Source organism: Alligator mississippiensis, chromosome 2 (assembly GCF_030867095.1).
Source record: "Alligator mississippiensis isolate rAllMis1 chromosome 2, rAllMis1, whole genome shotgun sequence".
Taxonomy (NCBI): domain Eukaryota; kingdom Metazoa; phylum Chordata; order Crocodylia; family Alligatoridae; genus Alligator; species Alligator mississippiensis.
This window is the reverse complement of record NC_081825.1, coordinates 299,894,336-300,038,514: the sequence shown is the minus strand read 5'-3', so window position 1 is coordinate 300,038,514 and position 144,179 is coordinate 299,894,336. Positions and strand designations below refer to the sequence as shown.

The following is a 144,179-nucleotide window of genomic DNA, read 5'->3' as shown; positions in this document are numbered from 1 at the left end:
CGTGTATATTCAGCCACATCTCTAAAATCACTGACAACAGTTAGGTCCAGCCTGTGCAATTCTGGTTTCGTCCCTTGGCTGGCTAATGTCCTCACTGGTGTCACCCAGATTCAACAGAGAATACTGTTGCTCCGAACAGGAAAGAGTGCTGTGAATCAAACCTTTTACAAGGGATTAAATTTCATCTAAAAGCATGTAATTCTACATAGCCAGAAGCAGTTTCTAATCTTCATCTATAGGAACATACAAGGCCAGGAATTCAAAGCCATCGGATTAGATGAAAAATGTGAATGAAAAGCTACGTGCGGTTACTCAGCTGACACAGACAAGTCAATGGATGTTTTTCAAAGCCTTAAATTATTGCTAATGAAAAACATAGGGAATAAGCATAAGGTGTCTTTCTACATCATTATTTTTAAACAATGGAAACACTCCAGACAGTGCATACGGTAGCATTGAAGTGATGGTGTAGCCACGATGGTTGAGGAACCATGCAAGACATGAGAATTTTTGTAAGCTAAATCTATCCCAACCATTCAGCTGGTCCAATAAAAGATAATACCCACAAAAACTTTAGGCCAAACAATGAATAGATATTTATAAAGTGACCTAGGATGCACTGCAGTGTTTACTGTTAGCTTCAGTTTGCTCTTAACTGGGTGCGTCTACACATGCGCTTTAATGCGCATAACCCTTTTTTAATGCACAATTAAAGCATCATAAAAAACGATTTTTTGCTAATGCCCATTAAAATAGGCTAGCATGCATTTTTCTAGTACCTCACAATGGAGGTACTAAATTTAATGCAGGTTAGCAAAGGCGCATTAATGAATGCATAGATGAACCCACTGTATGGATCAGCAGATATCATCTGATCAGATTAAGACCAGCGGGGTTTTTTCCTATAGTACAAGAATTTCCCCCAAAAGGTAAGATATAATTCAGGCTTAGCAACCTTGATACTTAGGAAGAAGGTAAACTCTGCCCGCAACTGTAAGAAGTGGAGCAAATGACATAATAAAGCATTTAAGAGCTTTGGTTTCAATTATTTTATATTAAGGGATAGGCAAGCTTAAATTGCTCTGACTCTTTAAAAAAATACAAGGGATTGTAAATAAAATTGGAAACAGATATACACCCATCAAGTTCCCACAAGTGCATGCTCCTAATGTGGAAATACTCGTGTGAACTTCCAGTTTCCCATCATGTAACGGGAGACAATCAATTCTGAAGTTACCCCATTTGCGTTTAGACTTAACCACAGAAGAAGTAACCTCTTGTCTGTTTAGCTTGTCTGAGTCTCCCCTTGCCCCTCTGTGCGTCTCACACCAAAGCAAAGGTTTGTGTTGCCTGCCGGGGCTTACTGCAAGATCAAAGCCTTGGGCCACTCACAATAAAACAAGAGGGCAAAGCCCAAAGACTCAAAGAAACAAAGGAAAGGTTTAAGAGATAAGGATCAGCCTCAGATATGACATTTCATCCAGATCAGATCCGGTGCAGAAGTTCAATTCAAAGTTCATAAGACAAAAATACAAAGAGATCAGCTTTAAGGCTTTGTTGATCTCCATCTCTCTCTGCTCCTGAAGTTACCTCCATCTTCCCGCGCGGCAAACATTTTCCCTTGATTATGTGATACCGTATAATTTAACTCATCTTTCTCCTGAAGGCTTTCTACCCACTCAAATATGGATTTCAAGCATTTCTCATATCTTTAACCAGTCATAAACAAGCACCTACAGACACAACTCCCTCCAAACAAGGTGTGAGCGTGCATTGTAACCAGCCAAACAGGACTCGCACAACCTGAACTAAACAAAGGGCTTTCTTAACCGAACTGAAGCTCATTATCGATGAAGCTGATTGAAGACCAAACCAAAAAAATAAAAGCCTGCACTGAATTGTCTAAGTTTAATCATATAAAGACGAGGGAAAAAAATTAAGAAAAAATCCCTTCATGCTCCGTACATTAAAACTGAGAATCACATTTTCAAAGGTGCTCAGGGCTAGACTTTCAAGCGCTCAGCACCTTTAATTGGGACTGGATTTTCAAATGGGCTCTACAATTTGAACACAGGATTTTCAAGTGTTTAGACACTTGCTGAGGTTGTGAACGCTTGTGAAAATCCCATGCCCGTATGTGCCAACTCGTGTTGGCACATCCACAGAGTGGCTTGTTAACTTAGCACCTGCCTGCCTTGGCAGAAAATGCCACCCAGTTTTTTTGTAGTGCCTGCAGCGGGTACATTGTGAATAATGAAACCCATGCAACTACCTGCTGGAGTCTGTTTGTTTGAACTAGAGTGCCTGCCTCCAGGTAAAACTGCCCCCTCGTGCCTGCTGCATGGCCAGACCAGGAAGGGCTGTGGCATGTGAGTGTGCTCTCCCTGCATAAGGATGCTCTGATAAGCCTAGAGCAGGCAGGAGATTGGGCTTGTGCCACAGCTCTTCTTGGTTTGGCCCTGCACAGTGTCTTCAGGAAACTGTCCCATGCACCTCTCTTTCCAGGAGGGGTGCTGAGGGGTGGAGGGGGTAGCCGGACCGGGAAGAGCTGTAGCCTAAGCCAGTTCTCCTGCTGAGGAAATGCAGTGTGTGTGCTGCAGCCCTGCTGCCATGGTACCTGCACCGTGACATCCGGGGGTGGCGGCGGGGGACTGAGCTCTTGTCAGGCCCAGTCTGAGCCTGACTGCCTGGACTGTATGCCCTCCGTGTCCATGGGGATGTTTAAAGAGGTGTTAGATCAGTCAATCACGTGAAAGGGCTCAACAGACACCTGCATTGCGCATTTACATACCAAATGTTGCCTGGGAATAGCTAGTCTACATTTAGCAACACATAGGGTGCATATACACATGCAAATAAGAGCGACTACATTTAATGCGCGTTAAGCTAATGCAGATTAACCAATTTTGGCAGGTGTCTACATGTGCAGGGACTTGGCACCAAAGTTAGCGTCAAGTCCCTCCAGCCCTGCCATGTCCCCCTCGTGGAAGGGCAGACCCGGCACTAAAATTAGTGTCAGGTTGCATCTACATGTGCGTTAATGCACTTTGACTAATCATGCCTAAATTTGATACTTGCATTTGCAGGTATCAAATTTAGGAACAATTCGCCTATCTGCATCATTTTTAATGCACATTAAGGGCATGCACATGTAGATGTATACTCATAACGCGCATTAAATTAGGCTAATGTTCATTAACGCATGTCGTATAAATGTGCCAATATAGTAACTCAGGCAGGCCTGTCTGGTGTGCAGGGCTCATGACTGATATTCAGAAGAGGTATCCAGCTGAACTCAGTGGACCTATCCGTAGCCTGCACAGGCAAGTTTTTGCAAGGCTGTGGCCTGAGGATTCATTATTGTCACTGCTAGCCCTGCCCAGAACTATCCTCGCGCAGGGTGATCGAGGGAGGCAGACGGAGGCACGTATACAGCCCGACTGTGTGGGTGTTAGTGCAAACCTGTAAGGGAAGTGCTTAGCAAATACCCCAGCATCCTCATCCAGTCTAGCTCCATGGGCTGTCGATAGGAACAGTAGCCCTGTGTTTTAGCCTTGGCTTTGAGTCAATGCCCTGGCTCTCAGTAAGAAAAATAAGGAAGCAAATTCAGGAAGGGGGATTTTCCTTCAGTTGGCAACGAATGTTTAAATGTTTGGCTAATAAAAAGAAATAAGTGGAACAGGAAAATCCCATCAATCTAAGCCTGACGCTGACGGAAAGCCGCTTTGTGCTGTACGTAGTCTGAGCCTGACCCTGCCCTCGCTGAAGTCAATCGGAGCCCTTCATTCCATACAGGATTTTCTGATGACTTCACAGGCAGCCGGGTCACTTCCATGTTCAGGCGGCACCGCTCTACGTCTCTGCCCACACAGCGTAGCTGTGCAACACGGGCGCTGCTGGAAGAGCGTTACTTCCATCTTAGGAGGTGGTGTACGCAGGACAAAGTATCTTATTTGCTTAGATGACCATTTTGCAGAATCTTTAATGGGATTTCAGGGGTATGTCGTCTCATGCACAGGGCAGATTTCACACTGGATGAGCATTCGGGGGGCTCTTCAGTTGTTTTCAGTATTCACCCATCTCTAACCATAGCACAGAAAGCTATGGGGGTCACATTGGCCTTTGGGATGCAGGGGGTCACATTGGCCTTTGGGATGCAGCAGCCCTGTCCTACAGAGCTGCCTCGTGGGCTGTACATGAGTATCTATAGGGAGCCCACTGTACACAGCCCTTTGTGTTCAGTTCCTGCAGGTGACTGAGGAGCAAAGGAAATGAAGGACACTGCTAGTACAATGAAGACAGAAGGCCAAGGAAGGTCAAATCCCAGTGTGTTATAAAGAATGTGGCGAGACCTTTACTCACCGTGTTTTTATGCTCAGTCTGGTCAGCTTGGGACAGGGAAATGTCTCATTGGAGATGGGAAGCATGTTACTGCTTCTTACCTCTGCTGTGCACCTGGATGATTTCTTTTGTCTCAGGAGAGTTCATGCTGTCTTCCTTCTCATGTCGATCTTGCCAATAGCTGAGATGCACAAGGTAGAGCATGGCCTCCCAGCCGTGTCTGCAGCACAAAAGGACTCATTACTGAGTGTACATGACCCCGAGCCCTTCTTTTCCCACACAGCCATAACTTGTGTTCTCCAAAAACGGGAGATGTTCTCAAGGGGGATCCTAATGAAGCTGCATGTGGATGCTGCTGCTCGCGTGGAGAAGGGAGAACCATGCTCACAAGTTGAGGGGGACAGACAAGCTGGTAGGAATCGACACAGCTCTACTGACTTCCACACAGATCGGAGGATCCCGACACGTCTGGGTTCACTAGCCCACTTCAAGCAGCTCCCAACCACCTGCCTAAGGCGAGCACAACTTTCCCAGCTGAATTTCCATGGGGCTCACAACCCCACTTGGAGAGGAAGATTGGATTTGGGAGCCACTGCATGTCGGGCTTTGCACAACCATACAATGAAACAACCCCCCTGGCCCTCATTAATCAGGGGACAACAGGGCGGGGGACAAGCACAAAGGTGTCAGTGATGCTTCGAGTGATAAGCAACAGACACTGCCCCATGAGCTACCTAACCCCTGTCGGGCAGAGCCTGTTCTCTGCCGGGTCTGGGGAGGCCAGGCCGTCAGGAGCCACACAGCTGAGAGACTCGGGGGAGACGGTTTAGGAAAGGGGCCTTGGAAAAAGTGCAAAGTAACCAAAAAGAAACAATTCCTAAATCTGATTAATCTTCCAGGCTTGTAATCAGGCCAAACAGCTTAAATCCGCGTGACGCCAGAGCAAATGTGTCAAGACGTAAAATAGGATCCATTCAGCTTGCCAGGGCGCTGCTGTCATCCAGCGCCGGAGGCGCGTCAGCGGGACTCGGTCTGGTGCAACAAAGACGTCAGATCGTAATGCGATTACAGCTAAGCCAGGAGGCTAATCCAGAGCGGCCTGCCACCCTGCGCAAAAGGCTGCCCCCAGCTAATGCGTGTCACGGAGATGGCCTCACAAAAAGGGACCCTTTGGTGAAGGGCCAAGCACTGCTCTCAGTGGCAGCAGAAATACCTGGAGTGACTCTACTGATTTCCATTGTGATCCTGGATTTGCACCAGAAAAAAAAAAAATCACCCAATTAGCTTTCATTCCTTCCCGAGACACCAGGATTACCATTATCAAGAGCTGGTGTGGTATGACAGCTTGCGTGGCTATGCATTTTTCCTTTCAAAGGGCACTGATGAATAAATCTAATGCAATCCCTCAGTATACGGCCCAAGAGAGAATGAAAGACCAATCAAAACACGAATGCTGCACACCTACCGCTGCTTCCCTGGTGCAATATGTGTGTCAGCAATAGGGATTTTATTTTGGCCATGAGGAACAGAAGGACCCTGTTGACACCACGTGCGAAGTGCAGCGGGAGTGTTTTCTCTTTCTGCCCCTGGAGATCGCGCACCTCCTGAAGTCCCTTTCCGCGTTGTCTCATCGTGTGCTTTCCCAATCTCCGCACCGCAGATACAGTCGCCAGCAACAGTCGTGTATAATTCCAGGTACATAAATCTCACTGCATCTACTAGGCCTGCTTCAGCCTCCCTGCGAGATAAAACGGCTCATTGCATCATGGCATCATTATGAAGTTTTCTTTCCAATAGCCTCCTCCAGGATGCCTGCACTATGACAAATGGGGATATGCAAGGCAGCCATAAGGAAGGTGTCCTGGCTATTTACAGCCTTTTAATGACATGATAGATAGTAAAGGATGAAACTAAGAGTAAGATAAATGCCTTAAAGGGAAACATAAATACCAGGCACATCCAGGCTACAGTCACTCTAATTCATATGGTACAAGCCTACTCCAAAGCCTTCTAAAGTCAGCGGAAAGATTCCCATTGACTTCCCTATGTTTGGATCCAGCTCGACAAGGTTTGCAAAATTCCTGCAATGGCTTTTCCTGCTCAAACAGTGGACAGAAAGGTAATTATGATTAAAAACAATTAGGCTGCTCTTATCTGCATACACCATCCAGACAGCTTAATGTATGCCTGATGGATCAGGCAGTAAGTAGCTAAACAGCATGGATAACATCTATAAATGCTTGTAGGTACCAAAAGGGAGGCTGGGGTAAAACCAAGCTTCAAATCAGACTCTAAAATGGTTATTTTAACAGTACGGATAACAAAGCAGATTTAATCAGGCTAATACAAAAAGCCGTGATGAAATCCTATACAACTGATCAGCTTAATGGAACCTTTTTATGATAAAGGGACAATTCTTATGTGGAAAGAGGATGAAAGGACCTCAAATAAGCCAATGTGCTTAAGTCATCGTGGGGCTCTGATAAAGGTAGACAAGTTATTGTTGACGGGCGAAACGACAGGTGATGTTTTTTCTAAGCTCCCTAAGGAAACTCAGCATCCATATTGCACAGACATCTTTCAGGCTTCAGGCGAATATGTCAGTGTTTAAAGGGTGGATTATCATAGCAATAGGCCACGGGCTTTAGGAGTTTTAAGACTCGCAAAAACGTCATACAGGGTGAGATGAAAATAGGATATCCCAATACTTTACCCTAAACTTTGATATTTTAGGCCCCCCCCAAAAAAAGTTATAAAAGTATCCAAGCTATTTGTGGAATGAAAAGAATGTGATCTGGAAATGTCAAAATAAAAAGCAACGGCATCCTTGACCAAACCGTTTCATTTTGAAACAGCAATGTTTTTTCCCATTGAAAAGAAAGCATTTCATGGTGAATTCTGCATAACTGGAAACCTTCTACAGAAACTTTCTCCTTCCCCTTCGTCTCTCCCTGCTCTGCGCCGTCCTTCCTGCCTCCCCCCAAAAACCCTACCAAAACCCACCTGATGAAACACTGTATTTGGTCAGGAAAAGCTAGGCTCAAAAAGATTTCCACCTGCTCCATTTAAATGACGACTTTGGCTCCAATCCGACAGTCACTTCAGCACACAGGTTACTATCCATGTGGGGAGTCCAGCAGTCAATGGGGGCATTTGTACAGAAAATAGAGCATGCATTTAAGTATTGCATGCTCCACCCCTCAGAGATTTAGCTCTTTCTCAACTTACCAATAATATAGCGGTATATTTACTAAATTTCCTTTTAAAGAAAACATTTTGAGCAAACAGCGATACTTAAAGTAACCCAGAAGGATTCATTCCCATCACTTTTCCATTCATTGGGGAGAAAGGGGGGAAATGAATGGAGTCAGTAAAGAAATTCCACATTTTCAGAATCCAGCTTCTCCTGTATCACGGGGTCATGGCCGGATCTGAGCAGCCAAACGGCGCTCCTTTTTGGAAGGCATCTCAGTGCAAATACATTTGAACTCATTGACAATTCCCTGTGCTGGTTGCCCCATAACTGTGGAACGCGCAGAGGAGCCAGCTTCCCAGATTTCACTGGCTTCTGTGTTTTCTCGTGCCAAGCATTATAAAATGAAGTAATGGGTACCCTGTATTAACTCCGCAAGGTTCTCAGACTTTCCTTCCTCCCCATCAGGAGTGGAAAGTTGTTTGAATTAGCTGGGCAAATAGCTTCTTTTTAAAAAGCTCTTCCTTCTGCAAACACATTACTGTGCTACTGGAAGCCAGTCAATTTAGCTAAGTCATTAAGTTAAATCATCTGAGCACAGTTTCTCAGTAAGAGCAGGCTGCACGGTGGGCTGGTTTCAGAGAACAGTTGCACATAAACATCTCCAGGAAAAACAAATGCGGATGACGTGACGGGAGCTATTTAGTTTTACAAGGAGCCTTCCTCTATGTGGGTCAGCTCTTGGGCTATGGTAGGGCCATTTTGCAGTGTGTTCCCAGGGCAAAATTGCTTTAAGTTGCCTTAGCCCCTGGAGGATCTTCCCATAGGGAAATGAGGCGGTGTCAGGTGCCCGCAGCAATTCCTACTACATCATCTATCTCCCAATGCTCCTTCCAGGGAAGTGGATGGAGTCCCAGCAAAGGAGCCCCCATCCTGCAGCTTTCCTAGCCTGCCATACAGGCCTCTTGGGGGTCCTAGAGGTTGACAGGGCTCAGAGAAGCACTGGAGCTGCTGTCAAGGGCACCAAGAGGGCTGATGAGCCCCAGATGAGGAGAATGACCAGGTGGCTTTACCTCCCATCCCTCCAGAGCTTCTCAGGACCTCATGCTGCCTTGAGGAACCAATCAACACTGAAATCACTTCAGACAAGGTAAATCAGGACAACAGCAGGCAGCTGATTGAGGCTTCCTTTTCCTACGCTCAGCTTTTAGTCGCACAAAAGCTACCATATCTTCCAAACTAGGCACCTCGCTCGAATCATAGAAAATGAGGGTTGGGAGGGACCTCAGGAGGTCACATCTAGTCCAACCCCTGCTCCAAGCAGGACCAGGCCCAACTCGATCTACCCAGGTCTTCAAAACCTCCAAGGATGGAGATTGCACCACCTCTCTGGGTAACCTGTTCCAGTGCTTGACTATCATCCTGGTGAGAAAGTTTTTCCTAATATCTAACCTCAACTCCCCTTCCTGAAGATGGAGTTGAAGTTGGGTACATGCGTCTGCACGAGCCAAGTCACTGCATGCACCTACCCACTTACACATGCCCAACCAGGTCCTTAGCAGAGCTGTTTTGTTCCAGCTGAAGATCTGGTCTCTAATATTACTGTCCTCAGCAACTGCCCCTGGCTGCCACCTGCCACTGCTTCAGGGTTTCTTAGGGTCCTAGTAAAGGCCATTCAGTAAATAAATAAAGCACATCATATGGATCACCTTGCCTAGTCTCAGCGCACAAATACCATCCCACTCTCCTCTTGTAGGAGGCATCCTTCCTAAACAAGTTTCCCACACAACCTCCTGGGAGAGCAGTTTTTTGAGCCAGTTTCTCCAATTATTGCCTCTTCTTCAGATAGTTGGGCAAATGCTCATGGGTTCAGCTGAGAAGACTCAGCTGTATTCCTTGTGAGGTGAAGGGGCCATTTAGACCATTAGGCCTGAAGCGAACCCAAAGCCTGCTTTGCAAATTCCTCGGAGCATGACATTTCTGTTTTTAGCACTGGGGACCAATTCATTGGCTTCCCATAAATAGGCATGTTAATTCTACTTTGGCTTTCCATGTATAATGTTATGGCATGAAAGCCATCCACATCCCCAGACTGGAGGACTGCAAATGGTTCGTTTTATCTCTGTGGAGCAGACTGAAGTTACCCTAACACGAGCTAGGTAGCACGGCCCTGCTCTTGTCACAAGTTAACTAGCTTTGACATGTGGACACTCACATTTTAAGTGCCCTTAGTATGGTCCAAGTGTAACATGTGATTTCACCCTTAGTCTCTCCTGGTGGATCTGTTCTGCTCTGTATCAGCAATTAAATATTAATTAGACGAGAGAGAGACTGACCACAAAGCTCAGCAGTTAAGGCACTGACTCAAGCAGAGCAGGGGCTTTACCCTAATTCTCCATCACCATCAAAATATGGGAACTTTTCAGAGACTGCCATAAGTTCAGATGGTATGGATATATATAGCAGGGCAATACAGGTGCTGTTGTTCCCTCTGGACCATGCCTAAGCTCAGTGTAGACCATCAGAGGAGATACACACACTGCACTCTCTCCTGAGCACTTGACTTTCTTCCTTGCCTTTTACCACCTTCTTAGAGCTTGGATAAAAAAATAACACTTGGAAATTTTCTCTCTCCAGATGACAGCACTAACAGATCCCAACACTCAACAATCACAAATCGGCACCTAAACATCATAAAACTGGCTTAAGAAATCAAGACTCAAAAGGCACCCTTCATGAGCCTCTAGGCCCCTCTCCATGGCTTTTGTGAGTTGAATGCACCCCATTTCAAAAGCTACTGTATTTATGACAGTGCTTCCCTCCTTGCAGAAGGGCCAGGCAGTGGGGAGCAGCCAGACAGGGAGAACCTGAACCTACCTTTACCTGCTTGTCTCCTCACATGCTTTAGGGTGGTTGGTTATAGCCGTGTTGGTCTAAGGACATAGGCAAACGAGGTTCTTTGGGTAGATGCGATATCTTTTTATTAGACCAACTAAGTAGCTGGAAAAAATTATTCTTCTCAAGCTTTTGGGTACAAACACCCTTCTTCTTATGCCTGAAGAGCGTTTGTACCCGAAAGCTTGCAAAGAACAATTTTTCCAACTATTTGGTTGGTCTAATAAAAAGATATCACATCTACCCAAAGAGCCTTGTCTGCTTCTCTCCTCACACTTGCTGCAACACCCCTCACAGGATCTCGTGGCACCCTGGTTGAGCATCACTGCTTTAGCACCCGTGCTTGCTTGCAGGAGCTGGGATGTGAAGAGCACCAAAATATTCTCAGAGCATGGAGATAAAATGTCAAGAGTTGGCATCTTCCATAGATGTCCATGGATGCCAAGAGTTGGCATGACATTAATGTCGGCTACATGGGAGTCCATTTACAGTCCTGATCCTGAAGGCAACTCCAGACGTCTGCAGGTACCTGCAGGGCTGAGAGACCCTGAGGGCTGGCTCCGATGGCTGCGTGCAAACAACTAGACAGCCCACGGCCTTAAAAAAGGGGCCTAATTTGTAAGATCTCATGTGGGTTTTTTTCAGTGGAGGGCAAATCTTGTTGCTAGTGAACTGCCATCAGTCCATTCCTGTGGCCTGATGACGCATCTCTTCTGGTTGGTGCCTTCTGGGCTTCAGAGTCAGCAGGACGGCTGAGCAGTAGTGGCTCAGGGCAACCTCAGGAATGACACGTGCTTGATGCCTAGTGTGCCAGGCTGAGAGACGAGAGCCAGCCTACATCCCTGCCTGCTCCCAGCTGCTCTGGAATAAGATATTTCATAGACATTAGGGCTGGAAGGGACCTTGGAAGAGCATCAGGTCCAGCCACAAGGCTTCTTCAGGGGCATGGAGCCAGAAATCCCTGCACTGTCTCCAAGCACCAGTATACTGCGCATGCAGCACTTTGAGCAGGTCACATGAGGGGGCAGGGGTGAAAAGTTCTTTAAAGTTTCCTGTTCCCAGGTACAGGTACAAAGTCGTGTCAGAGACCAGCCCTGTGTAGACCAGCCCTATTCTCATATCATGCCTATCACCATCCCGGCTGGTACAGGGGGCTGGACATGATGCTCTTCCAAGGTCCCTTCCAGCCTTACAATCTATGAATCTATGGCACCCAAGCACCTATTGTATGCAGAACAATTCAGAAACCTTACTGCTTTTCATCCATCACTCAAGCAAAGGGCTTAACAAAGAGGAAAATCACGAGCAAAGTTTTACTGAAATCGTAAATACTGCAAAGTTTGCCCCAAATCTTCGTCTCAAGTTTAAATTTCAGCGTGGCAGATGGACGGCGCTCAGGCACTCTCACACCTGAACGCGCTAAAAGCTAACCGTGCATTGAGCCACCCGATGCAGAAGAAGCCTTTTCTTAGATGTATTTCTTACAACACGTATTGTAAACGTCCCGGAGGGCTGGCATTTACATAGGCCGATTTGGCAAGTTTCTCCACTTCTCTTGGACCGTGAGCGAGACTTTCATTATGAGCCTGGCTCTGTCTCTATAACAAATGAGTGATTTATTGCACAAATGAACTAAACGAATCATATGCGGACAAGTTGCTTTGTAACTACAGTTATTTAGGATGACTTACTATGTACTGTTACATCCCGTCAGATAACGCTTTGCCCGCACTTTTTTTTTCCCATTCAATTTTTTCCTCGACGGCTTGTTATAGTTGGTAAATGGTTTCATGGCTGCCTGTCAGATTTGGGAGAACGTGAATGCAGTGCTCACCTGCTAACGATGGGCCCGACTCCTCTTGTCTACCACCCACATCCAGGGTACCCACGGCAAGCTCCTCCGAGAGGGGACGTTTCTTCCTGTAGACACGGCAGTCAAGTCTGGACTGAGATCTAGATTCAACACCTGGGTCTTCCAAAGGTTTTGAACATCCTACAGACTCCTACTGTTGAGGAACAAAGTGCCATGCACCCGTCCCTACTCCATGTACCTCACCCTAGGAATGAACCAGTGAGAATGCAACTGGGGACACTCAGAGACACCACTCCTGAGCCTGCCAGAAACCCAGATCTTGAGTCAGGCCACAAACAACATCAGGGGGTCGTCCCTGCCTCAGTCCAGGGGTAAAACCTGATGCAGGCATGGGTGGATGGCCCTTCTCCATGTGACACCAGGTCTGTGTACCTGCAAACTGGAGGCCAAACCCTTCCCGTGTCTGGCTAGATCATGAGCTTTTGGGAGCACTGAGCTTGATTGAAGCGTCAACTTACTGCTCACGTGCCGTGTCCCAAGCAGGAAGCAGCAGAGCTGCGTTCATCTGGCGCGGCAGGCAGGCAATTAGCATGGCAGAGAGGATGGTTGACTTTCCACTCCTCAGAGTCGGACATTGGGCAGGTGAACCACACGCACGATTTGCACAACAGGACACGAAACTCTCCATCTGCTCAGTCCACAGCATGTTGCCACTGCTCCCAGCCTTGCTTTGAGTCATGGCTTGCACCGCTGGACTCCCAACTCTCTGGATATCTCACAAGATAAGATGTCCTCCATAAAGTCCCAGCTCCTGGAGTCTTGTGACCATGTGAGGAGCTCAGCTTTTTTAAGAAAGCATTTCCTAACCCTTGGCAGTTGATGGTGTGAGCTGAATGTATGCAAACTCTTCTGAAACCAATTAAAATGATTTGTTTTCTTAAAACCTCACGTTTTTGAAGCCAAGCTCATGATATGGGGACCTTTCTCCTGCTTTTTTAGGTTGATATTGGGGAGTTTCATTTTCCCCTGCATCACATTTCTTTTGGCTCGAGTATTACTATGACAGGTCAGGAGTAACCATTTAAAGGGATGAGATTAATTAAAAGGCAAATATGGGCCCAGTCTTGTGCGCATTCGGATCCAACTGGCAGCTGAGGCCACAAAGCGTTCTTTACAGCTTCCTTAGCTTCCCCTCCTTAGGGAGATGCTCATCTCAGTACAAACTTACTTATATTTTTAATCAACCTGGCATTGCACAGTATTCTCATATTATCATCCTTTAAACTCTCCCCACCAAGAATACCCTTCATGCTGAATTCAAAGGGGATCAACACAAGCAGAGGAAAAAACTTGCAGTAAACAGCTGTATTTTGCCAAAAGAATCACCAATAATGCACAGCATCTAAGGTGCCCCAATGGTTGCAGCTGCCTCGGGACTGCCTTGACTTGACTTGAAGTGACGGCACGCTGTGTTTTGAGATTGCAGACGGACCCTGTCGGTAGCCGTATCTGTGCGCATGGCAGCAAAACTCTGCCCGAAAGAGCAGCCCTTAATAGCAACAAGCGGTGAAAACTCTCAGGGGTGACATTTTTTCAAAGCAGACTAGCAGGTTGAAACACACAATTCAACAGGAGGTGGGTGCACTTAAATCTCCTAAACAGGAGGTGGGTGCACTTAAAACTACCTACAGAAGTTTTCAAAAGCAAGATTGTAATATCAAGTCATAGAGAAGGAGAGCAACAAAATAATGAGAAGTCTAGAGACCTTGATTGATCGAGAAGAAGGTTGGACGACGTGGGATGATTTACACCCATTTACACCAGTCAGAGCATCCAGCCCCTTGGTGTTCAAAAAAAGAGATCCCATTTCTCAAGTGTATTGATGACAGCTCCAGCCTTGTATTCAGTTCTCCACCAGCTGAGAGTCCCACCCTCGTCTAGGGGAGATGTCCGGGCTGTGACATGCCCCCTGCGTTTGGGGAAGGCTAGGCTGGTACAGGGAGGTTTATGCCACATGGATGCTCCTAGCTCCAGCACCTGGGGCAAACAGAGGACAGGAGCCTATAAAAACCAGATCTCTCTCATCTCTGCTTCCCTCCTGAAACTGGCCCCTAAATGCATCTGCCTTCTGCAGATCACTGACTCAAGCCCAACCTTGTCCAGCTGGCTGGACCCAACAAGTGTTTTCCAACTACTGGAGCACTTAGCCGCCAGCGGCAGGCGGAAAGCAAGCGGTTTCCATCCGTGTGACGGTGCTAGAGGTTCAATCCTCCCCTGGAGTAACTTGATGGAAGACAATGACTTTACACCAGCAGAGAGGAGAGGGGAAGGAAATCGGGTTCGCGCCCCACCCGGAACGAGGGAGCGAGCGCATGAAGACGATGCAAACACCAGCTGGCGATGACAACTCGCCTACACGGGTGGTTGGATTGCAGCACCTACACTCTGCTTTGCAAAGTAGCCATGGCCTTTGTTGCTCTCTGGCATTTGGTGGAAAAACAGGCAGGAAGATTTAAAAGAAAAATGGAGCACTTCACGCGGGGCTCATCTAATGGTAATTATTTAAGGACGCAGTGGTTTTAAATCATTTCCAGTGAGAAAGCCCTAAATGATCTTAGAACGTCCTGGAACTGTCAACATGATCTATAGGGCTCCGTTCAGCACAAATTATATGCAGTTTCTGTGCCACAAAAGCCGCACAAAGTTGTGGACGCAGCCAAAATATTCAGCAGGAAATTCTGCCAGGCCGCAGGCCCCGTTTTGCCAAGAGGTGCAGGTGTACTCTACAGAGAGCGGCTCGGCCGGGGACGCCGCTCGAGCGCACAGCTTCTCCATCGCTTCCGCAAAGGCTGAGCCGCCCGAGCCAAGATTTTGCACGGACCCGTCCGTAGCATGTGGGTTTTTCAGCATTACTTCAGCTCTAAGATGCCATGTCCTCCCATCTGCAGGTGCAGGCATGATGCCTGGAGCCCCTCGGGGAAACACGTCTGCTGCAGCTGGCATCCCCTGGCATGGCGGTGGGGACATCAACGGTTCAGGAGGTTCCTGCTCTTTGCTTTTTTAGCATGAACTAGCTATACCTTCAGGCCTGTTAAGAAGGCGGTGGCCACTGGCCAGCTGAGCAGCCGGTAGCTGAAGAGGGATGCAGAAGGTTTCATGATCTTTTCTACAAGAAGTGAGCAGTGGAAGCAGATCAGATCATGCCTTCTCTCCATGGATAAAAACCTCTCGTCCTACCTGTGGTCAGCAGACACCTCCATTGTGTCTCGCTCTCCACAGCGAGCAATCAGGCGTGTTTGAAGACGATGGGGTGAGTCCCAGTGATAGCCACCGTCTTGCTGGCCACACTGGGGACTGAACTGGGATCTCCAGAGCTGTAACAGGCTCAGACCCTCTAGGTCTGGGACAGACATTGCAGCAACCGGCTTGAGCCAAATCAGGTAAGTCTGATTACTACATTCAACCCGGTTTATCTCAAGCCGGTTTCAGCCATTTTCAAACTGGTTTATGTGCACTCAACATCTGTTCTGTTCCAGGTTTAAACCGGCTTCTAATCACTTAAACAGTTTTATGTGTAATGTCTGTCTCTAGCCTTACAGACCAGCCCAGAGTGGAACCTATCACACGCTTGCCAATGATTTCTGTAGCCTGTCGTGCAGATCTTTGTAAAAAACAGCTTGCAATTCAAAGATCTTACATCCCTCCAGTCCCTGAGGCTTCGTTGCCTTGCAAATGCATTTCATCCTTTGGAAACCATGCAAGGGGAATTGAGGCCCAGCAATGAGAGGACATCGTTACTTTTCCCAAAGGCTCATCTCCATGGAGGAGCAATTCCTGAGATACCAGCTTGTCAAATTTGCTGTGCAAAGACAGGAAACGGAAGGTTTCCCATGAAATCCTGGGGTCAATCCAAGCAAATTTTGCCCTCAGATTTCTTGTCAGAGCTTCGTGTCACAGGCTTACGGGAGTTACCAGGGAGAAAAGCCAAGCAAGCATCTGTCACACATCACTCAATCCATGGACATGTTGCTTTCAAAAACTTACAAGCTTCACCCAGCACATTGCTACAGACGGAGGAAATCGCATCGGCACTCCTGAGCCTCTCCGGTTTTCCCAGATTATCCGAGGTTGTGAACTGTGTGAACACTTCCATCCCGGTCCTTCAGGAAGGGGAGAAGTCACACAAGACTTACCTCAAGAGATGGCAGCAATGGCACTGCTAGGCGTGACTGCCGAGAAGAATGGAGTCTATGGCTGGATGAAGACGTCTGTGTCCAGGTGGCAATGGCATGAAATCAGAGGGGATGTGTGACTGCACACAGGCTATAACTCATGTACGTGCCCAGTCCTATTAGTCCTGGCACAGACCTGAAGCCTTGAAATGGCTTGCACCAAAAGAGAGGAGTTTTCACTCATCCTGTATCACTCGAGGGACCAGTTTGGCTCACACTGGCAATGCCCTTCAACCTCTAGGTCACTCACTGGTATAAAACAGGCCATGACAGCAGCCAAAACCCATTGCCTTGGTAGGGCTATAGAGCGGGCTGTCGGGAGCTGGTGCTGTACAGGAGGTCAGCTCGGTGCTCATGCATGTCAATGCAGCCCGACCCCTCCTCCCAGTCAGAGCCCCCCGAGTTCCTCCAGCATCCCACAATTCAGCATCTGCAAGATAAGAGCCCCTTCCACATGCATTTTCCCCCTCTGCTTCTAACTAACCTTCCCACAGCTCAGAAACCCTCCCTCGACTGTCACCCCCCCACCCTCCCATCAAACACTCACAGCCTCAGGACATCACCCACCCAACAAGAGCAAATTGTGACCCCCATCCCATGCATTATATTCCCTTCAGATTTATCACCAGCTCTACCAGGTCCTGGCCCCCAAGGATGCCCATGATCAAGAAGCTGCCCTAAAATGAGCTTCAGTTCACTTGCCTCCCACTTCTCGTGCCCAGCTGGCACTAGTCTTGCCCCTAATGTGCCTTAGGGGTGTTAATCATGGTCTCCAGCCTCCCCCACAGCCATGCCCATGCCTCACAGGTCTTACTCTTTCCCAGCCGGTAAAGGCATCAGCCCTCTTGGCCTTAGCCCACTGGTTGCTCTGGCTGTAGACTCCTAGCCTAAGCCCAGTTGCTCTGACCTGGCTTTTGAGTCTCAACCTACCTGCATCTCTTCCTCTCTCTCTGTGCTCCGGCCTTTGGCCCTCTCAGCCCTACCCACCTTGCCCTCCCTGCCCCTTGGCAAGGCTTGACACCCAGAGTGCCCCAGGCACCCTGCTGCGTGGCCTCCAATACACCCCTCCAGCCACAAACTGATCCTCCGGTATATACTGAAACCAAAATGCCAGCAACCTGCTTCAAACACAACTCTCAAAGGCCCTCTGGGTCATCATACAGCTGTCTCACTGGCTTTCTCCAAGCCCATGGGATATCTGCAGGCCTCCAACTTTCGCTCCCTGACACCTTAGCCTGGTAGGAGTCTTCACTCTGCAAAGATCAGGGCAGCACTGGTCCCTCTTCCTCAGGGACCCAGGTTTGTATTCCCTGAGCTCATCCCCTTGCAGTCCGATGTTCCCCCGACCTGCTGCAGGTGAGCTCCATAAGCCTTACTGCTGTTTGCCTGGCTGAGCTGCAGTTGTTTCTCTCCTTGTTACCTGGAGCCCTGTCCAATTGACGTATTGCTCTGCAATTTCTCATGAGCAGGCGGGGTATAAATATCAGGTTATCCAGCTGGAGGTTGAGGCACCTCTCTCCCATGGCTGCAAGCAGCCCACCAGCCCCATCTCTGCCTTGCTGCTTGATCAGAGCCCATGTTGTCTTGCTTACTAAATTCACAGAGTTTGGTTTCCCGAGCTCTTTTTAAAGGCAATGCACCCTTCTCTCACAGATAGGACAGATGAGGTGGGAGGGAAGGGAACATCCCAGGCCTCAGAGGCAGAAGCTGCATCTCATAGATTTTCCCCTGCAGATACAGGGAAGGCAGGTTTCAAGCAAAGCCAGCCCAGGACCCCAGGAAAGGCACCAAATAAATGCATTTCCAGCTAGGCCTGGTGGCACCCATATGTAGGCCAGGACCACGCACTCCGGGGACAGTTTCCATGAGCTCCTGACACAGGAGGGGTGGCAGGCAGCTTGTGGGGTTGCATTGCTGCTGTTGGCAAACTCTCCACCCTTGCAGGACTGGCGCTCCTGGAGGAACAGATGAGGCAAGGCCACAGGCTTTCAGACACTGCCAGGACGGGGGTATGCACAAGCCGTCTGAAAAACACAGCGCAGCCAACAGAGCGACTCGAATGGCAGCCAAGAGAAAGCAAGCCTCAGCCCTCCCTGTGGAGTTCATGACACTGGGGCATGGCGCGATTTCAGAGGCATTTCAGAGTCTGACCTTTGCTTTACAAATGAGACATGAGGAAATCTCCCTGAGCCCTGACTGGGGAAACATCCCTCCCTCGCTGTTCAGAAAAGGGAGCGCAGAGGGGACAGAGGAGGCTGGAACAGGAAGGCTCCATACACACCAGTGGCCTTATTGAAACCATTGCCTGTGAACAGGGAAGGCCCAGCCCAATTTGGCTCAAAAGTATATTTGATAACAAGCTCTGACCAGGCACATGGCAGTCACAGCTCCCTGAACTTTTGGGACTGCTTCCCATCAGCTCCATGGGCCTCGTATCAGCCTTGCTCTGTCATGGTGGAGTCCAAATCCATCACATTTGCTTTAATAGTGCAGCCACAGAAATGTGTCTCAGTCCCATACAATCTAATCCCAGCTGTGCACATGTGCTGGGGCAAACTCTCCAGCACCGATGACAGGGTGAACACAACACGCATCCCAAAGGGCAGGACTGACAGGGATGCAGGGCTGGGAGGGATCTCCCAGGCCATCAAAGCCAGTCCCTTGTCTTCCCAGTGACCCAGTTCTTTGCAGGAGTCCACCAGCCCTTGCACCCATCACTGCCCCAACCTAGAGCAGCGGGGCCAACCTTTCTGGTGGCTGCATCCACCTACCTCCGGAGTGCCACTCTGATCCCTGCCCCGCAGAGGTATGCTTGATAGACTCTGCCCCGTGGGGCACCAGATTGGGGCTAAGGGGGCTCGAACCTTCAGCCAGACATCACAAAGGCAGGAAACTGCTGCAAGAGGAGGTGTCACTCCCAAGAGCCAGGTGAACACTTCCCTGGCCCTGCAGCTCCTGCAGTTTTATATAGCAGACAAGGATCCAAAGCCATGAATTAGGTGGTGGCTGCAAGGTGGGTTGGCTTCATGACGCAGGTCCTCAGCCCCCTGCAACCTGCAGTAGTGCCTGAGCCCCGGCTGCTGCCCACAGGAGGTGGTGACTGCTGTGGCAGAGTGGAGTGCGGAGACTAGCTCCCCTTCTCCCATGAGCGGCACGGCTAGAGTGGAGCCCAGCAGGGGGGTTGGATACGGGCTGCCCATTGTGGGCTTAGGGCTCCCCACCCTGCTGCCCTCCCCCCCGCAGCCTCAGCGGCCCAGTGGGTGGGACCCAGTGTGGCAGAGCAGGACTGGGTGGGGAAGCTCATTGCTGCTGCTGGGAGCCCTGCAGTGCCGTAGCAAGGTGCCCCATGCCCACTTGGCAGCAGTGAGGGGCACAACTCTGCACCACCACCCCCGCTGCTACCAGATGGGCAGGGGGCACCTCACTATGGCAATGCAGGGCTCATGGTAGCAGCACTGAGCTTCCCCACCTGGTCCCGCTCTGCCCTGCCATGCTGGGTCCCACTCACTGGGCTGCAGTGGGTCCCACCCCTGCCCCATGCACGAATCAGGGGGTCACGTGCTCCCCATGCCACCCCGGGAGTATGCACAGTGGTGGGGAGCCAGCCCCCCCCGCCCCATAGATGAGTTGCCCGCGGCCCCATCCTACTCCTCGCCCTGGCTCTGCGGCTGCACAATCCAGCCCCAGGCCCCAAGCCCCACGCACTGCCCAGGCTGGGCAGCAGCCTCCAGCCCTGCCCAACTCCCTCCCTCCCTATGGGGGCCTCAATTCCCCTCCCTCCCCCTCCCCTTCCCCCACCAGACTTACCTGCGGGAGCTGCTCTCATGCTGCCTGGCTGCCATGTGCACATGAATGTGTGAGCACACGCACATGGTGCCCCCTGCCTGACCACCCTTCTCCCGCTTCCCACAGCCCTTTGCATGCTGGAGGTCTGCCAGCTTGCAAGGGGAAATGCACCGTTTCCCACATTTTTTACCATTTCCCTTATTTTTCTCTTTTACAGCAGAAAATCTAGGGGGATTTTTCCTTGAAAAGGGAAAATCCAGGTTTTACCATGGTTTTCTGTGCCAAATGGAAAACCTAGATCCCTGCTCATAATTGGGCAAGACTTCTTTAATTCTGCAAATGGAGAAACTTCAGATAGCGGCTTTAAGTGACCTGCCTGAGATTATACAGTGACAAAGTTCTTCTTGTGCCCCTTTCCACAGGACCAGGCTCCCACAAGGTGGCATGAGCTACATTGCTAGTTCAACCACATGGAGAACTCCTGATGAGAAGTCATGTAAGAGCTGGGGCTCATCGTCATCATCATCACCTGAACAAACTGTTCATGGGACATTATTGGAAACATGGGCTCCAGTTAAGCCCACGGGAGCAGGATTGCTCAGTTTGCCTTTGGTGCCTACCTTTGGACACCTGTTGCATCCATTCTTTATTTCTCACCAGCCGTTCATCTAGGAATGCAGAACAAAGGACTGGAAGGGGCTCATGGGTCACCCAGGCCAGTCCTCAGCTCTTACAGGTAACCATAGCATAATCGTCAAGCTGATCAAGCACCTTCTTTCATCAAGCCTCAAGGCTAAGAGGTACTAGAGGGGTCATCTAGTCCAGGATTCACCATCCCTAAACCACTCCAGACAGATGCCCACTCAACCTTCTTGAACACCTCCAACAAACTGAACTCCACAGCTCTCCTAGCCAGCTTGTTCCATGGTCCTTCTGTCCTATATTAAAACAATTAGGCTTTTGCCCCTGCCGCTCCAGTGGGAGGCTGTTGCAGGACCCCACTCCTCCGATGCTGTTTATTTCAAAACTGAAGTCACTCATAGCCAGTTTATACCTCTTCATTATTTTACCAACACTATCTTTTAGCTCATATAACTTTTCTCCCTCCCTCGTGTATCCCTTCCCCTCCAAATGTGTTTCTGGAACACAGTCATAAGGGCATCTGTCTGGGGTGGTTTAGGAACAGCAAATCCTAGACTAGACGACCCCTCTAGTGCCTCCCTGCCTTGAGGCTTGATGAAATAGAGAGAAATACAAAGATTGCCTTTTGTTCAATCTCCTTTTGTGGGACAAGCCCACCACACCTTGATTGATCTCACTGCCCTTCTTGGCAGCTCCTTCATTTTGAATTATTGAACAAGAGAGTATCAACACTCTTAACAATTGTTCAATAACTCAAACAATTATTGAGTTGAGAGTATCAGAGAACTGTATACAGTAGTTTAGACAAGCTATTGCCTTCCCATTCTCCCCTGGAAGTACCTCCCCTAATTTATCCTAGGATCTCATTTCCCTCTCCTTTGGCTGCATCCTCTGGGTGGCTCTTAGGGTGCTGACAGACATGCAGCTCCCCACTGTAACTCATGGCACTTTACAGAAAGCGCCATGAGCTACAATGATCCCCCCAGCCCAACTGGCGTTCACTGTTGGGTCCTGGGGTTGGGGGGATCAAGCTGTAGTTAGGAGTGGCTGTGGCTTTGCAGCCACTCTCCCCTAATCCTACCCCTCCTTCCTCCCAGCACAGTCTTCAGAACGGGAGTGGGGAAGGGAGCAGAGGGAGCTGGAGGATGGGGCAGGTGGATTGTAGCCCTGCCCACCACCTTGCTGGGCTCCCTGGACACCCCCAGACGGAGCTCCTTCCACTTCCTTTCCCCCCCATATACCCCCCATTCTAAAGACAGCGCCGGTGACAAGGCTGGGCTGGCTCCCGGCACACACTGACACAAGTTAATGAAGGCACTCCACTTTAAAGCACCTCCATGAAATGAGGGTTCAGATTGTCATGGGATCAGGCCCTTTTAAAGCACTCTGCACCCATGCACTTCTGTCAGGTCACAGCTGTAGAGTGGTCCAGGGGGGCCGATCGTGCAACAAACTGTCACTTGTGTCAGCACCTTTAGTTTCTTTGAATTCAACTCAGACACCCTGGTAGTTAGCCATGTTAGTCTAAAGTCAGGCAGGAGCTAAGGCAGGATGGCCTTAGAGGCTCACTGGTTCAGAGATGTCTGAGCTTTCATAGGCCACAGCCTCCTTTGTCAGATGCTAGGAATGGATTTGCAGAAAGAAAGGGGTTAAGTAGAGAGGAATGTAAATATAAAGGGCTCTTACCCCATCACCCAGACAAGCTATTAACTCCAGCTGTTCGGTCTTATGTCCCTCAATGTGTTAACTGCCTTGTTTATCCCTACTGACCTTTTACCTCTTTGAGCTATGTCCCCTTCCCCTTTCCCTTTTATTTAATTTTTTCTTGATTTTTAAGCCCTTTTTTCTCTCCAGGTCCACGCTTCACATCCAATCAGTTGCCTGTGAAAGCTCATGCCTCTCTGAACATGTTTGCCTCCAAGGTGCTACCCAGCCCTACATTTTTGCCTAAATTTTTATAGCAGAAAGTCTTTTCTGAAGACCCTTGGTGCATGATCTGGCATTTTGCACTATTAAATACTGCCCCAAAATGGCAGCCCCAAAATATCGGAGTAGTTTTGCCCGATAAATAAGAGCTAATAAATGAAAAGTGCCATCTTTGCAGCTGGCCTTGGGGACTACCAGCCACTGGTAAAGAGGCCAGCCGTGTTTCTCTAGGAGCCCTGCAGTGATAACTCCTGATAACTTTAGGAAGCTAAAGAAGTAGCAGCTCCCAAGAGTTGTAGATCAAAATGTCCCAAAGCAGTGTCTAGAAATATTGGGTAATTCATGTGATGCTTGCAAGAATAGGGAAGTTTAACATCTCTGCCTGTACTTTGATGACAATGAGTAGAGAGAGGTCGTTAGCCTGGCTAGTCTGAGGGCAGACAGGAGGCAGGGAAGTCGCTAAGGTGCCACCCTGCCCTGCCTGCTGCTTGATGGCAATGGAGAGACTCTTACTGACCTTGGGATCGGGCCCTCGATGAAGTGGGGCACGGGAGGATGCACAGGCCGTGGCTTGGCTGTCTGCTGAGATCTGCCCTTTCCCTCAGCCCCCGCCATGGAGGTGGTGCCTGGCTGTGGAAACAGAGACGATTCAGCGCAGCACTGGGATGCACGAGAAGCAGAGGGACTTCAAGCTGGTAGCCAGGTCCTCTCTCTGGCCCTGCTCCGAAGTGACAAAAACCGGGGGGACACAGAGCACAGAATGGGGGGGCTGCCAGCCTGGAGGAGCCAGGAACTAGCTCCATCCTGGACCAGGAGGCTCTGGTACGGGCACAGTGCAGAGCTCGCACTCCCATCCCCAAAAGCCCCCCAGGTAGATGCCTGCCAGTTCCTCACGGCAGCCTACTGCAGGCCTACATCCCTGCCTCGGGGAAAAAAATAGGCAAAATAAGGGGCCCCGTGCTGCCTCTCTCCCCCAGCTGATGGCAAGCAGGGAGGGGTGGACCCAGACCTGCCCCATCCATTGACACAGCTGGGGATGGGTCAGGCATAGCTGAAGGCAGCTCCACCTCTTTAGCAGCCTGGGGGCTGACGGGTATGGGGCAGGGGGCCTGGGGAAGTAAAACCCACCCTGTAGCCCAAGGCCATGGGTTGTATATCAGGAGATCCCTTCAAAAGCAAGCCCCACTCCTGCTCCACCCTCTGTCCCAGCATGCGAGCAGCCAGTAGCCTGGGATCTGCAACAGCTCTTTGGGCAGTCAACACCCTGCAGTCTCACAGCAAAGCTTAAATAATGCAGGGGATCTCCATTGCCCTCCCAGGGGGACTGAACCAATTCTTGCCCTCAGCTTCACCTATTCCACTCCTCCCAGACCAGAGAACGGCAGTGTTGTTTCCCCCGTGTTCCCACCCTAGGTCAAATTTGCCACCGCTCAGGCTACTGTTGATGGCACTTGGACACAGTCCCTTCCAGCTGGTTCGCTGTGATCCAGGTCTTCTATAACAGAGCCAGCATGGTGTCTAGCCATGAGACGGGAAAGGGAATATAACAGGAAAGGTGGACCAATCAAGAGATCCATGCCAGGTCTGATGCTGGCTGCTGGTGTGGCCCCGTGTCGGTGCCACGAGACGTGGGATCACAGGCCAATTTAAACAGGAATCGTGTGTTAAACAACTCTGAATTACAGATGCAGCCAGCCAGGCTTCTGCACCGCTCGCGTTCCAGCGCTGTCTCCCGTGTTTACCTGGGACCGCACCTTGTCTGCCGATCTGTGTAGCCCACAGAGACATCTAGTGGATGAGTAACATAGTGCAAGTCACCACAGCAAGACGTCAAGGTTTGGGATTCTCTCGTTTCACACGGAGGGCAAACTCCGACACACCTAGCTCCTCGCAGATTTTCTCCCGTGGGTTTTGCCACTCAGAAGGCCACGCGAGTCCTGGCTTGCTTTTGTTAGTTCAAACGATATGGAAGTCGTGCACCCCCAGCATCGCCTGTACCCATGATGCTACTTCATCCTTTGAAACCATGGGTATTTCCTTTGCCTGTTCAGCAAAACCCTCAAAAATTGGCAAATCCTGCCCTTTCTTAGACTACAGTCATATCGGATCCCCCCCCCCTCCCCTCCCCCCCCAACAAGGTACATAATCAATTTAGCGTGTCTCAGCTAATCTGGGCATGAAGGATTTTACTTATTTTAGTATTAAATAACAGGTGTTCATTACAGTTTAGACAAAATGAACACAGCCGACAAAAGGAATGTGAAGGACTGCCCGTCCTCCGTATAATTTAATATGTAAAACAGTGCAACCTGTTTCGAGCTATTGCTGCAAAACATATAATCTCATGTTACTTTGGGGAGAGGTGAGGGACAAGTGGATTAGTTGGAAAAGCACTTGCTCTTTGCCTGTGGGATTAGGGGCTAAGCCTATCTTAGCTTTTAAGTGACAAGAGGTTTGTGGTCTCAGTTCAACCCCGAGGAGAGGAATTCATGTTACAGAAGTCATTCACTAGGCATGGGATTATCCAATCAAGGGAGGCCAGCGCCAAGACAGGCCAAAGCCGAAAGGCCTTTCCTCCTCTTGCCCCCCAAAGGGAAAGTGGACAAGGAAGCAGTCAATAGTGGGGTAGAGAGAAAGGAGCCAGAAACCCCTCTAAATGTTCACCTCCAAGTCTGGCCGGGAGCATTCGGAGGGTCCACAATTATGGAGCTGGAGACCGCAGCATGTCGTCTCCCCCTCCCCTACCACCCGTGCCGTACCTAGACTCCTGGCGGCCCTGGGAGAATTTTTAGTATCAGGCCCCCCTTCATCGTAGATAATGATTTTTTTGTTGCAAAAGTCTTTATCACATCTGTGGTATTGCTGTCTTTAAATAGTTCATTCTCAATTGATAACATTGCCAGTCCCATATGTGCACCATATTAAATTTTTTTTTTGCAATTGTAGTTCCCCCACCCCATTTTTGGGCCTCGGCCATCCCCTGGTTCACCCACGCTTGCTTACCATGGCACATGGCCAAGATCCCCATGACCTGGAGGGGCAGCAAGGCAGCTGTTCACACCACTGAGGAGTAGACTATTCTTACCCAAAAGCCTGGGTGGGGATGGCAGTGTGGATGTGCGTGCACACATGTATACAATGGAGCCAGGATTGAACACAGCACCAGCACCCCAAAATTTTTAAGCATCCGAGATCTGGTTTCACAATTGCTTTCCCCAGCCAGGCAAGGGGACTGTGGTCAGGACTCGTGGGCCTTTGCTGCTGCCCTCCCCGAGCTGGAGTAACATCCGCAATGGGGAGACCACCTGAATTACATACCCTCCTCCTGCATTTGTTCAGCAGCTGACCATGCTCTTCCATGGGAAGAGCAGGCATCGCAACTGCGCCTTCTGCATTTGCGGTCGCGGGAGAAGGCCGGGCTTGAACAAAACGCAGGCAGGGGAAGCCAGTCTCAGTGTGTCGTACGCTGCCAGCTGAGAAGAAGAGGAGCGAAAGGCAGCGCTCAGAGAGAAAGCTGCACCCTCCACTGTGGAGTAGCACATGCACCCAGGCTTGTACATGGCCTTGCACCTGTTTATAGAGGAGGGAGTGACTGGATTTGCAGGGCGGGGTGTTGTAACCAGATTCAGCCGTCAGCTCACAGCTCCTCCTGATGAAGGGCCAGTAGCATCACTGCCCCTGGGCACCAACAAAGAGGGGCTGGAATATAGGCAGCCGCGGCCCAGGGCACAAAATGGCTTGCCGCGCTAGCTGTGCGTCAGCCCTCAGCTTTCCTTCAGCCGTCACTGCTCTAAGCGCCCTTGGAGAGCCGCAGGATGATGCCGCAGTTAGATATGCGCAGGGCGTTCCACCCCCGTCTATAATCAGATCACGTCAGAGCCAACATGGAGGAACCTCCTTGGATGCAAGTCCCAGCTCGTTTGCTGGTCCATTATGCATAATGAGAACGTGATTAGGAATCCTGTTTGACCCCCGGGATGCCAGAACGGGGTGGGCTGCATGAACAGGAAACACCCAGATGTCACGAGCTATAAATCTGATGACCAGGAAACGTACCCAAGGAGACAAGGAAGCAAAAGGACCATTTCCATGGCACAGAAATCTATTGTTACTTTGAGGTTAAAACCATGGGTAGATCTAGGATTTTGAAGAGCAGGGTGCAGATGGTGAGGTGCATCATCACGTATAACACAACACACATTATTTCTCCAGGTAAAAAGTAACTAAAAGCTTTACAAATACGCCCGGGGCCTAGGGGCTGTATTATTCCAATTAAGATCAAAAGAAAAAAACAAATATAATTTCATTGGAATGAGTTAAAAACAACCTGCAGTGATGTGAAATGGGAGCTTTGTGAGCAAGAGCAGAGGACAGGAGAACTGCAGTGCAAAGGTTAGTCTGATTGGTGGAACAAAGCCATTAAAAAGAAGAGAGGGTTGTTAACACCTGTGGAGTGAAGAGTTTAGGAGGAATCAGGTAGGTTACAATGAGCCATGAAGTCAGTGCTGCTGCCACTGCCAGGCAGCTGGTTTTAACCCTTGGGGGGAGCAGAGATCAAAGGGGGGTGCGAGTGCACCAGTGCAGCCCCCTGCATCCACCCCTGATAAAGACCATGGAGCTTCAGGGGGGCAGTGGAGAGAGCAAGGAATGGGTTTGTGGCTAGGACATAGACCTGGGACTTGGGAGCTCTGGACCCAGTTTTGGGATCTTCCCATGTCTCCTTGGGCAAGGCATTTCATGTCTTTGTGCCTCTGTTCCCTGCAGTCCCATCTTCCCACCGCTGACCGATCTGCAGGGCGAGCAATGCAGGACGGGGGTTACATCATACTACACCGAGCACAGCAATGCCACAACACTGGCTGGAGGAGCAAGACGCCAGTCACACAACTAGAAAATAGCAACACAAAATACATTGGAATATCAGTCGCTTCAAGAACATAAAGCAGTTTTCAACCATCAGAGGTTCACCAGACCAAGCAAGGGCAAATGAAGCCTGCGGTGATCGGTTCTGCATTGCCGACAAAATGAACAAGTGCCTGAACCAGCATGCCCCAGGCCTGCTTGCAAGGCTCCCAGAACAGCAACCTGCAAGGCTCCATGCTTTGCAGCAACTCCAGGAACTTTGCTGGAAACGCCGAGACATTTGACTCAGTTTAGTATGTAAAGAAGCCAGGGTAAGACTCACCGAGGGATGGGGTCTCTTACACAGAGAGGAACAAAGGAGACTGCGAGTCCTACGGGGAAACCCAGCCACGTCCATATTGCGGGTGCCTCTTTTAGCATCGGAGGATGCCCAAGTGCACCTTCTCCCATTCACAGGCAACGTCGCACCTGACACCCCATCATCCCTCAGATAAAACACACAAGGCCTCCTGCATATGTCCTCCCCACCATGCTTGAGGCTGCCCTGAAGGAGGAGGCCGGAGATAAAGCTATTCCATGGAGCTCACCACAAGTGCAACGTAATGCGGATACGAACTCAGCTGAAAGCCCCTGCCTGGTTTGCTCTCGCTGCCTCCTATAAAGGCCCCTGCCTCCATGCCTCTCTTGGCCAAACTCATCATTTATATTACATGTGCACTGACCAGAACCCATCAGAAATCAAGGCCCGACTACTAGCCACAATGAGGACTGAAGAGCCACAAGGCATTTAACATACGGCACCCAGCAGGACCGACAACCAGCCTTCCACGTCCTCCTCTTCCTTTCAAATATCCCTTTCGAGCATTGCATTTTCTGGAGGAAAATTAAGCTCCCAAGGATTTTTCTCAGACAGTTGTGCTGTTATCATTCCTGACTCAAATCCACTAGACATCTAGCAATTGCTGTGCCAGCCCCTACATGGAAGGCGTTCAAACCCTCACAAAGTCACAGGTGCATGGAAATACACCCCCAAATCCACAGGAGCCAGGCACCGGACGCACAGAGATGCACAACAAAAACGCTCCAGATGGAGCCAACACCCAGGCATTGCTGGAGGCCAAGAAGAGTGCTCCGGCTCCTCTCGGGTGTTGTAATTCTGATGTTATGAGCTAAGGAGCAGCCAACTCGACACGTCCATGAGAAGCAGCTGTCAGCAAAGGGGCTTCTCTAGGCACAACACCGACTTCCGAAAGCAGGGTTTCTGCTGTGTTATATTCAAGTCCTGGGTATCTCTGCACTAAACTGAACTCACAACTTACCCATGCGTCCTCTACAGCAAAGCTGGGCTCGTCCTGGTCACCCCCCCCCTGCACCTCCACCGGAAGGGAAACCAACAGCAGTGTTTCCTCTGGCATCTGTCAGTACAAGGTGGCACCTAAAATGCCTTATGCCAATGCAGAGGACCTGGCCCTACTGAGTTTATTCAGGACTTAGGGGCCATTCTGGGTGGTTGGCTCATTCCTTTCTCCTATTCCACACGTTCCCATATCCTGGCCCAAAGGCAGCCCCAGAAGCTGGCAGGCCCCTTGCTATCCGGTACCGAATGCAGCGCGTTTATCATAAGGAAGGTTTTGCACTCAGTACAGACCATGTCATGGGGTCCTGGCCAGCTTCTGCCTTGAGCCCAAGCTCAGGCTCCCTTTTGAAGTTTGCATGTGGACCGTTCACAACCAAAAATCAGGTGCTTGAATTGCCTGGCCAAACCTTCCCCAGGCAGTTGGGGAGCATTTAGTGCCCACCCTATAGCCAATGAGTCTATTGGAGGGGGGGCATTAAAACCTTGCAGCTCCCATGCCCACTGCACTGTCAGGGCAGGAGACCCAGCTTCCCGAGGTGGGGGGGGGGGGGGGATGTGGCAGGGCCAGGGAGGCAGGTAACTGCCCCATGAGCCACTCCCCGGCAGCTCCTGCCCCTTCACCCCACACGTAACCCACCCGTAGCCATGCAAGCAGAGCAGGCGTGGGATAGCAGCACCTTAGACCTGCTGGGCTCTGGGGAAGGGCACAGCGGGCAGAGACCTCCCGCGCCCAGGGGTGCCCCCACAGCCAGGGGTGGGTGACAGGGGATACCTCTGCACACCCAGAGCAGGCGGATGGCAGCTGCTTCCCTACCCCAGGGCAGCGCCAGCCCTGGACTCGCTGCACTCCAGCCACCCGCCAGCTGCAGCCGAGTCCAGGGGAGCCGGGCCAGGCCAAGCTGGGGGGCAGGCACTTTGTAGGGAGTTCTGGAGAGCAGCGTGGAGCCACGCTGCCTTCGCCTGCAGCTCTGATCTCCTCTCCACCTGCACTCTCTGGGGATCCGAGGCTCTTGGCAAGCTTCCCCCTTCTATTTTTATTGGTTTCAACTGAGCTGCCCCTTTCGGAGGCTTGGAGAACTCCGATAATTAAAAACAAAAATGCTGCGTCCGTCCCTCCCTCCCTCCTTCCCCACCCCTGTGCTCAGCTGGGGATGCCTGCGAGCTCGTCTCCCTCTCAAGCGCACACATCCACCCCCCTTGCTACTGAAAGCCAAGGTGACCCAAAGGGGAAAAAAAAGTGTGCTGGAGCCCAAGGGACAGAAGCCCCCGGGAATCTGCAGCCGCCTGCACCAGGGCACGGCAGCCTGGCACACAGCCCCTCTGCGGGGAGAGGGCAGGTAGGTATTAGCATAACGCCTGCTTAACAGCTGCAAACATACTTTGGTCAGCACTGGCATCTCGGAGACGGGGGTCTTCAAAAGGCTCATGCCACCTTTGAAGCCCCCCGCCAAAAAAAACCAACAACCAGCCATCCTCCAGCAATTCCCTCCCCACCTCCAAAAAAAATGTTAATAGCTTTGAACCCAGGGAGCTGGGGAAGGTGGGAAGCCTGCAGGGGGAAGCGCAGCCCCTCAGGTGAAAGCTTTGCTCCTTTTCAAATGCATTTTTGCGAGCACTTAAAACACAGGTTAGCAAGGCAAGGGTTTGCCCCGGCGGCCCCAGGGGAGGCCTGCCCAGAGCAGGCAGCTCCCAGCTCCGTCTCCAAACCAAAGCTCCCCAGCACCCAGGGCCCCGACAACAGGCACATCAGCACCAGCATCAACATCAGCAGCAGAAAAACCAGTTAAAAAGGAAGGGGAGGCGGGGGGAGAAGAACTGAATAAATAAAAGTCAAGAAATGAAAGGCTCCGCTCCCGGCTCTGCAGGGCAGGCAGCCCTGAAAGGTTAGACACCAAGTGCGTTTACCTTTAAAATAATGACTCATTTTATTTTTTTTTCATTTAATATGTAGTTATAAATATATTTTGTCAAAATATATGATCATTATTGTCAAAACATTTGCACATAAAAGTCATAAATAAGGTCAAGGTGAACGTTTAGTTTAGAGTCTGGCTGGAACGAGCAGTTCTGGGGTCCGGGGAGGAGGGCAGGGAAGGAAGGGAGAGGGGGGTGGGGGAGGGAAGGCGAGGGGGTCAGCGGCACCCGCACCCCTCCACCACCATCTCCTGGTAGTTTTTCAGGACCACTTTGTCATACTCATCTAGGTAGAGCATGGAGATGGCGCTGAGCTCGGTGGGCACGCAGCACGCCTTGGGGATGCTGGCGTTGACGGAGTTGACCAGGGTCTGCACGATGGCGTGGTTGGTGGAGTTCAGGTGGTCGGCCAGAGGGAAGGGGCAGTCCCCGTGGCAGTAAAAGGCCTGGTACCCAGGCGGGGCCACGATCCAGTCGTTCCAGCCCACGTCGCTGAAATCCACATAGAGCGCGTGGCGCCGGCAGTTCTTTTTGTTCTTGCGGGGCCGCTGGTGCTTGGGGCTGCGTTTGGCTCTCCGCACCAGCGCGTGGCCCTTGCCATCGTGGCTGAAAGTCACCAGCAGGGGCCGCAGCTGAGCCCAGTCCCCGTCCCCTTGAGGTAAAGATCGGCTAATCCTGACGTGTTTGCCCTGATGCGCGGGCGTCTGGCCGAGGTGGACCACCTCCACCGCCAGGCCGTGATTGGGCTGCTTGTCCTTGGTCCACCGGATGACGGCGGGGCTCACGTCGAAGCTCTCCCACCGCGTCTCGTTGTGATGCACCAGCCGCGTGTCCAGTAGTCTCGTGATCATTTGCCCCCGCTCCTCGGAAAGGGGCTTCATGACTTCGTAAACGTTGATGCGGTGGAAGCCCCTCTCCCAGCCGGGGCTCTGCTCCCAGACCTGCTCCCGGTACAGCCTCAGCTCCGCCGAAGAGACCACTTCGTTGTCGGGCACGCTGCTGAGGTTGAAGACGAAGCGAAGGCGGGGGGCGGCGCTGGGCCCGGAGAGGTTCTCCAAATGCTCTGGGGGGGGCAGGGGGAAAGCAAGGGGGGCAAAAGAGCAAAGCACGTAAACCTCTGGGTATCTAGATCAATCCCCCAAGTCAAAAATACAAGTCACCCGGCCACTCGGGCTCTGAGCCTTGCTGGCTGAGAGCTACGGTTTACCCCCCACGCCCAGAAAACTGCACTGCCAAAGACCCAGGGTGGCACTATCCCCCCCGTCCTGCCTGGACACACACAGACACAAGACACACATGCACAACTCGCTCCAAAACCCTAGTTAACAGCACTGGACCCTGCTGCTTAGCTTTTCAAGCAGCTCAGTTTTAAAGTTTTTTGAAAACTGCTCTCCAACCCCCCCTCTTAAGGATCTCTCTCAAAGGCTGTGCCATCACAGCAGGGAGGAGAGAGAAAACCCCACAGAGCGCTGCCTTGTTGAACCCATTACTGGGGGGTGGGGGGAAAGAAAGTAAGTTTGAAGTCCGTAATGATGCTGGCGGATTAATAACGCAGATTTACTTTGGAAAAGAAACATCCGCTAGGAAACATTTGGATCGGATTACAAGGCCCCATTGAACCAACCTTACAAACGCGCAGCTGTAAGGATTACATTCAAGTCCTGATTTTTTTTATTTTTTTTTAAAGGGCAAAAAACACAGGCAGGGACCGGCTTCCCTAGCTGCAAACCCACAGTCTGGGGAGGGCTGGGATCAGGCAAGTACCAGCTGGATAGCCAGGGGGGACATGGGTTTGGGAGCCAGGAGGGCTCCCCGCAAGCCCTGGAGGAGCCCGCTTGAGGTGCTGGGTCCTGGGTGAGGAGCCGGGAAAGCCCGGAGGACTCCCTGCAAGCCCCGGGACAGCCTGTTTGAGGCATTGGGTCCCGGGTTAGAAGCCCATTTGAAGTGCTGGGTCCTGGGTTAGGAGCTGGGACAGCCTGGGGGGCTCCCTGCAAGCCCCGGGAGAGCCCATTTGAGGTGCTGTGTTAGGAGCTGAGACAGCCTGGGGGGACTCCTCACAAGAGCCCGCTGGAGGCACTAGGTTAGGAGCTGGGACAGCCCAGGGGGTTCCCTGCAAGCCCCGCTGGAGGCGCTGGGACCTGGGTTAGGAGCCAGGACACCCCGGGGGCTCCCCAAAGCTGCGGAGGAGCCGGCTGGAGGCGGGCGAGCAGGCGGCGAGTCCCGGGGGGCACTGACCTTCGTGGTGGAAGCTCCTCACGGTGTTGGCGCGGCTGGCCGACCTCTCGGGGTAGCGCAGGCGGGCGCCCCGGTGCGGGTCCCGGTCCCGGTCCCGGTCCTCGTCCTCGTCCTCGCCCGCCTGCAGGCGGTAGAGGTCCAGCATGTAGGCGGGCACGACGGCGGCGGGGCCGGGCTGGGGCCGCCTTCGCAGCCCGAACATCTGCAGCAGCGTGGCCTCGAAGCCCCGCAAGAGCGCATGGCTGGCCGCCCCCCGCGGCCCCGGCGCGGCTCCGGACGCGGGCTGCCTGCGGCCCGGCTCGGGGGTCAGGCTGGCATGGCTGGCGCCCCCGAGCAGCGCTTGGCAAAACAGCAGGACCATCAGCGCGCGGTTACCAGCGGTCATGGTGCCTCTGCGGCCGGCGGCGGGGAGAGAAGAGGCGCGGGTTAGACGCGGCCCCGACGCCCGCGGGGGCAGGGGCAGGGGCGGCGGGGGGCAGGGGCCCGGGGCTACTCACGGCCAGGGAGCAAGGCATGGGGAAACAGTCCATGATTCTCGACGGCCAGGGCGGAGCGGGCGGCTGGGAAGGCGCGGGGCCGGCGCCGGGGCCGCGACGGGGCGGGCGGGCGAGCGGCCGGGACTCGGGACTGCGGCTCCCCCGCGGACAGCCTCTGTTTTTCTTCCAGCCCCGCAGTCACGTGAAGCCCGGCGCCGTCCATCAGCGCCCGGCCCGGCCCCGTCCCCGCCCCGGCCCGCCCCGCCCCGGGGCTTCTCCGCGGCCGCCCCGTCGCGCCCGCCCGCCCGCCCGCGACCCCGGCACGCTGCCCCGGCGGGGCGCTGCGCTGCGCTGCGCTGCGCTGCGCTGTGCTGTGCGCGGGGGTGTGTGTGTGCGCGCGTGTGTGTGCGCGCTTTTGGGGGGGTTTCAAACACAGTCCTCGACTTGCGACGTTTCAAGTTGCAGCTCTCCGCGCTCCAGCCACTTTCTGACCTCCGCTGCGGCTTGACAGCGCCCGCCGCCCGCCCGCCCGCCCGCCTCCCCGCAGGACGGCTGTCCCAGCGCCCTCGGACCAGCCTGCCGGAGAAACCTGCGGCCGGCACTCCCGACAAGACTCCAGCCCTTCGGAAAGTCCAGCCAAGTCAGCTCCAAGAAGTCCTTCCAAATCCATACGACTGCTGTTTGCAGTAGACATACATGACTGTAGCGATACGCCTCGTCTGTAAGGGACTGAGTACAAAAGAGTATTTTGGGTGAAAACGGTATCGGGGCCTTGGTTCAGGAACCAATCCTCCATTTGTAACATTGTTTCTTATGAGAAAATCGGTTCCGAGCGACAACGTTTCGATTTAAGACGGGGGGGTTTCGGGAAGCCGTTGTGTCGGAAGTCCGAGGACTGCCTGTAGGCGCGTGCGTTTGCCTTCCCGATGTCGAGTCGTTAATGGCATGTGATGAAAAAAACCTCCTGGCGTAGCTTCAGAGTTGGCAACCCTGCCCCCCGCCAAGCCGCTTTCCTCTGCCCGCTCCGCTCTGCTACGACAGAAAGAAATGGCAGAGCTTATAGGGGGCAGAGGAGCGGGGCATGGGCTTGGGCAGAGGCAAACCCTCTGCAAGGACCAGGAACTATAGCAGGGGCATGGGGAGGGGTGGGTGGCCGGGGGCGGACTGTGCAACGGGACTGCAGGGACTGTCGGTGTGTGTTTTGGTCTGCCAGGTGAACCAGAGGGGTCCCTTGACAGGTTGTTAGAGGTACAATTAGAAATAAATATATAGAGAAATAAATATTTTTGCAAAAAGAAAAAGTTTCAAGTGTGCTTTGGTCTGGCAAGTGCACCAGATGGGTCACTTGATGGGTTGTGACAGGTACAGTTATATATATATATATTAGGAATAAAGATATGCAGAATTAAATACTTTTGCAAAAAAAATAAATAAAGTGTCAAGTGTGTTTTGGTCTGGCGAGTGCACCAGAGGGATCGCTGGATGGGTGGTTAGAGGTACAGGTATATTTTGCAAAAAAAAAAAGTTTTGCTGTGCTCCTTGGCCACGTTGGAGGGGTCGTGGGCGCTGCTTGGCCGCACTCATCATGCGTCTGTGCCTTCACTGTTTTCTCTTTAGTCGTCCCCCAAAATCTAGTGATGGAGCCCAGTGGCGCTTTAAGAGTCCACAGGCATGTGGACAGGCCGGGGAAGCAGCCCTCCAGAGCTAGGGCCATGGGGATGTGGGTATCTATGTTTCCCCATGACCGTAACTGCTAACTTGGCATGCCTGGGCAGAGGGCCGGCTAGGGGTCCATACGCCAGACTTCAATCCTGAGCCAACCTTTTCCAAAGACTGGGGGTGCCTGGGTCTGAAGAGCTGCGCTCCAGCTCGTCCCAGACACAGCCAGACACACACTGCACACTCGCATCGCACCTTCCCCGGCGTTCGAGGCTGTTCGCGTGTGAGCTTTTGGTTGGGACCCATCTATAATTAACCCGCAGCTTCGGTTGCTGGAGGTGACGGAGGAGCAGGGGAGGGAGAGTGCAGCTCCCGAAGCGGAGAGCTGGCAGATGCTCGCACACCTCCGCGGAGAGGCACATCCAGGTAGCCGTGACGGAAACTCTACCTACGGCGTTCTCTAAGGCACTGCTGCTCTGCGTCCCCTCAGGAATATCACCTCACGCGCCATCAAAACTTCTTAGACCTTAAATGCTGGAGGCTGAGAGAGAGGAATAGAGGGGAAGAAAAAAAACCCTGCTCATACCCAATTCTCTCATCCTTCCAGCATCCACTCTCTGCCCTTGCGTGACAAGAGCCAGGGCGAGATGGACCCAACCCACCCAAATTTGCCTGACCCAGGAAATGGCAGTTCTGACATTGTTTCTCACACAGGATGAAAAAAAGTCTGCCAACTGCAAGACCCAGAAACATGGCCAAAGAAGTGATCCTGGGTGATTTCCTCTCCAGACACCTTGGTCTTGCTACTCTAGGTCAGCTGAGAGCTAACCCCGGTGCGGCTGTACTGCTCTCTTGTATTGCACATGCATAGGTATCACACATTCATTCCCATCTCTGGAGTCAGAGGGACTTTCTGCTGTGTTATGGTTCGGGTCTTTCATGGCTAGGTGTTATAAATTAACCATAAAAACAGGATCAAAAATGCCCACTGCCAACCAACACATCTGGGAAAAAAAAACCCCCAAACTTGTGCAGGCATGGTGCCCCAATCACTTCTGGCATCTGAGATGAAGCTCTGGGTAAAATCCGTTCGGTTTTTTGCATTCAGCTTTCTTTTGTTTCTACGCAGCCCGTGCCTTATAAATGCCTGTGAATGTTACTGGAAAGGCATATGCAGATAAAGGCAGTGCTGACATTGAGTTATTCTTAAACCAGCATAAGTTTAAGAGAAACATCTGTTAGCAAGGTATTTGGTCTATGAATTAATCAACACGGGGAAAAATACTGCTATAACCATTTCAACTATACCATGCTGGACACTGCTTTTTTTTGGGGGGGGGGGGGGGGTTTAACAACAGAAAACAATTTCCAAGGGGCCACTGTGCACCTTCCTCGAGTGAAATAACATTTTCGTTGACGGTTTTCCAGTCTATAAACAACGTTTATGTAAGTGTCCGGCTTTTAACACAGTCCTCCAGATCGGGAAAAGCAACCGACCCACAACAGCTATGGCACGAGGGAGCCGAGCTCCGATGTTCCACCCCCTGTGCCTGGAAACCTCGCTCACATTGGTGACGAACACCCCATTTCCACGTTTCGTCGGAGCGTTTCTCCCCTAGCAATTTCATCCCCTTCCAGAGCACCTTGCATCCCCCGCTAGCGAGCTGCCCTCTCTTAACCACCTTGCAAAGGGTTACACCGATCTTATGCAACGCTGTGTAAGAGGAAGGCCGCTCTGGGATAGCAATCCAGCCGAGGCCGGTGTGGCACAGGCCCTTGTGAGCAGTCCTGGTGTGCTGGAGCCGCTTATTAGTTATTAAAGAGCATGAGTCACGGGGAAAGCTTTGCTGCTTAACCCAGTACTTGATTCCTTAAGATGTAAATACATAAACCCCAAACCACAAAAAGAATAACCCTGGATGGAGACAGTGTACCTTTTACTGAGGGGGTTGGAATATTTTCCTGCCAAAATAGCGCTTCCTCGAGCCCAAGGAGGCAAACGCATCCTGATGTCACTCCCTCTGATGTCAGCGTGGAGTTGCACCTGGGATGAATTTGGCCCATGCAAACGTGATGCATATCCAGACCAAAGCAGCGAGTGCCAGTGCAGAGGGCTGTCAACAGGCCAGTGCAGACGGCTTATTTTGGCCCCTGGATTCAGCCCATTTAAATAGGCTCAGATGAGGTGACTGGCCACATACCTGCCTGCAAGCTGCAATAGAGCTGGCCTGGCCTTTTTGTGCACGGCCTTTTCCCCTCGGCCCACGCTGAGCTGCCTTCCAAGGACCGCCCGCACCTGGACACACCGCGGGGCCGGACTGACAGCTTTTCCCGGAGATCGACCCGGGAGACTGTTGGGGTTTCACTCTGCGAAGGAGGCTGATCAGATGACAGGTTCGTCCATACAAATACACCTGCCAACCCTGCTAAAAAACATTTCCTATCAATATCTGAGGAGTCTCGAGGCTGATCGCTGAGCAAATTGCAGTGCAGTGCTGCATGCTACCAGTATGTGTTGACTTTTTCTGCAGAGGCAACCGAGTGACCCCCCACTTTGCTTTTCTTTTTTTTCCAATCTGGAAAAGGATCTGCACAGAAGCCCCTGGGCCCTCCCTGGTGATTGTGCATACAGTAGTAATGTCTGATCCCAGCCTGCTTGGTGCAGGGGCTGGACCCGATGATCTTCCGAGGTCCCTCCCGGCCTTACAGCCTACAAACCTATGGGAAACGTTTGTGTGCTTCCTAGGCGTAACTTGCCCGATGCAGCATTGCTGGAGCTGCAGATGCTCCGAACCTCTGGAAATCAGGCCAGCTCGGTTTGTAAGATCGCCCGTCTCCCCAGTGGCAGCCTTTCAGGACCTGCCTCTGGACTCGGGCGGAGGGAGACCTTCCCAAACCAGTTCTCGTCTCCCTTGTTATTTTTAGAGCAGCTGCACCTTTGGGGCTCTGAAGTTTGCAAACAATCGGCCTTGTGCAAAACTCGTCTCACCAGATTTGTGCCTGAGCAGAAACCGACTTAAAAAAAAAACGAAGTCGTATGTCACGGATGTTTTAATGGCATGAATTAGAGGCGCAGAGGCCTCCAATGGATGAGGACCTATTCCCTCCCTCCTTTTCCTTTCAACTGGATAAGCTTGTCAATTAAAACAAAGGGAGTTGAAAGACCCACTCCCAGGACCTGGATACTTTTCTTCCAAGGCAGCTCATAATTAGAGACCTAAACCTAATAGCAAAAGCACATGCTTGAAAGGCAAAAGGAACATCCTGAAAACCTCCGGAGGTATGCAGGATGCCTCTGAACTCGCAGAAGCCGGCCTGTCCCGTGAGCATGCAGCACAACGCACTTTCAGGAAACTTGCACTTGGCCTGAGCTATCTAAAGGTGACTGATTCTGCCCTTACCACGTTTCTACAATAAAGTCTCTCGTTCTGGGCTTAATTCTCTCCTGATTGACACTGTTGCAAATAACAGCAGAATTAGGCACCTGGTTGCTGTGTCCTTCGAAACAACTGTCTATAGACAGGATGTATGTAAAAAACACTGCCATAGGATGGCACGCTGTAAAGACACAGAGGTAAAATTTGGGGGAGCCAGAAACATTAAAGGCATAGGATCACAGGAATAGGATCGTCAAAGGTGTACGATCACAGAAGTAGGATCGTCCAAGGAGTAGGATCACAGGAGTAGGATCGTTAAAGGAGTAGGATCGCAGGAGTAGGATCGTTAAAGGAGTAGGATTGCAGGAGTAGGATCGTTAAAGGAGTAGGATTGCAGGAGTAGGATCGTCCAAGGAGTAGGATCACAGGAGTAGGATCGTCCAAGGAGTAGGATTGCAGGAGTAGGATCGTCCAAGGAGTAGGATCACAGGAGTAGGATCGTCCAAGGAGTAGGATCACAGGAGTAGGCTGGCTTTCTTTCAATTCTTTGCTGGTACGATTTCAACTGTAGCTATTGCTGCATGCCTGAATTGTAAAACCACTGTTCTAGGTTGGATGATTCTGCTTAGCTGGTCTGACTTAGCTTGCTCCCTTTGAGCATCTGAGACATACCTTTGTCTGACTTGTCCAGTTAGATCATAAACTCCTTTAAGATTAAAAATTGTGTCTTGCGATGTGCCCGTACAGAGCCTAGCGCTACGCCTGGCCCTTGGTCAGGCTCTGTTGTACAAGTCATGCAATAAAACTAACATTGTTTTTAAAGGGCGGTTATTCAAATTCCAGTGAACTCTGTAACCAACATCTCTTTACGCCACCGGCTATAAAATCATTTGCGTGTTGCTTGGCTTCCTTTATCAAGCATTAGAAGAAAAATACTCAGGTGTCTTGGGCATTTAAGGAAAACATTGCGTCTAGGAATGTGTATTTGCTTCCATACCAAACGCTCCCATCCTCAATCAAAGCCTCACCTCCGAACACTAGTAAGCAGAATATGGAGAACGCATTCCTCATGTTCTGAAATAGTAGCTGGCACTAATAAAGGATGTCATTCTTCTAGCACACACCACACGCCCATATGGTTATCTGAGATAAGCAGATTCATTTTGGATCCACAGTCACGGCGACTTTTTAAGAAGACCACAAGCTTTGGCAGCTTCTTTAAAATACCACTTTAGGATGCCTCTAGCGCTGATATGTGGCTTTGCCTCTGTTCTGCTGTGAGACCGATGTTTCAAATGCTTTGCTTTTCCTTACTGTCATTGGCAGGGGCAGGCAATTATTTTGGGTGGAGGGCCGCTTACTGAGTTTTGGCAAGCCATCGAGGGCTGCATGATAGGCAGCCAGGGGCAGATAAATATTAATTTTCTAAATTTTTTAGGGCCCCCATGAGCCGGATAGAATGGCCTGATGGGCCACATCTGGCCCCCGAGCTGCATTTTGCCCATCCCTGGTCTATGGACTGATGCCAAATTTACCACTTCATATAACCACGTGGCAGCACCAACCTATCTGTCTTTGTCCTTTAATGGTGTCTTAAGATCTCTTAACACTGGGAGCTTTAATCATTTCAAACGCTGGGGGAAGATGTAAATAAATAAGCAGCGTTTTCAGCTTCTGCAGAGTGAGTCTGGTGTGATAAGAGATACCACCTCTACCAGGAGTCCTGATGCATATCTCCTTGCATCGTTTAAATGAACTTGCTTTGACAACATCCACACCGCTTTCATTTGCTTCCCTGAACAGACATGATGTTTGCACCAGTGTAACTGGTAATCCAGGCAATGCAGATCCCTATACCAGGAAAGATTCACCCAATCCAGTGGGCAATTATTTCTGTCTGTAACATAGGATTATAGGAATGTAGGGCTGGAAAGGCCCTCCCAAGGGCATCTAGTCTAACCCCCTGCTCCAGGCAGGATCATCCCTGACTAAGCCAACTCAGCCAAGCATGTGTCCAACCTGCTCTTGAAGATTTCCAGGGATGTGGATCCCACAACTTCTCTAGGCAGCCTGGTCCAACGTTTGACCACCCTGTGGGCGAGTCTACATGTGCATTACGGTGCTTTTTCTAATGCGCATTAAGTTTAGTACCTCCAGCTACTAAAGAAATGTGCATTAGGCTGCCTTAACGCACGGTAATGAATGCACACGGTTTTTAAGTGATGCTTAATGCACAGTCGCCTAGTTTACTGCGCATTTGCGTAATTGCATGTTTTCTTACACAGCATTTTAATGCGCAGTAAGCTAGGCAACTGTGCATTAAAGCACTCATGTAGAAACCCCCTGGAGTCAGAAAGTTCCTCCTCATCTCCAACCTAAACTTCCTCTACTGCAGCCTGCAGCCATTGCTCCTTGTCCTGTCCTCTACAGCCACAGAGAAAAGCCCATCTCCACCCTCTCTATAATCACCCTGGGCACAATTTACCAATTTGTAACCTAAAAAAGTTGGCAGCATAAGTCCACTCCATCCATTGATAGCTGGGAATCTGGACTTGATCTTTTCTTCTTCCTAGAATCTGATTATTTATTTTCTCCTCTTAGCTGCTGTTCCCGTGTATAGCATTTGGCAGCAGTCTTCTGGAGCCATCCTTCAGATATACTCTGGATTAAAAAGTGCTCCAGATGATGTGCTAAAAATGAGGGGAGCCTCAAGGAGAAGGCTAGCCTCATGGTTATGGGTTGGGACTGCACGTCAGGTGGATCCACACGCAGCTCCATTCCTGAATGACCTTAGTGGAGCCACCAGGGACCTGCAAAAGTGTTTAAGCATATGCCTAGCTCTAAAAAGAAAAGAAAACCCCAGAGGAACACAGGAATAGGACCAAGATTAAGAGCAAGTCAAGCTCTCCAGATGTGGAGAGGAAGGCCTCCATTTTGGACTGGACAGGAACAGTGAAGAACTCGTTAAAACTTCTTGTTGGTGTCGGTAACTCTCTCAAACATTAACAGGTAGACTCAGTTCCTGGGAGCTGCCAAGTCTCTAAGCTAGTCAGTGTAACATTTCCAAACCCTATTAGCAGAGCCCTTGATTCCTACAGCTCACCAAGCAGTGCATTACGGCAAATGCCTGCTATATAGTTCTCGCTCTGCATCCTATTACACCAAGAGTTACCAAAAACTTTGCTGTTCTCCAGGTGCCCAGTAGCACTGGTTCTTTGCTGCAGAGACTAGGCCGTGCTTCAACACCATGCAAAGCAAGCAGACTGGCCTCTGGCAGTGGTGTGCTGCCTTGGGCAGGCCAGCAAAGGGGAATAGCGCATGGGACATTTTTGAAACGACAGAAGCGACCTCTCGCATGTGAGAAAGTTGGTTCACGTGCTTGGAAACCAGTTAATGCATCACACCTGGAGGTGGATCCGCAGAAATAGCCAGCAGAGCTTTAGCCTATCCACCAACCAGAGGGTTTATGCCTCAATTTATGGGTCCAGATAAAGGGATTACATACTCTCTAAGGCAGATGGTGTGACTCTCCCTGCTGAACAGATGCAAGTGGCCCAGCGTGGTATACAGGCAGGTCAGGTGTGCATGCCATAGGCCTGGCTACAAATAGTGCCATCTGCTATACCTGCTTGTTGTAAACTGCCCTGCCTGGGGCTGCCTACAGAGACGGCTGGAAAACTGGGGGAAGGGGATGCAGAGAGGAGGGTAGGAAGAAAAGACTTGGGGGAAGGAGAGGGACATAAAGAGGAGTGTGGAAAGGAAAGCCAAACAAAGGGAAGAAGAGAGACTGATAAAGAAAAGACAGGGACTAGATATGACCTTGATCTGGCCATTATTTTCCCCCAAGGAGCCCTCCTGGAGCCAGTGGGGCTGTTCACAGACACAGCGTTAGGATGCACCAGGTCTGAACCTAAGGGGAAAGCCGGAAGCTGGGAGAGGAGGAGAGAGACTTGAGATGGGAAGGGAGTGCCAAGTGAGAGACTGAGGGGAAAGCTCATCCTTGTGCGGAGGCCAGGCACAAGCGAAGTCCACGACGGCAGGCGTGTGCATAGGCAACATCCCCCGCAGGCCCTCCCCAGGGATAAGGCGATCAGAGACGGTGCAGGATTGCACGGGCACCAAGACAGCACAGTGGAGCTGCTCTGCCGGTCACAGCTCCCTCCTTTCAGAGGCCCTTGGCAGCCGCAAGCAGCTGGCAGCCGGACCCCCTCCTCCTCGTGGAGGTCGTGCCTAATGGCTAGAGCGAGCCACAGGATTGAGATATGCACCCAGCTGCTCAGGTTTGACGCTGCCCGGGCAGGCTTGACCACAGAGACGCTGCTTTTGAGCTCAAGTTCACTTCCACGGTATTTCCTGTGTGGGCAGGGGCACTTAGGCAGCTGGCTGGCTCTCAGTGGCCGCTGTGTGTAGCAGGTGCAAGCCCTAGGACCCGGGAGGTGGCCATTCAGGAAACTGGGGAAAGGTGCCAGAAGTCGGGAGCCGGCTCGGGTCTGCATGCGCGCGGTTCTTGCGGACCAAGATGCCTCTTGCATCTCCTTCGAACCCTCCTCTGACCCCCAGACATCCTGCCTGCGTCATACCCCCTGCAATCTCTCTGCCAAGGACATGCCTGCAATGCCCTTTGCATGTTGATAAATGAGGGGCATGAATCCCAGAAGCAAATGCAACCACACAAAAGCCGTGAATCGGGCCAGAAATTAGGGAGGGGTTGCTTATAAATCAGGAATAAAATCTTTTTTGTTTTTGCTTCTGGTTTCTAAACCAAATTCCCAGCTACAGGGTCTCGTTGTGGACTCATGTTGGTGGCTAGCAGGGCAGAGGGGGGAGGGACAGCTGCAACCACCCCCACACTGCTGCTCACCATATCACCTCTGATCCTGGATCTGACTTGGGAGCTATGGGTGAGCTGGACCCTCCTGGCCTAATGCACTGGGGGCACTGGAAGAGTTGAGGGGCCGCTCCGCTCTGATCTGGATCACCACGGAGTTAAATGGGGCTTGGCGCCTAGATCTGGATCTGGATCACTTCTGAGTAGGTTCAGGAAGCAAGGCTGAGAGACCATTAGGAATTTCTTTAGGCCAAAATAGAGGCACTGATGAATTTGGGCACCTAAGTGGATTTGTGGCTATTGGAACAGGGTCTATCTGAATCATCTTTTGTGACTACATTTCACCCAAGTGACAGTCAGGCCCCTGGTTCCCGATTTGGCCTTGCCGGCCCTTGGTAACTTGGTGATGTTCTCGCAAAAGCCTCTGCAAGCTGAACCCAGATCATCCACGGTCCTATTCAGAGTCTCAGCCCTCCTCCTCCTGGTAGAGAGAAACCTGATGGGTAAGCAGAAGCAGAAAGAGGGACATGGATCCACGTGAGCCAAAGCACCTGGAAACTTAACGTGCAACTGGTTCATCCGAAGGCAAAAACTGCCGGGGTGTCCTTGGTGCCTGCTAGCTGGACATCAGAAGTGGGTGCTCATGGACACACTTCGCAATTGCTTCCTATTTAGCCCTTGGGCCCCTGTGAACCTTCAGTATAAACACAAATAGAAATAATTAAAAAAAAAACATGACATCTATCTGCTTCCTTGAATTTTCACTGTTTTCTACACAGGGCAACTCCTACAGGCATGCCTTTTCTTTCTGAAAAGGCTCGTACTTACTTCTGCTTCTTCTCTAAGCACTAAGGGTGATTTTACGCATGCTCCGAGGGTGGGGGGGCACATTAATTGGGGCGGCTCCGAGAGCTGCTCTAATTAATGTGTCACAGTGGCTTGTGTATCAGTGTCCCCACACTTCAAAATGATGGTGGGGGTGCTTTAACTAAAGCTCGTTGAATGAGCTTTGGTTGCAGTGCCCTTGTCTTCATTTTGAAGCATGACACAAGACGCAGAGGCTGGCGGGAGCACACTAATTAGCACGCTCCAGCAGGCTCGATTGACTGAGTCTGCTCCAATGAGCTGTAATTACAGTGTATTGGAGCAGCCTCCTGGCACGTTTACAGGCACCCTAAGGCCCCACAAATCTTATGTACAATTCCTAACCTTGTGCACTGCAACTAGTGCCATCCATGTTACAGTAAAGGCAAGCACTCACATATATGTTTCCATAGTTGAGGTCTAATAATGCCAGGTTATTGCCTCTTAATGCAGCTACATTTGCCATGACCAACTGTTTTGCAAACCTATGACTTGTACTGCCCAGTGGGAGATAGGCCGAAACAACCAAACCAGTCCTGTTCTCAGGAAATGCCAATATGTAGGTTTTCAATCGCCCTGTATGCGATTAATCTGAAACTACTGAACGCATCGTAGTTTCTATGCCGCTCACACTGCTAATGAGTTAGCTCGTCCTTGGAAAGAAAAGTTTCTTTAAAAAAAAAAAAGCCTGGAGCTTATCTGCAATTTAGCGGACCTGATTTGCATGCAGCATTAGCAGAATGGACTCTGCCTTATCAGGCTGGACTCACCTACCTTCCTCCGTTCCTGATAGCCAAAGATTTGTCTGAACTGGGAATGTCTAAGGCCTCAGGCATGATCCTGGGTGTTCTCAAGACTTTAAATGCCCCTGCTTAGAGAGTTAAAGATCTAGATGGCTGCACTAAGAGGATGATAAACTAATCACTCACTCACTGCTGAGGATCCTGGTGTCATTTACTGAAACATGGAATGCATTTAACAATGTAAAGCACTCGGCCCGGTGCAAAAGCCAAAGCTGATGGTTAGATTGTGGAGACCTGCTTTAGAGAAAGTCCTTGGTCTAATTATCTATGATGAAGCAACAAAAGTATTTTTCCTCTCTGCTTCTTCAACTTCACGTTTTCCTTCTCAGCTATTTCATTCCAGTGCTTCTTAGTTTTCCATGAGCAGGCGCTGCTGGTTCAAGACAGAAAACACCCCAAAATGGACAGGATGAAAGACAGAGAAAATCTTTTCTAGGTGACGGGGTAGCAGTGAATCCTGTCCGAGCATCGGAACAAAATTAGACAATAACAAAGCAATAATAGCAAATAATACTTAGCGCTTATCTAACAATTTGCATCTCCGAAGTGGCTTGAAAAGTCCGTGTCGGGAAATGTCTAAGAGGAGAAAGTCTGAAATGACCTTTCAGCGTTCAACAGAAATTCTCTTCTAAAGACAAGCCAGTTAAGTTTTGGATGCCGAGAGAGGCAAGTGTCTCGAGTGATTTTGATTATGATATCTGACAGGCGAATGAAAAGAAAGGACCACTTCTTAAATCTTGTCACATTTTTAGGATTTGGGAAATAAGTGATGCTGGTTCCCAATGTAGACCAAGGCCACATGTGAAATGAATGAAAGATCAACAGAATTGTGTGCTAATTCCTGCTATGTCAGATGGCACAGGGAAATGGCCAAGTGATCACCGTACAGGCTGGTATTTGCTTTATAGAAAATTAGTGTTGGAAGGGACTTCGGGAGGTCCCCTAGTCCTCTTTGACAATCCCTCCCAGTCAACAATGATTGTCTTCCATGCTCCTCTTATCTGTGGGTCAGCTCGTCCAGCCCCGTACTCAAAGTAGGACCATCCTCAACTAGATTGTCCCAGCCAAGGCTTTGTCTAGTCAGGTTTTAAAAACTTCCAAGGATGGAGATCCGACAACCTCTCCGGGTAGCCTGCTCCAGTGCTTTACTGACCTCCTAGTGAGAAAGTTCTTCCTAATATCTAACCTCACCTTCCCCTGCCGCAATGTGAGCCCATTGCTCCTTGTCCTGCCATCTGCCCCCACTGAGAACAGCCCAGCTCCATCCTCTTTGCAATTCCCTGCAGGGAGGTGAAGGCTGCTATTCAATCCCACCTCGGTCTTCTCTTCTGCAGACTAAATAAACCCAGTTCTCTCAGCCTCTCCTCACAAGTCATGTTCCCCAGCCCCTAATCATTGTTATTGCTCTCTGCTGGACTCTCTCCAATCTGTCCACATCCTTTCTGTAGTGGAAGGCCCAAAACTGGACATGGGACTCCAGATGTAGCCTCACTGTCCAAAAAGAGGGGAAGAATCACTTCCCTTGATCTGCTGTCAACTCTTATGCCATTAGCCTTCTTGGCAACAAGGGCACACTGCTGGCTCCTATTCCTTGTCCACAGACACCCCCAGGTCCTTTTCTGCAGAGCTGCTGCCCAGCCGGTCGGCCCCCCAGGCTGCACTGTTGCATGGGATTGCTCCATCCTAAGTGCAGGACTTTGCACTTGTCCTTGCTGAACTTCATGAGATTTCTTTTGCTCCAATCCTCCAATTTGTCAAGGTCCCTCTGAACCCTAGTCCTCCCCTCCAGCGTATCTATTACTCCCCCCAGCTTGGTGTCATCTTCAAACTGGCTGAGGGTGCGCTGCATCCCATCTTCCAGGTCGTTAATGAAGATCTTGAACAGAACTGGCCCTAGACCGAAGCCCTGGGGCACTCCACTTGATACTGGCTGCCAACTAGACATCAAGCAATTGATTGCTACCCTTTGAGCCTGATGATCCAGCGTGTTTTCTATCCACTTTACAGTCCATTCATCCAACCCATTCTTCCTTAGCTCACTTGCAAGAAAGTTGTAGGAGACCGTATCAAACGCCTTGCTAAATCCAGGTATAGCATGTCCACTGCTCCCCCTGCATCCACAGAGCCAGTCATCTCATCATAGAAAGCACTCAGGTTGGTCAGGCATGCTGTTCCTAATCACCTTTTCTCCTCCAAGAGCTCAGAAATGGTTTTATGGTCATGCTTAAAGGAGGCAGCAAGGACAGGGACCATCCTATGCACAGTGCTGTTCATACACATACTGAGAGACAGTCTCTGCCCCCAAATGCTGAATAAATTGAATCTAATTGAAGCAGATGAGAGATCCATGAGAGATCACTGCTATCACTGCCCCTGCCTTTCATAGCCAGGGAACAGAGCAGGTTGAGGGAATGTCGGCACAGCAGCACAAAGGCGTATTTGCCTCCTGTGCGACCCTAACCTAGGCATCAGGGCTCACAGCAAGAGAGGAGAGGCCGTGGCAATGGTCTCTGTCAGGTGCTGGCAATCAGGGTGCAGGAAAATGTTAAGGTGCAATGAACCCAAACGGGTTCAGAAAAGTGCCCGCAGCACAGCAGACATTATTCGCTTCTCCAGAGAGACTATTTTCAGCCTCATACATACATGCATTCATTTGCACAAGTGGCAACGTGCCATTTTTATGCTTCTCAATAGCTAATTACATTTCTTGCCAGCAACACCTGCGTATGATAAGGCACCTTCAGAAGAACACTTTAGGTATGTGATAAGGCACCACAATAGATCAACCCTTGATGGGGCTCTTCTCCAGAGCCACCGAAGCACTCCGTGTTTTTCTACTTGTGTTGTTGGGCTCCGAACCTGTCACAAAACCTCGTGCCGTGCTACTTCATTTATTCACATCCCATCTGTAATAACAGCTTTCACTTCTCTTTTGGCTGGAACACTAATTAAAGGCACAGCACAACACAGCCAGTCAACATGTTTCCCAATAAGCCCAGTCCTATTCATATAGCCCTTAAGGCCAATGGATTCCAATAGGATGCCAACATGTCCCTAAAGCTAGCTTCTTGGAAACAATTTAAAACCCAGCATCCATGTGGGTCCTCAATAAAATGCAGGCTCAAGCTGCTTGATTTCAAATGTGTGATTCCAGTGCGCTCAAAGAAAATCCTACAGTTCCCTGCGTCTGCTTTCTAGCATGGTGTCTATATCTTTCTTTGAGAAAGGAAACCTTCCTTGGTTATTACTGAAGCACACCCCCGAAGCTCACAGTCAGGGCATAATTATTTTGGAAGCTGTGAGCAGAAGAGGGTCTCGCTTCAGCCATATTATTGCACCGGGTTGCCCTGGCTTTGCTCTAAGGTGCTAGAAGCCTCCTCGCAGGACCTGGCTCCTGAGTCTTAGCGAGTCTTTGCACATTGGATCCAGTACTCAAACTTGTGAAATAGCTTCCAGCCTTTTCACAGTCATTCGTACCCAGTGAAGCCTCATTTGCTTCACAGTATTTTCCTTTCTACCAGTCCTTTGCTGCAGAATTGTAGGAGACTTCGCCATGATTTCTGAACGATCACCGAGAGGGTCTCAAATTCTGCGAACATGATTAAACAAATCTACTTTGAGTGACTTGGCAACGGGTCCTTTGGGAAGGGTCTTTCCATAGCAGTCCCAAAGCCAGGCTTTCATCAACCTGAGAGCTGCAGGCATGTTATACTGATAGCTTCACATGTGCATGGGGATTCCCAGAGAGAATTGTTCTTCCACATCATGAATGCCAGGATACATCAGACATCTCACCTTCTCAATAGCCTACTGCTTCACCCTGCTATTGGCTCCTCGTTGTGCAAAGCAGATACTTTTATCATGGCTGCTGTTGCATTTCAGCTTTCGTTCTTGATTATCTTCGGTGCATTAGATTTTCCCTCGTCTTTCTCCTTCTCTCCTCCTTTTCTCCCGCGCTGCCGAAGAAGGTCTCTGCCAGGCAACAACCAAAGCAAAGGGAGAGAGCCGAGTGCCAGGAATTAATACAGAGCTAATGACCGATGACCACCTGACGACCGTGGTGCTGGTGTTTCACAGGAGAATCGCGGATGCACGGACAACATAGGGCACCTCGTACTTGCACTGGACATTACTAGCTAGCTTACTTAGAAACGTGTTCGTAAGTATTTGAAATTCTGTATTACATTAATACTGATTGCAATTATCATTATACTTGGCTAGGAAGGGAAGATGCGGGCAACTCTTAAAGAGGCCTTAGCGTGAGAAGCTGGAAATGGTCACTGTGCTGTGTTGTTCAGAGGCACAAATAATTAATGGTCACCACTGGAAAAGGTCACTGTGGGCGCGTCTAGGCGTTCATTAATGCCCTTTCAGTTAATGCACATTAAATCTAGTGCCTCCATTATGAGGTACTAGAAAAATGTGCGTTAGCTTATAATAATGTGCATTAGGTAAAGAGCATGGGGTTTTTTGCGAGGCTTTGATGCATATTAAAATAGGCTAATGCACATTAAAGTGCATGTGTAGACACACCTTGTGTTGTGTCAATAGTGGCCTTAGGGGAGGGCAAACCCAGCAGCCACCTGGGGCCCCACACTTTAGAAAAATAAAAATGAATTACACTGAATATTTGTATTATCAATATTGTATTAAGTTACTCTCATTGCAGTGTCATGGATAGGGCAAGGTGAAATTGCAATAAAAAAAAAGTCCCACTTGCTTATAGGTCATCAAATTTAAGCCTCTAAAGGGCCCCAAATGACTCTGTGGCCCAGGACCCCAACAGCCCTAAGGCCACCACTGGCTGTGTTGTGTTGTGTTATGTTGTGCAGTTCTTACTGCACATGGATGATTTGCAGGTCTTGATGTAAAGGATACTTATTTCCATAACAGCATCCAGGACTTCAGAGAAGTGACTCTGGACTCTTGGATTAGCAGCTTATTATTGCACATCCTCCAGAGAAATGCATGAAGAGCTCAGATGAATGGAGCTCATCGCTTCAGCCACACGTCACCGCTGTGCTTGTTCCACAACACGAATCTCACACGACCAAATACTTCTCTTGCCAAAATGCTGCAAGGATCCGACAGCACATACCAAAGGCAAGCCATCCCACAAAGGTGCTCCCATTCAAGCTGATGGACAAACCCCACAAGGGCTCTCAAAGGCTTGGTGTGCAACCTGCTGGCTCCACAGATAGCAGTCGTCTGAGATGCACCCAGTATAGGCTCACATGCACACGTCAGCCATGTGACACTGTGGGGTCAAAGGAAACTCTTAGTGCAAGTTAGCTGAAGCGCCAAGCAAGTCATTGAGCATAGAAGCAGTCCTGCCTTTCTCTCAGCATGGGCTTGTCCCAGTTGCCACAGACAATCCTGGAGAAATGTTTCACGTGTGCAAACAGGGAAGGGTTTCCTCTGTGCAGCTTCTCAGCAAGGTGATGGTTCTGGGGCAATGATGTGTTCTCCAAGACCAATAGCCAAATGCCTTGCATCTACCAGGAGAAAAACAGCCATCTGGCAGACCAATGAAGCCAAGATCTCATGGTCTCTCATGAACAGTCCTCCAAAACAAGGGTGGGTCATGAGTCATGCCTCCATGGCCTTCATGGGTCATGCAGATGTTAGAGCACTCTGCAAAAAAAAAGCAGATTGTGAAATGTCAAAAATCTTTCTTGAGAACGGAAAGCCAAGCTCATTTGATTTCAGCCATACTTTACATGAGCTGGAAACACATTTTTTTTATGCCTTTTCTCCCTTTTCACTCCTGTAGAAGATCACAGGAGAGAGAAAACTGGAAAAGGCCAAAATAATTTTGATAGTACTGGCCTGGACCGGGTAGCAATGGTTTCAGACATGTTTTAACTTTCAACATGCATCTGCTAACCACTCCCGATCACCCCAGACTCAGCAAGATGGTTGAGTTTATCACTCAATCTGGGCATTTTTTTACTTCACTGCATCCCTACAATCATCCTGATAAAAAATGATGTGCAAAATGATTTTGGGAAGCAAAGAATCAACCCCCCAAATGTTACAGTTTAAAGTGGGTGAGATGAATGCTTTGGGCAGGCAACAACAACATACCCTCTGCCACGGCTCCGGCCCACCGTATATTGCAACATTTGGTGCAGTTTAAACTCGCAGGCTTTTCATTATCCTCAATCAAGGTTAATTTATTGGCCATACTGAGATACCACTCACTGACAGCAAATGAGTGGTTGTTCTTGTAATGGACCCAAGTGCCTGCTGCGTCCCCACATCAGCATCGCTGCACGTACGAGGAGGGAGCACAACAGCCAGGTCTCATTCACCTGCAACCCTACGAGTATCGCATATGCCATCACCTGCCCACAAGGCCCATCTGCGGACTGCAGCAGATGGTCGGGCGATCTCTATGGGTAAGAATGAATGAGCCCCGATTTGACATCAGGTGCAAAAAGAGAGAAAAGCCCGTGGCAGAATACTCCCCCCTCCCTGGACATCCAGAGCTGACCTCAGGATTGCTGTTCTCAGGCAGAAAAAAAAATGGTAAAACCAGTTTGAATGGGGAAATGCGGAAGAAGAAATCAACCACAGACTGGACTGTGTTCTGTGTAGTTTAACAGGGATTATGGATTTTTATCCCATTACCTGGATTAGTTTTTGTGACCCCTTTGTTCCTATGGGTTCTTTACTATATACCTCTCGCAGCATTCCCCCTCCATCTCCCCCCTGCTTGCCTACCGGTTGTGGTCTAATCGCTCACTCCACTTCATGCTCTGCTTTATGCTGTCCTTTCACTGCATCTGATGACGGGAACTTGGGTTCACAAAAGCTTGTGCTCCATACAGGTACCTTATTTCATTAGTCTGTCAAAGTGAATATCTACCGTACCTTCCTCCATGAAATAGTCACCGTCGATCTACAGCATCGCTCCAGCGCTGCCACAAGTCCTGAACTTCCTGAATGACATATAACCGAACATCCACATTCCTATCCCTTCATGGGCTTTGAACTTAATACTTGCAGAGATAATGAAACATCCCCTTGAGCCAATGGGAGAAATGGTCTTTATGCCATTTGCAACAGCTTGCTGGGTGTAGTTACATCGGCAAGAAAAGTAGATGAACTATCAACAGAACCATGTCTTCCAGTTTTCCTTACGGACAGAGAGTATTGTTATGTCCTCACCCTAAATTTTTCCCAACACACCTTAACATAAAACAGTCAGGAAACGTATGTGGTTTTTAAACTTGAATAAGGAAAATTTGAGGGGCAGGGGGTTAAAAGCGCATTTGCTCAGTGTGGTTGTCTAAACCGAGTCGCTCAATGTTTAAATGAAATATATTTGTCCTAGGAGGTATCCCCGAACCTTAGCCAGGATAACAAGAAATGGCGTGCTCCGACAGGCAAACTCGGTTTATCTTCTTGAATTAAAGGGCTTCTCAAGCACGTTGTCCTTTCTCATAGGGCATTCATGGGCCTGGTCACATGAATAAGTGTTCAAGATTCAGGTCCATCATTTCTTCCCATCTCTCTCCTCCCATTCCCCCAAAGAACCGTATATAAAAAGTTCCTCTCCACTCAGTTTGGTCCTTGCCACTGAATTGCTTTACAGTGTTCAGAAATAAAAGGAAAATCAACCTCTCTCTATGACTTGTCATTGCTCCCTGTTTGAATGCAAAGATCATTGAGAATGATATCACCCCTAGGTCTTGATAATGTGGGGTTTTTTTTAAGCAAATAATTTATTCACTGAGAGACAGAAACGCCATTTCAGGGCAGCCAAAACTATTCACTTACTTTGTTAAATAGTTCATTTGTTAGCTTGCTCCAGCCAAAAACATAAAGGGCGAGGTGGCCGCATGTGAGAAAATCCAAAACGGGTTTTAAAAGTTTATGTTTTTCATTTTGAAACAACGTACCAAAACCAAATTGCTCTAAACTGACATTAGGAAATAACAAAGTCATACCTCAACCCCCCCAAAAAACCTAAATAAAATGTTTTGTTTAAGATCAAAACATTTTGTTCACTCGGAGATTATTCTTTTTCCCAGTAAGGCTTTCCCGCTCCTGGCCAATGCATTTTGATTTGAATTTTTCAATTTGGGCACAGAACCAATTCACCAAATTTTCAACACAGTTCTTATCCCGCCAGCTCCATCCGGGGAGCAGGGTTTGTCTCCCTCTGTCGGCATCACTTTATGTTTTAATTCCCCGGCCGACTGGGCGATATGTCACTTGATAGCAGGTGTTCAGAAGCCAGAGGATAGTCCTGCTAGATGCTGTCCCCAAATCGTTCTTCGATAGGTCAAATGCTGGAGCGAAGCCGGTTTGCAGCTGGCCAGTGCTAGGTATAGGACAGTCCACACAGTGAGAAAATAGTGCTTGCTCCATCAGACCTTCGAACTTGCAAAGGAGCTGGTAGAAATCCCCTGATTTACACCAGCTGAAGATCTGGCTTAGTGTCTTTGGAGGCGCTGGGGCAATGGCTCATTGGGTCTGACTCCACTCACCCCAGCCCAGCTCATTTCAACGGCTTCAAGGAAGGACTGTCCACATGGGCAAAGGTTTGTGGGACCACGCCAAGTGCTCTCTTGTTGCTGAATTTTCCTTGTGGAAAGTAATAAAGTTACAGTCAGACGCTGAAATACACAGTTGTTGGGGATCTGGAAAGGTTTGTCTTGGGCATAGGAAACAGGCTTTTACGTACAATTATCTTCTCCCTTGTTACATATTTTTGAGCCGGGCTTCGAAATACCATCAAAATCACACATCAGAGTATAATACAGGCTGCATTTACTTTTAGATTTCATGAACACACATCCAGGAAGAGCGCAGAAGAACTGCAGACTTCCTCAGCCACGACGAAGGGGGTTGGTACCCGAAAGCTTGCAAAAGAGTTGGTCCTATTCTTTTAGTTGGTTTAATAAAAGATATCGGATTCACCCAAAGCACCACGCACACACACGAGCACACACGCACACCCCCCCCAACAGCTATCAGAGGATGTGCACACCTTGTCTACACACACACATGCACACCCCCCCAACAGCTATCAAAGGATGTGCACACTTTGTCTACACACACACATGCACACACACCCCCCCAACAGCTATCAGAGGTTGTGCACACCTTGTCTACACACACACACCCCCCAACAGCTATCAGAGGATGTGCACACCCTGTCTACACACACACACACACACCAACAGCTATCAGAGGATGTGCACACCTTGTCTACACACACACACCCCCCAACAGCTATCAGAGGATGTGCACACCCTGTCTACACACACACCCCAACAGCTATCAGAGGATGTACACAACTTGTCTACACACACACACACACACACACACACCAACAGCTATCAGAGGATGTGCACACCCTGTCTATACACACACACACCCCCCCCAACAGCTATCAGAGGATGTACACACCTTGTCTACACACACACACCCCCCAACAGCTATCAGAGGATGTGCACACCCTGTCTACACACACACATGCACACCCCCCCAACAGCTATCAGAGGATGTGCACACCCTGTCTACACACACCCCCCAACAGCTATCAGAGGATGTACACAACTTGTCTACACACACACACACACACACCAACAGCTATCAGAGGATGTGCACACCCTGTCTATACACACACACACCCCCCCCAACAGCTATCAGAGGATGTACACACCTTGTCTACACACACACACCCCCCAACAGCTATCAGAGGATGTGCACACCCTGTCTACACACACACATGCACACCCCCCCCAACAGCTATCAGAGGATGGACACACCTTGTCTACACACACACACACACACACACCCACACACCCACAACAGCTATCAGAGGACGTGCACACCCTGTCTACACACACATGCACACCCCCCAACAGCTATCAGAGGATTTGCACACCCTGTCTACACACACACATGCACACCCCCCCCAACAGCTATCAGAGGATGGACACACCCTGTCTACACACACACACACACACACCCGCAACAGCTATCAGAGGATGTGCACACCCTGTCTACACACACACATGCACACCCCCCAACAGCTATCAGAGGATGTACACACCCTGTCTACACACACACACACACACCCGCAACAGCTATCAGAGGATGTGCACACCCTGTCTACACACACACATGCACACCCCCCAACAGCTATCAGAGGATGTGCACACCTTGTCTACACCCCGCCCCCAGCAGCCATCAGAGGATGTGCCATTACATCAGGATTTATTTAGCTCTCTCCCCATAATTAGTTCATACCGTATGATTAAGCAGTTGTTAACTGTGCCATAAGAAAACCTACAAAGGGAAAAAAAAATTTGAAACAGTCGTACCCTACCTATCCTACTGGGCTCTTTCTGCGCAGTTAAGTGTATAAAGACAAAGAAACAACTCCTAATTACAAGGAGAATTTATTTGCCTGGCCTTCTTAACTGGGACAGAGGCCAAACCCACTACTCACGGTGAAGTTTTTGTTTGCTTGTTTTGTGTTTGTGTTTTGCAAGGAAAAAAAAAACCCCAACCGCGACAGGCCATTGTTGGCGTCTCCGCTGCCGGAGCAGTGGGTGGCTCCGAGGAGCAGAACCGCATCCAGTGCTTTTCCGCAGGGCTGATTTCCAGCCTGCGCCAAGAATCGGGGCCGGCCGTGAGCTGCGCAAATCCCAGCTAAAAACAGGGCCGGCTCGCTGGAATATCATTAAGGTGGCTTTTCGCAAAGCAAATCCATTGCATTCGGTGGCACCTCCAAGCCTGGCTTCATCTCATTTCTTTCCCCTCCAGAGCTGAGCCGCGGCTCGGTTCTGAACTCACGGAGGAAGGCAGGAGGTTAAACCAAACTGCTAACTGTGTCTCTTCAAAACTGACATTTAATACAGGGTATAAATCACTGTGGGAGCCTGTTATTCCTTCAGGAATGCAATTACATAGGGTCAAATAAAACATGAAAGAACCCAACAAGTTTTAAAATGTAGTATGTTCTCAAAAGCAGGCAAGAAGGAATGCGAAGCAGTCCAAATATGCTAACATCCACATGTACTCCTGTGCGAGGGGGATTAGAAGGAAAGGTTTCTGTTCTTTAATGATTATGTTGCTGAGCAGAGGCATGTATGCAGGTTCAGGGGCTCTCCCTGAACTCGGGGAGCTTTGCATAGATGGCTGGATTTATTTAAAGCAGGTGTCTTGGACGTATCTCATTATTTTAACTGCCCGTGTATTAACATGCTGCAGCCATTGAACGCACGAGAAAAGTGTTTGTGTGGGTACACAAAAAGAAAGACTTGCCCTTTTCTTCAGGCTCTGGACCTGCAACCCAGACACTTGTGAATCGGTCCTTCAGTGAGGGACATGAGCCGGGGAGCCCAGAGCATTTCAAACTTTGCTTTCTTGGAAGGAGATGTCTGCCTTCGTCTGTAAGCTTGCAATTAAATATATAGATATATAGATATATAACTAGATTTTTGCAATATATAGATATAGATATAGATATATCAATATAGATCTATATCTATATTGATCTATATCTATATATATATTGCAAAAATCTAGTTGGTCTAATAAAAGAGATCACCTCCACCACGATTTCTGATTCCTTTGGTCTATCTCACTGTGGGGCTTTCTTTCCAGCCTGATCACAATTCACATCTGAAAACATCTCACTGAAGCGGATCACAAAGTGGCAGAAAAGTCGGCAGCTGACATCACGCCGCGCGGAAGAAGACATTACGGTTCCTGTTCGGAGTGTCGCAAAGGAAAGGGCATTTCTTCAGGCAGCGTGCGGGGTCTGCCCTTCACAAAATGCACCGCAGAAAACAGCATCACAGTCTGGCTTCTCGGAGCCTGCGTTTGCAATCGGTGAAAAGCAAACGGTCAAAAAAGAAATGTTGATCCGCTTTTTAAGCAGTGAGGAAGAACTATAAGTAAATGAAAAGCTAGCCCCTTGCTAAGGAGCAAAAGGTAGGCTTGGTGGGCTGACAGCCCTAATAATGAATTATGGATACAGTCCAAATTGTTTTAATTTAAATGGGGAAAAAAAAGAGAAAGTGTTTCCTCTGACTATCCAGAGATTAAAACTTTATTTTATGGGTATCTCACCCTCGTGACAAATTTATGCTATGCAGATCGTATCTAATGATTAAGGGGCAAATTCTGCTCCCCGTTCGGAGTACCGCGCCACTCCCAGAACAGTACAGCTGGTCACAATTTTTTCAATAAAGGCTTTTCATTGAAAAAAAATATATAGCTTCATTTAAAAAAAACAAAAAACATTCAAAATGTAAAGATTTGGAGAAAAGATAAAGCTCTGATTTTTTTCAACATTTTCCATTGAGGAATTGTGAGGAATATCTGCCTTTTCCTGGTTTTTTGTCCCCAGAGAAGAGGGGGAAATATTGTCAAAGTAAGAAAGTAAGACACTGGATGCAAAAGTGTTGCTTTTCGCTTTTCAAAGCAGCCCCTCTCACTTTCTCTCTCTCTGACCCTTCCTTTCTACCTCTCTGAAAGTAATGCAAAGTAAAAGGCTGACTTTCTTCCAGTTGGAAAACAGTCAGAAAGGGAAAGAAAGTGTCAGAAACCCCACTTTGTGTTTTCTTAATGTATTACAACTGGAAAAAGTTGGAAAACAATGAGAAAAGGAGGAAAAAAGCATTTTTTCTTTTCTCTCCTGCAGACTTTCTTAATTTTTCCAATTTTCCTATGGGAAAACAGCTATTCGCTAATAAGGAAATTACAAACGGGGATTTTTCCCACAGCAAAAACTCCTCTTGCTCCAGCTCGCTCTATCAAGCACTTCTCTTGATCTCATCTCCATCAGGACGCCAGAATCAAGCCCTAATTTTTCTTCATTTGGTTTATTGGCCCCCAACAGCAATCCGTTTACAACCTAAGCCCCCAGTCCAGCAAAGACTTACATACGTTCTTAAAATTAAGCCTGTGAGTAAACTTTGGCAGGATACAGGCCTTATTATAGGTGGGGCTACTAGCACTGCTTGTTATGAAGATTACCAGACGCTTCCCATTACAAGAACCTATTTCCAATTGCTTAAAATCATGCCAAGCTCTAACTATTTAGGCTGAAATGTTCCATGCCAGTTGTGTGCTTCAGGTTGAATAATTTTGGAAAACAGCAGGAAAAAAAAAAAAAGGATCCAACTATTTTAGAGGAAAAAAAAGTTTAACAAGACGGGGGGCGGGGGAGAGATTCTTGAGCTTTGTGGAAGGGAACTGCCTGTGCCGTCCCTGTGAAAATCTGCCCAAATTTGGCCAAATTACAAGACTTTGAAAAAAAAAATCACACTTCACGCATACAGAGCCCGTGGCTTCTGCCCCTCCCCGCATGCTTTGTTTTCCTAGTAGCCGATCCCCTCGGGAGGCAATTATGATACACCAGGCAGTTCCTAGCAATCAAGCAAACTTGTGAGGAATGGCAGCACGGGTCGGAGGGACGGGGAACGCTGGTGCCCGAGCCGAGGCTTTACAGAAAATATGAACTCACAATAGGCATTGAGGAGGGTCAGTCTGGACTTCGCTGCCACCTCTTGCCCCCGTACTACGAAGACCAAAGCTGGGAAGACAAGTCTGCTGAGCCCCTATGCCAAGAGCTACTCAACAGTTTCAAAGCCCGTAAACTTTGCTAACCTTGCTGTCGGTAAAGAGCTGATGAGCCTCCTCCGGAGAGCCTTTTGCCCCTCAAATCAGACTCGGGGAGGCCCCAGGTCCTCACCTGACCCCGGCTTCCAGTGCCGATAAAGGCCGCGTACATCTAAAGGCGAAACACAGCTTCTTGTGGGATTTGGTGACGATGGTGAGCCAAGTTGGTGACTGCAGGTGTTTGGAGACAGATGAGTGAAATGAAAGAGTGGAACCGAGATCACAAGCCACTTCAGCCCATGCAACATTTTGGAAGGAATCACTTGTGTGTCAGAAGTAAGAAAACCCCTTGATCCCTGACATCTGCTCATGGACGTTGCCTGAATGAAACCCTTTGGCGTCCACCGTCCTTTTTGACTGCAGACCAGCAGTACCAAGGGGCTTCTTTGGACTTTATTACCCACCTTCTTCTACTCACGGCTATCCAACTCGTTTAGTGGTTAGCTGATTTTGTCGCTAAGACAACTCACTCTGTTCACGGATTCACAGAAGTTTAGGGCTTGTGAGATCGTCGGGTCCAGCCCCTGCTCTGGGCAGCAAAGACTTCTGGGGTCAAAAAACCCAGCAAGGTGTGCGTCCAGGCTCCTTTGGAAGATCTCCAGGTAGATGTCTGCACCACCCCTGCTGGGAGTCTATTCATACGAGCCGTGAAGAAGTTTTTCCTTATATCCAGTCTGAAACCTTCTTCTAGGAGTTTATGACCATTTCTCCTGGTTTTCCCCTGCAGCGCTTTGGTGAATAGTTGCTCGCCTAGCTCCTGATGCTCTCCCCTGATATATTTGGAAGCTGCCACCAAATCCCCCTAAAGTCTTCTCTTTTCTAGGTTGAACAGGCCCATATCTGTCCATATGGCTTGCTTTTCAGGCCTCTAATCATACACGTGGCTCTTGTCTGGACTCTCTCCAGCTTCTCCACATCCTTCTTGAAGTGCAGAGCCCAGAACAGGATGCAGGACTCCAGCTGCGGCCTCACCAATGCCAAACAGAGCAGGAGAATAACTTTCTTAGTTTTGCTTGAGATGCATCAGTTGATGCACGCCAGCGTATGGTTTGCTCTGCCAACTGCAGCATCACACTGGTGGCTCATATTCATTTTATGGTCATTCCATGCCTCTGGGACCCCATGGACTGAAACTGTTCATCTGTTCTTAGAAAAGATCTTCCCACGGCATGGCCTGCCCACAGATGGCACTTCAGACTCAAGTTCGCAGTTTGTTTGGCCAGGAACTCTTTAAACTCCAAGAGGCAAAATGTCTCATCTCTTCAGCTGACCACCCACAGGCCAACGGGCAAACAGAGCAGGTCAACCAAGCACTAGAGTATCTTTCTTGCTCCTTCCATTACTGCCAATTGGATTGTGTCCTTGTCTCTGAGCTCCTGAGTGACGCTGGGTGAGATGTTTCACATTGGTCATGAATGGCGAGTCCCTCGTTGTCAAGGTGCCTGTCTTTGGACTCTGGGTCTGATTTGCAGACGTGTGCAACAGCACTCATAGCTTAGTACCAAAAACTCACTCACAGCTGCAACTGAAGTCATTCCCAGCCACGTCTGAATATATAAAGTAGTACAGAATATGCAGTACTCTACTAGATCAGGCTCCTGGCATCATAACTAGGGACACCGAAAGTTAGTGGATACTGTTCACCTTGCTATCTCCGAGCCCCAAGCTCCCATCTATAAAATGGAGATATTACTGTCCACTCACCTCATGGAGTGAAGGTAAATAGATGGCTGTGTACTAACCTGATAGGGCATATGTAGATGAAATGGAGGCCCTAAATTGAAGTGGTGGGTTTTTAAAAACACTGCTTCAATTTAGGGCCCTTTAAACCCCAGGGTTGTGCACACACCTGAACTTACCTGCCTCTCTGGCAGGGAGGGGAAGGCAAGATGCCAGCATGCGGAGCGGTCCCTGGGCTGCGGGGAGGGCTGGTGCTTCCCTCCACAGCAGCAGCAGCCTCCCCCAGGTGGCACCTGCCTGCAGGCACCCGGTTTGGGTGGTCCCGGGGGGCACCGCAGCTGCAGAGGGAAGCACCGGGCCCCCACACATCTCAGGCAGGCAGGCAGGCTCCAAGGAAAAAAGAAAAGATCAGGCTCACGGCTTTTTTTTCCCCTTGGGTGGAGCCTGCCTTCCCAGGCTGCTGCCAGGCTGCCTGCAAGGCTTCCTGCAGAGCCCCTGATCTGCACAGAGCTCGGTGCTTCCCTCTGCGGCTGTAGGGCAGCAAACTAAAACTCCTCCGAGGAGTTTTAGTTTGCTGTGCCCTAAGTCACCTAAGGTGCATTGCACCACCGAATTTGCTACAGTGGCTGGAATTACTGCTCAATGCACAGCTGATGCATGCAAACACCACCACTGTTAAAGTGATGCAAAAGCATTTAACCCACTTTAAAGTGTCGTGCACACATGTCCCTTGTTTCGTCTATACACCGCTGTAAGCACTACGGAAAAGCCCATGAGGAAATTTATCATTCTCTTTCCTGAAAACTGCAGAGCAAATAAGGCCTAGGGCCACCCATTAAACAACAAATTAAAGCAAATCACAGAGTCCATAGCATAAGGATGGGTGGGTGTGTGGGGCACACTGCTTATGAGTGGGAGGCACCCCATGCTCCCATTTCCTGCCTTTCTCTTACCTGCAGCCTCTTGCTTCAGCTCCGGCATGGAAACAAAGCAGCGGTGGCTGTGCAGGAGCGTGTGCAAGCGAATGAAGGATACTTTGGGAAATGTAATGTCTGTAGCTGAGTGAAGATGCCACCTCAGGGGGGTTTTTGCCACTGAAACCAGGTTTCGTGACAACCCAGACCATAGCTGTGACAAAACACACACCATGTCACATATTGTCAATGACTGCCCGCTAACGAAGGTGGGAGGTGGACTACAGGAACTGCGTATGGCCACTGAGGACGCTACCGCAAGGCCCAGCGATTATGCACGTGCTGACGACTGACTGATTGCCACATCCAACCCTCATACTCAACTACCAGGCATAAAACCAAATGCTCCAGGATGCAACATGCCACAGGTACAAGCCGGAGAGACAAGGGCACTGCCACCATGGCAATGACAAGGAAGCAGCTGGCTGATAGACACTCAGAGGATCCTGCATCCAGAGGTGGAGGAAACCCGAAGAAACAAACCTTCTTCATAAAAGAGACTGCTACAGCCACTTCTCTAAGGACTAATAAGCTGACTGCAATTCAGGTACCATCATATAGTGAGAAAAGCATTAGCCAGCTTCTGAGCATCATCGGGATGGTCCTAATGCAGAGGCAGGCAATTATTTTGGGCAGAGGGCCGCTTACTGAGTTTTGGCAAGCTATCGAGGGCCACATGACAGGCAGCCCAGGGCAGATAAATATTAATTTTCTAAATGTTTTAGCGGCCCCATGAGCCAGATAGAATGGCCTGGCGGGCCGCATCTGACCCCCAAGCCGTATTTTGCCCACCCCTGTCCTAATGGATGACTATTCTCTGTCCCAGGGCAACTCCAGCGGTGAGTCACTGCTGCCTGATGGTGCACAATGCTTATCCCCAAGGAGTCAGAGGACGGGGTGTTCCTCCCCAAGATATCCATTCTCTTCCCCTCCTTATTAAAAGGAGCTGAACACCCTATCCCTATCTTAAAACATTGATTTGCAGTATTTGGCACCAGGGCATTTATGGTTGATACATGTGGAACATGGAAGACTGTTCTTGGGAAGCTGGTATACTGTAGCAGCTTTCCTAGATATCAGCTGAGCAGATGCTGGGCTAAAGCTGTCAAGTCCAAACGACATCATTGCATTTCTGAAAGGTGACCATGAAGTATCAAACACTCAGAATAAAGTCTTTTCCACAGCTACGGGAGGCACGTCCAGAGCCTAAGCCATTCTGTCAGTTAGTTCATGAGCAAGAACGACTTCTTCCAAGGCCGACAAAATGGTTCAGACTCCCACATTGTCGTTCAGAGGGGTTTGACTCTCTAGCTTGATCCATCTCATGGGACTCTCCAGCTCCATGACTAATGGCAATCAGTCTTTATGTGTTTGCACTGTCTTCAGATCCAGCGGTTGAAAACTCACTTCTATAGTAAAGTGGAGAAGATTTCTCTGAACAAGACCCAAGTTCACAGACTTGCCCCTTAGAGGGACAATATGGCCATCCGACTCATTCCATTATTGCTTTACCTGCTTCCACTCATCAAGCTTACAGGGAAGAAAGGAAGTCCCTAGGCAAACTCCCCACTCAAACTGGTTGGCCTGTTCACCAGTGTTCTCCCCAGGCAATGACAGAAACCCTTTTCCTAGGCAATGACGGCTTCCTGCTCCTCTCCGAAGTGGGAGGTCCCGCTCAAACTCTCCATTGGTCCTGTGCCACTTGCTCCGGGACTCTGTTTCCTGCCTAGACAAGCCTCGGTTTGCCCTGATAGCCTGGATAGGACTGGCTGCCTGAGTGCCCTCAGCTGGCACCCATTACTGTTTGCCAAGGCTATTGCATTTAAGCGGTAGCCCTTGCAGCGCTTTTCAGGCTTGCATCAGGACAGATTCCCCAGTGCTCCTGATTCCTATTCTGCTCCATGGTCCTTGGCTTCCTGCATCCTCTGTCTTGCTTCTGTCTGCTTCCTCTACCTTGACCCTTCTGCTCTGGACTGCTGGCTTGTGACCACTTGGCTCTGCAGTCCTGGCTTATTACCATTGTAGCACTGTGTCTTCAACACCCGCTACCCCTCTTCCCCCCACCCCGTTGTCCGGGTTGCACTGTGCCACTAATAAGAATTTCTGCTCATCAAAAGAAGCAACACAGGAGGAGACAGACCTGGGTGTATGAACTGACCACAGGATGGCTATAAGCAACCACTATAATTCAGTTAGGATCAAAGCAATGCCATCCTTGGATGCATCAGGAGAGGCGTTTCCAGTAGGGACACTAAATGGCCCAGATGAGACCTCATCTGGAGTACTGGGTACAGTATTGGTCATCCAAATTCATGAGAAAGGAAGTCTGGAACAGGTGCAAAGAAGGGCTGTCAGGGGTAGCCCATCTTGCAAGAGCAGGCTAAAAATGCTTGACGTGTGGAGCCTAGAAAAATGAAGGCTGTGGATGGCCACAAACCCTCCCTGTACATATAATCATAGACTCATAGAGAGGCGGAACTGGAAGGGACCTCCAGAAGTCATCTAGTCCAGCATTTCTCAACCTGTGGGTTGTGACCCAAAACGGGGTCACAAGAATATATAAAAGGGTCACAAACTATCATGGAAAAACATGAAAAATCGTGGATTTTCCCCTTTAAAGGAGAAAAAAGTAGGAAAGCACAGGTTTCCCTTGCAGGCTGAAAGAGTTCCAGCCTGCAAGGGGCTGCTTGGGGCTGGGGGAAGTGGGAAGAGGGCGATCGGGCAGGGGCACCACGTGCATGTACGTGTGCACACATGGCAGTCAGGCAGTGTAGAGAGCAGGTCCAGCAGGTCCCTGAAGGTAAGTCTATGGAGCAGGCAGGGGGCATGAACAATGCATTGGGGGGGGCACAGACAGGGGGGCACATGCCCCCCCAGATTTGTGTGCCCACAGGGCCATGGGGCTGTAGCCTGTCCGGACTGGCACAGGCAGGAGGGCAGTGCGGAGTGACGAGACTCATGACTGCTGCCTCCGGGACCCCCAAGCTGCATGAGGAGTAATGGGCGTGGGAAGGGGGTGCTGCCCTCACCTCCTCCCATTGCCACTGCTCCCCTCAGGCTATAGCTCTACCCCATAGGGAGGTGGGGTGGCGGGCAGCGTGGGCGGCCTAAGGGGAGTGGCAGCAGCCAGGCCAAGGAGGCAGGGTAGAGCTGCAGCCCAGCATGCAAGCGGCTGATAGTGGGAGGAGGTGAGAGCAGCATGCCACCCCCTGTCCATTACTCTTCAGGCTGCTGGTGGCACGGCGGATGTGAGAGTCCCAGCAGTGGCGGCAGCAGCAATGAGTCTCGATGCCCCGCTCCAGGTCCGGTCCACTGGTCTGCGGAGGCAGCCCTTGCCCGTGCTGGGCTGGCGAGGCTGCAGCCCCGTGCCTTCCCTGGCTCCCACCCCCTGCCCCATACATTGGGGGGCTGGGGGCAGCGGGTCAGGAGTGAGGGGCACTGGCAAGGCCAGGGGGCTGTGAGTCAAGAGGGAGGGGCACTGGCAACTTGCATTGTGCAAATTGCCCAACGATGAATGTCACTTGGGAGTAAATGGAGGGCCACGTGTTGATACTGCCATTAATGTCTTCCTGTTGATGCTGATTTCTGTCTTTCAAATGAAGACTGTTAAGCTGCTTTAACTAGTAGCGTGTAATAAGTATTTGGGGACCACAATACTTGTGTATTTTCTACTTAAACTATTTATTGGGTCAGGACAGCACATCCATGTTTACAAACGGGTCCTGGTACGAAGAAGGTTGAGAACCACTGATCTAGTCCCACCCTCTGCCACAGACAGCCTCATCCCTATCGAAATCCATCCTATACAAATCCATAATCTAAACTTTTTCTAAAACTACCATCAAGCCCAACACAATGTAAAACATAACACCGTATCCTGCCATGTCCCCTGCTACGGAGGAAGTCACCCTCCCATCCCAAACCCCACCGCCTGCACAGTCCATATCTATCTGACCAGGGAGTAAAATCCCTTCCTGACCCCAAACGCGGCATCGGTCTGACCCTGAGCAGACGGGCAAGACCCTCTAGCTGGGAACCTCTGGCATTCAGTCCCAGCAGGAGCATTGGCACAGCCCAGGCATTATCCCCAGCCCTGACCCAATGCCTCTGAAGAAGGCTTAAAAACACCCTGACGCATGGGGTAGAAAAACCAGGGGGAAAAGGTGGGGGGCAACTAGCAAGGGAGAACTGCATAAGCAAAAGGACACCTAACCCCAGTTGTCTTCCTGCCTAGAGCAGGGGGGCTGGACCCCATGGTCTGCAAGGTCCCTTCCTAACAACTATGAATCTATGAATGTTAGCACCAGCGCAGGTGGTTGCGGAAAAAAACTGAAGCTGGGAATTAGAGGGCAGTTTAAGAGCAGCCTTCCAACAGGGCAGTGAAAGGAGAGCAAAAACAAAACCAGTTGTGAGCTAGAGCTTGATCAATCCATAAATAACAGCATATGCTGCAATTGCTTGCCAAAGCAACGGGCTGAATCTAATGTCGCAGGCTTACCCTTTCAGTCCTATGCAAATCCAAAGATTTCCCTAGGAAAGAGCATTTGGTAAGGTACCCCCAGTACAGGTTTCTCTGGGAAAGAGCAATACCTGGAAAGCAGGTGCAGCTCTCAGAGCTGATTGTTTCTGCTCCACGATACTGGCTTTGGCTGCACCGAGCCACTGGCCAGACTCTGCTGATGTTTCTTCTACAACCGGAGGTGGCAGAAATGTTGGGACAGTGCACAAAGGGAAGACATGCTAGACCTTAGAGGTGCTTTCTGTCTCCCACAAAGAAAGGAACCACCCATTTTTAAGTAGAAAAGTCCTCAGGGAATGAGCAAATCCATGAGTCCCTTGGAGCTGGTGTCTTAAGACCTAAACCAGCACAGTCCCATTCGATAAGTCTGCGTGGGACCCCAGAAGCTGCAAGGAAGCTCCGACGACTAACACCAGTAATGAACAGGGAACCCTAAAGCTTACTAGCTGGGAGGCACTGGCCAGACCCTTAGCACCCTATGCCACCTATACTCAGTCCTCATTTAGGCAGATTTTTCCACTGGTGACACTGACTTTTGCCTGAGCAAAGACTTCAGGATTTGTCCCAGCTTGGGGCCACGACTGCATCATGTGAAAAACCTACATTTTGTGAACAGCAAAAAATCCCCTATCCCTTGGGGCAGCATTGCACCCTGAGGAATGGGGAGCCTGCAACATCCCAAAGACAAGCCATGGCTTTCCCTTCTGCCACCTTCTCCCTGTCCCAGACCGGGGATTGCTGTGGTGAGCCCTGCATTAAAACACAACAGGAGTAGCTAACTTGCCCCCCTTTTGCCACCCTTGCATCTGCTAATTAAAACAAACAAGCAGATCCACTGATGTTGATGCTCCCCTGCGCTCCTCCGCTCTTGGGGAATAGCAAATATGAACTCCTTGTGATCAAGCAGCAATCACGCCAACCCTCAGATGCATTTTCTGACCTCAACAGGATTTGCCTGCTACTTATTACATTGCAAAGGGCCTGCGTGGGCAGGTTTACACATACACAATTAATATGCTGAATATACTCTGGCTCAATTTGAGCCAGAGTAAACTAATCCTGATGTTACCGTCTACACGTGCGTTTAAGCACAGTAATTTACTGCGCTGCTGGATACCCTAGTATCTGATGGGACTATCCGGCAGCGCAGTTGATTAATCTACTGCACCCTAACTGCTGCACTCGTTTAGATGGTGACGCTTTGCTGCACAGCAAATTAGTCTGCTGCGCAGTTAAGCATCTCATGGAGATGCACCGACTGTCCTCTAGGCAGGAGCTACCAACAGAGAGGGCTGAGTGCTCCTGCAGCACCTCCACAAGGAGCATCTCCAGGGTTGCTAGCTGGGGGCAGGCAGAAGGTGCTAGCTGGGGGGGTCAATCCCCAAAACTGGTATGCCTCCCAACCAACCGCAGGGGACCTGGAGACACTGGGGGCATCTGTGCAAAGCCCCTGAACAAATGCACTGGCTTTTCTTCTGCCTCTCCTGTGCCCCATCAGCATGGGCTCTGTGTTGTCATGGCCTTGGGGCCTGCTCCCCCAAAGCTGGGAAACCTGGATGCATTATACTGCCTGGGTCCAGATCCACATCCCCCAGAGCTGCTGGGAGGAGAACGATACCATCAGTGACTGTCCGTGCAGCCCGACCCTCTCCTGTTCCCCACCATCTCCCCAAGCATGCAGGCTCCCAAGAAGGGGTCCACGGTGCTTGAGACAGGAGCGATGCAAAGGATGAAGCGTTCCAGGCATCGACCTCTCTGTCGAATCTCCCAGGGCCTCATTCACGTATCTGCAAGGCCAGAGGGGACAGCAGGGTCCGAGGCGAGCCTTACCTTCACTGCACGGACCCAACGTGAGCAGGGCCGACAGCCACGCTCAGCTCGGAGCCACCACCAGCCAGCTCTTCGACAGCGCGGGCACAGCGTGCTTGCTCATCCAGAAACAAAGCAACATCTGTGGGAGGAAGACAGACATATGTCTGGCCTCCACCGTGAACCCTGCGCCTGGCAGGAGAAAGCAGCGCTGGTTCCAGCCCCGGCTTTTCATCCCTGTTGTAACAGTCATAAACGCCCGCCGACACCAAAGCTGAGCTCGACTGTGATCCTCGTAAAACCGCATTCTTGAACCCTGAAAACAGGAGGGAGGCTCCTCGGGCCAATTTTAAAATGATATTGCTTGCTCCAAAGGCTGCGTGCTCCACAAGCGCACCCCGGGGAGGCTGCCAGGCAGACCTGCCTGGGACGCCAGGTGACGCAACCGGGCAGGAAGGGGGTGGAGAACGACCCACCCTCAGCATCTTCAGTGTCTGCTGACCAGAATAAGGGGGGAGTCTCTCACGGCTGGGAGGCATCCTCTCCTGAGAGCTTTCTTCCCCCAGCAGCCGTTCTGCATCCCGCCGTCGGGGCTGTAAGGAGCCGAGTCGGGAGCCTCTGTTAGTGGGGAGCTTTCCCTCTGCTCGCTCCATCCCCGCAGCTTGGGACTTCACCCCTTGGAGCACCACCGAGCTGCAAATGTCCTGGTACCCCTCCGTGGCCCATCATCACCCCCCAATCCCACATGGTGCACTGTTCCCAGCCCAAGGGGCCAGGTCCTCATATGATGCAGATCCAGTGGGATCAAGGGAGTCAGTGGAGCAAAACTAATTAAGGAGCTGGCTCTCTACAGCCTTTGGCTAATGCCGACAGTCCGACAGCACTGCCATGACCTCTAAGTTCGTCGTGGGTGTTTTTCTGAACCTTCCCCCACCTCTTACAGCCACATTAGAGCCCCAGCTTTCATTTTCTTTAAAAAGGCAAGTTTCTAGCCCTTAGGGTGACAGAGAAAACTTGAAAAGGTCCCTGAACACATCCTAAATGATCACACGCAGCAAATTTCTTTGAAAAGCTCATGATTTGTAAGCCAGCCGTGTGGGATGTGGGACTGGCAGTTGTGAAATCCACCATAGGTGGAGAAAATACATCTCTTGGGGTGCTTACACGGGGGTACAGAACGATCAACAGTCTCCTACATGGCAGGCTAGCCAGCAAATGTCACTCTGGGAGGGTAACAGCATCTTCTATCTTCAAATTGTCCTACAACCATCCATCCATTAGCCGTCATGGCTGCTTAGGGAGGTAGGCAAGTAGTGTCTGCATCTGAGGAAGGCTCTGAAGCATGGAGAGGTTAGTTATAACCTTCTTTCACTGAGCTATCCTGACTTGGCTTCCACTTCCCAGGAGGTCAGAGTGTGCACAGAGGCATTTACCATGGAGCAGGTGACATCCCGTGACTTCCCTATCACCACCTTGTACCTTGAGGCAACAAGTCCTGCCCATGTCCTAAATGACCGAGGGCCACAGAAGCACTCGGCGTCAGGCCAGGATTTGAATCTGAGGGTGAGATTTCAGGAGCTCAGTACATATTTTATATCTCTATATCTATCTCTATAGCTGATATAGCTATAGCTATAGAGATAGATAAAGAGATAGATATAGAGATATATCCAAAGCCATAGATATAGATATAGACTGAAATTTTATGTTTTGGGCCAAATCAGCCAAATCAGTTCCAAATTCTATCGACTAAGGACAGCTCAATTATTCAAGTCCGTGTGGCACTACCACCAGCAGGTATCCTACCTCCTACACTCTTCAGCCTCGGGCTTCAGATATTCCCAAATCCACAGCAGACTAGGGGTTTAGGTTGTAGCCGTGTTGGCAGACAAGGTTCCTTGGGTGAGTTTGATATCTTTTATTAGACCAACCCAAATGGTTGCTTAATAACTATTCTCCAACCATTTGGGTTGGTCTAATAAAAGATATCAAACTCACCCAAGGAACCTTGTCTGACAGCAGACTAGGGAGCATCTGGACTCCAAGGCCTCTGAGCTTGCATGTAGGATGCCTGCCATAGATTCGGGAGCTCAGCACTTACATCTGGGTATGCAAAAATGCTTATCTCTGATTTAGGCCCAAGGAAAGAGGCCAGTTTTTCAAAACACCGCCGCACACAGGGTGTACACTGGGTTTTGAAGTCTTTGGAAAACATGGCCAGCCTGCACCTGTGGGAATGCCTAGGTGCTAAGCACCGGAAACCTGCTTCCAATCTTGTCTCTGTGGTCAAGTCCTTTTGCCATCATGGGTGAATCACTGAAAGTCTCCGTGCCTCAAAATATCCCATCTATCAAATAAGGATAAGGTGTGCCTGTCTCGCTGGGCACTTGCCCCTGGTAGTGGGTGCTGAATGCAGGAATTCTGGTCCTGAGCTCGTCTGCAGGGGCACCATAATATATGAGGCAAATGCTAAGAGTCCAATCCTGAGCCAGTGTCACTGGGCATAGCTAGCTCTGCACTGAAGGGTACAGGGCTATGCCAATTTGCACCAGCTCAGGATCTGGTCTTGATCAGCGGAGAGAAGGAAAAGCGTGTCTAGGTGAGTGCAAGAACAGGCTCGTGGGGTTATCTTCAGTCTTTGCTCCCGGGAGCAGTGCTTTTTCGTGATGGCATTTTTAAAGATTTGGAAGAAAAGCAACTGATCTGTGCAACAAAATAATCGAATGCGTTACTGCTGGGTCGGCTTTGTAAAAGGCTGGGGCAGGTCCAGCTCCAGGGAGAAGCGCGGGGTTCATCGGGTGCACCTGAGCCTTGCCCAGCGTCTCTTCTTTTCGGGCTCTTCTTGCAGAGCAGGAAAGGCTGTTTGGGTCCTACTCTGCTTGCTGAACTGCGCCATACTACCTCGGATCTCAAGGGGTATTTTTAGTCCGCAAAAACAAGAGGGGAGTTGTCAGGCAGGAGGAAAACGAGAGAGGGAGAGAACAAGTTACATTTAAATAACTGAAAACTCCTAGGGTGAGATGAAAGCAAACTTCACTAACCTTTAATTTTCTTCAATTCTCAACTCTCCTCGGATCCAAGGAAATCAAATGAGATAATCCCAGCCTGGTGCTGCCTTCAAGAGGAGGTGAAACCTCTCCGAGCTAGCACGGCCCTAATTCAGCCACGGCCGCGTCAAGTTCCCCCTCAAGTATTTCCAAATAAAACACTTCTGCTGCTCTGCTGCTCCTGCCAAATGAGCTAACAATAAAATGAGGGCTCGCAAGGTTTCTGTGTACCGAAAAGGAGGGAGGAAAGAAAAGGGGGAAAGAACCTTTTACAGATAAATAAATAAATAAGCAAATACAACCCGGCCAGATCCCCCCGTTGGGCGTAAACCAGCACCGTGGAGGTCAGCTTTACCCCAGCTGTGCATCGGGCCTCTATTATTTATCCAGTTCGCGGGGGCAGGAGGTGGTCTCTGCTGGCAGGTGTGGGACACTGCAGGATACTTTTCCATATTAAAAAGGCGCTTTCCGGCGTTTTGTCTACTGCCAGGTTTGGGGTTTACAGTGGACTCCTTTGGCCGCGTCGTCCTGAAAGAACAATACAGATGTTTTATTGGGAAATAAACTAGGAAGGCAGCTGGGTTCTCTCTGCATTGGCTTCCTTCTAATTTGGGGGGAGGAGGGGAGGGTCTTTTAATGAAGGAGCAATCAAAAGAGTCATGGCGAGCCAAGCTGCCCCAGGTAGACGGCCTCAGAGATGCACTGCTCCACTCTGTGTCCCAATCCCCGTAAATGTGTGCTGCTCTGGTGAGGAAAGGAGACCTTCCTGCCGACACTTCCACAGCTGGAGTCTGCAAATCACCACACTCCTCCTCCCCAGCCGCTGAAGTCCCATGGAGTGGAGAATAGCCTCTCATCGAGGCCATCCCTTCATGGCTTAGAGCAGGGATGCTTTCCTCTGCACCAGCCTAGTCCAATGATCCCTGGAGTGACCTGGACCGTCCTTTTGGGAATCCCAACAGCAATGGGGCCTAGACAAGTTCATCTGTACTGGGGAAGGCAAGACTGAGCATGCCCCAATCCAAGTCTGCTGAGGCACTGCAGGGATGGACTATCACCCAGGAGGCTGCTCCGGGCTTGTTGTCACTGCCCTTTCCAGATCCTGCAGAGCTGAGGGCTCAAGTACAAGTTCTGGGGACAAAGGGCAATCTCCTGGGCAAGCTCCCAACTCTGGACTGTGTTAGTAGGTTCGAGTAGGCAGGACACGCCCAGCCCTGCATTCTCCATGACCCACCACTGCCACAGTATAGAGCCCTGAAAAACCCATGGCAAGGCAGGTGTGGCAGGATGGGAACTCCCTAACCAGCCATACTGCTAGTTTCCCCCACCTGCCTCTGGGCACGCCACCCACATATCTTGCCTGCCATGCCTTGATAATATATAATTAGGATGTTAATTAGGCGGGAGGCTGCCCATTTTTGCCCCAATGCCAGGGGGTGCTATCTGCAGCTCTGTTCCTTCCCTACACTGCAGCCCAAGCCTCACAGATGGCATCCAGGTGACAATGCTCCTGGCCTACAGCTGGACCAGGCTTAGCCCTCATTGTCAGGCTCAGATATACACACATTCATACTGCCTTCCTCTCACTAGGGCTTCTTTCACTCCATCCCTTCTCATAGGGTCTCCTTCACGCATCGACAACTTGTACTGCCTTGCTCTGTCTTGGAGAGGGTCCCTTTGGCCATAGGCTTTATCTAGCTCATACCTTGGGTGGCAGACATACCGTTTTTGGAGCCTCTCCCAAGACCCTCACCAGAGTAGTGGCCAGCCAATTACCTGACCAGGTCCAAGCTTGTTCTCACTCCCTTCCTGGAGCAGCAGGTCATTGTGCTCAACTACAAGTTTTACTTTCAACCCACACTTGCCCTCCCAGCGGTGGAGGACTTAACAGGGTCAGGATTCACCCCTATCTCTCTGACTGAGCCCCCTTACTTAGCCTCTGGCCCAAACTGCAGCCTTGGGCATCTGAAGACATCCCTTGGTCTACTCCCCTCACACGGGGTTCCTACCATGCCCTGTCTAGGGTCTCTGCACCACACCCCACACCTGGGGCCTTCAGGGAGTCACAACTGACTCCTTCTCCTGGGGTTGGGCCTGTGTGCTGCCCTTCAGGCTGCCCCACAGCCCTACTCAGCACACTCCATTGGGCTGCCCTTCAGGCTGACCTCAGCCCTACTCAACCCTCTTCCCTAGGGCCTCACTATGTCACCCTCTCTCAGGGCCTTGGTGGTCAACCACCCCCATGGGCTCACGTGGCACTACATTTGCCATACCTGGCCCCACTACACTCACTCCCCAAGGTCTTACACCCCCCTCATGGGCTCAGGTGGCCACAGCCATGCTTGGCCCCATTACTGCCTCCAAAGCCCACCCAAAGTGGGGACTGGTGTTAAGGTGCCCCTACCTGCCTTTCACCAGGGTGGTAACTGGCCTGGCATTTCCTGGGGGCTCCCGCACCACTGAGAGTCCCACCAAGCCACCCACTCCTGGGAGGGTGCAGTTTAGGTCATGCCCAGGACCAGGAGCTTCCTAGCCATCCCCTACAGCTCCTCCCTTTCCTCCAGGATGTAGTATTCAGCCTTGCAGCCAGGCAATGTTACTGCCTGGCCTGCTAGCAGCGAGCTGCTCTGTTTATATAGGCTGCCAGAGATCTAAAATAGCCGCCGCAGTCAAGCACCTGCTGGCTGCTTGGCTCTGCTCTTAAAGTGGCAGGCACCAACAGTTTCCTGCCAGTGTAGGTTCAGCCCGTTTCCTGGTTCACTGCATGTTAGGAACCCCGGATCATTTGTAGGTCCAAATTTATCTATATATACTGTCAGGTATTTCTAAAATATCCAACAATAATGGTATTTAAAATAACCCAAGACCAAAAATAACCAGTCACCCATTTGCAAAGTTAGAAAGCAGCACACCTGTCCTAAGCATCCTACCCTCACTTATTCCTCCTGTTCCACATACTGTTAGAGAGTATGATTTTTTCCTCTGCACACTACCCTGCGCATTCCCCCTTTCCAGGCTGAATCATGTTGCACAGGTCAACTCTACCCTATCCTGTGCCTTTGGCATATGTAATGATATGAAAAAGTAAAGTTTGTGCCCCAAAGGAAAATGCAGCAGATACCTCAAAACTGCCCTGCTGCCTGCTCCAATGAGATAATATGAGCACGCTCAGCAGTATCCTCTAAACATCCTTTATACTTTAAGTCAGCTACAACTCGCAGATGGTCACAGTGTGCCTTTTACAGCCCGTCCTCCTCCTTCACCTGGAGCAAGTAGCCCTGGAAACTTCACTCCTAACGTGAATGTTTATCTCCAGATCTCTTTGTGGAGCCCAGCATTTTGTCTTGCAAAACAAAGGAAGAAGGCAAGGCAAGGTGGCATCTTTGTGACGTGTATCTAAACAACGCATAAAACTGTATAAGCGCCCTTATAAGTTGTCCATTCATAGTATCTGGCAAAGCAGGCTGTTGCCTATGAAACCTCATGCTTCTCTGAACCAATTAGTCCAAGGTGCCACCCTGCCCTGCCTCCCACCTGACTTTAGATTAACACAACTAACCACCTCTCAAAACCAAGGGAGAAAGTCTTGAAAGTTAAATTGACCCCCTTGCCCTAAGGTTATCTCAAACAGGCAGATGCATTGGCCTCTGCTATAGAAACCCGCAAAGAGAGAGTAGAGAACATCAGAAGCAGCTCATCAACATTGTCTTGTGGCCGCTCATTAAGAAATGACATAAAAGAGTGACTTAAAAGACAGTGAGATACCAGAAAATAATATCTGACCCCAGCAGTCTTTCCCATTCAAGTGCAGTGGAGCTGGAGCTGATAATCTCATGAGGTCCCTTCCAGCCCCTGACATCTATAAATATATGATGTTATGGATATTATTAGATAATAGACCTGGTTATAGATGTTATTCATCTATGAATATTAGGGACTAGTCACTCTGAGCAGTCAATGCAAAAGGTGGCTCAAGGACTTTTTAGGATGTACTTTAGAACTGGATCCTACAGGTGCTGAGCAGGCTGGCTCAGATCCAGCCAAGTCCTTAAGCACATACTTTGCTATAAGCATGGGATCAGCCCTACCACTGTCAATGAGACATCTCACATTTTTAAAGCTAGGCATGTGTTAACGTGCTTGACTGGCTCGGGACCAGACTGCTCAGATGCTGGCAGGACTATGACCGGAGAGGCAAAATTGAATCCATCTTTCTAAATGGAAAGAACATTTCTGCTTCCAGAATTCGCTCAGGTATGCATGGCATCACGGGAGCAGCCAGCGTGCAGCAACAGTGATGTCATTATTTTGTGAGCGTTGCTGTATTTATTTTTACATCTGTCGGAGGCAAGGATCTGGTTTTGTTTATAAGTGTTGGGTGAAATCCTGGCCCCACTGAAATCAATGGCAGCACTCCCATCAACTTCAGTGGGGCCAGGATTTTACTGCCCGTTGTTTCTGTTTCGGTTTCTGCGAGGTTTCTTGGACGGCAGAGTCAGATGTTTCCTTACCCAGCTTGTGCAATCTGCTTTAGAAGATGGATAGTCAGAGTTTCCCAGCGCTGGAGCATAAACTGCAGCCTTCATCCCGGCACAACAGATTAACCTGGGTTAATCTGGGGACCAACCGGGTTAATGTGGATGAAAATTGAAATGGGGGAGGGGACCTTAAAAGAAAAGACCACCTGTATTTTCTCAAGAGCAAGATGCTGAATGAAAACCCAAGTCTCCCTTTTGGGAGGAGGATGTATGCTTTACTGCTGTGGTCGAGGAGTCCAATGCAAAAAGCAGGCAGGGTGTTACCCAGCATCGAGAAAAAAGATTTGCCTCGAAGCGCAGGCGCCTGCCCACACCGCTCTGTCAGCAGGATCAGGACTTAATGGACAGAAGAGATGAAAGCATGAGCAGAAGGATATAAGAAAAGTGCATGTACATTCAGTGCAGAACTGACCTGGCTCTGTTAGTGATATGGTTGGCATGTGGGTCACCCAAAGGGAAGGGGAAGAATGACAAAGCTGGGGAGTTTGATAAGAGTTAGTGAGATGGCCATATTTTGTTGCATACAGCACACACCCATATACAACATGCACCTGGTTTTACAATGGCAGCTTGAAACAAAAAAAGTCTTCCTGGTAGAAAATGAGCAGCAGCAACTAGGGATCTGAGCCTGACCTTGAGCCTGCTGCCAGGCTCATGCATTAAACAGGGCCTGTGGACCAGGCTCTGGGGCTGAGGCTGTATGCCAGCTCGTGTCCCATGCACAGGGACACATGCCAAGTCCAACCCCACATACTGGGTCTGGCTGTGGACCAACTCCATGTGCCAACCCAATCCAGAGCACAGGACCATGCCATCTTGCCAGGGTGCTCCCCACAGGTGGGTGGTGGAGGAGTGGTGGCAGTGGTGTCTGTGTATGTGTATATTATATATGTGTATATAATATAATATAATATAATATAATATAATATAATATAATATAATATAATATAATATGTGTGTGTATATCTATATGCGTAGATATGTGTATACATGATTGTGTGTGTATCTAATGTACTTTGGTTAGTCTATAAGGTGCAAATCTACCCTGCCTTCTACTTGACTTCAGACGAATACGGCTCGCTACGTCTCTCGCACTTCAGACTAACATGGCTAACGACTGCTCTCGGTACAATAAAGGCGTCCAGGTTAGGCTTCCTGATCAGAGCAGCAGCCTCTGAGCATGCCACGCAGCACTGCAGAAAAACCCTTGCATCTCTCCAGAAGCAGTTTTTGAGCCATAAGCACACTGATCCAGCTAAGACCCTAAAACCCAATGGGCTTATTGTACCCACCAAAGGAGGCTGCTTCCAGCCAGGAAAATCACCCACCTTGAAACGGCTCTGACTGGAGCAGACTGGGACAGCTCGTTGTGTCAGCGACATATGCCACCAGCTTGACCGATGATCCCCAAGTGCCACTTTCCCCCCAGCTTTTCTGAAGGCCAAAGACACGAGCTCTGCTGCACGTTCTTGGGCTAGAAAGTCATTTATCTTTACAAAGAAAAGATGCCTGGTTAGTTTATCATCATCTAACTGCTCTGACTTTCTCTGGACTGACCTGAGTTGCCCAAGTGATCCTCTTGTTCTGCCTGGCAGACCTCCCCCGCCCCCAGCCATGCCCATCGGGACCACACTCATGCCCAGGAGATGGGGATTCCTGGACCCTCCCCTATTTGCACACCCCAAGCAAAGACAAGGGCAAATTAGTACCCACTCTATAAGAGACTTGGATACCATGGGGATGAGAGCAGATCACCAGGGTGCTCTGATCACGTGGTCTATTCTCTAAACCCAGGTTTCTTCATTTTAATATTTAAACTAACAATAATTACACCACCCTGCATTCAAATGAACAGCTGAAAAGCATGAATTGAGCATGCTTGCTGAGGAACTGTAATCTTATCTTAAATAATAACATTATTAAAAAAATGAAGCAGACGGTTTGATGCTTGTACCTGTAACCAGGGGACATAAGCATCTGATTATTATTAATAAACTCCCACTAGCTGCAAAACAGGGAGCAAATGTTTGAGTTGTCTTATAGAGACATTTTGAACAGGGGGAGGAAAACGTTACATAAACCAAAAAGAGAATGAAAGCAGAAGGGAAAGTTATGCTAGAATAACTCTCCTTTGACAAGACGTAGGAATAAGAATTCATTTGGTATGGGTCATAATAAACATGATTCCTGCTGCGCGCATGTGGCTACAATGAGCACTGGATAAAAATGACACTGTAATTTCAGAATAAGACAAACACGAGCCACGCAGTTCAAAGCTCTTCCGCGCTCGCTGGCCTTTTTTTTTTTTAAACTAACTCTATGTGTACAGGAACAAAAAGACAGAAAGAAGAGATAGCCTGGAGGGTTACCCCCACTAAAAAGCATCTGCAGTGATCCCCACTGACCTTTCTTTGTGATAGCCCCCTGCCTGCCTTTTAATGGAGACCTGAACCAAGTCAGAGGTGAGGCAGATAAATGACTGAAGATACAAACGCTTTCTCCTTGTGCAAGTTCCCACTTGCTCAATTTTCTTTTCTTTCCCAAAGACCAGAGAGGGGAAAAATGGCAAGTGATCAGCTAATGAACATCTGGCTTTCCTTTATTTGTGCTTCCTTAGATCCAGGGGTTGCATTGACTAATTTTTCTTCCCCGTTAAAAATGAACACGAGTGTTTCTTTCCCAAAGCGTGACGGGGAGAGGGTCTCCCCAGTCTGGCAGTTGTGTCGAGCCGGCCCGCATGCCACGTCCTGTGCGGTTACCTTCTGTCCTTACCTTTTCATGTGGTTTGAGATGCCTTTAATTTAGACCATCAGACAATGTCTAACCTGAAACACAAACACTCTTTGGAGATACTGAACATCTTTAGCATTCTACAGATGTCCACGCAGCGGGACACACAGTCAAACTGCTAATTAGGCATGTAAACAGGGTCAATGGTAATTACACCCCAAGCACAAATATTATCTGTTGTAAATATAGGCTGATTGGGCTCCTGCACTACTGACTGTTAAAAATAGCTGACACTGGGCCAAACTCCACGCTGCCTTCCACCCCGCGCCATGCCTTCGACTCCAAACTAGGCTCTTTGCTCCAGGCTGAAGTCAAGGCATCATTTGTCCCTTCACTCAACTCCTTTTAGATAGTTGCCTGAAAAGGAGCATCCTCCTTTGTGCCCAGGCAAGCAGAGATGGTATTTGTGACCAACAGCTTCAGCAGTGATTGTGAGGACTTCATTTTGGACATGGTGAAGAGGCCTAGATTTCAGAAAAGGCTGAGCCCCCGCTCTGCATATTGGATGCCTACAAAGCAGCTTGCATTGATTCCCCAGATTATTAGCTGCTTTGGGAGGTCCCAGTCTACAGGGGCAATGTGCATTCACTTTAGGAGACAGCATTTCCTCAGCCATTTTTACTTCCAGTTAGAATTAAAGCAGGACCTACGAAAATAATGTAGAAGCAGAGGAGAAGGAAGAGGAAGGTTCATCCAAGCCCTATGGCCCACTGGGGTAATGTGACAAAGGCACCCCAGCTTCAAAGCCAACAGCACACGAGGGCACACTAGGGCCAACACCACGACTGGCTGTCTTGACTCCCCAACAAGCTCCCTGTAACAGGCTGCTTGGCTTCTTCTCACCGCTTCCCTGATTTGCCTTCCTTTTAATTGCGTAGCAAGAAGCTCGCCCCACTCATACTTGCTCCCCATGGCAAACCTCAAAGCACACGTCCTTGGAATTAAGAAGTGGGGATTGTTCCAGAGAACAACACAGATCGTTGTGGTGTCATATTTAACAACACTCTCACTCCTCGTGGCGTGGCCTCATTTCAAGGCTTTCCGAGCCAGGTTCTGAACACGCTTGCTCTTGTGTAACCCAGAGGAACTGTAGGCCCTGAAGAACTCAGCCGCTGCACATTCAACTGAGATCAGAATTTGCCTCGCCATTGATTTGCCTTCAAGCTGGCCTGCCCCTACCAATGCTCTGCTGTTGAGAAGTGCACGATCATCCCACTAGTAAGTGCAGAAGGATTGTGCAGTTGGGCTGCAGCTAGGCATTGCAGTGGTGATTCTCCAAGACTGCCAACCTACAGGTTGATTTTCAAGTAGCCCAGACAACATGGGTCTGATTTATCAGATGGACTGAGCATCTACTACTTTAAGAGCTGCAGTACGTAGTGCCTATGAAAAGCAGGCCTGTAAGCACACCTACAGCCAACGAGTTTTTTAATAGTATTATTCACCTCCGAAATGAAAGAGGGAACACTAAACATTCAGACTGACTTTGAAATGCCCAATATGGTTACTTACTCTGTTTACTGTTGAAGGCAGGGTGTCAAACTGACTCAGCAGCAGCAGCCGGGCAGGTGGCAGTGAGGCAAGTGGCAGCCACGGGGGTTAACACAACTATTGCTCCCCACCCCGCCTCCATCTACATATGTCCCTGTCGCGGGGCAGAGGTTGTGCCTGCCACTTTAAGAGGTTTGAGCAGGCTGCAGAGCAGCCCGCAGATGCGGTGAGGCCCAATTAGGCAGTCACATGACCTCAAGAGGGCACTTGGATTGGAGGAGGGCTGGGCAGCCTCAGTATAAGCCCAGGCCCTAGAAGCTGAGCTTGCAGCTGCAACTGGGGAGCTAAAGGGTGAACGTTTCCCAGCCAGAAAACTGCTGCTCCCAGAACACCTGGAGGTCAGGGTAGGAACTATGGGGATGGAGGAGGTTCCTGGTCCTGCAGCATGACCTGAAACTACACCCTGCTGGGGTTGGATGGTGTGGTGAGGCTGCCTGTGGCAGTCTCCAGGAAATGCCACACTTGTGCCTCCCTAGCGAAAGGTGAGGATGGGGCACTGGAAAGCCTCAGCCCCCGCTGCCTTGTGGGTGACCCCGTGGAGGGAAAGACTAGGTGAGCACACCCCAATAGAAAAGCATAGGTCTAAGGCCCATGGAGTGGAGCCTGAGGCCAATGGGGCATAAGGCCCAGAAGCCCCAGTGAAGGGGTGCAGTAGTGGCACCAGTGAGGGGGCGGAGTGAGAGCCAGAGACCGCATAGAGTAGGGTCCATGGGAGGCCTGAAGGACTGTGCATAGGCTGGCCGGAGTAGAGGCCCAGTGAGAGGCAGAGAGCGAGTGTGCCCAGTGAGGGTGGAACAGCGGGCCCTGAAGGGGTCCACAGTAACCATATGGCCCACAATCCCAGAGAGTGGGAACAACATTTGGAGGGGCCTGAGAGGGCAGACCTGTATGGGAGAGAGGGCTAGCTGCTCAAGAACCTACCCAGAGAACCTCGACTGGTCAATGCTGGGGCCAGGACAATGAGGGTCAAAGGGCCAGAGTGCTCACCACAAGGGATGACCAGAGCCAGCTGCCTGGAGTCTCAACTGGCCTGAGACAAGGCTAGGGCCTGTGAGGCCAAAGGTCCCGGAGGGGGGCCACTGTCGAGAGGGAAAGGGATCTAGGCAGGTTTGCAGCCCAGGATGATGGCAAAGGTTAGGACGCCTGAGTAGGAGGGATCCAGGTTGGGGTCTGAATGTCAGTCTGGAATATAGTGGGGCCCAGTATGGGTCTGAAGTCATGTAGTGATTCCATCTGCAAGGGATGGGATGTGGTGTAGGGGTGGTATGGAGCCATGTATTATGCCCTTGGCATAAGGGCATTAAATGGGCAGCCTCCTGCCTAAGAACAACTTTTCAGTTACATCAAAAGCATGGCAGGTGAGGTAGGTGGGTGGATTGCCCCAAACAGTTGGACGAGTCAATGATTGGACTGGCCACGAGACAGCCCCGTCACGGTCCCTAACTTGGCTCCATACCTCAGATTTCAGCAGCGAGGCCTATTCCTGCTTGCCCTACCCCTGAAATCTTGGCCCCCCTGGGAGCCCTGAGGGCCAGCCAACACAGCTCCATGGGATGGATACAACCCACAGGCTATATTTTTTGCCTTGACCTAAGGCTCACATTCAGCAAAGCATTTAATTAATACTAATGCTTGTTAATGTCTATTATTATGGAACGGGTAGGGAGATGAGTTGTAGCAGCACATCTTTGCACCATCACGTGGACTCTCCTTAGAGGTCTAATCCAGCAGAGAGGGCAACAGCCTCTGAGGCCACGTACAGACATTACACTTGCACCAGTGTAAGTGATCCGAAATCTGTCTATACCCGGAACAGAACAGAAGTTCAGCACACAAAACCAGACCATACCCGTAACAGAAGAGGAGTTTGGCACACATAGACTGGTTTAAAAGTGGGTGGTGGAGCCCCAGCTAAGATTTGCCCCACCACCACCAGAAGGCGAGCGTGCGTTCTGTTTGCTACTGATACAAACTATGCTGCTTACAGAAAACCACATAGCTTAAATCAATTCTACCTTGGGCTTTTTGAATGTCTGCACCTAGCCTGAGGGTGGGAAGAGCTATTCTTGGTTCTCAGAGAGTCAATGTGGCCAACAGTTGAAGCTGCATGGACAGGCCCACAAGGGCCTTCATGCAGTCCTCCTGAAAGGGAAAGGTGAGAAAACCCTGGGGTGTTGGGGTGCTCCCAGAGATGCATGCTGGGTTTATGTAATCTTGCTGGTCCTCCTCTCTACCAAATGGGTATGCCTATTTGGGTTATTAATTGGCCCCGACATCACAGTTTACCCCAGGCACTTCAGTCAGATAACAGAAAAAAACAAAAGGGTTTATTACACGGAGAGAAAAGGCGATTGAATGCTTCGACTACAGAAGATGCTCTGCGGCTGTAGGGCAGCAAACTAAAACTCCTCAGAGTTAGTTTAGTTTGCTATGCCCCAAGTCATTTAAGGCACATTATGCCACCAAATTTGCTACAGCAGCTGGAATTAATGTGCAATACACCGCCAACACGTGCAAACACCAACACCATTAAAGCGGTGCAAAAGCATTTAACCCGCTTTAAAGTGTCATGCACACATGCCCAAAGTTACTAAATAAAACGATGCCACTTAAAAGCTAATGTTAAGAATTAACACACAGAGGACAGAATAGTGCTTGGCCATGCACCTGCCCCGCCATGTAGAAACTCTAGGACAAATGCCAGAATAGCCACTTGTGCTGCAGAGTTTGAGAAAGACAAAGGAAATGAATTTATTGATTTGAGTTTGTTTCCTTAGACCAGTGGAAAACAAAAAGTTTGACATGACATGATAAGCGCACTGTGCTTATCATCGACAGGAACGTGTGGTGCGGACCAACTGATAGGACTTTCAACAGAGAACTTTGAAAATAAACTTTTAACTAACATAACTTTTAAAATAAAAAACCCTTTGGGTATTGGTTTGCAAGATGGGTTGTACCAGAGGGAATCCATGTCAGTCAGATAACTGTGTGGCTGGCTGTGCTTTAAGACACAATGCACACATCTACACGAGACACGTACTGCGCATTAGGCTAATTACCCAACAGTGGCGTGGTGGGCAAAAGCATGCTAATTGCCTACTGTGCAGTGTTATTAGGCTAATACACAGTAAGCACCACTAAAAGATCATGCACCGGCGCTACTGAGCAGTAATACTTTATTAAGCAAGTACTAAACTAAATGTGCAGTATCTAAGGTGCTTTAATGAACGTGTAGACGTGCCCAATGGGTGCATCTACATGTTCATTAATGCGTCGTAGTTATGGCACATTACATTTAGTACCTGCATAACCAAGTATTAAATCAATGCACAGTAACTGGCACTACTGCACAGTAGCACCGGCATACGGCTATTTAGTAATACTAACTGCACAGTAACCTAATACTACCGCACAGTAGCATATTAGCACAGCTTTTGCCCTGCATGCTACTACATGGTGTTCTTAGACTACTGCGTGGTTAGCATCTCGTGTAGACTCACCCAATGTCAGGGGAACAAAGTTATCAGGGAGCAATGATCTCCTCCAGGGAGTTAAGGAGTATTTGCAGCTACTGATATGAGACATGAATATTCATTTCCTGAGAGTCACTGAGGGAGCAATGTGGAGTGCTTGCTGGCATGAGTAGCTCCATTGACTTGAAACGAATTCGACTTCAGGTAGAACTAGTTGTATGAGATCTGGAGCAATAATATGGCTTCAGAGGCATGAGTTCAGGCCCTGCTCTGGAGTTGGGCATTTTTCCACATGCTTTGGGATGCATCGCCAGGTGCTTTCATTAGTGAGGCATGCTAATTAAAAGCGCTCGTGCATCACATGTATCAGCGTCCCCGCACTGAAAAAATGGCAGCGGGGCACTTTGAACTAAAGCTCATCAAACATGTTTTATTTCAAACCACCCCATTGTCATTTCTTCAGCACAGGGACACGCGGGGACGCTGATACACATGACGTGCAAGGCTGCGGAGCATGTCACTTCCCATGCTCCAGCAGACTCAATTAATCGAGCCTGCTCCAACGCACTGGATTTCCAGCACATCAGAGCAGGCTCCTCACATGTGTATAGCCACCTTCTTTTGACCCAGCTGTAAATGAGTATCTGGTCATTCAAGGTGAGAAGTTGGAAGGTGTCTGGATGTGCTGCCCACCCATGGCTCCTTGGAGCGCTGTTGGCTATAGAAAATGGCCTGTCTTGACCACGATGGACTGTTTGATGTGGGTAGGTCTCTGACCAGCATGAGGAACTGCTCCCCATTGTCGGCAGAGAGGTAATAATGTGGCCCTTAAACTTCTTAAAATGCATCTCTTCCTATTAGGTGCACAGGTAAATCGTAAAGCACATATAAAGAGAAGCCAATGTCAGGGTGCGAGCTCTCACCTATTCAAGACAACCAATGATTATTGCATTGAACTAGGGCAGGGGTGGGCAAAATGCGACCTGCCAGGCCATTCTATCCAGCCCAACAAAATTTAGAAAATCAATATTTATCCGCCCCTGGCTGCCTGTCATGCAGCCCTCAATGGGTTGCCAGAACTCAGCAAGCGGCCCTCTGCCCAAAATGATTGCCCGTCCCTGAACTAGGGTAATCCCTGGAGGACCTACCGAGATGAGGACTCCAGTGAGTCAAGTACTGTGCCTACAAGCACAGTAAAAAGAGTCCTTGCTCTGACGAGCTTGCAAAACAGACAACGAGAGGACGAAACAAATAATTATCAACCCGATTTCATAACTGGGAACTAGCAGATTAAGCAACTTGCCCCAAACAGACAGGAAATTTGGCAAAGCTGGGGACTGACCCTAAGCCTCAAGAGGCCCAATCCAATCCCATAATAACAGTCCTTCTTTCTTGTAACCATGGGTAGGCTCCTGCAACCATCTACAGTCTCTTTCCCATGCAGTATTCTTGAAACCCCTGGAGAATTCATAGGCAATCGGCATCTCCTAAAGGTGGACACACTCCAGTTCTTCCCATTGAAGCGCAATGTGTCATCTTCATTCCTGTTAGCCAGGGGCTATTCCCATGAACAGCTCCAGTAGCTTTAGCAGGACCATGGGTGTGAGAAGCTCTTCTTTATGGTAATCAAGGTGCTTTCAGTCTGGGCCAGAGCAAGGAGCAAGGGCAGCTCCAGAGGCAAAGGCCCTTCACTTTATTTCCTCTATTAAACCACAGAGCTGTGAGCTCCTGACAGCCCTGGTACCACGCTGAGAGAGAGCTGGTTTCTATTATAGCCATTTTGAGCTTTATAGATCAAAATCAGGACCCCCAAACTGTACCATCAATGACCACAGGGAACCTAGAGACGGATACTGGGTGTACTGGTGGATTCATCAGCTCTATGCACAGGAAGGGGAATTATGGTGGGTACCATGCGGTGCTCATCCTCAGCATTTGTACTATTGACTTACGTGTATGGATTATTGATGCCCCTGTGCTTGGTGCTATACAAACCCAGATCACAAAGATGTCTCCAATCCCCCCCAAAATCTAACCATCTAAGTCATTTACTCTTTTCAAGAAAATTATGCCTCTGCGTGCAGCGGCACAGAAGCCTCTACTTTCCCCAGCAATCATGAGTGGACCTCAAAAACACAACATATGCATCTAATACTTAATACCTGATGATCTCACTAGTCCCTGCCCTGGTACGACTGCCTCTCAAGAACACATGGCAACTTGCGGCTTCCCAAACCTCAAAGAAGACAAGGCCTTAGCTGCCAGTGAGGTAAGTACTGTTATCTCTTGGTCAACAATGGGCAGACTCGAGCAGAAGAAACCAGGACATGGTCAAAACCCTGAAGAAGCCAAGAGGAGTCTTGCTGCTGGCCCTCGTGCATCGGGCCCATAGTGCCTTTCCCAAGGCAACTTGGCTGCTCGGTGGCAGTGCCAGGAGCAGACCCCAGAAGTCCTGACCCCCTTTCATGCCTGCAGAGAACTGAAAGATTTGCGTAGTTTACTTGCAAAGCCTTTTAAGAAGCAGCCACGGGTAAACACGGCGGGAAAAAGTTAAACAAAGGAAATACATTTGTGCTTGTACTGTTTTCAAGTGGATGCAAACAATCCCTTTCTAAAGCTGTCGCGGGCACTCCTGGCACACGCGTCTCCGCAAGGCTCAGAGTCATGCTGGAAGCTGAAGTCATGAACATTTCTTACATGCCTCGGGCTAAATTCCTTTCGCCGTTCCACCAGCCCAAAGTCAGAATAACTCCACGGGGCCCGATGGCATTGCTCCAGCCTGGCTGACTGATGCTGGAGGACCGAGGAGGAGAATGTGGCTCTTGCTGTTGCTGGTGGCTGCTGGAGACATATTTAATGGGCTTACTCAAGATAAATATTAAAATCAGTTGAAGAAAAAACTACAGGAAACTACAGGAGACAGTCCCCAAGGAGAGGATGTGACATGGGGTCAGGTGGGGGGACAAGGGTCAACGGCAGACTGCCTGCCCCCCTGCCAGTGCTTGCTACACTACGACTACTTTCCCCACCACAGTGTTTGGGGCGGGGGTACAAATTTAAGATGACCCTCCAATAATTAGATTCCATACAGGGAAAATAAGAACAAATGCATATAAATTCTCCATGTACACCGCTTAGTTATCGGGTGGTGTATGACCTGGGGAGCTCGGACTGATTGGGAGGAAAGAGGATCTGCAGCAACCACGCGGCAGCCACGGACATGGAGGGAGCAAAGTCTGCTCCTGACTCTGCCCCAAGGAGAAAAACTCCAGACTTGAGAGACTGAAGTCAGGCACGGGGACAAGAGGCACAGAGAGGTCTGCTTTATATGTCTCATCTGCCTGCTCCCCTGTGCAATGTGATAGCTGCTCTGGGGCATTTTATTGCTTGTTAATTAATCTCTGGGGCTGGACAGTGCAAATCTCGGAGTCCAGACTGGGGTGTACATGGCCACCCTGCCTAGAGGGGTGTAGGGAGGCAGCCCGTCTCCCTGAGGTGGAGCACCTTCCACAGCAGCCCCAAGCGCTGCTCTTCCTCCTTGCTGGGCCAAGAGGTGCAATGAGGAGAGACCACTGAGGCCCTGACTCCTCTCCAGCTCTCTCTTTCCCCTTTCAATAGGTAAATCTTTCATAGAGGGAAGAAGCCAACATCTCTGCTGGCCTACATGAGTAAAAGCCCGCAGGGATGAATGGAGCTGGGGCCCTGTACAACAGCAGGCATTGACTTCAAAGGGGTTTTTTTAATGGGTTTGTGCATGGAAAAAAGCTCCGTGTTAGTCCACATCGGCGACCAAAGCCCTGTGGCAGCAACACAGCGACTCCACGTTAGCTGCCACATGCCACAGCACAGTTGCTATTCGTGCCTCCCTCCCATGCTCCTGCCTCCCTCCTTGCATGCAGCTGCGCAAGACGGCACGTTCAACAGCTGATCCCTCTGGAGGAGAGCCTAAGAAGTTAATTTCTAGCTTTGAGACGGTTCCTGGTAATTGTAGGTAATTTCAAATATAATTGCAATCGAGTTGAAAAAGCTCTGTTTGCAATGTTTATGCTCATCACTGTAATTTAAGGTCTCGAGCGGTGGATAAGCTGCCCTTCAATACACGCCCATTTTTCATCTTCCTGATTTTACCACTAGCGATTATAAAAACAGCCCTAGCAAACCGCAGTCTGCAATGCAAGACAAATGTTTGAAAAGTTGCATATAAAGTTTCAAGCCTGGCTGCTTGAAGGTTAACGACAGAGCATGTTAATGATTACCAAATAGACGGGGCAAGCCACAAAGCCCCTCGAACCCAGAAATGCAAGAGCCCCTCGAAATAAATGGTGGCTAACCTTGTTTCGAATGAGACCTCTCCTTCAAAGGAATGGAGCTGCTGTGTGTCGCAAATACGTCCCCATGTCGTTTTAATTCAGGGATAATTACCCAGGGCATGTTTGTTAGTGGAAAAAAAAGCGCCGCTCTCCTATGACTTACGCATAAGAAAACCGGCGTTGTTTACTGCGAACAACTGAGGCACGGCTGCTAATAAATAAGTGGTGCAGCAGCTCCGTGCCCAGCCCTGCACACACATTCCTGATATCTTTTGGTAGCACTTAGACACTCCCAAGACCTTTAGCTTGGCATGATACAAGCTCATAGGAAGAGTCAGCGCACGCCTTGGAAAGCTTGCAGGATGGGCAGGGTGGGAGAGGGCAGAGGGCAACTTGCCCAGAACGACACAGGAGATGAAGAGCAGGGCTGGGAAAAGCACCCGGGTCTCTGACCTCCCAGCCTTGTGCTCATGTCAGGGGAGCATTAGGCCTCCCGCAGCTGGGGAGCTTCAAGCACGGGGGGGAGTCGCACTGCACAGAAGGAAACACGTGTGAGCAGCATTACATGCATGTGCAAATGCCTGCGGGATTGGGGCTGCAGCTTGGCCACGATAAAAATAACTCCCGAGAAGATAAAAGAACAATCCGTGCTATTCTGTCCCAGCTTGTATTTGTTTAAAATATCTGCTTTTTTAAGAAACGCATTTGGCATAGAACGAGTCCGCTGCCATACCGAACCCCTTGCACAGCTTTCAACTGTTTAGTGTCTGGAGCAGTGTTTATCCCATCTACCATAACAGTGCATCTGTTTGTTAAGAGGGGAATATCTACCCCAATGTCCGTACGTGCATATACACATACGTCCTAGCTCCTCAGATTGACTCCCCAAATTAACCCCACTATGAAGGTATTTTAAAGCTAGAGGTATCCAGGAAACTATTTGTTTTCCCAGGAAAATTTCAGATAAGCATGCAAAAAAAACCCCCAACCTCTTTTAATCATTCTTCTGATTTTTATTGGAAAAAACCCAAACTGATTTTTTACATGTTTCTTTGTTTTTTTGGCATTCATGAACCTGTCTGAAAACCACCTCAATAGAAAACCCTGCAGAGATTTAAGAGCATAATTTTAAGGCATGCAAGGGCTCCCGTTGGCTTCAGAGGAACTACTGAAACATGTGCCGTTGAGCAGCTTCCAAGGGTTGGGACGTAAAAAAATTCATCGTCTTAAATGTAATTGTTTAAATGCAATTTTAAATGGCATAAAGCATTTTTAAAAGCCCTAAGTTAATAGTGTAACTGAGCCTTGTTAGCCCTTGTGATCAATGGCATGAGCTGTAGAATCCAGGTTTCTTGTTTAACGTTAAAAGGGATTTGAACACAAGCATTTTAGGACTGTCTGAACCATGCTGAGAGGAACAGGAATGTACCTGATCGCCACCACGTGAAATCTTTAAATCAAGACTGGAAGTCCCGCAGAAAGTTGTGGTTTATGTCAATCCCATGTTTTTGTGTGAATCACTACGGGAACCCCTGGCCGAGAGTCTATGGCCAGTGGTGTGACGGGGACAGGATTATATGAGCGCATCAGATCCGTCTGGCTGTAGAGTATATAAAACCTCCAGCTGCACTGTCAACTTTGCAGTCAAAATCATGAGTCAGGCCTCAGGAAAGCATAAGATTTTAAAAAATAATATTGCATTTACTCATATCCAAGATGCAGGGTTTTCCTCATTCAACAGGGGAAAAAAGAAACCTGGTCTTCGATTCGAAAACGGCCTGGCCCAGGTGGCTGCCATGGATCCAGCGCCGGCTCCGACCTCGGGGAGACGGGGCAGGGCAGGGGGACAGACTGAAACTTTTATAGTTTCAAGGTTGGCAATGTCCCGCTGGTCTTCATTCAGGAAACCTCCATGGGTATGTTAATAAATTAGGCTTCAATCCGACACATAATTATACACGTGAAGAAGTTTGGTAGCCATTCAATCGTCAACGTTTGCCATCTGAAACCACCCCATTGTCATCGTTCTTTTCCACTATAAGAATAGTGAGACTTATCACAGTCCGGTATCGTAGACACAAGTACTGCACTGGCTGGCTAACAAGAAAAGCACTTAGACACTCCTGAGATCTTTAGCTTGGCATGATACAAACTCATAGTAGGAGTCAGTGCATGCCAACTCCAATAGGCTGACAATCTACCCAGGTTTATTTCATCAGAGATTTACAGTCTTAGCAACGTTATCAGTGACTAACGTTATTATAGACAGCTTTGCAGAGCTGGTACAATAATATAGGCATTTCCGAGACATGGTAAGCAAAGACAGCTGCACATAAGATAATGAATGCAGTAGCTACTAGCTGTTAAAACAGCCATTATTTTCATAGAATTAAAAAAATTAGTTACCAGTAAAAATGAATATAAACTCATGCTTAAAGATGGGGTAGTGGAACACAGCGCAGAATTAGTAGTCAGAGAATAACAGTACAAGATCCTCCTTTACATGCTGAGAGTACTGGGATCGAAGACAGGCCTGAGATCATCTGGAGAAAAGGCTCGGAGACGGAGGTTGTCTATTCAGGAGCTCAACCAGTCACCTGGGTAAGCCAGGTGCACTTAGCTCAGCCCAGGGGAGTTGAGGGGGCCTGGTAGGGCACTAGAGCCAAATATAAATCCTCAGGCAAGTAGGCTATGGTCCAAAGCCCATGGACAGGGATATGAACAAGCTAAGGAAATACAGATTAAATGGAAGTACTGTGAAGTGGATACATAACTAGTTGGATCATCATGCTCAATAAGTAGGCATCGATGGCTCAAAGTCTAGTTGGATGGATGCATCAAGTGAGATTCCCCAGGAGTCTGTCCTGCGTCCACTATAGTTTAATGTCTTCATTAATTATTTGGAGTGAGTGTCTGCTTAGCACAAATTTGTGGATGACATCAAGTGAGGCAGAGCTACCGACGCATCAGAGGATAGGCCTAGGATCCAGGATGACATGGGTAGACTGGGAAAAATTTCCATAATCAACCTGATAACATTCAACAAACAAGTGCAAAATCCTGCACTTGGGACAGAATAATTGCATGCACAAATACAGACTGGCGAATGACTGGCTGGGCTGCAGTACTGCAGAGAAAGACGTGGGGGTTACAGTGGACCACAAGCTGAGTATGAGCTAACTGTGTGCTCTTGTTGCAAAAAAACAACCCCAAACCCAACAGTGTGCTGGGTTGTATTAACAAGCGAGTCTCTTGCAAATCAAGGGAAGCAATGTGTTCAGCTCTACTGAGCACCAGTCAGGCCTCACTTGGAGGACTGTACCCAGTTTTAGGCCCTGTACTCCAGAGAGGATGCGAACAAATTGGAAAGAGCTGAGCAGAGAGTGACACAAATGATGAGAGGCCTGGGAGGCAAAACTAATGGGGAGAGCCAGGTTGCCTAGAGAAGTTGGGGAATCGCCAACCCTGGAGATCTTCAAGAGCAGGCTGGACACGCACTTGGCTGGGATGGTTTAGTCAAGGACGATCCTGCCTTCAGCAGGGGGCTGGACTGGCTGACCTTGTGCGGTCCTTTCCAGCCCTACTTTCCTATGATCCTATGTCATCAGCAAGAGTCTTTCCTGCTGATAGCAATGGGCTTTGGGTCAGATATGGAAAAGGGAATTTATTTCTTGCCACCACTGTACTATCAAATGGACCAAAATATGGGACATCAAGACTGCCTACTAGTGAGGAGAAAGGCATGCAGCTATAAATCACCTAGTCCCATAGAGCTGTGCTGATTTAGTCTGTCCTTCCCAATGCCTTCCCGCTGAGTTGAAAGGCAGTCCCACAAAGGACTGAATTGCATGTCCTTCTTAAGTTTTAAGTAAGAATTTTATCAGAAAAGAGAAAAGCAGCTAGGAATAATGCACTAAATTGTTTCTCCAGATTGCAACCTGAGTAGTTGTTTCAACTGCTCAAAAACACCCCCCAAAAAACAACCCACACTTCCAGAATGACTATCCAGGATCTCATCCACATATTGGGGGGGTTATATTACCTGCCATTTTTTTGGAAGACTGTGAGTACATAAAGATGGTCAAAAAAGTTAAAAATATAGAAGTATAAGGAAAGAGGCACTCTTTTTGAAAGGGCCTATAAGGCGCCTCATGCCGCGATGCAGGCTGGTACAGCTGGAGGATCCCAGTTAGCCTTGCTAAAAACAGCCACATGGCTTTCCATTTGTGTAACGCGTTGGGATGGATGCGCCACAAGGATATGGTCTGCTAGGCATTTTAAAACAAGTCAGCCCTTGCAGCCCAAATGCGTGTGTGCGTGGGATGGTAGAAGAGGAAAAGCTGTGAATCCTTAAACAGGTTTCACAGTTGCAAACCCGATCAGCTATGTGAACATCTAGTGGGTCCCTGCTACAGAAACAGCTTCTCCCACTGATGCCTCCCGTGGGACCCCCATGACTTGGTCCACAGACATGTAACATTGAAGAGCAAAGTGAGCGAACCGTGTATCTGGGGAGCTTCACAAATCTGCATTTCCAATGCCTTGTGTTGCACTAAATGAGCTTAAATCCTGAGCGCAGGGCAGACTTTACCTGGCATTTGTTTCTCTCTTCCTGGATGAGATGTAATCGGTCGCCCCAGTCTAGAAACGACCATATTTTCTTGCATACAGCATGCCCCAGAATAAGATATGCCTCTTGTTTTTGAAAGGCAGATTGAAAAAGAAAAGCTCGTCCCCAGTATTAAGTAACCGAGGATCAGCGGGGAGGGAGCTGAGCCTGGTCGTTGTTCTGCTCCATGTCGATGGCGTGCAGGCTTCACTTTTGCTTTCACCCAGTAAGTGGCAGAAACTGCTCTTACTGTATTTCCTGGTATATAATGCACGCTCCAATTTCCAGCAGCTGCTTGTTGGGCAAAGGGCATGTGCTATATGTGAGGAAATACAGCAATAAGCAACATAAAATGCTCTGAAAATTCAGGGCCGTGCACAAACACGACTGGCAACCCCACCTCAGTGCAATGTGTGCCAATAAAGAGTAGTTTGCTCCTAGTAGACATGGTGTTACTAGTACTTGCCAGTTAAGAGATTTATCTGACTCATGATTCTTCTGTGTGTTCCCCATCACATGTCTATCTAGGCTCAAAAAATATGCCCGTTACTGTTGCATCGGAGGAAAAATGCTTACAGTATTTGACAGAAGAGATCCTAATTAAAGCTGTATGAACCATGTGTGATAACCCGCTTGCTTGACCGATGTAGCTCTTTTTTCTCCTTATGATTAAGTTCCAAGCAGACTTTGATTTTTTTACACGTGTTAATCCGAATTTTTCAGGAGATGTATGACATACAGTCCAACCAACAGATTGTTTATGAGCTATTCACAGCAGCTTCTCATTCAAATATTTTCAGGACGCTCTCGTTTGCGCGATGTCTTGTGACCGAGTCACGTGACAGTTGTTTCTACTCCTGATTGGATGACTGAAATGTGCGTAAAAGAGAGGATATTTTTTTCTCATGTCATCTGCGACTGAAGCCTTTATCTGACGTCCTGTTTGTGCAAGTATTCTCCAGAATTTAATTTCCACGACCATCCTCACCCACAAGAATTCACTTGCTCCAATGAGGATGAAAAAAAGATCTTGGCTAATCAAATTAGCGGCCTAAATTATAAGGTTTGAAAAGCGTTTTTGCAGTAATTGCCCTGATGCTGATTAAATTCTAGGTAAAATTACATCCAGCCCCTTCCCAACCCCCCAACACACACACACATTAAAGACATTTTGCAACATTTAGGTTGCAAAGGCAAGCACTCCAAAATGCCAGCGCTAAATGTGCCTTGTTGAAGGTACTGTACTTCAGCTCCCCTTGAGTAACTGCACAGCGATATGTGGCCAGACCCACGTTGACCTTGCAAGCACCTCTCAGATGCTGCAAGTACCTAAAACTAAGGTGCACTGCCCCAGGAGGATGATCCAGATTGACATGGGTAGGCACCATGGCTCCCTATCCAGTGAACAGGGAGCAGCCTGATTGCAACTCAGTGGGTATGTCTACATGAGTATTTACGCATGCTTCAACTTAATATGCCTTTGCTTAAGGTGCATTAAGGCAATTTTGGTGCATGTCTACACGCACTAATGCACTCTAAGACACATTAAATTTAGGCACAGATAGCTGAGTGGCATTAGCACACATGCAGGCATGCTAATGCGCATTAACACAGTGTGTATCCATTGACACACACCGCGTTAATGCTCATTAGTGCAGCTACACATGCGCTGATATGGACATCGAGAGGATCCAGAGGAGGGCCACTCGCATGATCTGGGGACAGCAGGGCAGGCCCTACAAGGAGAGGCGACGGGACCTGAACCTGTTCAGCCGTCACAAGAGAAAGCTGAGAGGGGATCTGGTGGCCATCTATAAACTAGCCATGGGAGCTTGTTAAAATACCATCTGAGAATCTCACAGATCCTTAAAATGATTCTGTTGCTCTCTGACCCACAAGAGGAGGGGATGGCAATGTCCCCATTTTGCAGACAGGGAGCTGAGGCACGGACAGAGGAGTCACAAGTGTTCACGAATTCTTCCGCGCTGGAGACGTCCAAGCCCCAATTAGGCAGTGTCCTAAGCAATAGGTAACATGGTGTGTGTTCAAAGCACAGTCCTCACCTGCTCCAGTGAGGGCTATAAGCACTCTTCCCCACCGCCTGCTGCAGCTGTCCCCGGATACCCTGGGAGAGTGAAGGAGCTCCACAGCTGCTCCTGTCCTGCTCTAGCCAGGCTGCACGGAGAGCCAGGCTTAGCCTGGGACAGCGGTAGGCAGGTTCCCCTTCCCCGCTCAGTCCCTCCAGATGTTCCCTGCTAGCATGGGAGTGAGCAAAGAGAGGGGGAACCTGCCTGCCATCAGCCCTGTCCCACACTGAGTGAGCCTGGGCTGGAGTGGGGCAGGAGCAGCTCTAGAGCTCCCCCTGCTCCTGGGGCAGCAAGGGGCAGTGGGGATAGTAGCTGCAGTGGGCAGAGGGGGCAAATAGAAAGAGAGAGGAGGTGCTGCTGAGCATGGAGGGGAAGGGAGAGGGGTGCGGAGAGGGTGGCAGGTTCTTACCTGCTTTGGGGACTTTGGGAAGTCCCTGGTGGTTGCTCCTGTAGCATGGTCTTCCTGCCCTGGTAGGGGGAAGAAGCTGGGAGTGGGGGGGTAGCTACCCCAGCAGCACCAGGCACTGCTCCTGCACTCGCCCCTTTACAAAGCCCTGGATCTGCCTATGAAACTCTGGGACAAAGGCAGGGAGAGGATACAGCTCTCCAGTGCTGGCTGCACAAGGACATTGTGTCCCTACCTGCAACTCCCTGCCCCATTCACCGCATGCCTTCCAGCCCACCGAGGGTTTCTCGGGACGTGCTCTCATGCCAGGATGCGTGTGCACTCAGTGACACAGGGCAAATTCAAGTAAGCTAAGTGTTGGTATTTCTGCTGGCTTTCCGAAGGGGCCCTTGCAGGCCAAGTCCTGCTCAGGCCCTGCAAGTCCCTCATGGGAGCGTGCTCAGCTGCCCTGGAAGAGAGGCTCCTGTTCATCTGCTGGTCCCAAGGCAGGAGCTGAGGGGCTGGAGGAGCTGTGAGGGGAGGATCTCTGGACAGCTGAGTTGCAAAGGTGCAATGAGTTTCTACTCAGCGGGCGCATCTACACGAGACACCCACTGCACAGTTGTTACTGTGCACAGTCATTTAGTACTTGCATAACCCAGCACTAATTGACTGTGCAGTACTTGGCGTTACTGCAAAGTAGCGTCCTGGCACCGATGCCCAGTGATGCTTACTGCGTAGTAGCTCATTCCTATTGCGCGGCAGCACTGTGTCACTGGTCATGCCTGGCGGCACTACTGCGCAGTAGTAACAAGCTACTGTGCCGTAAGTGTCTTGTGTAGATGCGGGCAGCTTGAACAAAATGGGATTGTTTTCCAGGGGCTTAAAACTTGAGCGGCTGGTTATCCATGTTGGTTTGAAGTCAATTAGAAGGCAGGGTAGATTTGCACCTTATAGACTAAGCAAAATGTATGCATGTGTGCGTACACACACACACACACACACACACAGATATCTATCTATCTATCTATCTATCTATCTATCTATCTATCTATCTATCTATCTATCTTTTGTGAGCCCAAGCTAATGCTGTGAAAAGACATGCATAGGGCGGCCTATAAAAGCCACACACACACACACACACACACACAAGCACACTGTGGTTACTCTACAAGGTGCATATAATTTGGTAAGACCTTGGTGAGCAGGAACAACAGAAGGCACATCCCTGACAACATGGCACAGCCCTGTCAAATGCCAACCCTCTGCTACAAAATATGGGGTCGCTCAATCCCTCTGGCTGTAATATTTGTAATTGGGCCAAAACAAATGAAAATCTCAGCTTGGGCCTGGCAGAATCATCAGCAGATGAAAGGAGGGTGACAAGGGTTAAGCCAACTCAGCCATGGGCATCATTACAAGCACTGTCTACAATAGGGGTAGGCAACCCCTGGCATGGTGCCAGAGCATGGCACGCAAAGGCGTTGTGCTTGGCACGTGTGCCCAGGGGCAGATGGTGGGGAAGGGGCCGGGGTTGCACTGTCACAACAAGGATCGGGCCCCTCGTGGCTCTCCCACTGTTTGCCCCGGCGCACCAACATTTCACAAGTCAAGGTTGTAGGTGTTTTTGGCACTCTACCCAAAAATGTTGTCAACCCCTGCTCTATAACACAGGGCTTAAAGAGAAGCCCTAACAGGCTTAGGCCTGTGATAGACCCCCCTCCCTGCCCTCACCAGCAGGGTCTATAGGGCTTAGAGGGAAGACCTAACAAACTTAGTCCATCCTCTCTACAGGCACGCTGCCCTGCAGGAGTATTATATGAAAATCCTTTTAGCACCCACGGCATCCGCAGAGCTACCCAGGCACATGGGAAGAAAGTGCACATCAGAGGACTTGCCTGATGGGGAATAAAGATGCAGGTTGTTTTGATCTAGGCCTTCAGTCTTTTGCTGTTGGACTTTTCTGCTCTCCTCCTCCCCTCTCCAGAGCGTGGGCAGAAACACAGCCCGGTCCCTGGACAGGGGACGAGCCAACCTGCCACCTGCTGTCATTGTCCACGGGCTCTTAACCCCCTAACGCTCCCGTGGCCATGGAGCACAGAAGTTGCTGTCTTCAGGTGCCGTGGCTCTTCAGGAAATAGAGACGTTGAGCTGGGAAAGGGAAGAGCCCTGCCCCGGCACCGCGCGGGGGAGAGGATGGGGGCTGGAACGGCTAACCTGACAGTCCATAATGTACCTGACACAGAAAACAAACCAGGTGGTGTCACTTCTTAGACAACACAGACACTCAGCAGGGGAGGGGATGGCTGGGGGGAGCAGAGAAGGAAAACATTAGTGGGGGGGGCGAAACCAAGAGGGCAAGAGCTGTTAACCCCTGATAGCAAGAATAAAGTATTTTACTCATCTCATTCATCAGGCCCAGGGACTCCTGCACTCGCCCCGCACATAAATCTAGCAAGGCTCTTCTCCCAAAGGTCAGGCACTGCGTTTTCTCTAGCGATCTGGCTGGCTGCTCTGTCCTGCAACGAGGGCTGGGTTTTAAGATGTGGCCAGCGTTATGGCTGGGCTGCTCAGGATTCAGACAACAGCACCCGCAGGAAACCCTGCTCCCGGCATGGGGAGGGGAGGCTGCGAGCTGTCTCTGTCTCTGCGCTGAAGGGAATGCAATGGCTATTCCCTCCGTGGGTCCCATGGGGAGCGAGAGGAGGTTTGGTTGTGGGCATCTCATGTCTGGGCTGGAGACAAGAAGGGAGAGAAGAAAGCGTGGCTCCCATCTCCTTACACACACCTTTCCCGTGGGTTGTAAAACTCCATACTTCAGGGCACTAGCCACCCGCTCGGTCACAGGAGTTTGGAAGAGCCATCCCCCATGGAGAGCCAATTTTCCCGCGTTCCCACGCAATCCTCAAATTTGCACCAACGTTGGAGACGGGTCACTGGACGAGCGGCACCTCTATGCGTAGAGGGCTCCTAAAACTACACCCAGCAGAAGGAAGAAGACAATCTATCTGCAACCCCTGCTGATATTGGGGGTGCTCGGCCCACCCCCCTAGTAAAGGGAACCTGGCAAGAGGTTTAAATCAACTACTGCAGGCGTGGGCAATTATTTGAGCTGGAGGGTCACTTAAGGGGTCTGGGTGTGCTGGTGAGGGGTGCTGACCCAGCCTCAGCCCCCCCATCGCAGCTGTTCACACAGCGCAGGGAGTGGGGGGGTGAGATGCCAATTGATCCTACCCAACCCCAGGTCCACCTGTGCCACGCACACCGCCAGGGGCAATGGATGGATGGATGGGGTCTCCACGGAGGTGTGTGTTGGGCATGCCGGGAGCTGTAGGCTGCAGGGCCAGGCAGCGCGGTGGTGGGGTGGGCACCAGTTCTGCAGGAAAGTCGAGAGCCACGCGCAGGGATAAGGTGGGCTGCGCTCCACCCAGGTGGCACCTCCCTGTTCAGGGGTGGCAGGGCCAGCTGCCTGGGCCAAGGCAGGGCCAAGGGACCTGCCGCAGGCTGGATAGTATCACTTGGCAGGATCCATATTTTGCCCACCTCTGTGCTACGGACTGAGCTAACACAGATGAGCTTTTTTGGCTGCAACATCAGAGGCTTATGAGTTTACCTGCGGAGGCCTTATTTCAGTCCTATTTGGAAGGGCCATTCGGGAACATTGCGTTACACGCATTCACGGGTGTCGTTAGCAACGCTTAGAAAAGACAAGAATAAACTCGACGCCCAACTTCTGCTTCAAATTGAGAGGGGCCAAATACGGGGTCCAGAAAAAGAACAAGCACACCAAAAAAGCAGCCCTTTGAAACATGTCTCTCTTTGGTTAAAAGAACATGTTTTTCTTTGGGACAACTCTGCAGCCTCAAGGAAGTTAGATGGCCCTTGGTTAGGCGAATCGGCATTTTGAGCATCTCAGCCTTGTGTGGTTTTCCCAGACCTCATTTTTATCCCTTCACACATCAGATGTAAAGGTGCTCTTCTGTCGTTAAGTGGCAGTGAGACAAAAAAATAATGGGCAATTTCCCGTGCAAAGGCCCCCAGTGAACAGAGCCACTTGACATGTAAAGACTAAGAAGCATTTTTGGAGTTGCATGTCACCTGGCCCCGTGCCCTGTGGCACCAACAGGAGTCTTTCCAGGGGCTGCTGGGCGTAGGGACTTATACCACACGAGAATGACATTTTGCAGCCTTCACGTTCCTTCACAGATGTACAAAACCAGACCATTGCTTGCCAGCACATTCACAGCATCTGATAGAGTCCACTCTTACTCATGCATCTCTGATTCAGTTAGTCTATAAGGTGCATCTCTATCCTGCCTTCTGCTTGACTTCAGACTAACATGGCTACCTACCTCTGGGCGTGTCTACATGTGTATTAACGCGTGCCTAAACATAATGCACCTTTGCTTAAGGCACGTTAAGGTGATTTAGATGCGTGCCTACACCTGGACGCACTAATGCACATTAAAGCACATTAAATTTAGATGCAAATAGCTACGTTGCGTTGGTGCATGTGCAGGTGCACTACTGCACATTAACACGGTGTGCATCCATCGGCGCACGCTGCATTCATGTGCATGTCTACATGTGCACTAATGCGACTTAGCTATTTGCGCCTAAATTTGATACCAGCTTTATGCAGATATCAAATTTAGGCTCACAGCCTTCAATCACCATTTTTAAGGTGCAATAAGGGCACGCACGTGTAGACACACTCCCTTATTGTGCCTGGCCCCGATGATCTATAAGGTCCCTTCCAGCCCCCGACAACTAGGAAATTATGAAATTAAAAATGGCAATTTTAGGCCAAGCCCACTTAAAGGAGACACGCGTGGACGTGCCTTCTCGGTCCTCAAGGTAGTGATGCTTGGACTGGTTTCATGATTTCAAAATGAGATGCAATCGCAGGACCAGCCAGTTAGGAAAGGTAATATATTTCTTAAGTTCGCCTACTGCAGTAAATTAGCAAAATCTTGCCGGAGCTGTAACTAAAACATAAGCGCACAGCTGCTGTTGAGGAGTACAGGGTCTCCCAATGTAAACTCCACTGATATCATCACCATCAGAAGGTCATAAAACTGACTGATTATAAATACTGCTCTCATTTGTTTACAGCATACATTTTTGCGTCCTGGGTAATTAGCACATTAGCAATCTCTCAAAATGAGTGCTTACAGGTGCTGCGCTAAGAGAGGCCAAGCTGAAAAGCGGCCCAAGAAGAAAATAACGCTGGTTTTAGTTAAACAAGCTCTAGATGGGCACGAAAGCATTTGGGGGGCAAGGGGCGGGAGGGAAACAATGCCAGTTGTTGCAAGCGCTTGGCTACCGGATCATATCTCACCGCAAGTCCAGGGTGTAAAAGGGCATGAAGATGACCCACTAATTTCTTTTAACATAAGGTAGCGCAGGAAAAATCTAAGACATGTTAGAAATGTGAGGGAGATGTCCTCTTTGTGAAGTCTGCAGCTGCTCAAGAATCCCCCCCCCCGCCCCGCGCACATACACACGCCAACAAAAAACTGATAAAGATCGTCTTATTTGCAGTAACTGGTACTTGGTTCCCTTTAGCTACGTTTAAAATAAACTCTCTTCTAGTTCTTTAAAGATTTCAGCCTTCAGATGCAGGGCAGCGGGAGCCAGAAGCCATCACCCTCCCCTCAGTCCGCCTCGGCTCCAAGTCCACCGCCGTATGGCGTGCGCAGGGCCGTACGGTTTAAAGACATATTTTATTTGCACAGCTGGACACATCCGCTTTATGCTCGCTGTCTAACAAATGCTGATTTTGAGAGTGGCTTTTGTTTTACCCCCAGTGAGATCTCTGGAGCACGGACGTGTTGAGATGCTGGGGGAGACGCAGAATTCCTCTTGGAGGAATTCGCAGCATTTCTGACGACAGCTAGGCTTCGTGGGCCAAGTCTTTACCTGGCTAAAAGGGCATAATGTTACTAAAAGGGGCCACAGCAGCTGAGGGGACTCCCAAAAGCAAACAAGTTGTCTAAGAAAACCCTGGTTAATATTTTCTTTCCAGGATTGCTCAAAACCTTCTTGCCCAACTTCCAAAACCTTTTCCACCTCGCATACACATTCAATCAACCCTCCTAAAATTGAAACAAGGTTCCTGCCTGGGGAGCCATCAACTCATTAACTCTTAAATCGAGCGATGCAATGTATGCACTGGCATTTGCACACTTTTACAGATTATTTTTTAATAGTCTAAAAACATTTTTGCTGGCATTGCTGACTGCAGGGATATATGCTGCAATCCCACACCAACATTTCTTTTTACCCATGAAACCTAAATGGAAACTGCACGTTAGAGGAAGAAATGGGTCAGTCTTGCCTAACTGCAAAGTGGAGACATCACCCTGCATTTATTCTGGGAATGTAGGTCATGGTAACTGGACTATTAGGCCTCTGAGCATTAGTGCAATCCCAGCACTAAATAATCCTAAAACAAGTTAGATGTTAGACTTACTTACATTTTTTGATTTCCCAGTGTAACCAATTTTGCATGTCAAATCATAGCAAATTAGTTCAGGAAGAGTTAAGAGAAACTTGCCTAGCTCCAAGGAATGCTCTGAGCAATCCCAACTAAAGACAAAAATGTGACCCAAGAACGAGTAAGATCAATTGATCCCGCACGACAAGCAACATCCCCAACACACGCCCTTGCCCACAGCCAGAAAAGGCAGCATTTCCATTTTTAGGGTGACGCAGGGAGATTTGAGCAGCTTGACTCCCAGCGGGGTCAGGCTTGTTTCGATTTCCTGAACTCCTACTGAAATACTTGCTTCGGCAGGCTCTCGCTCTTACATCCATCACTGTTCACAGCGGCTAAGCCCAGAGCTTGGTTTGCTTCAAGGCTGCTTTGACTTCAAATAGAACAAAATTTAATCATAATATTTATTGGAAAGGCAAACACAATTCAAAAAAAAAAATACCTGTCTGAGAGCAAGATATGGTAAAAGCCACGTCGCTGCCCAGAACGGACTTCGGATGTCCAGGAGCTCCTACTCCTGGGAGCAATACCTCCGCAGAGAGCAGCCGGGGATCACGCCACGGTGACTTCAGTCTCCAACCTTCAATTTTCAGGGGGTTTCTTTTTTTTTTAATTCAAGTCCATCACTCTTTAAGCCTGTACATGCAGCAGCAGCAGAAACTCTGGTGCCTTTGAGTGTTGCCAGCAATGAGAGAGCCAGGAGATAAGAAATAAAAACTACTCCCCAAAGCATTCATGTAAATAAAAAGGAATCCAAGCCAACATGCATAAAGAGCAAATTAGGAAGGGTGCAAGCAGGGTCAGTCCGGCCAGCTATTTGCAATCATCAGTTTGAAGGCCAGAGGGGATCATTATTAGTCCAGTCTCAGCCACTGCACAGGCCACAGGACTTCAGCCAATTTTTTTTTCAGCTAAACCCATAACTTGTGGGGTCATTGCTGCACCGCTTGCAGAGCGAGAAAGGCATCCGGGACTGATTTAAAGACTTGCAGTGATAGCAAAGCCAGCTCTTGGGAGTAAACTGGGCCAATGGATAATTATCTTGCTATCCTTGCTGGGCGGCCATCTGAATTTTGCCTGGTTCACTGGATGCCCTTCCGCTGTGATCCAGGGAATTCAAAAGGACACCTTGTCGTACCAGCCCTCTCGCCCTGGCGTAGGTACTTACGGACTGTGCTCAAGATGCTTCTTGACCTTCTCATCAAATGCCTGCCGTTGCCGTTTCACAATATCCGACCAGCGCTATTTCTCCGCTTTGGAAAATACACATAAGCTTCAGAAAACCCAACAAACGTTTGGGTGTTTCTCCAAACCACATCTGATTTTGTTCTGGCCCGCTCCGGACGCGCCCATGACGTAAGCCGTCTGTGGTCTTCTGGGGTGCCCCCGCGCTGCACAGCACTGGGCACGTTAAATATCTCATACTCTCCCAGCCCTACGAGCCCTGGCCAGCAAAACCAGGGATTTTTATAGAGCACCTCTTCTTTACGGGATTATTAAACTGGGTTTCAATTTATTACCCTGTGCTGCTTCCCTGCTTACACCCTTCTCTGGACTGACTCCTTGGCTCGAGCGCTGGGACGTGGAGCCAAACCAAACGGCTTTCAGAACAGTTAATGAAAATGTCAATGTTGTTTTTCTTTTATATAAGGCAGGTGTGAGGCCATGGCAATCTCCGTTTCCACCTCAGGGCATGGCCGCGTTGGGGAGGAGGGCCACGTCGCGGCATTGTGCCTTGCCGGTCTTCTCGCAAGACCACCTGTGGCGGAAAACCGCGTTCCTGCAAAGGCAGCGTCTCTCCATGGTACCGCTGCTGCTGCGACCTCATTGAGAGCCAGATGAGAGGAATGAGAAGAAATTCCAAAGGAAGAAATAAAAAAAGCGATCTGGGATTAATTTTCACTAAAACAAATATTTTTGTACAATCAGCTGTACAAGTCAAGTGATTACGGCACCCTGCAAGAATGAGAGGAGATTTCTCCAAGTTGTGGCTTCTTTTCTGCGGCTTTTGCTGAACTAGTCATCATGCTATGGTCTCCATCACACTTTCTCTTTGGAAATAGGGCATGTCCTAAAGAGTTTATTTTGAAGGCAGGGCCCAGAAAAACAAAGATCCCAGCCCTAGCCTCTCTGGGGTCATTCAAAACATGAATCCCACGTTCCAAAACGCCCTTTTAGATGTTTCATCCACCAAAGCGAAGCTGCTAATCAAGGCAAACAACGGGATGTTCACAACGCCCCTCTGAATCACGCGGCTTCTTTTGATCCTGCACCCAAAATTTGCAGAATAAAGGAAGCTGTGCATTGGAAACCGAGATCTTCTCCCAGGGCCAGATCTTCAGCCTGCGTAAATCAGTGCATCTCCACTGAAGTCAATGGAGCCCTACTTACACACATCAGAGAAGGATCCTGCCAGTCCGGTTCTTGTAAGCCCCATCTGGGCCCAAAACTCTGGCTGCAGAATCACTCAGGATTATGTGTGTAGTTACCCACTTGGGATTTCCCTACTATGCAGATGGCCAACCAGCAAAGATAGCCAGGATAGCAAGATAATTATCCATTGGCCCCCTCGTAGTCTTTTATTGAAGGAGGGAAATGACACAAGCTTCCATATATCAGTGATTCATGACCCACCACTTCAGAGAAAAATTGCAGTTTATGTCTTGTGAGTCTCCAAAATGTTGCCCACATTGGCAAGGTCTTATACCCAGTACCGTCAGATACTGCTTCTACGGTGGCGCATCACGCGGCGCGCTCAAGTCACACGTTTCCCAGGGTGCTGTCAGGGGCACCCTTCCTTCTGCAAGGCAAGTAATATTGCCTAGCTTTCTGCAGACAAGTAGCAACCACTGGCCATCCAGCAATTAGACTCCTCACGAAGCTGCAAGTGAAAAATCAAGTAAATGAAGTGGACCTCACAACTACCAATTGTCAGTCTTTCTTTCCCCAGTACTTTTTTTTTAATACAATTGAAAGAAGAAAAAAAAAGTTAATGGTTTCAAGACAAAAAGGAAGGAAATGATACTTGCCTGGATACACAATATCAAAGGCTCATAAGAGAATTAAATAAACAAAATCGACTGTGCATGACTATACAAGTACACTGGAGCGCATCCTCGGCTTCCTTGCAGGAGCGGCAGAGCCCGCGGAGGTCTGTTTATCGTAAAGCCTCTCTTTGCACGGGGACACTGTTTACACACTGTATCGGCGCAGGATGCTGCATCACTTGGAGCGCGTGAAACTTGGCTGGGCTGAGTTATTCACCTGCTCCGAGAGGGAACAGAGGAGGAAGGAAGCATGCAGCTGTCAAGGGCCATCAGTGCAGTGGCTGCCCAAGTGACCTCTTCTTTTATACATTTTTAATTTCTTCTCGAGGTATTTCGACACCCTATTTGAAATATCGGTCTTGCTGGTTTTAGTCGCAAAGGGCACACGTTCTTTGCTTCCCTGTCTCATAGAAAAATAGGGGAGGAATCTCAGGAGGTCTTCTGGTCCAGCCCCTGGTCGAGGCAGGATCAGCCTTGTCTGAACCATGTAGTTAAACAATGGCCTGGATCCAGTAATGCAGTGGTTTTCAACCTATAGCCCAAGCTATATGTGAATAAATACCCACACTTACCATTCAAAGGGGTCTGTACCACCACTCACAATTTCCAAAGGGGTCTGCAAATACAAAAAGGCCAAAAACCACCTCACTAGAGCATAGGTTTTTGGTTGCAGCCGTGTTGGTCTAAGCACATAGGCAGGCAAGGTTCTTTGGGTAGACTGATATCTTTTATTAGACCACTTGAGGTGTTGGAAAAATGTTCTTTGCAAGCTTTTGGGTGCAATCTTCCTTCTTCAGGCATACGGAAACATAGGGGGAACAGCAGAGATTCACTCTGCCTGAAGAAGAGCGATTGCACCCGAACACTTGCAAAGAACTTTTTTTCCAACGACTCAGTTGGTCTAAGAAAAGATATCACATCTACCCAAAGAACCTGGCCTTCACTACAGCATTGCTTGGTGACTTTCTGGCAGTTCACAACCAGTACGATCACCCCGTAAGCCTACCAGAATCAACTCTAGATGGATCTCTGCACTAAGGAGACTAATACTGAAGCATACAATAACAGAAACCTTTCCTCAAACCCTATGGAATATTTCAGAATATGTCTTAGCTATCCAGTCTTCTCAAAACTATTGCTATGCCTTCATTTTCAATGAGGAAAAAGAAATAAATCCAACATGGAGTTGTTATACAAACACTGTTGGGACCTCCATCATTGGAGGTGTTCAAAATGACGTTGGATAAGCATTGGTTAGGCATGATCTAGGAGTAACTATACCTAAGTACTGCCGTGGGTATTTCCCATGCCTCTGGGCTTTGCTGGTTGCCACATGGGGCTGGGAAAGAATTTTTTCCCCCTCCTTTCCTCTATGAGTTGTTGTGGGGGAGTAGTTTTCACCTTCCTCAGAGGCATTGGGTGTTGGCGGCGGCCAAGGTAGGGATTTTGACTGAGATGTGCCAATGCCCCTGCTGAGACTTGAGCCCAGAGGTTCCTGGCTAGAGGGTCTTGCCTCTCCACTCAGGATCACACCAACCACCACTTTTGGGGTCAAGAAGGAAGTTTACCCCATGGTCAGATTGGTATGGACTGGGGGGTTTTTGCCTATCCCTGTAGCAGCAGGGATGGCCCTCTTCCTTGGATCTCACAAGTGTATTTTAACAACCCATGCAGGCATTGGCCACATTGGTCCTACTGCTTTGCTGGTGGCAGGTTAGGGTGTCATGTCTTGTGCTTGTGTAAGGGCTGACGGTGTGGTTTTGCTAATAGGTTGGACAGTGGATTTGTATAGGATGATTTGGATAGGGATGATCCAGCCTCAGGCAGGGGGTTGGACTAGATGACCTTGGAGGTCCCTTCCAGCCCAACTTTTCTATGACTCTAAGACATTTTTCAGGTAAGATCTTCTATCAGGAAGGAAAACCAATATCAGAAAACTCTTATAAAGGATAAAAAAGACACATTTCTCAGGGGTGCCTTGTCTTACTACCTTTAAACTCTAACAGAAAGTTCTCCTTGAGTAGAGGATCACACTTCAGAAACGGCTGGTTGAAAAGGTTTGTTCCCGTGTAAGGAACAGAGGTAAACCAAAGTAAATTCAGAATGAAAAGGTAGATATAACCACACTTTTTCCAAACAAATCCTAACGGTCTTGGACTAGTTGTCCACATACGTAGGAAGCAGGGGAATGTGACGTCTCCATTTTGAATGCTTTGGCCTATCCAGCCTTGATGATGGCAGTTCTCCAGGCTAAGTAGTTTCGTAATACTGAGAGAGATCATGGAGTTAAAAGTAGTTTCCAACATAAAAAGAAAGCTTCAGAAATCTGTTTCTGGCAAGTGTACTAAAAGTGGGCCTGCTACTGATGCAAACAAGATGGGGTTGGGTTTTTGGGTTTTTTTGTTGGTGTGCAGGATGAGTTCAGAAAGAAATGCTCCGAAAATCTTGTTGGCATAAACACGGTGGAAACATTTGGTCACATCCTCCCACCCCTTAATTTCTTTCTTAAATGTGCTTTTTAATATGTCACAGTTGTTAAATTTGCAACAAGTAATTCCCTTGAGACTAAACAACAGTGCTTGGTATGTGAAAAATGAACAATGCATTTGCATCAGTGTACCAGGCGGAAATTTTAAATAGACATTTAATTGAGTACAAATAGTTTGAACGCTATTTTTATGAAACTTGACCATCCTGTAGGTCGACATTAGCAGCAGGATGCTCCCAGCTACAACACTGGTTGTCATCCTCTTCTTCACCGGTGACGTAAGTGATCAGATTTGCTTCTGCTAATGGTTTTATTGCTGCTAGCCAAATCTTCCTGCATTGGAAAGCAGTGAAGCTTATTTTTCAAATACACACCATTGTGTCAAAGAGAAAACTTGGGTATCAAAAAAACCCTTAAAATATTTTGTTATATTTGACAGACAGAGTCTTTTGGTTCGAGTTGTTATCTTTTATTAGACCAGCTTGGAGGTGGGTTAAGGTTTCTAGCATGCTTTCAGATAGCACAGTGTCCTTTTTCAAGCGAAGTGGAGGACAGGAGGGGGTGACTTGTTATGTTTGGGCATTTTGGTAGTGCTGGCTGATTGTGTTTTAAACTGCTAGCTGTTGAAAGTTGGATAGGACATGGTTCTTACAAATTGCTGCTACCACTTACCTTTCACAGCCATATCACCTAAACCAATGCCCAATGAGGCCAGGGTTTGATCAGGGCAGAACTGTATTTTCCTCCTTGTGTTTGCCCCCTTGTTCTCTAGGATTGAAGTGAGAGAGTCCCTCTCTCGTCTTGTCCTAACACGGCTGTGTCAGGATTACAACTGCATTATATTCTCTTCCAGGGAGGCAGTTCACTGCATTTCAGTTTGCTGTGTAAAGCATCTTGTGCTCCTATGTAAATACTGCAGTTGCTATATGACCTTTCCTCTCTCATTGCCAAGGTGAATACTTCCCCTTTATGTTAGGGTCTGTGGCCCCGACTCCCATGACTAGCACACCACTACCTGCCATGCACCCTGCTTATTTCAGTGGGATTCCCCCTGTGCTTTGCATGCCTAAAGGCAGCAGTCGGGCCTTTTAAAGGAGGAAGCTACGCATTTGCTTCTGCTCTCTTCTCAATTACTTCTCTTAAAAAAAAAAATCAGATAATTATAGGTCCTATTTTCTGGCAGAAAAAAACCCATATTGCTTTTCAGCATATAATATTAAAGCACCATTCTTTGCCCACCTACAACTTCCTTTGGCTTTGGTGGTACAAGCCAGGGAGGTGGGACAGTCTAGTGGACAGAGCACTGGACTGGGATCCAGGAGCTTTCTGTTCCCTTCCCAACTCTGCCTGCAAGCTCCAGTCCTCCCCCTCTCCACACCCACACCCATCCTTTGGCTGTATCATCTATTTGGACTGACAGCTCTTCATGGCAAGGCCATATTTCTGCAGCTGAATCAAATATCTAGCCTAGTGACCCTCAATCCTGATGGATGCAGCAGCCTCAGGAGCAGTCGTGTTAAACAAGGAGCCGCAACAACACAGACACCCCTAGATGAATCGTGGCCAGCATGCTCCAGCTCATGAGGAAGAAAAACTACAGCACCTTAGTTAATACCTGCACAGTCCACTAAAGGGAACATACTTGAAGAGCGGCAGCTCTCTTTAGCATTTAATGTTTGCAGCAAGGACAAACCCGAGGCAGTGAAAAGAAAGAAAATGTGTTGGCATTTTCTGCAGAAAACCCCATGTGGCTTAGAAGCCACAACCTGAGACTCACAGGCCTCGCACAGAGGGGACTTAATCTCTGTTTGGGCTGGCCCATCAGACAGATACATAGCAGAGGGATACGTCTTCCTGCTGAACTCTGGTGGAAGTGTTGGGGGTGCAAGACATGGGAGATCAGCCCTATATAGCCTCTGCACTTCTGTCACACTTCTCTGCACACACTTCTCTGCACATCCCTGTCCTTTTAAAAGCTTTCCCTCGCTGGGAGAAATCCATCTGGGTTGCCAACCTTTCCCCCCTCCCCAAACCTGGCTGCTTCAAATCTGCATCACGCACGAAGACGACGGCAAAGAATTTTGCTGGGGTTGCAAAAGCAGGGAATGCAAGATATAAGGCTGCCCCGGTAAACTTTTCAGTCCCTCCGCACCCAGGCAGTCTGACACCGCCTTTACAACACCACGTACGAACTCGCACACGAGCCCGGTTTCGTTCCGGCAGGGCACGGACGTAGCTCAGTCAATGAGCAATGTTTTGCTTCCTCCTCCTTGACCGCACACCATTCAGGCCAGCTCTGGACACGCAGCTCCCATCACAGGCTTTTTGGTGGTGCTTGACACCGCTGTGCCTCCATGCTTCACAAACATTCATTCATTTATCTTCACAACACCACACGGCGGGCAGAGGAATGGCAAGAATAAAATAAGGTCAAGAGAGCTGCTACCTTTGGGGGTCCAGCGTGAAACACCCGGGACCGGACTATTCAGGGGACTTGGCATCACGTAACACGTGTTCAAGGCTCGGCTACTATTGACTTCGGGTGCAGACGTGAGCGCTCAGCTCATGGGCAGATCACACCACAGAAGCTCAGATCCGACATCCAGAAAAGAAGGAAGACACAGTTAGTAACTATCTATAAGAGACTTTAAGCAACTTCACTAGCCTCGCAGGGTAGAGATAGGGATGCAATCCAGTTCTTCAAGGCAGCCTTCAGCCACCTTAACCCCCAGCTGGTTCTTCCCCTTCCTCAATCAATCCAACCCTTCCAACTTGTGCAACCACTGAAGCCGTGTCCATGAAGACAAGCCTCTACTTCACGCCATCAGCTTGACTCGTCCTAAAGGAGGCCCATCCGTTGCACTGAACGAGCTAGGGAAGTCTGTGGGAATATTAGTATGTGATCCTGTACTTAAAGATTGCATCTTCATCCACATGAAGCAAGCCGCATTAAAGTGGTCCTAATGCAACCTCGCTCCGGACGGCTTCCCTTTGCACCTTCAATCATGCTCACGGCGCACATTTCTTGTCCGCGGTGTCTTAGGTGGCTGAGACAGCAAACTGGAAAAAGGGGAATTGTATCACCCGGCCTCCCATCGACAGAAGTAGAAGGTTGTCGGCCTCTCCGTGGAGCAGTCGTAGCAGGGGATGGGACACGCGTTGCTGGAGGGTTTCATTCGTGGATATTAGCTGAGAGCGGAGGACTGGCAAGACCCTAAGCTTTTGCAAGCACACGTGCTGTCACCTGCTTCCCCCAATTTTGGCCACTATCCTGCCCGTGTCCAAGCCCTGTCTCTTCCCACCCTCTTGCTGCTCCTCCCAGCCAGGTGCAGTCCATCCCCCAGGAGCCCACATCCGAGTCCAACTACCCGCCCTCCTCTTCCCCAGTTTCCTTGCCCAGCCACTCCCAGTGCTTGCCATGCCTCGCACCTGACCCCGAGTCTCCTTGTCCGGCTCTTCCTGCTTGCCTCTTATCCTTTCTCTGCTCCTTCTGCCCATGCACCGGCACTTAACCCCAGCCTCCCTCACAGGGATCCTTATACGGTTTCAGTCTTCCCACCTCTCTCAACCCAGTCTTTTTGGCCAACCACCCCCAGATCTCCCCCTCCAATCCTTCTCCTCGGGAGATCGGCCGCCTCTCTCCCCTGTTTCCTGCTCGAGCGTAGACAGATGGCTCTACCCATTTCCCTCCCCACCCCCCAGTTGCAGTCTCCTTGCCCAACTGGTCCCAGTCTCCCCAGAACTCCCATTGCCATTCTCTTTCTCCCCACCAGTCTCACCAGACTTCTTGTCCCAATCTACTCAGTCCCACCCCCCCAGTCCAGGTCTTGACCCTCGTGAATCAAAGACAAGCAGGTTCCTGGAAACCAGAAACTGGGGCATTACTCTCAGCTATGATGGCCTGCCCCAGGTCCACCCCATAGCAGCCAGAAGCAGCTCCAGCCCCGTAGCCCTGAGCTGGAGGAGGCTCGGTGGGTGTGTGGGGTAGCCAAGGGCTTGACCCTTTTCAGCGAGGAGAAAATCCCCAGAAAATGGAGGTGTTAAGCAAGAAGGGATCTATGAGTATGTGCAAACTGAGATTTTTCACAGGCTCCAAATTGGGGAAGCTTCTCCAAGGAACAGTAAAAGGTGCATTGCTGGTATAGAGGCCCCCCGCCTGTCCAAATCTGCCTCCCTCCTGTAAAGCACCGCGCGCCTACACGGTGCTGAGAAAATGCCAGCATGCGTTCGCAGAGGAAAGCCGTTCCTCTGAATGAAATTCCTGTAGCCGGTCACTGAGGGCATACCTGCTGCTTCTTGGCAGATTCACATAAAGGCATTTGATTCATTAACTGCACTTCACCTGCTAACCGTCTGGGACGGCACCAAGAAGAGCGGACTGCTTTCGACTCAGACGCGCATTAGATTGGAGCATCGTATGACACGCAAGAGAAGGGAGGATATGCAATCATGCCATCGTGAAAGGGCTCATGGCTCTAATTGACCCGGTCTAAACGTCAGCCACAGTCTTTCCGGATTAAACCGAAAAGGGAGATCCTCATTAGGATTCACACAGGAATCTGATGGCCGCCAACTCCTCATTTGCAGGTCATGCATAGTACGAGCGCGCCTTGGCTCTGTTTCCACTGATGCGGTAAAAGGATTGAACAGTATAGACCAGATACTCTTCAACCATAAGGATGTCTTCTGTGTTTGGCAGGGTCACCAATGTGCTGGCCTTAGAGCCTCAGCAGGGACTAACAGGCTTGATTCTCTGCTGATTCCTCATAGACAGGAGGCCAACGTCCCCTCTCCCGTTTCACCTGCTCCCAAAGCCCCTACCTGATCACATCTTAGCAAACCCAAACCTCCAGAGACATGGAGTTGCAGTAGCCAAGGACAGTCTCCATTCAGAGAGTGTGTTCAGGTGTGAATCACAGCCTGGCAATCCTATTATACATTAGGGCTGAGTGGAAATAATGCATGCATTTAGTATTGCCTGCAAAATAGCCACAACGAGAGAGCTTGTCTGGGAGTAGACATGGAAAAGTTTGTTTCTCTCTCCCGCCCCTGAATAAGGAGCTCAGAAAGCCCCAAACCAGTCTGTACGTTGTGGGCAGATTTATAGAAGGGAATATTCTGATTGTTAGAAATGTAATGGCCTCATTTGCTAAATGAAGAATACACCGAGTCATGAAATGGAGATTTTTAAATCTTTTTTTTAGCTATGGGAATATTTGGTTGGACTCACAGCTACGTATGTGAACCCATGTGAAATGGAAAATCCTTTAGCTCTGGCATAAATCTATCTAGCCCTCTAGCCAAGTTGCTCATATCCAACCATCCTTTTGGATGCTCATCCATTGAAAACTCATTTAAAGCATATCCCTTTATTTAAAATCCCACGGAAATGGGAAAAATCCTTTGGCATCTAGTTACCTCGGCTGGCAGCTTGGACCTAGCCTTTGGCATGGCTCTCTGCTTCTTGTTCACATGGGTAGACCTGGAAGGACATCGAATCCTAGGATCATTCCAAAGACCCTTGGATCTGTGCAACGCCCCATCCCATGGTCTTGATTCCTACGACTATGACACTACAAATAGGTCACCTACATGGTCTGAGCTCCCATTTTCATCTTCTTGATGCAGAACTGGATATGGATATGCCAGCTGTCATGTGCCAGGGGCCCCTGAAAGACCAAAAGACCTCTAAGCACAGTATTTATGTCTTCATTGGATTCATGTGCCACCCTTCCCAGAAAAAGCTCAGTAAAAAAACAAAATAACTTAGAAAAGTGGATAAAATATTACATGAAATCCATGGGTATATAACAAAACTCCCCAAGCAACGATGCAACTAGATGCCAGAGAAAATTGAAAAAAAGGTCTTGTGATGCTTGTGGAAGACATCCCTACTTGGGTGCTGGTGGACCACAAAGGGGAAGGAGTACCTGAGCAGAGGACCAACTAAGAAGAACAACCTCCCACATATTTTTGCCGCGCAAACGTGGTGTACAGATAGTGCACGCAGGAGGATGCTCTCGGCTGACCTCAGGGATTGAGGGGGAATGCAAGGGAGGAGGAGATCCTTTAAATATGTAGATGAAAATGAAAAAAAACCTGATATACTCCGACTGCCAAGAAGACGGGGTTTCTAGGACTCCAGAGCATTAATATTTCAGGAAATGAGCATCAGTTACCTCTCGGTAGTAACACACCAAGACTGATCCAGCTGCCTTCCCCACATTGGGATGCATGGATGAGTTGGCAAAATCAGTTGATGTTACAGGTCTTGCAATAGGTGACATTTTCCTTGAGGTCCCAGACCTTCGAATCATGTTGGTATCTGAGGATTCTGCATTTCATTTGGAAAAAAATGAGTTTGAGCTCTCCTGGATTTAGGAAAAAGCTTGAGGAGATGACACCTAAAGGATCCAACCAGAAGGTGAATTTTTAACAGGGGAGGTGATTAACCTACTTAAGGAGATGGTGGGTTTCCCATTCTTTGAGCCGTTTCAATCAAGCCTGGGAAGCTCACATGGCAAAACACTCTGTCCTGGGCTTCTCAGGTGAAGGTAAAGAAGAATAATGGCCTTATAGCTGATGATTGCATAGAATCACAGGAAAGTAGGGCTGGGAGGGTCTTAAGGAGATCATCTAGTCTAGCTCCTGCTCAAGGCAGGATCATCCCTGTCTAAACCATCCCAGTCAATTTGCCTAATTTGCCTAGGAGAAAGTGCTTCCTACTGCCCAACCTAAACCTCCCTTGGAGAAGTTTCAGCCCATGACTTTTTGCTCTGTTCTGTGGGTGCAAAGAATAATTGACCACCGACAACAGCCTTTTGTGCATTTGAAGACTGTTATCAAATCCCACCTCCATGGTTTATACTAAATAATCCCAATTAAAGAAATGAAGGGGGGGAAAGGACCCAAAAATGTATTATTTATTTAGATGTTGGGGTCCCAGTCCAAAATCATGAGTTTCAACTGCTTGGGATTTGCAGCAAGATTGTAAACACAACAGATGCAGCCCACCAGTCTATTTGTAGAGTCCCTATATAATGAGACCCCTGGGCATAGCCTGCTTGTCCATCGGTGCGAGTCAGCACAGCCCGCTTCACTTCAAGGGAATTATGCTGATTTTCCAGCAATCAAGGAGCCAACAACTTCTTCCCAAATTCAGGAATGATCTGTGGATAGAAGTGAGGAGCAAAGATTTCTTAGGGTGGTATCCTTTATTGGATCAACTGCACAGCTTTTGAATCATCTATTTTGGCAATCCCTAGCAGTTAAGGATGATTGTCTTCCACGATGGTCTTATCTGTGTGTCCAAAGATGGCTGATGAGTCCCATCCAGGATTGACAGACTCGGTTGCAGCTCAAGCACATGTTTCCATGGGGGGAGCTGGCTTCTTGGTTCGGCCGGCAACACGTTGTTTCTGCCACTCCTGTTTTTCTATCTCCTGTTGTCACCGTAAGGTTTCCAAGTGTTGAGATCCTTGCAGCAGACTTTTCCTCCATCTGGGGCAGTCCTGGGTGAGAGTCTCCCACGAGTTGATATTGGTGTTGCATTTTTTTTCAAGTTGGCCTTGAGGACGTCCTTGAAGTGCTTTCTTTGCCCTCCTCTTCATTGGGTCTACATGGACAGATGCAGCACTCAAGGGTTTTACAACGTGTGTGGGAGAGGGGATTACCACATGGGAGTGCTCTAAGGTAGTGGTTTTCAAACAAAGAGATTGGGGGTAAGGGAGGAGCAGGCCGGGCAGCACTGCATCACCACTGCCAGGCCGGGTCACCTGGATCTGCATCAGTCTTTAGGACAGGGGAAGGGCTCCATGGCAGAGGAGTGCTATGAAAAAGTGTCTAGGTACCATATCCAAACAAGATGTTGGTGACCATGGTCTTCCACAGATCTCTTCTCTTTCAAGGCATACAGAGTTTCCAGTGTCAATACACGCATCCATTTAGATAGACTCTCGACATAAGTCAACCTCTGTCTTCCACGATCTCTCCTTCCTTCAACCTTTCCAGTTATGACCAGAATTTCAATGCCCTCTTTCCTCATCATATGTCCGAGAAACCCCAACTGTCTCTTTCTGGTGTTAATCTCTGCAGCCTGCTCTTGTCAAAATATCTTCATTGGAGGTGTGACTCGTCCAACATACTTTCAAGACGTGCCTTAAGAACCATGGATTGTGCTTAGCAAAATACTGCAGTAGGTTGCCACTTCTTGCTGCAAGTCACAGAGCTCAGCTAACTTGAGCAAGTCTCTATTGCTGTCCAAGTTGCACCAGGCATCTGCCAGACAAGACGATCCACCATCCTACACCCCCAATGGCTTGAATTGTAACCCTGGTAAAGGAGGCTGATGGGTGCAACGCCTTGCCTACGGGCAACCCAGAGACTGCAGTAGCTAGAGAGTGCTTGTCTCACGATTACCCTAACAGTTGAAATGGTCCTAATGCTGGATGCAGTTTATCGTCATACCCAGGACTGGGTGACTTTAGAAGCTTAAACACCACTAAAGGAAAGCCAAAGCATTGCAATTTTAAACCTGTTTCAATCAAATTGAAAGCTCGACTTTACTGGACAGGTGAAACAGTTCCAGCAAATCAGTTATAAAGCACTATCATTTTCCACTGCTATAACCGCTGGTCTGTCCACACCCTGATTCATAGACTTAAACAGATTCAAGTTTGCTCTCAGGAAAGTCTCATCCCTCAGATTTCTCACGGTGCACGTGGCCGATGGTGGGTAGACGAGCAGCCACCAAAGGATCTCTGGTTGGTAAGACCCTGCAAGCTGCCTGACCTAAGGACCTGGGGAGTCTGCACAAGGTGTGCAACCTCACAGTGCACAGCCCTCAGGCCACATGGATTCCCTGAGCTTGGGCTTGCAAAGAGGTGGTGAGGCTGCAGAGGGGAGAGGAGAATCTGCCATGCCCCTGTCTGCTCTGTTGATAGACTAAACCACTGCGGTAATGAGTCTGGGCGGCTCCGCTCCTGCCTGTGACCTTATACCCTGTCCTACTGGGAAGTTCCCTGTTGCTTGCCTGAGTCTCTTGGGATGGAGAGGAGCCTGCCCCCGATGACTAATACAACAGATAGCACATGAAGCAAGACATTGCTCTAGGCTGCAAGGAAGGGTGGAAAAGAATGGGCTCATGCATATTATGGTCCTATAAAAGAGAAAGAATTCTTAAATGAGTCTTAACAAGGGCTAGCTCAATTACAGCTTGAGGAAGCCAGTTTAATTGCCTATTGTGCAGCTGCAGTTAATTTTGTAACAGACATCCCAGCTATCGCACAGTGCTCCCTCCCGTTGGAATGATTTACTCTGCACTTTTATTGCGCCAAAATATACCTTTATTCTGATTGTGTTAGGCCAGACAGTGATCTCCTTACTTGGGTAAAACTCCCTTCGATTTTGACTGGAGGATTGCCTAAGGAAGACTCAAATGCCCGAGTGCGCTTAGGAGATCCGCACCCAGGGAGGTACTCCCTGAACGAATGCTCCCCGGCCAGGTGGAAGAGAAGCACACGAGCCCACATACTGGCAAAGGTAATATGGCTTAAGCATGGGCAGGAAATCATGTTAGTTGACACATTTTCATATAGCTCCCATTTTTTTCAACCTGTTTCTGAACAACCAGGTCATTCATTTGGTTGGCCAGGTGGAAGACCTACCGGCAAGCGGCTCATAGGCCAGATAGCCAGCTGGCAGCCAGATGCATGTTCAAATAGCCAGGTGCCATTTAGCTGAGTGAACTCTGTTAACCCAAACTCTGTTCACAAGCTCGCCGCAAAATGGGAGCTAACAGAGTAGCAGCCCATCGCCGGTCAAACAAATCGGATGAGTTGCATCTCCAGCTCCATTGCCGGCAGCACCGGATCAACCTGCTCTCTTTCTGAAACACTTGAATTCACTGGAATCGTTTCAAGTATGTATTTGGTACATTTAGTTCAGTATCCAAAGAAAAGCATCCCCATCACATAGACTAGTAAGGTCAAAAGAAACCTCCAAGGCCATCTAGTGTAACCCAACGTACAAAAGCAGGATTTGCTGTTCCTAAACCACCGTAGACAGAGGCTGACGGTGCCTTTTCGTGAAAACCTCCAGTGAAGTAGGATGTAGCAGTAAGGGCAAGGAGAACAACTGCACTTACCCTGACAGTGAATACACCACAACAAGCTAGTTTCGAATAGCACATGGACCCATTTTCCGTTACAAATGACCCTGGAATATATGAGGCAAGGATTTTTGTGGATGGCATCTTTTATCAGACCAACTGCATGGCTGAGATTAAGTTAGACACGTTTTTGAATGCAAGACATTCTTCCCTGAGTGCAAAAGCTTATTTGACTAAAATCCCAACCCTGCAGTCATTGCAGCAACAGATATCACCCAGCAAAACTCCTTGCCTCTCACATAATTCCTGGACCTTTGCCGCTACAACATCGCTCCGATACTACCTGCAATATATGCAGTTTCCTGTTGCCAGCGACCAACAGTTAAGCAGTACTGAAATGCATGCTGCTATCTGCAGGAACTGGAATAGGCAGTGATCACTGGGGATCTTGGTTTTCTGTGATTTAAAAAATCCTCAATTTTCAGATATAAAAAAGTAACCCAAATCCACATTTTTCATTCAAATGAAACACCATTGATATATATTATAGATATATGAAACATATATATGATCTATATATACTATAGATATCTATCAGTGGTGTTTCATTTGAATCACGGGAAAATGTGGATTTGGGGTTATTTTTTATATCTGAAAATTGGGGATTTTTTTTTAATCAAAGAAAAGCAGGATCCCTGGTGATCACAACCTGAGTTACCTTCAACTCAGCTCCTGCATCTTCCATTGACTTTAACACCCAGCTCCTAAAGAAGAGTATTTCATGCTTGAAAGCTTGTCTAAAACTCTCTCTCGGCCATACTGTTGGTCAAATAAACATCATCACCTCCAAAAATATTCTTACCTATAGTCCCTTTTAGCCATAGATCCCCATGAGGTTTACAGAGGAAAACTAGGATTATTAGTCCAACGGCAGTGACAACGTATAGCAATAGTCACTGCCGAGGTCAACCCGCCCTCTGCAGAAATCTGTTCTAAAAGTGCTCACTTGTCGATGAAAGTGCTCCTGAAGAAGTGAAACCACGCTAGTCTGGGAAAAGGCAGATGAATTTGGGAAGAAAATGTTTATTGACGGTCCTTGTGGTTGCAAAAAAATTTGGTGCCAATCTCAAGCTGGGTTGGTTGGTGTCGTCCACGCAGTTCGTTTCATAGATTCATAGATTCATAGATGTTAGGGTCGGAAGGGACCTCAATAGATCATCAAGTCCAACCCCCTGCATAAGCAGGAAAGAGTGCTGGGTCTAGATGACCCCAGCTAGATACTCATCTAACCTCCTCTTGAAGACCCCCAAGGTAGGGGAGAGCACCACCTCTCTTGGGAGCCCGTTCCACACCTTGGCCACTCGAACTGTGAAGAAGTTCTTCCTAATGTCCAGTCTAAATCTGCTCTCTGCTAGCTTGTGGCCATTATTTCTTGTAACCCCCGGGGGCGCCTTGGTGAATAAATACTCACCAATTCCCTTCTGTGCCCCCGTGATGAACTTATAGGCAGCCACAAGGTTGCCTCTCAACCTTCTCTTGCGGAGGCTGAAAAGGTCCAGTTTCTCTAGTCTCTCCTCGTAGGGCTTGGTCTGCAGGCCCTTGACCATACGAGTTGCCCTTCTCTGTACCCTCTCCAGGTTATCCGCATCCTTCTTGAAGTGTGGCGCCCAGAATTGCACACAGTACTCCAACTGCGGTCTGACCAGCGCCCGATAGAGGGGAAGTATCACCTCCCTGGACCTATTCGTCATGCATCTGCTGATGCACGATAAAGTGCCATTGGCTTTTCTGATGGCTTCGTCACACTGCCGGCTCATGTTCATCTTGGAGTCCACTAGGACTCCAAGATCCCTTTCCACCTCCGTGCCACCCAGCAGGGCATTCCCTAGGCTGTAGGTGTGCTGGACATTTTTCCTCCCTAGGTGCAGCACTTTGCATTTCTCCTTGTTGAACTGCATCCTGTTGTTTTCTGCCCACTTGTGCAACCTATCCAGGTCTGCCTGCAGCTGATCCCTGCCCTCCGGTGTGTCCACTTCTCCCCATAGCTTTGTGTCATCTGCAAACTTGGACAGAGTACATTTCACTCCCACGTCCAAGTCGCTGATGAAGACATTAAAGAGTATCGGTCCAAGGACCGAACCCTGCGGGACCCCACTGCCCACACCCTTCCAGGTCGAGACCGACCCATCTACCACGACTCTTTGGGTGCGACCCTCTAGCCAATTCGCCACCCACCGGACTGTGCAGTCATCCACATCACAGCCTCTTAACTAGTTCACCAGTATGGGGTGGGATACCGTATCGAAGGCCTTCCTGAAGTCTAAGTATACGACATCCACCCGTCCTCCTGTGTCCAGGCGTTTCGTAACCTGGTCATAAAAAGAGACTAGATTGGTCAGGCATGATCTGCCCGCCACAAACCCATGCTGGTTTCCCCTCAGCATAATTTGCCCTGCCGGGCTCTCACAAATGTGAGCCTTGATAATTTTTTCAAAGACTTTACCAAGGATGGAGGTGAGACTGACCGGCCTATAGTTGCCCGGGTCCTCCTTCCTCCCCTTTTTGAAAATGGGGACCACGTTAGCCCTTTTCCAGTCCTCCAGGACTTGGCCCGTGCGCCACGAGCATTCGAATATTCCCGCCAGTGGCTCTGCAATGATGTCGGCCAGTGCCTTCAGCACCCTGGGATGGAGCCCATCCGGGCCTGCTGACTTAAAGGCATCCAGTTCTTCCAAGTGACTCTGCACCACCTCAGGATCTACGCATGGCAGTCTGGCGCCTTGCTGCTGCCTCTCCACAACCCCAGTGAGAGACTTGTCGTGCCCCTCGCTTAGGAACACTGAGGCAAAGAACTCGTTGAGGAGTTCAGCCTTGTCCCCTCTATCTGTCACCAATTGCTTCTGCCCATTTAGCAGGGGTCCTATTCCTCCCTAGGCCTTCCTTTTACTCCCAATATATCTAAAAAACAATTTCTTGTTGTCCTTTACTTGGGTTGCCATCCTCAGCTCCATGGTAGCTTTGGCCCGCCTAACTGCCTCCCTACAAGCACGAGCAGAGGAGATATATTCGTCTTTGGTGATCTCTCCTTGTTTCCACTTTTTATGTGCTCCCCTTTTGGCCCTTAGGCTGCCCTGGATTTCTCTGGTCAGCCAGGGAAGCCTCCTGGCCCCTTTCCCTCTTTTGCCTCGCTCGGGGATCGTCTTGCTTTGTGCCCGAAGGATCATTTCCTTAAGACACAGCCACCCTTCTTGGGCTCCCATCCCATCAAATCTCCTACTCTGCAGTGCGTCCTTGACTAATCGCCTGAGTGCATTGAGATCAGCTTTCCTAAAGTCTAGCACTTTCACCCTACTAGTTACCTTACCCACTCGCCGTCTTATGTTGAATTCTATTATTAGGTGATCACTGTCTCCCAAATGGCTACCGATCTGGAGGTCCCCTATCATGTCATCTCCCGTTGCCAATACCAGATCCAGTACGGCATTCCCCCTAGTGGGACCATGCACCTCCTGTGTCAGGTGGAGGTCCTGTACACAGGTTAGAAACCTGCGTGAGCGATGGGACCTTGCTGTCTGCGTCTCCCAGCAGATGTCCGGGTAGTTTAGGTCCCCCATGACTACCGCCTCTTTAGCTTTTATGGTCTCCGAGAGTTGCCTCAGGAGCCCCGCATCTATTTCTTCCCCTTGGTGTGGGGTCTGTAGCAGACCCCTACCATGTTAGACCCAGGTCTCTGATTGGCCAAGCCAAAGCTATGTTGACTCTCTTTCTTTGATACTGCTATCTTTGGCTTGGTTTAAAATCCTATTCAATCAGGCCTGGGTTAGTCGGGGTCATCTCACTGATAACTATTTTTCCCTTGGCTCTTATAAACTTGGAAGAAAATCTAGAAGCCATGGCAGCTGCGATAGCTCCAGGTACTTACAGCTAGCCCTGGGCTCCTAGTTACTCTTGCCCTTTGTGTATGTAACCCTTGACCTGTTGAACAAATATTTGCTGTATGAATGGTATTTCAGTGCTAATGCGCCGGTGTCCGCCAGCCCTGACATTTGTGCAGCAGATGAAGGCACCCAGCAACGCGGTGTATACCTGCCGACGAAACAAAGCCACTGAGTTTCTTGTACAGTCAAAGGAAGTCAGAGCTGCTGGGAATTAGTTTAACTCAAACAGATCGGACTCCGGAGAGGCCTCTCCGTGATAGACGTGCTCTCTCGTCACTCGGATGTTGCCTTCGCCCACCTCAATGGAGGAATGGTGCTTTCAATGCCCAAGTTTGTCAGCATGTCTTTTTTGGTCCCACTAGGCCTTTTTAAAACACCTAAGTGATTTAGGAGCAGAACTGCACTTTGGAATTTGACGCCGATTAGGCACTAATGCAAACACCGTCTTGATCTTCCCATCCTTTCACCCACCGTTTCCTCTGCCTTCTGACTTCCAGGAGGAGAGGTGGCATTCACGTGTGCTGCCACACCTCCCACACCAAACACCTGCAGGCTCTTCACCCGTTGCTGCCCTCAAGCGATCTAGCTCGGCTTGCCGCATGGCAGGGCAGAGTAGCAGGAGGAGGTATTTTGCTCAGGTTTAACACTATTCCAGCCCTTGGGAGCAATTCTTTAGCTAGGTGGTAGCAGAGCCACCTCACAGAGTAAAAGGGAAGGCAGCACAGGGGGCTATAACATGTCTTTGTAGCTAAGGCTTGGGTGGTGGACCAGAAATACCTGGTGAGTGCTTGAAAATACGACCCAAGGAAGCAGCTGCTCCAAACTCCAGAAAATGTTTGTTCTGGGCTTCTTACATTTTAGGTTGGTCCATTAACATAAATGAACCCATGTAACAAACTCAAGCCACTAACGAGCATTAAACAAAACTTCCCGTTAGTAACTACAAAAATGGAAGAACATCCTTATATGGCAAGTCCCATCTTTATTGGAGGTGCAATAAAAAACGAAAAATGTTGTTTTCTTAGCAACAAGAGATTTAGAAACATGGACAAAATGTAACCTCCTGATATATAGTAAACACCCTTTTTTTAAAAAGAAATCACAAATCCATGCAACCCAAGGGGAAAACCACTATAATAAAATGTCTTTACAGTCCACGCTGAGAGTCTTGAAATTCCCTGCAATCTTCCTGTGATGATGATGATGAATTTATGATTACAGTGTCATATGAAAACTCCAGTCCAGACCCAGGAGTACAATTTTCTAGTCCAAACAAGTAATAAATTGTACAGAGCCTAGCACAATGGGGCCCAGTCCACGAGAAAATTGCTGTGCTACTCTAGTAATCGAAATAAATAAAGATGACCGCAACTTCTGGAGAAGACAACTTCTGATCTAAGAAGACAACGCAATTTCTCGGCCTTGCTGGAACAAAAACAAAGACAATGCCAGAGGGTTTCAGATCTCATGTAGCAATACCTTCCACCCTCGCTTCTCCCAGCCCATGTCCAAACTTCACATATGAGGCCAAGAAGGAGCAGCTCCCCAGATGGAGTGGCTGAAATGCTTTGCTGAATCAAGACTGTGTAACAAAAACACACGAGTCCTGCTGCCTCTCCGGCACTCTGTGTTTAAGAGGAAGGGGCAAGATTTAGCCTTCACAAATGCTGTAGATTGTCACCTTGATCTTTTCTTTTCAGTTCAGAAACCAGCAGAAGGAAAGAAAAAAGGACATCTTCATTGCAGAACTGAATTTTCAGTCAAACCTGAAACACAGGAAAGCACTCTAGACAATGAGCATGTTTACACATGCATGTAAGTGTGCCTAAATTTAATGCACATTAAGCAGGCTTAGGCAGGTGTGTAGATGTGCAGGCATTAAAGCACATTAATGCTCTGTGTGGACTGACTTGGGACTAAAGTTAAGCAGCTAAGGATAACACATGTGTGCGCTCTCAGGGTAATTTAGCTGAGGTTGTTATATGATGAGAAGGGGGTTTTGAGCTCCATCATCTACAAGACTTACGTGACTGATGCAAGGGAATCTCCCACCCATACAAACTATAGATACGCTTCATTTACTGGTAGTAGGAGTCAAACATTGGCATATCCATTTCAGCTCCTAAAACATATTGGCACCAAGGAAATCATGATGTGGCACGCCAACGAATAGCTGCCTTGAGATCATGTTTAACTTCAGCTGAAGCTTGGGACCATTCCTTTTTGGAGGGAGTTGTGAGTGGATGTAGTACAGTAAAAATGGGCTTAAAATAAAAGGACCAAATGATGCCCTTAAAGCAGCAGCCCTGTCATTGTAAATCTGCCAGGCCATTTGTTTTACTCCATTTTCACAGGAGAAGAAGAAAATTGCTATGCGATGCTAGACACAGTTGGTGAGTGGGCTACCTCTCGTCACTCAGATCTGAAATATTAGCCAGTATCTAAACACAATTCAAGCTTGCTGCAATTTAGAAGAATTTCATACCTGTCCGGCTTCAGCTGAAAACAACTGCGCCAAAAGACCACTTCACTAATTTCATGTGTCAAATCAGGGACCTTATCCAGTGGAAGCTGTCCTCACTGCAAGGAAAGAGTGAACCAAGACAATGTGGTGGCTGGGCTCTGTTTTCTTTGGAGATCAGTTCTGCTCTTCCACCTGGTGAGATGTTAGTAGCATTATTACAGGATCTGGACGTGATCCCAAAGTGGAAAGATGAGATCTCAGCTGTGAGATATTTGGATGTGCTTATCTGAAAGTGGCAACTGCTTTATAATTTTGCTGTATGCCCACAATATAGTCCACACTAGCCAGCATGGCAACACTCTTGCCCGCAACTAGCGGCTTGAGTCATCTCATTTCTCACCTCACTTGGGGAGAACACAACATGTACCTTGGACAAAGGCCCCAAGGAGCAAGACAGGCAAGGTGTTTTTGGGTAGATTCATAAATTGTAAGGCTGGAAGGGACCTTGGAAGATCACTGGGTCCAGCCCCCTGCACCAAGCAGGATGCATGCAATATCTTTTATTAGACCAACTGAGTAGTTGGAAAAAAGTTCTTTGCAAGCTTACCTAAGGAGCAAGATTAAACCAAAACAGGGCCATATGGTCTTTGGGACTGACTCTCTCTGGGCCCATTCATCAGGAGAAATCAGCTAGGATCCAATTCAGATTATTTCAGTCTTGCTCGTATTAAACAGCAAGGTGCTCCAGGGAAATGTGATGTCCAGCCCTCAGAGACCAAAGCCTGCTTAGCCATCATAAAGAATGCAGTATTAAGGATCACTGAGTCGTGATGTGCTGTAAATCAATATAAATCTGCCACCACAGCTGTAAAATCCAGTCTAACTGGAGTTACTGGTCGATTCCCATTACAGTAGCAGACCAGGAACCTCTTAAGTAAGTTCTATGGGAACAAAATGGGTGAAAGAATTGGAAAAACGAATGATTTGTACCTTGTCTTGTGAACAAGCCACACAAAATCTATACAGTTATGATCAATCAAGGCAGGGGACCATAACCCCCCGCCAAAGAAACAACTACGGAAAAAGCAACACACCGCTGAGATAAAAAGGTCTATTTTTCTGCTCAATCACAGTTCCCTCCTTGTCTAAAATCAGCACAATCAAAGCTCTTCAAGTGATGTCAGACCTGAGTGTTTCTTTGTATTGCCCAGGCAGGGACTGAATATGCTTTATAATACCAGAAAGACTAAAGGGAGACCCTATAAATATTACAAAGCAGAGTCCAGAGTTTTATTTGTTGTAAAAAAAAAAATCTACCCCGCACAAATAATGCCAGGAGATACTGTCAAAGCGGCTGATTGGCTGCATAGTCCTAGGTAATACATTGATATAATACTAAACAAGAACATATGTATTACATTTTTAATAAGAGTGGACTTTTAACCTTAGGAAGCAGCAGGGAATAAAGGGGCTTTTAAAAATACCAGCTAAGCGCTAAAGGAAGGGTCAGCTCAAATCGCATTTTAAAAATAGATCAGCGTCCCTTTAAACACGATTTCTTTTTAAAGGTGAAAGGAAAGAGGGGACAAAGGAGAAAAGGACAGCTGGGGTGGAGCGAAGGAAAGAAGAGACAAGGGAGAAGAATATTGTGTATTCTGATAAAAATATGATCGACCCCATTTCTAGCATGTTTGAGAAGCTAGGGGTTTCCCTGGACACGCTGTATAGTTGGGAGGGATGGCTAGGCACAAAGGGATCTGAATAAGGGACCATGATACCCAAAAGCTTGTCTAGCATCTCTCCCAACTAGACGTGGTCCTAGAAAAGACATCCCCAAAAACCCCGTACTTCTCAAGTAGGTTTTGGATCGTCACCGCTGCAGCAACACCCCAGCCCTACTACAGCGCATCTGCCTCGTTCGAGGCTTGACTCTGCTCCACTGAAATCCCTTGGGGTCCTGCCAGCGACTGCAATGAAACCGTGCCCGAACCTTCAAGCTCTGAGCCCCCCAGCTACAGACTCTGCCCAGGACTTGCAGGGGATGAGCCACATCAAGAGTAAGACTAAAAATCGAGAGCCAGATCCTCAGGTGATGTGAAGCTGATTTAACTGGATCTCTGCCATTTGCACCAGCTGAGGATGAGTCTCGGGTCACCAAGACTAAGCTCCAGATCCATGAAGGGCCACCAAGGAAATAAGGTAAATGGCTGCTTTGTTCTGCGGATGACAAAGGCCCTCGGGAGATCCCACCTGGAGGTAAGATGGCCTTTCTAGGTCTCTTCCTCCCCTAGGACACGCTGCCGGACGCCCTGCAGACTTCTGGAACAGGTAGCAGTCCCCACCATTTCCACTCCTACGTAGGACAGACACCTTAGCGTGGCACTGTGGGCAGCCTAATTAGCTGGGCTGAGCCGATCTGCCCCGGTCCAGCATTGCATCCATGCAGCGCCCAGCAGTGCCCCTCAGCAGATGCAGTCGGAGGCTGCCTGGCTGTCTAGGGATGAGCGATGGTGGCGGCTTCAGCCAATATTGGGCCAATTTTTCCAATTCAGGACCAACTGGGGAGGCTTTGAGGGCCAGGACACAGCCCCTTTTCCTTGGGCTGATATTTTAGAAGCCCATTTCCGCTGTCAGACCTCAGCACCTGCACATACCCTGAGCCTGAGACACCCTGCTCCCATCCTTTTTTCACCATCGCCTTCCCCAATGAATTACCAATACCATTTCTGCCGGCAAATACCATCATATCCAGCCAGGTGGAGGAACAGAAATGCCTACGTCCTGCAGCCCCTAGCCCAGCAGCATGACTGTGGTAGGAGTTGTGTGGATGAAGGGCTTCAAATTGATCCCAAGTGACAAACACAGCTCACCAGGAGCATCTTTGTTTCTAAAACCCACGTGAGCCTGAGCTATCTCCCTCGGACTTACGATCCCCACTCCTGCAAAGCAAAGCAACGAATGGTGGCTCACAGGGTTTTTGAACAATACCCCGTGTCCTCTTTCTAAGCAGTTTCCAAACTCCATCCCCTTTGCTCCCAACTCAGCTCAGACTAATAAGAACACCACCTCAGGGAAAAAAGACTTGCACACAGACATACTTCCTCTTCAGAGGATCAAACACGCCAGACTGTTCCTTTTCAAGTTTTATTAATCCTGGTTCATAATGTCCACCACATCATTAGTCATTTCCTATTCTTGAATAGCTGGTAGCAGCATCGCCACGCAGTAAATAGCAAGATAGCCGTGCCACCTGCAAGGCCTTGGTGGTTATTTCCCCCCAACCACATCCGGGTGAGAGGCAAAGAAGTCAAAATTAAAAGGCAAGCCAGTTAGAAATGTGGGCAAAGTTTTGATCTTTCATTCATTTTTTTTATCCACGGGCTGGTTCCAGGAGCTAATGCAGATCTTGATTCAAGAAAGCACCAGAAACTGCAGGGTTTAGAAATCAGCTGATTAAACCTTCGGGAGCAGCCTGGCTTTGAAGAGGAGTGGGGTCTTGAATATCATCAACTACTCATGTAGATTTTTTTCCTAAGCCCTTCCCAAGTTGTCCGTTTCCAACATCGCAACAGAATTGGACATGGATCAGCATCCAGGATAGAGACTGGGTAGGATCACTAGATTACTGGATCCGCAGAAGTAGGGCTGGAAGAGATCTCATAAATTCATCTAATCCAGCCACCTGATCAAGGCAGGATCATCCCTGACTAATCCCTGCCCAGTGTCTAGCTAACCTGTTTTGGAAAGTTTCCAAGGTTGGAGATTGCACAACGTTTCTAGGCAGAAATGTTCCTCCTAATCTCCATCTTAACCTTCCCCTGCTGCAGCTTGAGTCTGTTGCTCCTTGTCCTGCCCCTACAGCCACACCAGCATCTCTTTTTATCCTCATCACTGCAGGAGAGGTGCCCTGAACCATTCAGTTCTCACCATTCAAACCCTGCTCTGAAGACCGAGTGATTAATATTCTCATAGACTTTGCTATGGGGCTCAGGCTTCGCAAATATTGACCTCCATGATTTCTGTGGGACACTAAAACAGGGAAGGAGGTCAGTTTTGGGTACCCTATTTAAGCCATCTCAGAACTGATTCCCTTTAAACTTTAGAGAGCATCAAACCACAGCTCTCTCTGCCCTCGGCTGTGGCTGCGAATGCCAAATCCCTCTGCAGATCAGATGCAGGCACCTCAAGTACACCACCCAGAAACCAAGGAGCCCATATTAGGGCCCCCAGCCAAAAGTGTGAGATAAGGGGCTTGTTTAACATCCCACAAGATCTCTGTGGCAGAGGTGGGGACAGAATCCAGTTGTCCAGGCTGGGATCTCACTAGTGAGGCCACCAGACTGGCTCCTGTGCCTCATTAGCCAGGAGGTTTCCAGCTTCTTTTCCCAGAAAAGTCACTTTCACAACAGAGCTCTGGTTCATCTCCAGAGCACGTGACCCAGGGCTCATGTCACCAAGCCACCAACCTAAGCCAAATCTTAGGACCCCTGTTAGCCCTAATGGACTCCCTAACCCAAGCAAGAGCCATTAGAAGAGGGTAGTTTAGAGCTGGTGGGCACCTGTACATGCCACGGGGTTTAATCCTCATTGAATTAAATAGGCATATAAAATTTAAACTTGTTTATTTTGGAGTGTCGCATCAGTGTTTGCACCTACTAGGTTTCCAAACAAATTAAGTCCGGCCTCTGGCGGGCACCGCAGGAGAGTGGGACAGTCCTGTGCTGCCCCGCTTCCTGGCTTGGGCCCCTCATGCCGTGCCCTGCCACACAGCTGTGGGAGCAGGGAGCAGCAAATAGCACAAGAAAAAAAAAACACGGCAGCAATTCAAAAGCAGAAGCAATTTGAAGGGGTGAACTACAAAAAAGTCACAGCACCATCTGGTGGACAAAGAGGCCACTACATGTCTTTGAGTGCCTTTGTGTTTGCACACAATGAATCTACGGACATGACGCTTTAATTTGCAGCGAGTCAAACTAAACTGTCCAAGGAATTTTATTTGAATGCACCAGAAAGAGTTTTAAAGTGTCTGGAAAACTCACTCATGCAAAGACTCATGCTACTGTAGTGCAAGAAAGGGCAAAAAACCTGGCATGTACAAACACCTGGTTATACCGGTTCAATGCCACTCCATGCAGGGGTAACCTCCACCATGCTCTCTGTCCCATTTGAAGCCCTGTTAGGATAAGACTCAATGAGCTCATTCCTGCCACTTCCACAGACTGATCGTGTTATCTGGGTAACTCATTTAACCCTCCCACTCCCTGAATGAAGGTTAGCAAAAGCACTTACTTGCCTTACAGGGGTGCTGCAAAGCTTTAATGAAAGTTTGTGAAGTACCTTGAGATCTCCGAGCATAAAAGTGCAAAGGGTTTTCTTGTTAATACCCATAATGAAATCCTGGAACCACCAACTTAACCATAAATGCTCCATGAGTCTAATGGATTGCTACAAGCTTGCACGGATCAGGACCTTTGTTCTCAGGGCCAGCTAGTTACCGTATTTGTAGCCCCTTTGATGAAGTAGTGATGGAGGAAGAGTATGAAGAGAAATGGGTGAACATGGCTGAGCCATATAGCTATAATTTTCCAAAGGGTTCAGCTGAAATCGGTGCTCCACCACCGTAGTTGCCATGGGGCAAGAAAGAGTTCCTGCCTTGAAAGCTCATACCTTGAATAGACAAGATAGATAAAGATAGTCCATGATTCGGAAGGGAAGAAGGAAACACTTCCATGCCCATTTTACAAACAGGAAAGCAATGCACAACTGAATTCACGCAGGGGCCCGAGGTCACACCAGGAAGCCTGAAGAGAAGCTGGCAGGCAACCAGGTTTCTTGCGTACCAACCCAGTGCCTAAACAAGCCCATGCTTTCTCTTAACCCTCAACGTTAAAGGAACCCTTGAACACTATCTCCTTTCGCCCTCCATCCTCATAAACAGCCCTGTCCTGGAAGGCATGAAGCATCTCCCCAGAGGTGCCGGGCGTTTCAGCGGGAAGCAGGGGTTCAACCCCTCCAGATGTTGCTCAGCATTTGGCAGGAACAAGCCCTGAACACCCTGGATCTGAAAGCCTGGTATTGCATAGTGCAACAAGTCCTGCTGTGTGCCAGGGCCCAGTTACTGTCACCTTGCATAGGAAGGGGGAAAGCTCGATAATGGAGCAATATTGCATAGCAGCTCTTGCAAGAAGGGCCTGACTTAGCCAGCACCTGGAGAGAAAGCTTCCTCCTTTAATAGCCGGTCTGATAAGTGAAGTTGCTCTGACTTTTATCAGTGTGGCAGGTTTGCGCCCCGGCAGGGTCCAAGCAATCAAGAGGTCTTCAGAACTGCCACCACTTCCTATTAAAAGACTGAAAGAGGCCTCTGTGATTAGGAAAGGACAACACCAAGTCCTTATCATTTCGGAAGCAATGCTCCTGTTTATCTAAAGCAATGTCATTCTATCACACGCTTTATCTCTGAGTGGCCTTTTCCTTCTAGGGAGTAGGAATAGGGAGTAAAGAAAAAAGACAAAAAAATCCTTTAAATGTCAGAATGAGTCTCCATGAAACTCCATTTTGCCTCTGGCAATGCGCCATTACCCAGCAGAAGTATGTAATCATCCCTAAACTGGGGAATGGCAGGGAATACGGACAAGTATTTTCTTGAAATATTGTTTGTAAAAGGCCTAATTTATAATAGGGATTGTTTGTGTTAGGGGCTTTTTGGCATGGATGGTTAACAAGAGCTTGCTGTCCAGCTGCCAGTTCATTTAATCAACAGAGCCTTGTTACAGGCTGGGTTGATATAGCCTGGAAAACAATGCAAGCTTTTTCCAGTAACTGTCCCAACCTGATAGAAGAGCACCCTGCTATTTAATCTGTCATTGTTCTTCTTGACAGACATTGTTGCTGTCAATGCACCGCATCCAAACATACACACTATCAGATTCACTGCCCTGCAGTGCATATTTAAAAAAAAAATTAGAAATTCTCCAACAGCCCCATTTATGGAGGACAATAATGAAACTATAGCCTCTTTGTAACACTGTGATGGTACAAATGGTGCTTTGCCTCTGGGGACATGCTGCAGCTGGTGGGCAAGGTAGACCCAAAGCCTTAGGTCTAGTTCTTCTCTGAACAGTTTGATCATCCATCAGGAGTAAACAATCTGCAAAGTGGATCAGTGATATGTCAATTGTCAGGTCAAATATACATTCATCGCTCGTGTGGTCATCGGCGAACTGACTTCGGACTGCCCTTTGCAAAGGGCTGGCAAAGCCTAACTCAGTGTTGTTCTTTCAATGGGGGAATGCACATACCCTCTGCAAAGCTGTGGAAGCCCTCTTGCACCTTGGTTTATGCTGCTCCTCTTTTGTTCAGAGCCGGTGTGTGCTGATAGCAGTGGCTACCAATGCCAAAGCTTTCCAGCCCATACACTCTTGTATCCCCGTTCCCTTCCTACTTCTCAGTTACAAAGAGTTCATGTTCATGGATGCTTCACTTCAAAATAGAGGAGCCAATTCTCCTTGATGCTTCAATTCCTGGAGCCAAGGGGTGCATCCACATGAGACATTTACTGCAGAGCTAATTAGCTCCGCAGTAAAGTCTCAGTATCTACATGTGAAATGGTATTAGGCCGGAGTAAACTCATTTACTCCACAAGTACTATTCTGCAGCAGAGTAAAGTATTCCACTACAACGCACATGTAGACACTAACAGGGTTGGCTGGGGCACAAAGGTGCTTCAGTGCAGGGGCTGCCTGCTGGCTAACCTTGCATTGGAGCACCTTCGTGCCCCAACCAGTCCCTTTGTAGCACGCTGAGCCAGGTCAGAGCAGCCCTGGGCTGGCAGGCTGACCCCCCTGGGCCCACTGCCAGCCGGGGTTGCTCCAACCCAGCTCAACATGCTGCAGTCCCAGACACGTGTAAATGTGGTGCCCAGGAGCAATAAACTCTGGTGCAATATGCACCAGATTTTATTGCATCGCACTAATTGCACATGTAGAAGCGCCCATTTACATTGAGTTTAAACTGCTCCCTTTCTGACTGCATGAGGCACCGGTCCATAAGAAACCACATCCAATGTGTGCCTCCACTTTTTCTGGAGCAGTTCAAAATCCCCTCCTGACCTGTTATCAGCTCGCCAGAGCTCAAAGAGCTGGTTTGTTCAAATGAACCGGCTCAGGATGGTAGCAATCTCAGAGCGGATGCTCTGCCAGCCATCACCCCAACATGCAATCCCCTACTCAGCCAATGCCCGCTTCCCATGACATGGATGTTGGGGGTGGTCCTGGGCTCTGGCAGTGCCCAGTCCAGGCATCGATGCATAAGTGGTGTCAGGAGGCTGCTCTGCAAAGCCAGGTCTTGCTGCACTGAAACTGTACACTAGCAGCTCTGTATTATGTGTGTTGTGGCAGTGCTTAGAGTCCCCAGGCCAAAGCCAAGCCTGCAGTGCTTGGCACTAGCGTATGTATTTATTTTAAGAGGCGGCCCTTGCTCCAATGAGTTTAGAATGGTATTTCTAACAAAAGCACAATAGCTGCCGTAATTAAAACAAAGTGATTATAAGCATCTGTGTGTGGCACTGGTGGGCTATTCCTTTGCTTTGCTCAGCTCCTGCATGGGGGAAGAAGAACTGCTCTTTATGCGCTTCGGGATTTTTGTTTGTTCAGTAGGTGCCCTTACTTATGAACAAGCCTCCTCCTTCCATAGCCAAATAAAATGGCCCCTTCGCTTATTTATAGCCCTCGGGGCCCAAAGACACCACTTGGCACTCTACCACAAACCCAGCCGTGTGTTACTATATTAAAAAATGTGAAAAAGTAATTACGGGGTACGAAAGCCAGTGTCTGCAGACAAGACCTGCCAGGAGCGAAGCGACAGGAAATGCGTGAGCTCTGGGGCCGCGCGAGCGTCAGCCAGGTTCAGTATCCACAAGGGCAGAAAAAAGCAGAGCGAGGGGAGGGCGGCTTCTTTATCTGGGAGGTCACACCAGTGCTTCGGAGCAAAGTCTTTTCCTGCAAACGAGGGGCGCTATCCTGCAAAACCCGAATCCTCCTGTGCATGAAGGAGGCCTCAAAATAACAGGAGGCTTCCGGGGAAAGGGATGAATCGGTAAGGAGTCTCTCTCGTTCTGGGGCTACCCCTGCTTGGTGTCCCAGCCAGCCTCTTTGGAAAATTCATATTGGGTTCTCCCCCCAGATCTGTCCTCTCCTTGGGCAGTCTTGGCTTATCTGTCTATTTGCCCCTCCTATGCTGAACAGACACCAGCAAAAAGGAGACTTGGTTACTCCTAGAAGGACCTGCAGCAAATGATGCTTTCTCCCAGCGCTACAAGGTCAGAGGTCCGGCAGCCGAGCTGGGACGGGCCGAACTGCAGAAGCACTGCCTGTTTGCAGGTCAACTCCACCGCGTTTTCCATCTTCCCCAAAGCCATTAACCAGCCTGGGACTGCCGGACGCTCAGCCCAGCCTTGCAAATCTCCTCCTGGATGCTCTCACATTTGCAATGTCTAATAAACCCCCACAGTTTCTGCATAGTTTTACTTTGGAGGTGAAAGAATAAAACTCTTGCAAGCTGAAGCTCAATGATAAAATTGCAACCTGTATCAGGCAAATGCACGCTATTCCAGCCAGGAGATCTTATAGTACCTTCAGCTCTCCTGTGAAATATGAATTTTCATTTCCACCTAGGAGAAATTGTATAATCTTTCCATTCTCCTATGCCTGAGGAAGGGTGAGTGCGCCCAAAAGCTTGCAAATAAAGATTTTTTTTTTTTTTTTGCAAATACCTAGTTGGTCTAATACAAGATATCCCCTCTGCCACCTGAGTCATTTAAACTGACACATTCATGCGGCTTGTCTCGGGACTCTCCCAGATCCCTGACAGCCTTCCACGTCAGCCAGTCTATGCCATCTTATTATCCCAATATTTCCCCCACTTCATCGTTTGCTCCTGTCAGACGTGGGCTTCTCCAATGCAGTATCCACAGTGCCACCTGCTGGGTCCAGTATATTAAAACATAAATACCAGCTGCCCCACGGAGAGACTGCAAGGCAAATCCGCTAACGTGCTTGCTTGTCGCGAATGGGGCTGGGTGGGGTAGCCTCCCGAAACCCAGGCACTAGCTCTTTTTATTTTTTAATGAGCCATCAAAACAGCAACTGTTCAGTTTTAGGCCCGCTCTACTCCAGCAGGTCACACTCCAGCAATGCAGCACGGGGATGCCCCATCACAAACAGTGGACCCTAGCTTGCCCTGTGCTGTAGCCCTGCAAAGGTCCAGTCATTTCTTAAGCACCGTTCGATCAGGACTCTTCACAGTTTCTTCATCCCCAAAGAAAGGTACACAAGTGACAGAGTAACCGCTAACTCCCTGCTCCCCTTGCTTGGGCCGGCGTCCCAGGATCTAGAACGGTGATTCTCAACCGGGGTGCCGCGTGACTTGAGACCCTTTCCAGGCTGCTGCGAGGTGCCATGCAACATCAGCGCTGTCAGGTGTCCTAACACAATGCACAAGATAAACCCAGATCAGGAATCCATCCCGTTAAAAACCTTCTGCTCCATTGATATCTTTGCAACAGAAGCATTGCTCCGTGACTGTACCGCCACGCAGCTCGGGATGCAAGCGCGAGGACCCATTCAGGTACTTCAAGTCTTGTGTGCGCTGGGTGTTTTTGCAGCCCGCAGCCTTACAATGTGCAGCAAGGCAGGAGAGCAAATTGAATGCGATGGCAACATTTAAAAGCCTCTAGTGAGAAGCCATCACTCATTTGGTATTAGCGCTGTTAATGCCTCCTTGTATGTCTAGATGCCATTCATGGCAGCGCGGTCTTCATTCTTCCCACCATTGTTTTGCACTAAAGCTGGACGTGCTTGATGGAGCTCCTCAGCAGGTTTCAGCCACAGAAATTGAGGGTTGGACAGGACCTCAGGAGGTCGCATCGAGTCCAATCCCCTAATCAAGGCAGGACCACCCCAACTACATCATCCCAGCCAAGGCTTTGTCTAGCCGGGTTTTGAAAAACTCCAAGGATGGAGAGTCCACCACCTCTCTGGGTAGCCTGCCCCAGTGTTTTACTGCCCTCCTCGTGAGAAAATTCTTCCTAATATCCAACCTCAGCTTCCCTTGCTGCAACTGGAGCCCATTGCTCCTTGTCCTGCCATCTGCCCCCACTGAGACCAGTCCAGCTCCATCCTCTTTGCAACCCCTCTGCAGGGAGGTGAAGGCTGCTCTTCAATCCCCACTCAATCTGCTCTTCTCCAGGCTAAATAAGCCCAGTTCCCTCAACCTCTGCTCACAAGTCATATGCCCCAGCCTCCCAACCATTTTTATTGCCCTCCGCTGGACTCTTTCCAACTTGCCCACATCCTTTCTATAATGGGGGATCTAAATCTGGACACAGGACTCCAGATGTGGCCTCCCCAGTGCTGAATAGAGGGAAGAATCACTGCCCTCGATCTGCTGGCAATGCTCCTCCCAATGCAGCCCAGGTGCCCTTAGCCTTCTTGGCACCAAGGGCACACTGCTGGCTCCTGTTCAGCTCATTGTCCCCTGTCACCCCCAGGTCCTTTTCTACAGAGCTGAAACCCATGTTCACTCCTACGTTGGCAGGATCCTACGCTTCCAGGTGAAGTCTAAGGCAGGTGAGGCTGTACCAAGCATGGAGGGACTTGAGATGAAAGGCACTAAATTAGGACTCCGGTGAACCCTGCTCTTGCATGGACTCGTGGGGCAGCCAGGGGCAAGTCACTTGGTCTGTCAGTCCTTCAGCTCCTTGCCCATAGGAGAAGAATACTTCATTTGTCCACATTTACCTCTCCAGCTTGGGGCGGGGACTGCTCCTGACCATCGGTATGCACAGCACCTTGTTCGATAACAGGACATGTAGGCACCATCGTCATTCCTAATGACAATAATACTTAGATGAGAAGAGTTTACACATATGAGAAGTCCCATTGGCTTGACAGGGTATGCCTCAAGGCTTAGCAGGACAGAGGCTTTTATCTCCCCGTGGGAATTCCTCCAACTTTGATTTTTATTTAACCTTAGTCCCCCTTTGTAAAAACAAAAAAAAAAATCTAGTAAAACCCAAACAAAACAACCTGTTCATCTCAGCCATAGCTGAATCCAACCCATTTCTAGGCATACATCCGTACATACGTGTGTGTGTGTGTGTGGGTGGGTGTGTGGGTGGGTGGGTGATGGGGGGGGTGCATTTTTTTTTCTTGTGGAACTGGCAAATCTCCAAACAGCCTCTCACCACTACAATTAAAGTGATTTTTCCATCTGAACATATCTCTGACATGGAAAGAAATTATACTATCACTGTATAAAGCTGTTTTGATAGATCAGGTCCCTCACTGAGCAAATTTTATACTCATCGCACACATTTATACATCCTCACGTATCAGAGCTATTCTAAGAATTTCAAATCTGAATGATAATATTAGTCACTCTTGAAAGAGCCAATAGATTTGGCATCCTTATTAATGATGAAGTACAAATGCCTTATAAGAAACTGATTCTCTAATCTTACTTGCTCCTGCAAAAATCATAAGAAAAAAACTATCCACATCCTAAAATAATGGAAGAAAGTTTCTTCAAGACACGGCTCAGTTGAATGGAAAGATTACAGAGGGGAATATTTTTAGTCTGCTTTTAATGCTATCTTCTTTTTGACACTCCCAGACTTAAAATGAGTTAATATGTTCATTTAAGACCTTTGATAAAATTCAGCATAGGGGAGCTCAGCACGTATTTCTAAGTGCATGTCAGTAATAGCTGGACACCTAGCTTTCCCAGCCTCCTTTGGAAACCCTTGCCTTATCCAATACAAGGTTCACTTTCCAGCTGAGAAATACCTTAGTAATGGTACACTTAACACTCAACAGTTATTTGACCTGCTTTCCTAATGTGTTGGAGAAGGAGGTTAATTAACAGTGGATGGCTATATCCTTAAGCTTAATTTTTCCAACAACCCTGCTCATAAAAGGAAAAATTGAGTACATATTAAAGGAAGCAAGCAATTAAGTTGCACAAATAGTGATCTCATTGAACTGCAGCTGACTTCTATCATGTCAAAGAACAACTAAACACAGAAGCAATGAAAAGATTGTTGCCACGACCACCACTGAGAGCTGACTGGCAATAAAGATGAATAACTTCCTACTTGAAGATTACTGATTAAAGCTCTTAGAAACCCAAAGGTTAGACATAGGCATAACCAGAGCAAAATATTTTAATGCATGTTTGGCAGATTCTGAAACGTATTTACAGTAGATTGAAGACAAAGTTTTATACAACACCAGTAAACTCGGCCTCGAGCAGCCTTTCAAAATCCCGGCAGCTCCAAACACTGCACGTCCAGTAGTAACCGCTCTTCGCACTGTTGTGTTGGATGGAGGCTTTGCTCTCTGCTGCCGCGCTTGCTCTGCTCTCTACCAAAGGGTGGAAAAACGGATGGGAGCTTTCTGAAAGATCAAACATCCGCAGTGGAGGAAGCTGGGTCCAGCTGGAGCAGGGGACTGTCTACAAAGCACGCGGCCAGCTGGGCTGGTTTTGCACAGCAAGGTTGTAGCACAAAATGACGCAGCCGCCAGGGCTCAGCGGCAACCCCTAGATCTGCTTCCCCCTCGCGATGACTTCTAACAGCCCCATAGCTCTGCTCTGTAATGTCTAATGACTTCTAATAGCTCCGCTCTGTAATGTCTCAGCAGGGAATGGGTGAAGAAACAGAGATGAAGCTCTGCTGGCCTACGGTGGATACGGCTATCCGCTCCTCCGTCCGAGCGAGAGGCAGCCCAACAGCCGAGCTGGTAGACAGGCTCCTTGCACTTCTGCAGTCGGTCCCACCGCTGGATCAATTGGACAACTTCATCAGTTGAGGATGTGTCCAGAACTCCCTAGGGAAATGTGTCTAGACAATGCATTTCTACACCCGGGGGGACCCCCCCCTCCTGCTGCCTGAGATGCCCCTTGGGCAATGATGGAAACCTGGAGCAATGCCCCCAAAGCAAGAGAAGACCCCAAGGGTAACAACTGCCTGATGAGCCCTAAGATCACCGCTCCCAATGCTGCATCGACGAGGTGGTAAGACCCAGCAAGAGCAGTTCTGTGTTCCCCTCGTCCGTACAAAAAGGAGCCAGCAGACATGCCCCAGGAAGACTTTCTAGGAGTCATTTGCTTTCCCACTTTCTCAGGGTGTTTCCTTGGGCAGAAAGGCTGGTTACTTAATGGTGAACATCCATGTTGAGGAAGCCTAGTCCAGCTTCAGCCTCAGCTGGTCTAAGCCGCGATTCAGAATGGGTTTCCATCTGTCCCTGCCCAAGAAAGGACAGCGCTCAGTCGCAGCTACCAAAGAGGACTCAGGTGAAGACCCGGTGCTCCTCCTCGCACCGAGCACAACGTCAGTCCCAGCGATGACCAAGATGATGGGTGTTCATGCCTGCAAATCATCGGCACTGCCACTTTGGGAACCCTTAGGTTGAAACTAAAAACACTATTGCTTTAACCAGCGGATCATTTCTGCAGAGCTGCCGAGCCATCCAGCCTGGAGAGGACGTCTTAATAAACGCGTCTCACACCACATGTGTTCAATCCACCGTGCTGGGGAGTTCTTCTAGGAAATGTTGACGGGCGGTGAAGTGTAGAGGTGCATTGCTGCACCTTAATAAAATAGCCTAGATGCAGCTGCTGTAAATGGATAAAACAGAACAAAACTTCTGGACACGAGGCAAGTGATCAGAGCAATATTGCCAGACCAAGCAGAATGGAAAGGAGCAAAAGGGGCACGTGTGGAGAGACAAACAAGGGAGAAAAATGTTGCTCCAAAAAAGTCCTCATCGTTTGTGACTAAATATGAGGGACATGCAACCATAACAAAGCAAAAATCAGCTACGGGTAGAAAAGCACCGATGTCAGCTTCATCCCATATCCAGGGAAGCACTAACCCCAGCTGATAAAGGATCAGACAGAAAACCCAAGGGCAATGCTTTCATACAGGACATCTATGCTATATAGGCACTGGCAGCTGTGAGTGGGGCTGCTCTGATGCATTAACACCGCCAATACTGCGTTCATGGTTTTACCCCCCCGTTTTAAACAGGGAGGGACAACCAAGAGCCCCAAGAAGGCATCAGCCCTAAGAACATATAAGGTCTGATCTGAAGTCAACAGGAGTCTTTTCATTGAACTCAACAGGCTTTGGGTCACGCCCTAAGAAAGCAAATAGCTCGTTACTTGGCCTGACTCCCCTGGAAAGCTGGTCCTAACGTGGCCTAGAGTGAACGAATCAAATGAAGTGCGAAGAAGACTTAAGTTCCCGAACTCCTCTCTCTCGTGCATTTCTCCCCAGGATTTCCGAAGTCAATTGTTTCTGAAAGGAATCACATCAGGAAGTAAAACTTTTTTGCCCCATATAAGTTCAGGCCTGCAACATTACTGCATTATACAGGGGAGATGATAAAAGGGCGAAGCCTCAGCGGCGTTTCTGCATCATCTTAATGCATGGGACGGCTCGGGATTATCAGGCTAGAGGCGTGTGTGAGCACACGGTACAATTAAAAACCCGTTTGTCTGCTTTGCATATTCTTTGTCCCATTGGTGCCACATAGCAGGTGCACGTGGGTGCCTGGGATTGGCCGTGCACCCCCCTGGAAGCACCAGCCGCGAAAACGGAAGTGCACTTCCAGTTTTGTCACTGGCTCGGCAATCGGCCGCCGGGGGACTCCCCTTCCGTGGGCAGACTTGGGAGGCACCGCTCGCCCATGCTTTGTCCGGTTTCACCTCACATGGACCCCTGGCTTTGCAAATCAGGTGCTACAGCTGCAAGGAGTTCCCGGGCTATCCCAGGTCCTAGGCCAAAGGTCATGAAACAGCACATTATTCAAGATGGGTCAGGACCCAGCCACCCAGTCTTGCCCACTTACCAAAGTAATGGCAAGTGATTCACTAGCCAAGAACTGATACATTAGCATAAAGGTGAGAGCAAATCGTGGAAACATGAAAGAAAGGAGTGGTAAAACAGGCGATGAGAGGAACACCGAGTTTCATAGGTTTCATAGGCATTAGGGCTGGAAGGGCACTCGGAAGATCATCGAGTCCAGCCCCTGCCCAAAAGGCAGGAAGTCAGCTGGGGTCATAGGATCCCAGCAAGATAAGCATCCAGTTTCATCTTGAAGGTGTTCAATGAAGGCGCTTGAACCACCTCCGGTGGCAGGCTGTTCCAGACCTTGGGGGCTCGGACAGTAAAGAAATTCTTCCTTATGTCCAGCCTGAAACGATCTTGTAGTAGTTTGTGACCATTCGACCTCGTCATCCCTTGGGGCGCTCTGGTGAACAGACGTTCGCCCAGATACTGGTGGTCACCCCTGATAAACTTGTAGGTGGCCATCAGATCACCCCTGAGCCTGCGCTTTTCCAGGCTAAAGAGCCCCAGGGCTCTCAGCCTGTCATCGTAGGGTCTGCTTCCCTGACCTCTGATCACGCGCGTGGCTCTTCTCTGGACTCCTTAAGGAGTTGCTCCTTAAGTTTCTGGCCAGAAAAAGGACAGTGACAGGGTGGCTTGCAGTGAGCATGTACCCCACGGGCCGGGGTGCATTATACATCCGCATCTACATCCGATTGAGGAAGTCTGTTACAGACCCCAGGTCCGGCACGCCGTTCTTTAGCTCACACCACGCTCTCCTTTCAGCTCACCGTGGCCCGGCACTGGCCAAGATGGCACTCATTAAAAAAGCAGTTTCATGCTGGCCCCTTCTGGCCTGAGACTCTATGAATCCTTCCAGTGTTTATGGAAAGGAAGCAGATTTCCCCCCCTATAGTTAAGAACACCCTACGATAAGGCAGATTGACACTCAACCCAAAAAAGGAAAAAAATTAAGGACTTCTTTCTGCTTTACATTTAGCATCTGTGCTCTGCGGCCAAGTGGGGTATTTTTGGCCGAATGCGAGAGGCATTTTCCTTGGCTGTGGGCTTTGTATAAAAAACATTAAGTTTCAGTTAAATTTTGGATCCCCTTCATGCTTTTTACAGCATGTCCCATCTCCAAAAGAGTTTGGCCTAGAAGGTGCAGATTGGATACGTTCTGATGTTTCTGCAGAGCATTAACGACCGCCCAATGTAACCCAGCATAGTTTCACTGAAGCCAATGCACCTTCACTACATGCGGCTCTGCCCCACTCTCTTGTGCCAGGAAAGGCATGATGGGATCCATTGTGTGACTGTGGGATCGTGCATTAGATCCCATTGTGCCTGGTTGCCAATACAGGAGGAGCCCAATCTGTGCACCAGCAAGAAGCAGAGTCCCGCAGCTGGGAGCCCCACACATGCCCAGGGCTGGAAGATCCCCAATGCAGTGATCCCCTCACCCTGGGGTTTCATGCACCCCTGCACCCACGGGATCACGGCTGCCAAGATCCCTAGGGCTTGGGAGTTCTTCACTGGGAATAGTGAGCCCCTGCAGCTGCAGCTGAAAGACCTGGCTACACATGCAAATGAAAGCTCAATAGCAACCTGCTATGATGTTGGCACACATTTTGAGGTCTAACATTATAGCTGGCTGGAGCTTTTTATTGTGTGACAGGTACTTTGCACGTGTAGCCGGTCTCCAGGTGACCCGGGTAATGCAGCAATACATGCAATGTGTAGAGGAGGCCTAAGCTGCGTGCAGCGCTGCTGCCAGGATTCGGTGTTATTACAAGACTAAAAGGAGCAAACAGATTCCCTTGAGTACGTCTCTCAGAACATGAAAAGCCTGGAGGAAATACGGACATTCATGCAGACAGACACGCATTCACATGCACGCACGCCATTTCTCTATGTCCCTGGGAAAATTTTGCTTTTTCATGACATTTCAGGGCAACAGATGCTTTTCACTTCGAATGTTGCAAGAACGTGAGACGTCAGAATGACCCGATTACAAAATGCCCTGTGGGCCTGGAAGATGGACAGCAGACCCTTTGGCCGTTTTCTTTTGGGAGGGGAAGCGTGGTGGTGGAACGGGCAAACTGAGGAATAGACTGAATGCCATCTTCAAAACTGTTCAGGTGATTGGGAAGATTTGGCCATTCGCACCCTTTAAAAATACCACGTTGGTCTGATCGTGTTGTGAAACCCACCCGACCGAGCTCAGAGCCCAAGAATGCGCCCCGACGTGCGGACATCAACTTCAAGATAAAAGGAAAATCATAATGCCTGTCCTCAACATTTCGATCCAAGTGAAAAAGGTCCCAGGACACACCGCATGATCACAGAAGCCCTGAAAATTCAGAGCAGGCTGCTTCCAATTTAGCACCAGATTATGATGTCTGACACTAGCACCTAAAGGCCCCAAGCAAAGATCGGGACTCCAGGAAGATGAACAACATCCCATGTCATACATCAGATGGTGTCACCTGGTAGCATTGGAGAAAAAAAATGAACAGAGCCCTCTCAGGTGTTTCCAGCATGCAGGGACTGGCATAACCAGCCCAAAAGCACTGCTTGCTTGCGCACAGTGATGCTGCGTTAACTATTCGGTGATGCTGTTCCATTAGTGACACCACTGGAAGAGGAGCATGTTAGCAAGTGCTGCTTCACGGCTGTAACGACTGAGCCCCTGCTGAGAGCAGACTATATGAGGACACTCAGGAAGCAGCATTTCATACAAAGGGAATGAGAAGATCCACCAAAGAGGCAAAATGCCTCCTCCTGCTACCGAGTCCTTCCTTGACCCAACGCAAAGGCTTGCATTAAACCTCCAAGCTTGATTCTGCTTGAGATCTGAGGCCACTCTTGGTATTTCTCCCCTGCCGTGCTCCCCCATTACCCCCATTCCTTGCAGGAGAAGGAATCCACATGCCGTTGCTACAGGAAAAGGTGGAAGGGGAGTGAAAAGATCACCCTCTCCTGGACAGAAGCTCGTTAGTCCCTTGCTACCAGAATGAGTGGCCCCATTTCTGCTCACAATAGTTCACGGGGTGCATTCATGATTAAGCTCAGTCGGGGTTGAAAGGGAAGCGCCGGGTTCAAACACCAGCGGGGCAGAACATATGGACTTGTGCAGACCGTCATCCAGCTCCGGGCAAACCAGCCCCCGTTAACGGGACCCCCTTCCCCAATGCACCGTTAGCTTCTCACCGAAGTCAGGGAGAGAAGGAGGGCGCTCAAATCTGGTGCTTCCCAGTCCCAAGAAAAGAAATAGGGTTTCGAAGGGTGGAAGGGCATGTGCGGCCCGGAAGCTTTTCTAATCTCTCTCTCTCCACCACCTCTCTGTTGGGTCCATGAATGACAGCAGCAAAACCCCCTTGCTTCTCACATAGAAAGAACCACACGTTTTCTGCTCATCAAACTAGAAGTGGGAGAGGGAAAAAAAAGAAATACCCCCAGCAAGAACTAATGCAATATCTGAAGAATAACTGATGGCTGGGTAGGCATTCGTCCTGGGCTCATTATAAGGAACTATGAACTCTGTTTGACCACAGCGTTGGCTGGGGTTTCTGCAGGGATGGGGGAAGCTAAAGGGGAAAAAGGATATTAAATACACAGGATTAGGATAATAAACAATAAGGCTATTTTAATGCTATTCTAGGATGTTTTTTCAAGCAATTTTAAAATTCATATGAAAAATACATGCACGTAAGGAATTTAAGGTTAGATTTTTTTATTTTTTTTTTGGTCTTCCCTCCCAGCTACTTGGTTTCAACCGGGCTACACGGTTTGCAAAGCCATGCGAGTTGTAAGCGGTTTATTTTCATAGCTGTTTTGCTGGTTTGTTTGTGTTTAGATAAAAGTTTGGATCCTCTCTGGTTAGCGTCTTTCACTGGCAATTATAGGCAGCGTACCATGAAAAGGTTAGTTTGGTCAGCGGCTTCGAGGGCCGGGGGGAGAGGGCTGGAAGGGTTTATCAAATGATCTGGGATGCCTTGTTGGTGCTCATCCCTTGTAAACAATAAGAGATGTCAGCATTGCTGGTTGCTGTCACTGCTGACAGTATAAAGAGCAAAGAGTGTAGCATTCTTTCGGAAACCGGGTTTACCGGGAGAAGAAACAAGGCTGGGGAATGAAGGCACCTCGCGGATATCCGAGTACCTTGGGAAAAGAGGCGTTTGGGCTTTTCACTCAGCAACCTAATGAAAACTAGACAAATAGCCTTGCATTTAATATATAGTTTCCACCGATTCGTGCTGCTTTTGTTAGGAACAATTCCAGTCTGTATTGGAAAGGGACAGTTAAATATAAAGAAATCATGTCATGTTGACGAGCTAGCTTCGGGCAAGGAAGGCAAAGGAAGTTTCTGAAAGGAAAACAATCTGCATTTGGATTGGGAAATTTCCATCACCCCGTGGTCTCGCTCCCGATGCAAGAAGATTTGCAGCAGGGACCGGAGTAATGTGAAACATGACTTCCAAAAGCCAAGCTGTGCCGGCAGGCAAACATTTACCTACGGACACAGAAGAGCGTTCTGCCGGTTGGGATCAAAACTCATGGAAGAGGCCATCTCTTTTCTGAGACCAACTAGAGATCTGCAAGCAAATTCTTGGTTGCAAACATCTAGTTGGTCTCATAAAAGAGATCGCTTCTTCCACGAGAAACAGAAGAAGCAAAACTCGTGGAAGAAGAGATCTTTTATGAGATCAACTAGATATTTGCAAGCAAGTTATTGTTTGCAAACATCTAGCTGGTCTCATAAAAGAGATCGTTTCCTCCAGGAGAAACGGAAGAAGCAAAACTTGTGGAAGAGGTTGTGCAACCAATAATCATGCAACCAATTATTGTGCAACCAATAATTTGCTTGCAAATATCTAGTTGGTCTAATAAAAGCTATCACCTCGTCCAAGAGTTTTGCTTCCTTTTGCCGCTAGACCAATATGGCTACAACCTGGATATTCTGCTGTTTGTGATGTATAGAAAAGAATGTGACCTATAAAAACCAAGGACCCATTTCCAGGATTCAACGGGATCAGTAATCCCAAGCTCCTGCATCTCACAGCATTTCGAATGCAGAGCTGAGGTTCTTAAAATGTAAAAAATCTGTGAAAAAT

At 49.1% G+C, this 144,179-nt stretch overlaps 2 protein-coding genes across 3 annotated transcripts; both read right to left on the bottom strand.

Annotated features, from left to right (window-relative positions):
* Positions 1-30,948: 30,948 nt before the first annotated feature.
* Positions 30,949-33,960, bottom strand: BMP4 (bone morphogenetic protein 4). 2 transcript variants are annotated; one of them, XM_019495764.2, is made up of 3 exons: positions 33,695-33,959; positions 33,198-33,589; positions 30,949-32,025 (listed from the first exon to the last, which is right to left on the bottom strand). In XM_019495764.2, the coding sequence occupies exons 2-3, from the start codon at positions 33,580-33,582 to the stop codon at positions 31,181-31,183; spliced, it is 1,230 nt and encodes a 409-aa protein (XP_019351309.1). In that variant the 5' UTR covers positions 33,583-33,589; positions 33,695-33,959; the 3' UTR covers positions 30,949-31,180. The 2 variants fall into 2 exon arrangements, with proteins under 2 accessions (XP_019351309.1, XP_006278491.1); XM_006278429.3 differs by having other exon boundaries at positions 33,198-33,960.
* A 2,792-nt stretch (positions 33,961-36,752) lies between these two features.
* On the bottom strand, positions 36,753-102,511 carry LOC109285218 (uncharacterized). The gene is made up of 5 exons (XM_059723404.1): positions 101,574-102,511; positions 76,753-76,914; positions 70,881-71,414; positions 67,861-68,155; positions 36,753-53,799 (listed from the first exon to the last, which is right to left on the bottom strand). Exon 5 carries the CDS (start codon positions 43,239-43,241, stop codon positions 42,285-42,287), a length of 957 nt encoding a protein of 318 aa, XP_059579387.1. The 5' UTR covers positions 43,242-53,799; positions 67,861-68,155; positions 70,881-71,414; positions 76,753-76,914; positions 101,574-102,511; the 3' UTR covers positions 36,753-42,284.
* Positions 102,512-144,179: the final 41,668 nt, after the last annotated feature.

Coding starts and splice junctions, on each gene's coding strand:
- BMP4 (XM_006278429.3), bottom strand. CDS start 33,582: ATGACCGCTGGTAACCGCGCGCTGATGGTCCTGCTGTTTTGCCAAGCG. Junction 32,026..33,197: donor GAGGAGCTTCCACCACGAAG/GTCAGTGCCCCC, acceptor TGCCCCCCCCAG/AGCATTTGGAGAACCTCTCC.
- LOC109285218 (XM_059723404.1), bottom strand. CDS start 43,241: ATGCAAGAGGCATCTTGGTCCGCAAGAACCGCGCGCATGCAGACCCGA.